Genomic DNA, 144179 nt, shown 5'->3' with positions numbered 1-144179 from the left:
TCAGTGTGGTCTCTAGCTCATTGGCTCATTGAGGAGGAAAGTATAAAAATCAGTATATAACTATTCGGAAACTTTAAAGAAATCTAATTCCTGAAAGCAAAGAGCATACATATCACTGTGGTCATAGCAAGGCTGAGAGTCTTTATCTGGGAAAGGTTCAGAAATTACATGTGGTGTGGTCACTACAGTCCTCTCTATCAAACATTAGGGTACATATTTGCTGCTACATAAACAGGCAAAACTGAAGTCATCCTGTCAGCTATGTTCCAGTCAAGAGACAAACGTCCCACTCAGATCCAGCAAGAAGAGAAAAGAAATCCTTAACCCAGCCTAGACAATATTTCCCTGTGTGTTCTTGGTCAAGGCAATTCATGGTAGAGAGAAGTGTTTGAAACTCAATTTCTGCTATCTCTAGAATGTGGATAAAGAGACTTACATGCTGTATAACAAAGCTCAGAGGGTTAGGCAGGCTTTGTACCATGCCCTGGAGACACCATGTTCTATACTCAAGCTTATTTTCTGTAGCCTTTGATCCTGTTGTTATTACCATTTCATCTAGCAGTTATATAAATAAATGTTAAGCTACATGACTGCATAATTATACAGAGGAGGAAAAAAACACAGAAGCCTTTAGTACAAGGAACAAACATGATAAATAAGTTTAACTGGCTTTAAAGAACTGAAACATTAAGCTGAAAGAGAAGCCCCTCGAATATTGTAACCTGGGCCTAGCAAAGATGTTTAAGAGTCATACTTGGTGCATAAGCAGAGCCATGAGAAAGGTGAAACAGATTCTGAAGTTGAAGTAGCTAGAAAATATGTAGGTGTAATACACTTTTTAGATGGAGGGCTTCAGAAGAAAGATGGATCCACAAGGTCAGGAGTCAAGACAAGATGTTATTTCTTTGCATCAGTCCTTGTGAGGACAGACACAATGGACCTTGATCTGGATTTTGTCTTCTGGGCAAACTGCTGGCTCCACAACCCCTCCAAACCTTGTCATCTTCTCTCAAAGGTTGTCCTGGAAAATCAGCCTGACTTGGAACCAGCAAATCTTGGAGAACAGCAAAAAAGTCAGATTAAAAGCTAGTTAATAGGTTTAGTTTATGTCTTTTGAACTACTGCAACTACAAATTACAGTTCTGAACACTGTAACTATAGCCAAAATGAGACATCCAGCAGTTTCAGCCTTCTACAGTACTTTGGGTTGGATAGACAGCTACTCCAAGTCCTTCTTGCACTTGAAAAGATACTTCCACAATAGGTGTATTGTGACCCCATGTCTTCCAGTACATGTTTTCCTTCAACAAAATCTGTAATTAGTCACTGTTACAACCGGATACTACACTACTAATAACACTACAAAGGACGACAGTGTGGAATAATGGGAAAACAACAGAAGTGAAAAATGAACATATCCTACAAGAACAAGACCAAGTGAAACATCACTTGAGAAGAGAGGGAGAGGATGAGGAAAGGAAGTTACAGCAGCTAGGAGAGGAGCCCAACTGAATGAAGCAATGCCACAAGACTGACTGTTGATATATGTCAGCAATAAAAGTCACTATCCAGCATAAAAAATAGGTCATCTGTTTTTTTGTTTGTTTGTGGTGTGTGTTGTGTGTGTTTTTGTTGCTGTTGTTGTTGTGTGGTTTTTGGTTTCTTTTTTTTTCTTTTTCTTTTTTCTTTTTTCTTTTTTCTTTTTTCTTTTTTCTTTTTTTCTTTTTTCTTTTTTCTTTTTTTTTTTTTCTTCTTTTTGTTTTTTCTTTTTTTTTTTTTCTTTTTTTCTTTGTTTCTTTTTCTTTTTTCTTTTTTCTTTTTTCTTTTTTCTTTTTTTTCTTTTTTTCTTTTTTTTTTCTTTTTTCTTTTTTTTCTTTTTTCTTTTTTTTTTTGATCTGTTCATTCCCACCAGCAGGGCACTTGTGTGTCAATGTTTCTTTCCACAGTGGAAAAAAACTGCTGTTTAATGAGCAACGTGCATCACCATCACGGACAGAGCTCCCTTCCCATACCCATCCCAGACCAACCTGGAATCAGAGCCCAATTCTCTGTGAATACGTCAGTACTAACCCCAACACTCTCTCCCCAGGCCCCCAGCCAGAGTCTGTCCCTCCTACCAGCCATGGTTTTCACATCCTCCACCGCCAACCGCAGCCAAAACCCTCCCAGCAGCTGACGGCTCCTTTCACTCCCTTCTGACAGATGGCTGATATCAGAATAGCCGTCAATTCAAAAATAGCACATAGCCCATTGATGACGGCATGATGGAGACAGCTCATGGCTGTCCTTCAAAGCTGGTGGTCATTGTCCACTCCCACAAACCTTGCTCCTCCAGGCAGACACCTCAGTTCAAAATATTGCCCATGCAGTCTGAATGCTGTCACTGACAGTGCTGTTGCGTCATGCGTGTTTAGGATAGTCAAGCACCTCTTCTCCCAGCCACTACCCATATAGCAACAGCAGGGTCTATTTTGTGTTTATTTCCTGCCTCCAGTCTTTCCATTTGTTACGTTTGGCTCTATTCCATGCACAGCTGAAGAGCCAAATAGCTGAGGGCAGTGAGCTGCTATTTCACCTTTGATAGATGGGAACTGAAGTTACTCCTGGCAGCTGACTTCAAGCTTCTATAAAGAAAAATTTGGGGCTCAGTCACAAAAGGACCATGCTCTGCAGATTCTGGTGACAGGTTTAGCTAGGATTACTTGAGGTTGGCTTTAAATTGGCTTGGGGAACATATTGTTTTCAGGATTATTTTGCTGCAGTGCATTTAGAAATATTGTAGTGGGTTTAAATAGATTATGGTAAGAGCAGCTACAGACTCCATGAACAAACAAAAAGCAACAACAACAGCAAAATAAACAAAATCCCCTCACTTGACCTCTTAAATATCAGCTCAGATTTACACTGTCAGGAAATATGGAACCCCACAAAATACAGACAGTTTGATGTGAGAAGAGAGTCTGATGAAGTCAGACATTTAAAATCTTTTGTAGTTTATAATTACAAGAGCTTTTGTCCATAAAATTGCTCAGTCTTATCTCACCTTTACTATACATTTTAGAAACACAGCAAGAGTTTATGGTACATACACAGTGTTTATAAAGAGCACCATAAAGTTTTGTAGAAGTGTATATGGTATGGAAAATAGATTATAATGCCATCTTTTCTGTGCTGTCCTGTTTCCTAGAGAGCTCAAAGCCAATCTAAAGCAGACAAACAGCATCATCTTTTGATTTACACAAATAAGAAACTGTGGCACAGTTGCTTTGTGCAGGATCTCCCACCAAGAGAAATCTTGGTACAGCCATGTACAGAATGGATGACTGTAGGGTCAAGCCTACTGCTTTAACCATCCATCAACATTGCCTCTCAAACCCATGCTCTATGACAGAATTTGCTAGCTTTATACAATTTAGGCATCTGAAAACACCATAACATTCAATTCTAATTCCTCTTTCTAATGGATCAGTATATAAAGCCATTCTTAATCAGTTAGCCTTATTGATTCAGCAGTAATCACTGAATATTTCAGCTGTGACAGAAATGAGCTGTGCAAAGCTAAGTGCCATAAATGGCTCCGACATGATCTAGACTTAATGATAGATGAATGTAGCTCCACCGAAATCCCTGGCAGCCTGTTTTCATGTTACCAGTCAGCAGGAATGAAATCTCATTTGAATTTGGAGGTATTTAAGACTGGAAATTACTGGAATTACTAAAAGCTTTACTTCGAATTAAGATTACTTGCAAGCTGAGGTCTACATTCAGAGACACACAGGTACTTAGATGCCCTTGAAATTGCTCAGATGCCTTTGAAGATCTCTCTCAAGCTCTAGACCTAAAAATTATGTATGAAGCTAGCAGATCCTTAAACTGGTGTTAGGACTTGTTCCCCTATGCAGTGGAGGTGTGTGAGGGGAATACTCTGTCGTTAAGACTAGATACTTTCTTAGACCTGAGTTTCAGGTCTGTTGATACAAATGTGGGAAATAGAATAGGTTCAGGAGGTCCTTACGTGTTAGAAAATCCTCGTGTGACCCCAGAAGCCTGAACCACACTGGCAGCCCTTCTGGGAAAAAGGTTCCCTGGAGATAAAGGCTGTCCATAAGTAAGGTGTCTTATCTGACATGTCACCTTCTGCAACAGTGTCTGAGCACATCAACCCAGTGAGATGCCACAGTGCCTCCTCCACATCTCCCTGCACAGAAACCCAGTCCTGGTGAGGATGGAAAGGCAATTGCTTTGGACTGCCAGCTCCTGAGCTGCCACACATGGAAAAGACCATGTCACTGGTCTATTTTGTCAGATCTGCAGAATAGAACAGGTTCACTTACAGCATGTGCATCACAGCATCCTTTCATGAGTGAGACTGAAGTCCGAGGTCTCCATGACAGACCTCAAAGAAACAAAGCTACAGACACACAAAAAAGGCTTGTGATTTTAGTTGCCTATACTCCTTCGAGCTGAGCTCCTCCCAACAGGCATGTGGCCCTCCATACCACAGCATCCAAGCCACAGAGCCAGCAAGCCTGCAGCCACATACACAACATGGGGATAGAGCCCTCGAGTTACACAGCAGTCCTCCATCTAGGGATGGTGGGAAGGGACAGAAGTCCAAATCAGCTAATGAAAATGTACCCTGATCTGCTGGCGTTTAGCATCCTGACTTGTCTTCAGGTTGGTGCTGATCACTAAACAGGCTCGATGTATGGCATGGCAAGTAGCAGAAGAAAGCTTGTGCTTGTTAACTCACTTCTGCAAGAGCTCCGCAGCTATTCTTTCCAGCTGGAAGCATCTGAATTTCTTCCAAATTTCTTCTTTTTTTTTTTTCCCTCTTGAAATACCTGAACTGATATAACAGGCTAATCTGGTAAGCTTTGCTTTCTCAAATCCAGCTATTTCCTCTTTGCAGGTTTTCTGTATCTCTCTCTCACTAACCCTTGTGCAGCAGGACCAGAGAGCTTAACCCAGAGAGCGGATGCTGCAGTTGGCAGATGCACCCTAGGTAAACAGGGCTGTACAAAAAACTATGAGCTGTAGTTAAAAGGCAGTGAGTGGTTCAGGTATGCAAAGTGCAAATGAACACACTGGCACAGTCAAATAAGTAATAATAATAATAATAACAATAATAATAATGAAAAAAAGAGAAGAAAAGAGAAGAGAAGAGAAGAGAAGAGAAGAGAAGAGAAGAGAAGAGAAGAGAAGAGAAGAGAAGAGAAGAGAAGAAAAGAAAAGAAAAGAAAAGAAAAGAAAAGAAAAGAAAAGAAAAGAAAAGAAAAGAAAAGAAAAGAAAAGAAAAGAAAAGAAGAAATAAAAAAACAAATGAAGCATTCCTCTCTGAATGTATTACAAGTGACCTTGGCTGTAACTGGAAACAATTTTTGCTCTATTTGCTAATTGCCTTTGCTGTCTCATGCAGGAGTTATATCCAGATTTTCTGTATATATGCAGAATTTTTACCAGCTGTCACAGGCCATCAGCAGGATTTCATTTTGGAAATTTGACTGCATGCGTGTGCTAGTTAAACATTTCACAAGTGATTAAGGAGAAACTGGACCCAGCACAGCATCAATCATTCCTTTCAAGATTTAGATGGGAATTCATTTTACCTCGCTTCATCTGTCTTTGAACTGGCTACTTAGACTATTGACCAAGATTTGACAACTGCGCTGACAGCTAAAGAACATTCAGGTGTAATACTGGTTGCTGGGGGAAGTAATTATTCCTCTCCACTTTCAAGGATGCATCTGGAATACTGTGTCTGGTTTTGGGTATTTCTAAGGATGGAGACTCCTCAAAATCTCACAGCAGGTTGTTTGAATGTTCAACCACACCATCACAATAAAAAATGGGTTTTTCAATGTTCACATGGAATTTCATTTGTTTCAGTTCATGCCCATTGCTTCTTGCCCTGTCAGTGGTTATCATTGAAAGAGTCATGCTCTGTCTTCTATACAGCTTCACATCAGCTGCTTACAGACAGCTCTGCTGTCTGTATATACAGTATATACAATATATATATATATACACAATATGTATGTATATACAATATATATCTGTATATACAGACTGCTCTTATAAGAGCCTCCCCCCACTGCTGGCACTTTCTCCAGGCTAAGCAATCCCCGCTCTCTCAGGAGAAATGGTCTTCCTAATGCCACCCAGGAAACCATTGGTCTTCTTTGTTGTAAAGTCACATTGCTGGCTCATGTTGAACTCATTGTCCACCAGGACCTACTGGTTCTTCTTTGCAAAGCTGCTTTCCAATCGTCCAGCCTCCAGATGTACTGGTGCTTGGGGTTGTTCCTCCCCCAGGGCAGGAATTTGCATTTGCCTTTGATGAACTTCATGAGGCTCCATCACTGGAGGTTTTCAGAATTCCACTGAAACCCTGATAGGAGCTGGAGCTTCTTTGAGTAGGAGTTGGAAACAGGGACTTCACAGGTCATTTCCAACCTAAATAGTTTTGTGATTTTTCAGTTAAACATCATAGATGTGTCAAGGCTCCAGCAATACTGGGTACTGCTTTACAAATGTAAAAGTACATTACACAAGACAGACACCAGCTAAAAGAAAATAAGTCCTCTTTTTATTGCTCTGAAAACCACAACATGAGTTAGGTGATTTTTCTACACTCATTCCTGGCAGCAACAGCAATTATCTCAGTTTCCCAAGTTCCATTCCAGCAACCTCCCCATCCTCATCCAGATTCTTAACTTTCCTTCCTCCTTTCTCTATCAGTTTAAGTTCATGAACTCCAGCTCTACATATGGTTTTGGTGACGAGCTGTAAGTGCACGGTATTATTTTTTAAAAAGAGAAATGGATGAGAAACATGTGCAAAGTAAAAGAATAATGCACGATAGGCGTTCAAGAGCCTACATCTGACATAAATGTCGCATTGTGAGGAATCACCTGGTGGTGTACATGGGCTCAAATTTATGCACAGAATTAGGATAAGGTTGAGTGAACATCAGAATATGGACTCCATCTGACCCCAAAATAGCTACAACCATAGCTATGACATGCAAAAGCACTCAAATACTTATAAGAAGTAAGTTTTTTCCTTCATAACAAGGAAGAAGCATATGCCAGGAGGATGACAAATCCCCAAAGGATAAGTAAGCTGAGCCATTCTAGGAAAATGTCTATCAGTTCTACTCCATCCAAAAAACAAACCAAACCAACCAACCAACCAAAAAAACCAACAACCTTCTGGAGATGTTGCTAAATATCACCAGTCAGCCACAAGCACTGTACAAAGTGACTCTGTGAAAGACTGTGCTCTGGCAAGTCTTAACCATGAGAAAGCTTAACTTCTGGTTTCTAGTTGAAAGCTGCCATTTTTGTACCTGTAGCTGGCTTTTCTTTGTCCTAAGTGTCCCACATCTGTCTAGCTGTATGCTTCAAACTCTGTACTTCTGCAGGAAGAATGATAAAAGCAACCTGGTTTGCACTTTTTTTTTTTTTTTTTCCCCGAGAGGTAATTTTTTTTTACCCGAAGGTAATTTCTTCTCTCCAAATAATTTTGAAATAAGGACAAGAAATTACACTGTCCCCACATGTGAACTTCAAGCAATGAATGCATTCATTCCCAGAGCATGAGCAACATCTTATATATATATTCAAGTACCTACTTGTGAAAGGAATGAATTTCAGAGAAGTGCAGCAATAAGAGTTCTTGTTAGTAAGGCAAAATTATATGCATCCACTGAAGACATAACGTCAATGTATTGATTCTTATCACAATTTCTAGGCATTTAGCATCTTCCTTATCTTCCTTGGAATTTGCATTACCTTTGCCACTTCTGTTGCTGCCCAGTACCATTCCTGGTAAAATGGCTATTTTAACAGCACAGAGAACATGGAGATTAACATAGGTCTTTCAAAGAGTGCTTCAACAAGCACAAATATTCTCCATTTCCATGTTCATTCAACAGAAACCTGAAGGTTTTAGACCAAGCGATACTGGTGCCTCAAGTTACATGACTTGACAAAACTTTTTCAGAATGGAAAAACTTGGTCACACCAAAAACTACAAAAAGAAGTGATGCAGGAGTCCCCTCTGCCACTGCTGCTGCCTGAAGGTCCTTTCCAAAGTGCCCTGCACAGTGCGCTTCCAGGGCAGTGTTTAATTGGTATGATGATTGCTCCTCGTATCAGTTATTTCTATTAGCTGTGTTTGCGCCAAGGGTCCCGGTGAGATGGGGCCCTGGCAGGCTAGCTGCTGTAGCACTGCTGCAGGAACAGTCTGGTGCTAAAAGCTCGACAGCTGAGGAGAAAGGAGTGAAGGAGAGTGAGAAAGGAACAGTTATTCTTGTTTTATACTGGAAGACTAGAAGGGTAAAATGATTAAAGGGTTTCTGTAACAGGTCACAAGAAATCTATCTTCAAGCTGAGAACAGAGTCTGAGTGTCTTTGGTCTCTCTGGAGCACAGCCACAGGCTATTTGTCTATGATACCAAGCTGGTAAAACTTTGTAGAGTATTTTTGCTCAAATCAGAGAGAAAACCCCATCTCACCTCCACATCGCAGCCTGAAGCCTTCATAACATCACATGAATGTGTCCAAAACCAGTGCTTCAGCCACAACATACGGACTGCTCACCATCACAGCCACAACGGTGTTACTGCACCAGCCCTACTAATATGCCAGCAGCAGCCTCATCAAAAAAACTTTTTGCAGAAAGGCCACCACTCGCTGACAGATCACCTAAGTGATAAGGAGGACTGGAGTAGCAAAGGAAGTTTTTATAACATGTTTGGTGCAAATCCTGCCAGTAAATGTGAACTGGAATGGAATTAGTACCAGTAATTTTGTCTCCTCTTTATATAGTCATTCTTCCCAGGGCAGCCTGAAATCTGAGCTTCCAGATTTGTTCATAAGTTGGACAGCAAATCATCCTTGCAGGAATTTCTGCTTTTTAATTTTTTTTTCTTTTTTCTTTTTCTTTTAATATGACCTGGTATTTACCACATTTCACAGCTGCAAAATTTTACTGAAATTTGAGTTGTGACAGCCTATTTCCACTGAACCACATGAAAAATCTGATTCTTTTCTCCCTTATCAGAATGCTTTAAGGAATCATAGTTAGGACCTTCACAGGAGAACATCTAATTCAGCCCTCGATGCAAATCGATGCAAATTTTCTATAATTTCTATAATCGATGCAAATTTTCTATATTTATATTTTCTACATCTACTCAAAAGTAATGTACAAGCCCTACAGCAAAATGATGGCCCACATGTTATCAAAGGTGTACTTGACCAAACAGTAACATCTCACTGGGCCAGATCTCAACTCAAACATAAAAGTTTCTTTTTTTTTTGTTTGTTTGTTTTAAACTATTATCACAAGTAGTTCATATTTATCATACCTCTTTCTAGTCACATTAAATCAAGAAAAAGAAATATACAGGAAACATATATTTCACAAACCACAGTGTCACACTTGGGGATAAAAAAATTTACTGCCAGCAGCTAAAGAGAGTCACTTCTCTCCCTGATGTCATTAAGTCTCCTACACTAACTCTGCCTTAAATGAATGATGAAGATGTGCTTTGCTTTACAAGAGAGTCATGCCCTTGGTAACAGACAGGTATGCTCTGGGCTTTTAAAAACTTACTTTTTTTTTTTTTTTTTTTTTTTTTTTAAAGAATCATACCCTAGTTTTGAGCTGCAAATCCCTCCCTTAAAGAAGTACATCAGGAATAAGCCAGTGAAGTCAATGGAGTCAAACCAGTGACCAGGTGACAAAATAAGGGAAGAGCAGAAGCACGCAGTGCATTTTGCACTGCAGAACTGTTACGAGCCTGCCTCCAGTTTCTCCAAGAGTTTATGTTTCAAGCCGGGGACATGACAAAAGGACGAATGAGAAAATATAATGCCAGAGAGGGAGCAGGCCAGACTTACCCCATATGACATCAGCCTCTTAATTAGAAACATCATCTTCTCTCCTTCTATGCAATGTAGAGATACTGGGACCTCCTGAAGGTAGCGTAGACTTCTGCTGACCATGAAGATCAAGCCTAGATTTCCATTTTAGGTAGCTGTGTCAACAACCAGAAAGTCAGACCAAACATCTCCATTTGTATAAAAAGAAGTCACCATCAGGATGACAGGAACCTCAGTCTGGTGGACTGAAAATTGGCTGAACTGCCGAGCTCAAAGGGTTGTGATCAGTGGCATGAAGCTCACCTGGAGGCCACTTGCTAGTGCTGTACCCCAAGGGGTTGATACTGAGACCAATTCCATTTGATTTATTTATTAGCGACCTGCATGTGTGGCCAGAGTGCACTTTGAGCAAGTTTGGAGACGGCACAAAACTGGGAGGAGTGATTGATATACCAGATGGTTGGTTGTGTTGCTGTTCAGGGGGGTTCCGACAGGCTGGAGAAATGGACAGAAAGGAGAACTTCAGCCAAGGGAAATGCAAACTCCTGCACCTGGGGAGGAAAAACTCCGTGTACCAGGATGGGCTGGCAGCTGTCCATCTGGAAAGCAGCTTCACAGAAAAGGTCCTGAGGGTCCCGGGTGACACCAAGCCAAACATGTGCCAACAACTGCAGAAGAGAAGGCAACCAGCATCAAGGAGGTCAGGGGACGTGATCCTTCCCCTTTACTTATTATGAGTAAAACGTGTCTGAAGTGCTGTGTCCAGCTTTCTCCTCATCTCAGTGTCTCCTGCCACCTACCCAGCTCCAACAGCTCTCCCTTGATAGTCACCCTGAGTAGTTTTTCAGACACTTATGCCTATATTCAAATATATTTTCACCCACACTTTTGATCACTGTGCTGATGAGGCTATCGTTTGGGACATGTCAAGAAGTCAAATCCACAAACCTCCCCTACCTAAGAGGCCTTTGTCCCTCTCAGAAAGGGGCATGCACCATTGTACGTGAATGGTATTGACAGAAAAAATTTACAGCAAGAGAAAATTGCTGCAATTCTGATGGAGCCTGGTGTTCTTGAAACATTAAAAATGTAATTTTAATGATTCATAAGTTCCAAGGAACATGTTTTTATGACAAAATTGGTGGTGGTTACACCTCACTAAAGAAATAATCAATAGGATGACAGGGTTTTACTCCAAGTCGTTGCTTTCAGTGGAGTGCTCGAAAATGAGAGCAGATCCATTGAGACAAAAAAAAAAAAAAAAATCATTACAGTGCAATAAAAATGTATCTATGTGGTTATTAATTGTTAAAAACTTCAATACGAATTACAGAAAAAAAAGTTAAATTCAGAGTGAGTGAAATGGGCGTGCTATACTCTAGATGAGTGACAAAGCAACAGACAATCCAGAAGGTTTCAGAGCACAAAAGTAAATACCTTATCAAAGAAAGCTGAACCTCAACCCCTTCCCCAAATGTGCCCCATGCTAATGGGGAACAGGAGGGTTAGCAGATACGTGTGGGCTGCACCATGATGGAGCCAACATGTTCAGCACTGGACCCACATGGAGGGTTAGGGCTTCGTGTGGAGTAAGAATGGCCAAATGCTGCATGCACCTCCTTCTTTCGCCCTCACTTCATTCTCTGCTGAATTTTATTTAACACCTCTGCTAGGGTGTTAAATCCTTTTCCAGCTTTATCTACCCTCTCTCTGCTCCCCTCACTCTTTGCAGAGCTCTCATTTTACTCCTTCAGTTCCCTAACTCTTTTCAAGCATACTTGGTGACTCCCTCCCTTTTTCCAGCAAAAGAGATCTAAAGAAAGCAGCTAATTTGTGAGCTGGGAGGAGGCTTTCCATGTCTTTGGCAAGGGGCAGCACATTGACAAAGCAGTGATACTGGAGCTTAAAAACCTGCCTCTGGGCAGGGATGAGAGAACCAGAAAGGAGGAATGGATCAAGTTAAAAAAAAAAAATAGACCATTTTCCCAAGGACAAAGGAGAATCACCAAATCTCAGGGACCACATGGAAGATGTGTGTGTACCACCGTGAGCCACAAGAAGTATTTGGTTGGAATCACACCTTTGATCCATCCTGCTTGGCCTCATCCCTGGTAATGTCTGGGAGAGAAAAATGAGGGTACCCCAAGGAATACACACTTTTAAAACTCATTGCTACAGACTTGTTCTCCAGCAATGGAAAGTGATGGCTGCTCTGTATCACCCAGGTCCCTCATCAGGGCAGATAGCATCCCCCTCCAAGGCTCTCTTTTCCAATGTACAGGTTAACATCCTGCACATTGGTAGGTTGGGAAGCACAAAAGGTTTCTACAGGGAGAACAGCACCAAAAAGGGGTGCCTACTGACAGCCTGCCCAAGAGGACAGCTACAGACTTCAAAGCAACTCTCCCTGGACACCGTGGGAGACAGCCACCTACATCAGAGATCGCCCACCCCCTCCAAGGGCTCAGCCCAGCCTTGGCACCACATTCAGTGTGTCACAGCCCATGCATGTGTACCCCCATGGTAGGGACACCCCAAAGAGGAGCATGCACTAGGAGATATTTGCTCCACCCAGAAAACCATCCCATCCCCATGCCTGCCCTATACCCACATGAGTGATAACCTCAGCATGAAGACTGTTTATTTTAGCACAAGGCATGCAGAGGCCAGCTGAGGTGGTCAATTCTTCTCCCCCATTTCCGCTGCACATGGATGCATCCACACTTCAGCTGGTGTGAAAAGCAATGAACTTGCTCACCCGTGTGCTGTCACTTGGGATGAACAGTGATGTTTCTGCAGCCTCCCGTGGCCTGCACAGCCTCTCAGAGATTCTGCACAACACAGAGCACAGATGGGGTTGGGGGGAATGGAGGCACCCATCATCCAAGCGACAAAACCATCCTTAGCTCGGTTGAGAGAAGAGCAGTGTGGAATGGGGCAGAAAATCCCCGTTCTAGAGCAGGGTGGCAAATGGGGAGAGAGAGAAACAGGCTGTACTTTGGTAGCCCACGGTTCCCGTAGCTCCTTAACAGGGCTGAGGAGCATCTTTCCACATCTTGCCCAAGCTCTGGGAAAGTGGCGGTGCAGCATCTGTTCTGTATCACTCCACAAAGCTGCAAGCTAGCAGAAACTTCATCCAACAGATTTGTATTTTCACACTTGCCTTTTCCTCTTTGCTCCCTCTAAAAAGTCATAGGAAGGGCAAGTGAGCATAAGCCAGAATACAACTGCCTCATGCAGGCCTGAGAACTGCTCCACGAGTGAAACTTAATCTTACAATTTCCAGTCCACTGTGCCATATCACAGTCTGGGAGAGTGATAAATAAGTGCAGGTCTCAATGAGAGAGACTTTTGTCTAAACTAATGCATCTGACGGTGTCTTATCCTTGCTTTTATTTATTCTTTCCAATCCACCTGCTTTCATCTCCTCCAGCTCCCCTTGCAATCAATGTGCTCAGCTGTCAGCTCTGAGGCAGCACTGAGTCTGGGCAGTCTTCACACCAAATAACAACACATCGAGAATGAGAACACAGCTCCTAAGGCAGCGGCTGTTTTCTGTGCCAGACCCTCCTGCAGCTTCTCAATGGGGCATAGATTGGAAATTCTCCTTCATCTCAGTCCCAATTATTATAAAAAAGTGACAGAGAGAGGAAGGCCAATTCTGAAAACTGAGTCAGAAGAGAAGAAAAAATTAGCTTCTCTGAGTGATTTATGTTGCACCAGTGGTATAATCCGTTCCAAATTCAATTACAGCTAATTAAAAATAACTCTCTCTTCTGAGCTGATCACTTACAGTTCCAAGTTTCGCTTGGGTAATGGTGACTGAGAAAGCTCTCCCTCTAAAGATGGACAGACGATGCAAGGTTTGCTACTGATGCAACACTAGGGTTATATCATAAAATGCTTAATTACTAGCCCTGTGTCATACTGGTTGTCTCAGAGTGAAACAAGACTGGATTACAGTCTTGAGCATCCTAATCTCTCTCTGTACATATTCCCCCTCATTGACCTCAGATTGCCTGGGAGAAGCAGTGCTTGAGAAACTGCTGCTGCACTTCTCACACAGCCTCACTTGGAATTGCATTATCTCATTTGTAAAGAAGTGGTGTCCTGGCTCCTGTCCATTTGTTTCTGGTCTAGCACCAGCGGGCATGTGAACGTATTATTATTAGCACACAGTAAGTCCGAGGTCAAGTTCTAGTGACCAGCTCCAGCATTTGGTTTGGATAAAAATGCTTTGTACAGTCAGCAATTTTCCTCTGACATTTGGGATGCATGTAAAGCAGTTTTTTAGAATAATAATAAAAAGAGAAGTAGCAACTCAGAGACATAGGCTCAATTCTGCAAAGGGTTTCAAGAGCCAAACTTCTCCCTTTCTTGCAGAGCACCCCACAAGGTTTTATCTCAACAGTCAGGAGTTAGACATTCGTATTCTTCTATCACTCACTGTAAAACAAGGGCCCACAAAGCAGCTACAAGACACCTTGTACCTCCTTCTCTGTAGCAGTAAGTGCTCAACTCCTGGGACTCTCCATTAGCGATTTCTTTATCATGTTATCTAAATAATAAACCAACTGCTTACACAGTGTTACACGTCAAGACCAGCTATGGGATTTGCAATAGCAGAACAAAGTTGCTGTTTGTTTTCAACCTGCTAAGGTCAACACAAACCAGAACACCAGTCACAGCAAATAAATCACACATAAGAAGGACATGGTTCACGAGGGAAAACTATTTTCCTGGTGTTTTCGCCCTCAACCAAAGCAAGATGTGCCAATGATTGACCCTATTACAATATTTGAAAAAGGACGCTTCATCACAGAGGCTTCAGAACAGGGGCTGGTGGTCATTTTCAGAGCTCATCACACTCTCTTTGCTCACCAGGCCACAGAAATACCTGTCAAAAATATGATTTGCCTAATAGGATTCATTGCTTGCTGATATGTCACTTGTAAAAAAACAGAGTATGGTAATCTGAAGAAAAACAGGATATCTAACCAGACCTCCCATCCGAGAAAACAATGCTTCCTGGGGGAAGAAAGTTCCTCTGGCTCTTGCAGAGAACAGCTAAGCCATGTTGCACATCATGTCATTACCCACCCACATTTTTATTACCTTTTGTGTCTTACTTACTGTTACAATATACTTGGCATACTGTCATTCAACAATTTACAATCACAGTCTATGACTACATTATTTAACTCATTAGATTATGCAAACATCCAAAGAAAACTGCAACACAGATGCCAGTTTCTGTCCAGCTACAGACTTCTAAATCTACACAGCTGACAGCATGAGAAGATCTATTTGCTCATTTTAAATAAATTGCTCTTCAATTAGGCAGCACTGCATCTTTTTGTCACATTTCTACAGCAGCTGAAAAATTGCAGGTACCGATCACTGGTTAGATACTGCTCTTGCTTTTATTTTTTTTCATTTTGGGGATGGGAAGGGAAAGTTAATGCACAGTCTCTACAGTGTCTTCAGGGCAAACTTCATCCCCAAAAAGAAAAAGCAGTAGTTTGCAAGTAGAGGGTTTCAGGAAAACTCAATCTGTAGGATTTCCCATGTTCTGTTCAGGTTATCTTGCTCCAAGCATGGCTCAGCACTGACCAATGCTCTTCTGCATTCAGGGCATTCATAAAGTTCCTCTCTCACACTGTCTGGATGCTACTCACGGAGATGATCTCCTGCATCAGGACTGGGGATGGCAATTGCTGTGGGCTAGGTCCTTGCCACTGATTTTCACAAAACTTGCAGGAACACTAAGGACTTCTGAGATCCTTACGATCCAAATCATTAATTCCACATTTTGTTCCAAATCGTCTAATCCTACCAGGGATGTTCCAAATCGTCTAATCCTACTAGGGAGGAACCCACCTCACCCCCTAAAAACAAAACAAAACAACAACAAAAAAACCTTTCCCCAATTACATCCAAAACATTGACATAGAGGTCACTACTTCTATCACTGTAAGAAGCATAATCCCCTTGGAACACTTGACAATCTCTGGCATGTATGTTTTGATGAGCTCTCCTCCTGGAATCATACTCATTCATCCATCCTCCAATTACTGTTGATTTATTGTGATGACAAAAAAATAGTAACAAAAAGAAATTTAGTCAATGCCACTGCAATATAAAAAGCATCACAAAAATGGGCCATAGCCAGAAATGTTGTATATCTGGACTAAAATGAAAGAGAAATGTTACTTAACTGCATCTTGCCTTCAAAGTAGATATATGCTTACCTGGAGCCCTAGCAGCAGAGAGGTTAGATAATCCAGAAAACGATATAGAAGCAATAATTTTGCAGCTTATTAAGACCCAGAGATAGGAAAAGGAGCAGAGCTCAGCAGGAGAACACCTGAAGAGCAGCACAAAGGAATGCCAGCCACTCCAGCCAGTAAGTCAGTTTCATTAGGGGACCAACTTCAGTGCCTCTCCATAAACACACATTTGCTATAAATATGTCATCAATTTATATTTGATGAATTTCCATTGCTGGATGGAGCAACATTATAATCATTTCAGTGGACCAGCAGGTATTTATCACCAACCCAGCAGCCAGGTGAAGCAGCACTCTCTTAGGATACACTAGCAAGGAAGCAATTGAACTTGAACGTGAATGTTCTTTTGTAGTAAATGCCTCATTAAAAAGTCTTTCTGTTTTTGATGGATGTAGCTTTGCTACAAGCCCAATGGCATGCATTTGATGTTGCCATTTAGATTTACAACACTGCTTGATAGGCATATCTAATTTTGGATGAAGGGGTCAGTTCATTCTATATTGCACCTCAGGAACAGCTGCTTTTTCCACTTTCTATCCATCTTCAAAGCATCATGGAGAGTTTCCCCCTTTCCTCCCAGAAGACATTTTTATACCAGAAAAGGCCCTGTAAAATCAAATCACAGAATTATTCTTTTCTTTGTAACAGACTGTATTTAGGTATGCTATAAATTCACTTCCAGTAACCATATGGGCCACTGTCATTGCTCTACTGATCAGGCTATAGACTGCAAGAGTTTAGACTCAAGCTGGTTTCTGGGATGCATTGTCAGAAGAGATTGACTTGTAAATAAGGAAGTTTAACAATTTTTTTTTTATTAAGTATTTGAAAAGAAAAATAAAAATAATACCTGCAGTTATTGGCCTGTTTACATGCTGCAAGTGATTGATTATGGACTTATGATAATGATAGTTCATTTTAAGAGTTTCCACGGAGAAACAAATCAGCTCTAATTAAATGATGATATGAAAAATCACTTGATGAGATATGAGTTTGTTAATAAAACAGCAATAAATTACATAGTGGATTTAATTCAAGAGGAAGTGCTTTACCACCTTTAAGTCTGTTCTTCTGTTTCTTTTCATATGGAACATTTACACTTATTTTTTGTAAGTTCCTTTTTCCCCTTCTTCCCCTTCTTCTCCTTTTCCTTCTCCTCCCTTTCCTCCTCCTCCTCCTCCTCCTCCTCCTCCTCCTCCTCCTCTTTCTCCTCCTCCTTCTTCTTGTAAACATTTACACATTTACAAGCATGTATCTATACCTCTGTTAAGACTATTTAAGGAAACAGAAACACTAGTTTGTGATTTACTAGTGGCATTCAGACAAGATAGAGTGATTTAAAGGACTTAACGTAGTGCTGAAGAAGAACATAGAAATATAGTATTGTATTTTGAAAGTTTATCATTTAGGCAATAGCACAGAATTTATACAAAACAAGTCTTCCGTTTAAACACACGCACACCAGGGAGCAACCCCAAGGTCTCAGAGAAGCTCCTGCTGAATGGGTAGGTTCACTTCAGGAGCATTTCACTTAACTTTGGGGCATTACTGGGGCTGTTTCACGGTTCCTGTTGTAGAGAACATCCTTTCCCCACTCAACGTACTGATGGTAATGGACTATACCACAGCCAACCAGAGGCTTTTAAGATGTAAATTGGAGGACACACGACACATGGTTGAGAATGCAGAGCTTTCTGGGGCAGCACTGGAGGACAAGAGGAGCCAAATCAATCTCAGTCTTGTTTCCGCTGCCCACAGAAATCCTGGAACAAACCAATCCCAAGCCTCGCTCCTGAAGGAACTAATGTTTCACTCCTGTAAAGGGCCTGGGAATTAACTAACATGGAAAATCACAGACCCAAGAAACTAAGGAGTCAAGTTAGCTGACAGTGTACACTTGTCCTATATTAGTACAGCAGAGTCTGTAGCAATATATTTTCCAAAAAAGTAAATTAGCCCATCAGGGACCGAGAGGCATGATATTGCTGGAAGGGTCCTTGGTTTCTAAAAGATGAAGAATACCTACATTCTGCAAGTCAATTCCCCCAGGAGAACTGGGCATCCAGGATCTGTCATTTTGTCACCACATTTTTCATAATAAATGCAATCTTTTTCAGTTCATTCTGTTCTGAGACCAATACCCCGAAAATATTCATGAGAAAGTATGCAGTTGAATTAATGTGGGTAAATAAACCTTTACATGTCTGGGAAGGCTTGTTTTTGTGCTTGATTTCTATTGCCATAGCAATCTGCAGTGGGATGGTTGGTACTGAAAAAAATAAATAAAAAATAGTTCAGTAGGGGAACTGCAGCAAGAAGCAGTATTAAATGAGCAGCAACCTTAATGTCTAGACATATCAACACTGCATCATGGCAATACAGAGAAGACATATGAGTTAGTAAATTGGAACTGAAAAATCAAAGCCGTGAATTCGTGCTTGTCTCCTCACCTTTCCCCACAAAGAGGGGGCTCTGCCAATGTTCCTCAGCTGTCCTCACCTTCCAGAGCCAGAATGAAACAGAGCTCAGATTTTATTCTTTCCACATACTTTTGAAAATTGCATAAGTTTTTAGACCTACTATTTGGTCACAACAGAGAAAAAAGACCTGAACTAGAGAGCCACAATAGAAATAGGAATAATAATAATAATAATAATAATAATAATAATAATAATAATAATAACAACAACAACAACAATAACAACAACAAACTAACCAACATATAGTTCTTTTTTATGGTAAGCTGTCTTTGAATTCACTAGTAGTACAGTAAAAAGTATGGTACCAACAGACACTGCAGACCTTTCTATTTCTGAGTCTTGTCACTCTAAGTGCCACTAATCACTATTTCCACACAAAGACAACTTCTTCTTTGATTAAGACAGCTGTTCTTCTACAACAATTTTACATTTTTTCTTTAACCTTCAGTGGAATACTGAATTTATTTATTTAATTACGTGGTCTGACCAGTTTGCTAAATAAACTGAAATGAGATACAAGCAGAAGTAATTTCACTGAATTTCTCTTCTCCTAAGCACCACTAACACTGGACACTAAACACCAGCTGCACAGCTGGTATGCTGAGTCTGCCTATTGGGCCACAGCTAGTTTTCTAGACTTCCCTGTTAGTAAATGGAGCCACAGCCACAGCCAGCAGATAATCAATCCATCTACTTCAGATCCTTCTTTGAAAGAGATGGCAGAAATCACTCACTAAATACCACCTCCCTCATGCACTGGCAAGGCAACCTGGCTCAGCCACCTAGATGTTTGGCGCTAGGTCCAAAGTCAGATGACCCCTGTTGCAAGAACAAATCCATCCATCTCCTTAAGTTATCCAATGCACTGTAGGGTCCTCAGTCCACTGGATGCACTTTGCAGGGAGACTGCAGCACTCGTAGAGTTAGTACATGATCTTAACTTCAAGGCAGAAGCTCTTATAAAAACTCTATCTTATTTTGGATGCAGGTTGTGTTTGGTGCAGTTTTAGTGGACAACTAAAGTTTTAGTGTAGCAGAAGAGTCCATTATTAGTTCTCCCAGCATCTCCAAGCTGCATATAACATGAAATATATATATATATATATATATATTTAAAGTTGATAGAATACAATGAAACTATAATAATGCTGACAAAGCTAAAACTGCCTGGTTCCAGAATCTATTTGGATGTGTTGAAGATGGTACTGAAAAAATGCTACAGTGTGCAGCCCTGAAAGGCAGTGAAAGAAAGCAGAAAGTATTTCTGCTAGGAAGAAAAGAGGATCTTCCTGTTCCACATCTTGTCTTCTTGTATGTAGCAGTTATACCACATCCTTTCTTCATGTTGATATGTGCAGGCCTTCTCTCAGGTTAGCTCTTCAATATCAAAGACAGCAAGAAATTTAGCTGGGTGCTAGTCTGGGTTATCATCAATGCAGGGTGGTGGGGTTGGGGGGAACTCCACATATAAGGTGTAGCTTGGACTTCTAACTTGCACATCAGGTTTCCCACAAAGAGGCATAGAGACCAAAAAAATGCCATTTGATTTCCAGCTGCTAGTATGACCTTGTAAGTTTAGGAAGAGAGGCAGAAAAAATGCTTAAGCAGACTGTGGCAATGGCAAGGGAGACACTTCCCATAATATTTTATTTTATTTTATTTTATTAATTTTATTTTTCCAATACAGGCTCTCCTTCTAGAGTACTTTGGCACTTTAACAGTCCCAAACTGCTGCCAGTCAACTTGAGAGAGGACAGGATGTCTTGCACCAGCTACAGCAGATCAAATTCATCTCAAGGTCAATATTGTCGTTGTTTTGAATTACTGGAAGTGGAGAAAAACACAAAGAAAGAAAAAGACTGATTTAAATTGAACTGAGCTTGCTGAATGTCATAAAGGATTCATCAGGGCATTAAAATATTTTTTCTGAACTCTCTTAAGTGTCTCCCACAACCACCCTTCTCTTCCCCTCTTTACATATCAAGGGGACTCATACTTCATGCATCTCCAGCTCGTCTGAGCTGCTTCCCAGGAGCTGGCATGGCCAGATGCTATTCTGTGATTCTGTGATGCTAAACTGGCTCTTCCCCAGTGGTTGGCTGGACTTTAGATGGTGTATTTCTCAGCTGTTATTCAAACACAGTCAGCAAGACGTTCCTTTTCAAGACATGATTTAGATTAAGTAATCTTTGTTTTCAGTAGTGCTGCATCATAAAATTAGGTAATTACTTTTGTAAATCTGTCAGGGCTCTAAGCAATTATCTAATTTAGAACACTTAAAATAAAAGGCAGCAAAATTCCACTCTCTTGCATGTGTTGCTTAGAGTAATTAGACTGGGGTATAGAGACATCCTAATAAAGTCTCTTGCATTAGGTGAGTTGGGTCAGCACTCAAAAGTGTCTGTGAACATCTTAACATGAAATATTCTTTTGGTTGTGTTCATTCTCTTTTTCTGTTCCAATTGTATCAAGTAAGGAATTTTACTGCAAGTAATCAAATTTCTCGCTTCAGCTATCAAATGGGAGGCTAAAGGGAAGAAGAAGCCCAACTTTTCCAAGAGGTGCAGACTGAAAGAACAAGAAGCAAAGGATACAAACTCCAGAAAGGAAAATTTCAGGAGGACATGAAGGAAAAGCTCTTTCCAACATGAGACTGGGGCAGCACTGGGACAGGTGCCTTGAGTGTTTGTGGAATCTCCATCCTTGGGCATTTTCAGCACTCAGCTGGTGAAAACGTCAAACCACAGGATTTGACTGTGAAGTGAATCCTGCTTGGGGCAGGGGTTGGATTAGAGACCTCCAAAGATCCTTTCCAACCAAAGTTGTTCTATAATTCTAACAAACAGAGTTATAATTCTGTAATGTTGTATTTCTAACACCCTTGCCAAGTAGAGGCAAGTTTGACTCAAGCGAGATCACATGAGCTGAAACCACATGAACACAATCTCTTTAGAGCTGGGATCACAGAAGTTCCGCTCATCATCAATTGGGTACAACTGGGGCAAAGCTAACATTGAATTAAAATTGATTACAAACCTGGGAAGTGACAGGATAGTGCAGTTCTCCAGTGCCATTTTAGCCTTAAATGCAGTGTCCTCTTCCTAGAGAAAGAAAAACTAAAAGAGCTTCAAAGCAAGTTCTGCACACACACATATGCTTCTCCCTATTCTCCCCCTGGCATTGTATAACCGTGAGAAGACAACACCCAGGCCCAAATCTTGTTGTGAATATAGAACCTGACCCTACTGAGAGAGGCCTTCAACAGCGAGGCCTGCTGTCGCAGGAAGGCCGCTCGCTCTTCCAATCCTTCATGGAGGCACCATGCCTCGCTCCACACGAACATCCACACATATTTCAGAGCCTCCCCGTTTTTCACAAAGCAGATGCACGGTTTCCCAGCCAGTTCTACTTGAGAGAGTCCCTGTACCTCCCTCCATCTGCTCGCCGGGCCTACGCAGGCAGCAAACTGTGCAACCTTGCAATGATGATCTTGGCTTTATGCCTCCACCAAAAAAACAGCCCTCCACTTCAGCTAGTTTCTTTTTAGAGTCTATAATTAGCTTCTTTCAAAAACATGAACATAAGACTGTGATATTTTTGATAAAGTTTCAGCTCTGGTCCTAAAGTGAGAACAGGAATATTTCAGAGCCACAAATGTTCAGAGCTACTTTATGCGTGTTTGTAATTTATAACAAGCTTCAAATATCGGAGATATGCCTTTAATAAGAACAGAAATGAAATGATAAATGCTTGCTAGGGCTGCTGGAAAGGCAGGGTACAATTTCCATTGGAATTTTACCTTTTCCTTCCCCCAATGAAAAATTTTCATGTTTCTCCAAAACAGCAAATTCCAATACCTTTGATTGTTGGACAGACCTCGAGGTCTTCATTCAAATTAGATGAACATGTAAAGTAGGAACAGCCCTCAGGCACAAAACATTTTAAATCCAAATTTTAAATACCTCTGAATTTTGAAAGAGTTTCAAGGTTCAGGGACTGTCTATTGCAGGAGGGAAGAACAAAACTGATATCAGAATCAAAATACAAGTTTGATATTATGGAAGAGGAAATCTTAATATCTGAAATTTTTAATAGTAGGTTAACACTAAATTGCAGACTGCCTGAAGTGGAAAGATTTGGCCTTACTTTTACTAAAGAATCTCAATTAAAAATCTTTTTTATTTCCCCCATGATTTCCTGAATTGCACTGTGCATAATGGCAATTGAATGTTCTTGTTTTAATCAATTGTTTAACCCCTACACCACCTTTCCAACCTAATGCCATTCTACGGAGGTTTTCCTTAAACAATCCTGTAGCACAGACAAAACCTCCCAACACATCTGGACAAATGCTGGGGGAAGCAGAGGCTATAACAATTAGACATTATTGTAATAACTGTAATGAGAACAGTTGTTCAACACAGGAACATCATTGTTAAAGTGAACCAAATGTCCTGAAAAGCAGGGCAATCAAAAGAACTGATATTCAGAGAGATGTTAGAAACAACTGTAACCTTATAGCCTCTTCTCCATGCTGGAGTAAATAGATAACTGCTCATGAATAAACATAAGAATGGCTTAGGTCTCAATAAATAAAGTATTAAACTCTGAGAATATCCACAAACAACAGGACCAAATAAAAAGACTATAAACACCTCTTTGTAAGCAAGTATGCTGCGTCGTGCTGTGACCTCTTGAGCTTATAGCCCAGTTCTGTGAGGTCCCTGTCATTAAAAGCTTAAGAGCCACAAGGCTTTCTCTCTCAGTCTGATTTAAAAGGTGGGGAAAGTCTTCGGTAAAATCTAAAATCATCTCTTCTTGGGGCTCACTTGTGTGGCAAAGCCTCCATGAACCAGGCACATGAGATGCAGATGAGCTATAACGTGTTTCTTCCCCTAAATCCCTGTGCTTGTTCTGTTAGTCCAGACACCATTCATGCATTTCACTAAACTCACCCCTTACTCCTTTTGAGCCTTTTTTTCTAAACTCTTTTAGGCATGGATGGATTTCCCATCATCAGAGCTGTTAATACATTAGACAGTCCAATTGAACTGAGGTCTGCTGCCTTGTATCTGATGGTGACTGCTGGGGACTGGGGAAATGCCTAGGACAGCAGCCACCAGATCATTGTTCTCAACATATGCACATACACATGACTGGAAATATACGCCTGCAAAAGTATGGCCAGTTTCAGCCTTGTTTTCCAATGAAATCATCAACCATTTTCAGTTATTGTGTAGTTTCTGCAGATCTCAATAAACTTAATTTTTCAGACAGTTTGGGTACAAAGCCCAAACAACTTTGTAAGCTGCTGGACTGGAACTGATTCAAACTACAGTGTAACAAATGTAACTAGGCTTGAATTCCTGCAGGAGCTCGGAACAGCCAGATCCTTTTGCATTGAGTCTCAGCAAATATCCAAACATTCCTTTTTTAGCAGAAATACTCATAAGAAATTAGTTTCAAGATCTCATGGATGCGTATTTGAGACTCCAAAGACTATATCTGTACACACACAAGTATGTTATACATGCCAGAACTGCTCATCCAATCAAGGAACGGAAATGCTACTACTGCTTGTGGTTCATTTACCCAAATGCTCCAGAATACCACAACGGAAATTTAGAATAGCTGGGACCACTACGGCAGTGAAAATATTTGAAAAATGCATGATAAAAATTCTAACATTACACTAAAATTCCTATACCACTGTTGGGGAACAAAATAAAAATAAAATCCTGTGCGAAATGACTTCAAAACCACCTGGAAATGTCAAGAGCAAAACAAAACAAAACAAAAACAAACAAACAAACAAATCCCCAAACCAATCAACCAAACAAAACCCGAACAAACAAAAAGTTTAGTTTAGTGCATGAGGATCTGCAAAAATTACAGCTTTGCTAATTCCTTACTGAGAAAATTATTTAAGTCCTGTACTTAATCACACTTCAGCCTCACTTAACCAAAGAAAACTGGGGCAATATGGAGTAAAAGACAGCATTTTGTTTAAAGTTTCTTTTATTTATGTGTAGCAGACCACGAGGAGGCTCAGATATTTTCTGGAAAAATAGAAACTATGAATCATGAGCACAACCTAGTGTTTTAAAGTAAAACTGTAGTGAGGCATTAGAAAATCCACGTCACACTTGGCATTTTCATAAATATTTTTAACTGTCTACCTTTTTTTATATTATAACCATAACTTCATTGCCCAAAACTCTGATTTCTGTGCAAGAAATGCTTGCTCATTTGGATGTCCCATTTGGTAACAAATTGAACATACATATTTCGATGTGCATTTTAAAGCCAATTCACCAGTTAAGGTCAAAACAGTAATTACTGTTTATTTTGCAGACTATAAGCACTGGAAAATTTATTATGGAAAATCCTAGCAAATTTTTATTGTTGAGATTTTTCTCTATTACTTCAGCACAAGGTACAAGACAGAAGAAAGATGAGGAAAGAAAAGCAATAGCTAAAAATCAGAAGCATTTCACGTGGGGTTTATAAGAAATTCCCAATTCATTCGTGACCTGGTTTTCTAGAAAATGACATGAATTTGCATGAATACAGCTTGCATGCAGCCACATCTCTCTAATTCTTGCTGCAAAGCAACTCTCTTCAGTCCGCCCTCAAACAGGAAGATGGCAAATATCAAGAGGAGTGGGATGAAATACACATCACATTTAACAGAAGTGAGCTGTGGGCTGCAAACTGTGGGAGAGAAGGAAAGGAAGGAGGCTTTGAGTCTTTGAAAAGCGCAAAACAAGCCATTGAATACTACTGAGGTTTTCAAGGACGGATGAGAAACCTTCTGCAGTTTGCTCACTGCTGAGGAAAAAAAAAAAAAAAACACAGCAGCAGGTGTGTTGCTCACAGCAGGTGAAATCAAGTTAGAAGATGGTTGCACATTTCAGGGGAAGAAAAGAGTGTTTTGCAGCATGCTGAGTATTGTTGTCCAGCAGGTCCCCTACAGAGATGGACTGGGTGAAACCACTGAGATTTCCCTGAGACAGAAATGTGCTCCAAAGATATGCAGTTATTTATGATATTTGCCCTGAGAAAAGGGACAATGGGATGACACCAAGAAGAAAACAGGTCGATTATGCAGCTGCAGCAGTGGTACTGTGTGTAAAGGATGAAGAATAGCAATAATTTGTTATGAGACGGCAACGATCGATTCACACCTGAAGTCAAAACCACTGCAAACACATGAGAGAAGGAAAAGCCTGAGACTGACTGAGGAATACAGGGGTGAAACTAAAGGAAGGAGAGCATTTCATGCTTTTTCTTAACAGCTCTCAAAGTGTCTGAAAGGATGCTAAGGCAGAACCTTCTGGTTGCTCCATCTTCTTTACCTCCTCCTCAAAAAAATCCTCCCAAAGAAAAAAATAAAAAGAAAACAAACAAAAAAGAACGAAAGACATGGGATCTCAATCACAAATCAAAAATCTATTATTTTGACCTCAATCAGAGTAACTGGGTTCTGCAAGTAGAAAGAAATGACTGCTCAAGGGCAGAGGCCTTGGAGAGGAGATGTAAGAGTCCTGGAGAGGAAGGACTAGTCTGGAGAAGAAGCCCTATGGAATCCATAGAAGCAAGCAAAAGCGTGACGGAGTCAAGGCAGCAATTTATTTTGCTGACAATGTTATGCAGAGAAAAATGAAGCATCTCCTGTATTCTTTTGGTTCATATTCTTGCATTAAATACATGTTGTGTCTGAAGGGAAGAAAAATCTTAAAAGAGGAAAAAGGATGTTTGAGAAGTGACTTAACAGTCAGAGCACGTATTTTGTTTCGGTAATTTTAATCTCTGATATTGCATTTTGTTTACTTCTCAGTCTATGTGCCAAAGCATATTATTGTTTACTACTGGTCCTTAGTTAATTGTTTTCCTTACACCACCACCAATTACTATATAAATAAGAAAATATGCTCCTGATTTTCCACCCTGTCACATTGTTATTACTGGAGATAATTCAAAAATTGTGAAATCTTCCCACAAACTGTACCAATTTCTCATGGTCTTTCAGATGCAAAATTTCTTGTGGTCTTTCAGACGCAAAACACTGACAAAGAAAGCAGTGTGAACCGCTGAAGTGGCAGGTGCTTCAGCCAAGGTCTGCAGGCAGATGCCTGTGTTTAGCCACTGGAGCAGACCATGAACAATTACCAGACACAACACCAGAAACTGCTGACTATAAATAACAGAGAGAGAAGCTGAAAAAAATAAAATTATACATATACATATACATTATAAAAAATATCCCTCTGTGAGGGATGCCTGGATTTCACACATGGCAAAGAGGGAGTTATGGGACAGGCAACCACATCCCAGAGGTAATTAGAGGGGAGTATTAGGGACCATTTCAGGACTGGGCTCGTACAAGGCAATGTGATGCCTCGTGAGGCCCAGGTGGCCTAAGTAACAGAATCAGAAATACCAAGTGCAGATGTAGCAAAACTGTGACCCATGGGGTAAGAGTTACTAAGGATGGGGTGTTTATTTAGGAGGATGTGGGAGTGGAGAAAGGAATAGGTCGAGGTGAATGGGAAAGGAGAAACATGGGAAAACGGAGAGAAAGGGGAATAAATGGAGTTAATCATGCAAGCAGGTCAGTACCCGTCTCTGACAGCCCTTGTACTTGACCACCATAGTCTGTCCTACCTCCTTATTAATTCTCAATCCTAACCATTTTGTGTGAGATCTCTGTTCTCTGTGTTTGTGGGAGATCTAAGTGCCAGCAGCTGAAGAGCAGACTTGGTCACGGGGGTCTGTAGGTCTCAGTGCCAGCAACTGGAGGCACCAGGGCTGGGGGTCTTTCACCAAGGAACTTTGATTCCATGTGTGCATGTGAGATGTGCCAACGCTGGACCAGCTGGTGAGTATGAGGAGACACACAGTAAGGACCGAGGTCTCAGCTGATAGTTCCTTAAGGTCCTTAAGCAAAGCCCAGGCATGGATAGTTGATGAAATTAGAGCCTGTGATACTATTTGGGATCTGCCAATGTGAATCTGTTATAGGGAGGGCATATGAATGTGTTTTCACTAGGGAACTTCAATCCTAACAGAAGAAGGGTAAAAGCACGGGGCCATCCATGTTCATATTTATGTGAGTGTTGTTACTGTTCAGATGGGTGCTGCTAGGAGACCACATGTGCTGCCTTAGGGTTCCCTAAGATGCTCTGTGCTATGACCTTCCATCAGCTGCCCTTTTCCCCTCCTGTTCCTCTCTCAAGGGTATCCCAGAAGAGGAAATCCCTTCCTCTGACTTCTTGAATATTCGTTGGCAGGAAGAGCACCCTCACTGCTTAGTTGCTGAGTCCCAGGAAGAATGCACAGACCTGTTTAGCAGATCTGGTGCTCTCCATGTTCTGGAGCGATTTGAGTTCAGAATGGCATGTTGGTCACAGCATCCCCTTAACTCCTGTCCAGAACAGGTACCAGCAACTCCCCTTACAGCACTGCATGAACTGCTACGAGAGGATACACCTGCTCATTTTGGACACACAAAGTTGCCCTATTTATATGATCTGACTTGGGATGGTGACAGGTGAACTCAGAAAAGGAAGAATGAGTATTACCAAAGTATTTCTATGCAGAAGCTTTGCAAAGAAGTAGGAAAGATTGGGAGTGCAGTAGCCACCTAGAGGAATACCCCTACATGTGGACCAGATGAATTGCTGTCTTTATAGATGTTGTTTACATAGCCAAGAAAAATGGGCAATAATGCATTTTATAAAGGGTGCTCATAAACACTGCACAAGAGCTCCATGCTTTCAGGATCCTAAACGAACCATCTAAAGTGACACAGTGTCAAGCCAATGGAGCTTGTTTCCATGGCAGTGTGGGCTTATGAGCACTTCTATGACCATACAGCTGCTCCAGCAAACAAAGAATGCATACCATGAAAAATAATAAAACAAAACAAAACAAAATAAAAATTAAAAAAAAAAAAGAAAAAAAAAAAAAGAAGTATAGTATAGTAATCTACAACAGACTACAGTGACCAGAGGTTGACTGGCATCCATGAAGGGCATCCATCCGTGGCCTCTGCGTTTCTCTCTCTTCTCCAGCTTTATTAATAATGGGAAAAGGTAGTTCTGTATGGATTTCAGCAGACATAAGAACAGGTATTCACTAAGACAGGATGAATTAGAAAGGGAGAAAACAAGAAAAATAGGCTATCAGCTACCATGTAAGAATCACACAAAGAAGGAACAACATAGCTGAGTGTTATCAGATGCTCCTTTTTCAGAGAAGTATGAATTCTCCAAGTACAGTCCTGCTGTTAAGTTGCACTGTTTCCATATTTCCAACAAGATAATGATGAACATTTGTATATAATTATTTTCCGAGCATTAAGGTAAGACTACTGTCTCTGACTCCTGCTGCTTAACAACTTGCATTAGCAAATAGTCCCAGAGACTTTGACTAAATTAGTTTTTAACTATTTAAAATGAAATATTCATAGGAGTATGACAACCTGATATTAGGAAACTAATAGCTGCATCATACCCAAAAGATAGAAATGTCATTACACACATGTGGATAGTTAACAATGAACTATGCTTCAGGATATCCAGCAGTCTCTTAGCAGCAGGGCTGATGAAGAACAAGGCATCCATCACATTCCTATATGAAATATTGCAACAATATTAAAAATTACACAGCTGCTTACTCTCAAGGCTTTAGATGAAATTATAAAACTCAGTGGTAGACGAGTACATATTGCTTGCTTTTGTTGGTGTTTCACTGGTTTCTAAGAAATTTAATTCTTACCTATGTTTCATATCTTTTCTATAACACAAAGCTGAGGTACCCATCAAACCAGCACTCCTTTTTCAGAGACGTAAGACAAAAAGATGGATGAAATTCCAGGTTGAAACAACACCATAACTCATGCTTTATGAGTTATACAAAGGATTACATTATTGTGTTTCAAACTGTGTCTGGCATCTCTGTGATTACTTGCTCTGTGTTTGTACCTCTGAAATACACAAAACTGCACAGACCATTAGAGAAACAGTCAAAGCTACCATGTGGTACAGAAACAAAGGTTGAAGCCCTAATCCTTTGTTCCCAGTCCTCCTGAAATTGATGGAGTCAAGAATAATTGGGAAAAAAAAAAAAAAAAAAAGCATAGTGCTATCTATGCCTTTTACTTTTACAAAATGAAACAAATTTTCAATCCCACATCAAACAAAGTTTTAAAGAAAATGTTAGCCAACCAATATTGGAAGAACCCAAACCATCTCCAACAAGACAGTTATTAAAACAAATCTTTTGATTTAATGTACTTGTTAAACTATATTTAAGAATATAAACAGAGCGGACCAGACAGAGTCTGCTTATTTCCATCAATGAAACAGCAGAAAGCGACCTTGAGAGTGAAGTGTTCAGAGGATGGTATTTCAGCATGTTTTTTTTATAACAGTGTGTTCTTCATGCATCATTTTTGACAGGCTAATTCTTGCAGCACCATTTACAGCAGTAGAGTTGAACAGAAAAACAGCATAACAACCTTTAAACATCAGAATTTAACATCTCATCCTTGAAAAGCTTCCCAAAATTTCTTGCTGTTGTTGTACTCTTCCAGTCATTGTTACCTTTGATTTGTAACACTTAAATGAAGATAGTTCTGCTAAACAGAGGCAACAAGATGAAACTTGTTTCAAGTCTCCTCTTTAAATGACAGATATTCAGCTGCCTGGAGGGAGACGACAGAGCAGGCTCCAATCAGATCTGGTACTTAAATTACTCCTCCAGATATTAAATGGCTGGTGTGTGCAAAAAGGAACTAACCAGATAGCATAGGGGGTGGCCCAGAGGTGCTGCCCCTGAAGGGTCAGTGCAGGATTGGTGTTCTCCATGAACTGAAAAGGTCTTGACCTGGATGGGAGCCCATGAGGGAAGGTGCAGCTGTGGAGCACTGGGTTCCCTTTCCTAAGGCCAGAGCTAGGATTGTAGTAGCCTCACTAAGGCAGGTGTGCCCTGGTCAAACCAATGAATCTAGAGACCTGCTGGGGGTGGAATGAAATTCCTGGTATCTAGCGTCCACCCCCACAGCAACAGATATCACAAAGATCCAGTGAAAACAGGGACATGGCAGAAACCCTGAGGTCGGAAATCTCATAATCTAATTCCAGTTTAGCACTGGAACTAGACACTACTGAGCCCTGTCAGGCCAGTGACAGTGAACATGAAATGCTGAGCAGAGAAACTGCAAATTTTGGACAGGTAGTAACGGGAGGAATTCAATTACCTACATACACAACTGGTCAGCTATTCATCAGGATGGGATGTGGAAACAAAACTCCTGGAAGAACCTGCACAGGAATCCACATGAGAGACTCAAGTGGTGCTCGGGAACCAGCTCAAGTGGAACCAGTGGAAGAGCTTTTCTTTAGCAGTGGTAACAACACAATTAAGTTGCTAGAGAAAAGAGCAGGTGACTGAAAAGAGCCCTAGATAAAAAATGTGAAGAAATGGAACAATAGAAAAACAACACTATTAGTCAAGAAAAAGCTGAAAAGAACAGCCCCAAAAGCAGGAAGCCTACAAACGGTCTAGAAGCTATACAGAACACTGTATTAGGAGCACAGATAAAGCATTGACCAAAAGGAAATAAAAAAGGAAAAATAAATTAATTCCTATTTGGCTCAATAGGGAGTTAAGAAGGATCTCAGAAAGAAAAGGACAGATTTTAAAGAAATGGAAAGCTTGCCCACATGCAGAGAACAGAAAAGCCATACAGCATGACAGATCAAATATAAAAAATAAATTAAGAGGGTGGAAATGAATTTGAACAGCACTTTATAATGGATACTCAACTTCATAGCAAAAAGTCCTTTAAAAACATCAAAAGCAAGAAGCCAGATGAGGAATTAGTGGGACTGCTTGATGAAGAACATAAAAGGGGTACTTGGGGATAAACATCAAGTGAATTTATTGCACTGGTATTTATAGTGAACCAACTTCAATACACAAGAAGTATTAGACCAAACATATAATGCTAACCAAAACTGGGCAGCATTCTCTCAAATGTGAAGTGGCTTAACTGCCAGCACACGGCACATGTGTGCTATCCACCTGTATAAAGAGGTGCTCTGTCAGAGGCCTGCTAATGTAATTACATCTATAAGAAGGGCTCCAGTAGGTATCTGAGAATTATGGGCTTGTAAGTGACCTCCTTGCCAAGGGGACAGAGCCCATAATAAAGACTAAATATTCTGATAACATGCACAACTACAGTCTCTTTGGGAAAGAATGGTATAGATTCATAGAGGGAATCTGAGCCTCATTTGGTCTTAAGTGTTGCGTATTATCAGCCAGAATTTAGGTAAAGAATTTGGGTAAATGGAAGTTTGGGTAAAGGGAATCTAGGGACAGTCCAAAAGCCCATCAAGTTTCCCTCCACAATATTGTTTCCTACTATGTATTTTCATACTTTTCCAGCTTATCAGTTGTAATTTCCTGCGTTCCTGTTCTCAGCATCTCTAGACTAGAATAGTCAACACAAACTACTTTACATTTTTAAACAAAATGTACAACTGCAGCACTGAAATGAAATTATTTCTAATGAATATCCACACTAATGAGCCAAGTTCAAATTAAATGCATCATTTTACTCAAACACAAATTCTGTAAATTGAAGTGGGTGTCATAGCCTTGAGGAGCTTAAGCACTGCTTTAAAAGAATCTGTCAATTATTTAATAGAAATTCTTTCTTAACACAATGTTGCTGATCTATGTCTCAAGTCCAAGGTTAATTTAATGCTTAAAATGTAGCATTTCAAGTACTGTTGCATGAAATAATTTATCTTGGAAAAACACAGAGAACAAGGGAAGACAATTATTCATGCGAATAAGAGAAAATGAATTACAAAAGAGAGCAAATTATATCTATATAATGCAGACATACAAAGATCAATCCATTATGCCAGGCAACACAAAGAAAGGAGATATAAATTGTAGGGTAAAATTATAGCTATATACAGTACTTTTTTTTTTTGTTGTTGTTAGCAAAAAAGCATGTGGTTCACCACAGCTTCTGGTCAAGTCAGTCGAGGTACTACTATGCCATCCAGAAAAAACCTTTAAATCCATCCTGGTACATCTGTACTGCCAATATACTCTGCCAATGGACTCTTCCTTTGAAAGGCCTTGAACAATGGAGAACACACACAAATACTTGATAGTTCCACACAGGCTCCAGTGCCCTTACCGGTACCATTAAGACAAAGCTTCATCCCATAGCAAAACCAAGGAGGGTAGGTTTCAGAGAGTTTTCAGAGTATTTCAGAGATAGGACCTCCGTTCTCAGTAGGAAGAGGACCAGACACTTGAATTTTTCTATACCAGTAAGCCCAGACAATGATAGTAACTAAATAACTGAGATGCTGGAGTGTTCCTGGAACACATCTCTGAGTGCACAAAGGGGAAGCACTGTGGAAAGCACACAGAGGTCTTGGTAGTCAGCAAGCCAGCAGCGGGGCCTGGCAGCGAAGATGGCTGACAACATCCTGGGGTGTATTGACAGGAGCACGGCCTACCATTTGAGGAAAATTGATCGAGAGAAATGATTATCCCTTTTACTCCAGACTCATTAGATCATATCTACATGACCACATACAGTTTTGGGACCGCTGGTACAAGAAAGACATTGATCAACTGGATTGAGTTTAGTAGAGAGGTCACTGAGATGGTCAGGGGCTGGAGCACGTGGCCTGTACGACGTGGCTGAGGCAACTGGGCTTGTTCAGCATGGACAAGGCTTCAAGGAGAAGAGGATATTAATTATGTGAGAAAAAGGTTCACCCCCAGCAACACAAAGAAGCACTGGGGGCAACAGCAGGTGGGGGTACCTGAATAACACCCTCCTCTGGCTATTCTGGGCTGTCACAGGAGGGTCATCAGCTTGTTGGAAAACAGAGGAACAGGCAAGGGAGACACAGCAACCTCTCCAGGGAAAAAGATCCGCTGCTGCAGCTCCATGTGGGGCTGTCACAGCAGATGGGACGATGAGAAGGCTCTCCAGCACGGCTTTCAAACTGAGGGGGGGATACAAAGCAGGGAAGAACATCATGGAATTGATTAAAACTTACTAAGGGATGCTTAGGGAAGGAAACAAAGGCAGGGAAAGGTAGGAATCAAGGTGATTTAGAAGGATTAGATACAGGAAAATAGAAAGGTAAGGATTTAAAATGGACTGAAGGTGTGTTAGCCAAGGTTGGACAGTACACTTGTCCTGTGTCCTGATCAGCATGGTTTGTCCCGTCTTTTCATAAACTTAATTTCTAACTACTGCCCTGGGTGAGTGATAGTATTCTGTGGGCATGTGTGCGTATGGAGGGCTGAGTCATCTGCTTCCTTATGCTCTGAACCCAGCCATTTTTCCCACACCTCTGACAAGGCTAAGGACTGAAAAAGAGGCAAGCAGATGAAGAAATAATAATAGACCTAAAAAAAAATGTACTAGCAACAAGGAGTTCAACCAGGTTTCTTGTTCAGCACCCCATAAAGCACTCAGTCAAGTCCCTTCCAGTACAAATCAGTCACTTCAAAGTTCTTATAAAACCTTATTCCAAAAGTGCAGTATTAGCTTCATTATCCATTTTTGTTCGCAGAAAGATTGGCATTTTACATTTAGAAAATTCCTCATACATTCCACTTTTTCCTTTAACAAACAAAGAAATATTCTTCACTTTCAGACAAAAATAAAACCACCACCACCACCAAAACAAAATTCAGGAACATTAACTAGACAAATAAAGGTCATTTTAAACAGCATATAAAACCTCAGGCTTACGTGCAATTATGTTCTCTATAGCATATGGCAGAGAGCAACAAGGGCAGCCAACAAACTGCAACACATATATAATTGTGCACAATTATACAAGCAATACATAACTTGTTCTAATTACTTTGCATTGATTAGATTCTATTGTAGTTCGAACTGTCAAAAAGATGACAACTAACTCCAGGTGCTTTTTAAAAGCCAAATTCTATTCACTGTGCATTACTCATTCTGGAAAATAACAGTACTTACAGACTCCACAATTTTCAAAAAATATTTTAGGAAGCCATTCCAGACCTCACATTTTGCTGGATTGCTGGGACTGTCACTCACATTACCGACATTTCCCTTTAACCTTTAACTGGAAGAATATTTCTAGACCACAAATATTCAGTAATTGGTGATGCTGAACGGGCCAAATTTCACTACCCGCCATGCTATCCCAGTTGCTAATGTGAACAGTCGGTGAGATCAAAGTGTATGCCATGGTTGTCACTGACTGGGATCCTGAAATCTGGGGCGGTGATACTTGTGAGTTTGATAATTAATTAAAAACAGAAGGTAGCCTCAGTTACTGTTGGTTAACAGAACGACACAGACAGGAGTGCCATCTCTCCAGAGCGTGACCACTCAGATCTGAGTGAAATAAAGGATATGTGAGAAATCTGCAGGTTTCTCTGCATTTTTTTTTTTTCAGAAATCTGCCTCTGGAAACCCCTCTACAGCATCTGTGGAGATGCTGGGAAACTGGAGCAGGTGGGATGCAGCTGATGGCTTAAGAAAGGAGGAGTTAAGTGCACAGGGGAAAGGTCAGAGCTCAATTAAACCATCAGAAGCTGGTGCCCTGATCTACAGGTTACACAGCAAACTGGACTTGCTGAATTAGAGGGGTCCTGCCACTGATCTGGCAGCTCATGAGGATAATCCAGGTTCTGGGACTATTCAGATAAGGCAGTCAAGCACCCCTCTGCCTCAACAGTACTACACCCTGGCCAGACACTGTCAGCCAGTGCAACCAAAAATCATGCGGAAGATCCTGGGGAAAGGGAATCTCAGGCAGTGAGAATCTCACCTCCAAGAAGCTATGCAGTTAGTTAACACAATGCCTGCAGCTCTGCAGAAGAGCAAACGCTCCAGACCCAATTAGGTGATATGCTACCAGCCAGCCCTGAGGGTGCTTGGACCAGGAGGTGATGCTGCATTTCAATATGCAGCAGTAGAAATCCCTAAGGAGGGAGTCCTTACAACCTGAGGACCAAGGTTTACCATCTGGGTGGCAGCTGACAGCACTGAAATGAGTACCATTACATAGAATAAGTAGAATGGAGTATGAATAAAGTTATGTTGACAAAGAAGGGAAACTACTCGTCGCAAAATGCCTATGCTATAATGAGTTAATATTGTTCACCACACACTTTGGTTTGACATGGACCCCCAGAGCTTATGAACCTACAGCACCCACAGTGGTGCTGCTCTTGGCCTGTGGATTATTTGCTTTGCTGTACATTGCTATTATAACCATGTGGATATGACTCAAACTATTAGGGTGATAATCTTTACAATCTAGTCTCCAGTGTGTAGTTCACAGTGGGAGGGATGGAGTTTGTAATGTTGTACGCTGTAAGGAGCAATGGGCCACAGCAGCGACCAGTAGGGGAGGATATCACAAACCTTCATATGACAGTGAAAATGATAGAATCACAGGATGGTTTGGGTTGGAAGGGACCTCAAAGCCCATCTAATTCCAACCCCCTGCCATGGTCAGGAACATCTCCCACCAGCCCAGGCTGCCCAAAGCCCCATCCAGCCTGGCCTTGGGCACTGCCAGGGATGGGGCACCCGCAGCTTCTCTGGGCAAACAAGAAAAAAAAAACACAAAAAAACACTTCCAGGCAGTCTTCAGACAAATGAAACAGCAGTGGAAAAAACCACTTTGTGCCAAAACTTAATCAAATCAGAGAAGTACGCTAGCTCAAATATATTTCAGGAAACATCTGGAAATGTTCGAGAGACTCTCAAGGGAAAAGAACATACCATGCTGGGTCAGGTACATTGCTGAGAGCTCCAGCCTGTGGCTGACACCATGCTGGAGCAGGAATCACTATGCTTATTGCCTCAAACTCACATGTTGTCCTGCTGTTTGTCAGGAATTTTGATGGACTGAATGTATCGTAGTGAAAATAAGGAAAAAGGTAAGGGAAGATGGATGTTCTTGTAAACATTTCTCTAATAGTTGGTTGTGTTTTTGTTGTTGTTGTTGTTGTTGTTTGTTTTGTTTTGTTTTCTTTATTTGTTTTAGCCTATGCCCAAATCATGGTCAAAGGTTGGTGGATAACTAACCAAACCAAGTAAAATACCCAAACTACAGACTGCTTCTTTTCTGTGACATTGTTTCTCCAACCTAAAGATCATTGGCCATGCAGAGCTGTAAACCCTGTTCTTTGATCAGAATGGACTGTAGGGCACATGGTGAGTAGCGGTGACACAAGATACTAACTGACTGGGAGCACCTGGGATGACTTAGCTTGCCTTGTTGCTTGCAGAGAAACTTCTTGGCACTATCACTACTAACTCCCATGACCAGTATATGCAGGTACAGAAGCCACAGGAGGTTGTGGCTACTGTACTGCAGACATGGCAGTAAGTTTTGGAGGAACACAGTAAAAATAGTCTAGCCAATGCTTTTAAGTAATACTTTTCATTAATAAAGTGTAGCATTTGGGAACAGGACTTCCCAGTGTCTGGACTATCTGTCTATTAATAGTACATTTTCCAGATAAACCTGAGCAAGACAAGCTAGTACAGATTCATGGGGCTGGAGACGACAAGCAGCAGTAGATACACCACTGCAGAAGGAGAAGGACAATTTTTTAAGTGTTACTAAAACATTAACAAGCTGTCGCTGTGACTTCAGCACCATGAAACGTCTCTAGGAAACAACAGTTTCAGTTGTAAAGAGGGCGGCCTTTACACCAGGGCTCTGGCTGTGGCAGGCAGGGGCGCACCAATTCAGTAGTGACAAGTCCATGAAAAGAAGCTTGTGGTGGACATTTTGGATGCTCTTCTCCACACTCTCTAAAATACATCTGTTAAGTGTCAGGACACTGCCTCTGCCACGGCTATCCCTGAGGCCTTCACCCCAAGCCCACTGCAAATGGATCCAGGAGCCCCACTTTAGGTCAGGCCTGGGCCTTGGGTCCTCCCTTGTGCTATGGCACTGGCAGTCCTGTGCCCAGTCCTGTCCCAGTTTGATGGTCTGGCCTCCCAGACTGGCCTCAGACACAACTCCTCACTTCACATCTGGTGGTCACTGGACTACTGCTGAAGGCCATTGCTGCCAGCAGCCCTAACCTGCTCCCTTGCTCAGGCAATGCTGGCCTGCACCTTGCTGGGGAGGTCACTCCCCTGCCTATGCTGTGGTCACCAAGCTCCCTTTCCTTTGTGGAGCACATCTGCTGTTCTTCTCTGGCATTGGGAAAATGGATAACAGCAACAGAGGCTTCCAGTTAAGCTGTGCTTGTGTTGAGTGTAAGATAAACATTGCCAAAAGTGTCTATCATTGCTGATCAAGAGGAACCCAAGGGACAACACAGTGAGGGTTTGACAGCCAGTGCCCCTCTTCCCTCCAGGCTGCAGGTACATGATGCTAGCCAGACCACTTGAACATACACATTTTGGTGCTTGCCAGTACAAGGCTATCAATGTTACTAGCATAAAATATGTAAAACAAACTAGCAAAAGGATTTTATATAGTAAAAAATCCCCTTCCACGGGACTTCACATTGAATTTTCTACAGAAACAGCACATCCCCTTTGGCACTGCCTAATGCAACCTTATTTACCCAAGGAACCCCATGACCTCAGGGGTGCTTCCCTCAGGCTGCAGGGAGGTGGAGCATGTCATCAGCACCTAATTTCTTGGTGGGATGATGCTGGAAGATCTGCCCCATGCTACTGTAGTGACTGCTTTCAACTTACTGTGAGCCCGTTGAGTACTTAATAGTATGTGCAAGTATTGAAGAGGCATTGTCCCACATGCCCAACAACTACCCAGGTCCTGTAGCAGTTCTATTCACTATGTACTATACCACTGACAGGGGACACACCGAGAACAAGAAACTGCGGGTAGATTAGTTAGATAAAGGTAAAACTCAGAAAATCAGTACTATAATCAGGTTGTTAGAGACCTTTTGTTTCAGGAGCCCACTGGTCTTTGTCATGGCTCAGTAGTAAACATTCACCAGCTTTGAAATGCAGTTTCCTGATTTCTTTCTGTTTGCATCCCATCCAAGATTGCTTTCTGTGCTCTTGTGAGACCTTATGTCACGCAAGTACCCCCTGTTAGGAGTGCTCTAAGAGCTACTTCAGGGAAAATTAGTCCTACATCACCACCTCACTTAATTTCCTCCTCGGGTTATAATCAACCTATTTTTTCTGGTAAGCGTTAAATCAGACCTTGAGAACATCACTGCAACGAACCGTCACAGAAAACCTGATGGTACCAAAGTCACCCTCTGTACAAAATCAGTAGCTGCTGCCCTGAGAGCTTTTTCTGCTGTTGCAATACTGACATCTGAACGCAAGAGGGCATTCCTGGCATTTACATTTCAACTTGAGAAAATTGAAAACAACCTAGAGCAGTTACTGCTCTTCTAAGTAAACAGAGATAAAAAAGCTGACTACAGGTTAATAGCGCTGTACTGCTGTGTACATGCGTAACAGTATCCATCGTTTAAAAAGACTGTTAGATATTTAATTATTAAGAAGTAAATGCTCTTAAGACCCATGCTTTGTTGTTGTACTTTATCACAGTATCTTTGCATTTCACTCTCTCTTAGAGGAAAGCAGACTCCATGAGCCGAACAGGCACAGAACACTTTTTCAGGCATTGCATTTAAGCTCCATTCCCACAAGCTGCTCCTCCATTCCTGTCTGCAAAGGAGCAGTAAACCTGCACGTCCATCTGCACTGACTGATGCCACACTGGGGACTTTCTGGGGATAAAAGTCATTCCTATGAAAAGAAATATTTGCTCTTCCTCCCTCCTGACTTTTGCAAGCTTTTGATTACTGCTCATTCACTTTGGAAATAGCTACCTTCTGCAAGCCCAACTTTCTCCAATGAGTTCATTCATTTGTAATAAGCTTTACAGCCCTCACTGTAATGTTATACCAATACCTACTTAAAAGCTCCTTCTAAATGTTCCCAAGTACCACACAACTCAATCTTGTCTTGCAGCCTTCTGAAAAAGCACAAGGCTTTACTGAAGTCTGTGTCACAAAACACTCGTGCATTTCAATTCCTACATCGAGCACTGTGCTGGGCTTGCACAGCCCCTTCTACCTCCCAGCTCCCATCTGCTATGTGCTAACACATCTCAACTTCTGGTTCATTTCTCTCTTCTCTGTGATTCCAGTTCCCCCTTCACAAGTTTTCCATAAACAACTTCACTTCTTGTGAATGTGAATTGCTTCAACTGCACTTGTGAATGTAAATTGCTTCAACTGCACCATGAGATTTACCCCTGTGCTGCAGAGAGCAATCTTCAGAGGCCTGCTTTAATCCTGAGGTTTCACCCAAGAAACTAACCACTGCCCTGTGGTCAGGACCAAGGGCTTGCTCCAGGCATGCTGCATCTCCTGCTTTTGTAAGGTACAAGGCCACGCTTTGCTTCTCAAAAACCTGATCTATAGATGGCTCTGCGATTCCACAAACCCATTATTTTTTTCTCCACAACATTGTTTGGTAAGCAGGAGAGGAAGTACACTTTATTTAACATGGAGAAACAGAATGCTTCTCCTATCCAAGACTTTTATCTTCCTTTCTGCTGACCTGCTGTTTATAGTCTCCTAATCGATCTGTGACCAATGCCTAGAGTTTTTTCTTCCCTGCATACCACCCAGGCTTGCTTTCTCCACAGGTTTCCTGCAGCTTCCCACTGCACTATCACCTGGAGGACCTCATTCTGCAGCCTGTTACTGGCACCTGATCAAAACAGGTTTCATACACCCCTAAATTTTTTTGCCCCCCCCCCCCCCCCCCCCTTTATTTTCTATTTTTTTTGTTGTTGGTGGTTGATTGGTTTGTTTTGGAACTGCAACCTGGGGAGGGTCCATATTGGAGCTGGGGAACAGTGTGATGAGGAAGGAGCAGCAGAAAGGAGCTGGTATGGACTGACAACTCCCCATGCCACTTTTTTGGGGATGGAAGAGCCAGGAATGAAGGGCTGAAGTTGAGCCTGGGAAGAAGGAGTGGCAGGGAGATGATGTTTTAAGTTTTTGGCTCTGTTTCGCACCATCCTGCTGTATTTTTTTTAAATGGCAATAAATTAATGTTCCCAAGTCTGTTTCATCAAAATCAGCATCCCTGGACACTGCTACCCTGAGCAATCTAATCTAATTTAACCCTGCTTTGAGCAGGGTGTTGGACTACAATGACCTCTGGAGGTTCTCTCCAACCTAAATCGGGTCCCCAAGCCCAAAGTATGACTTGCCACAATCATGTTGTAGAACTGGTCAATGTAGGTTCAGCCTGAAAGGAGATTTAATTGAGGATTATGTCTCACCAATATGAGAGATGAAGCTTAATTTAACAGCGGCATTTTTGTTGTATTAAACAAGAGGGCAATTTTACAAGAAACATAATGGTTGGAAGTAGCATTAGCAGAGGAGTGATAGCTTGTATGCTACCTTCAGCGACTTAGGAGTTGGACTCAATGATCCTTGTGTCTCCCTTCCAACTCAGAATATTCAATGATTCTATGACTTCAAAAACAAAAACAAAAACAAAATATCTGAAAATCTCCCAGCCTCTCAGATTTAAACACTCCTTTCTCAAATTTTATTACCGAGCAGCTCCTGAGTTTTTCAAGCAATTACCGAGATGCCCGCTGCAGCGTTACCCTGCGAGCTCTCCCAGCACCGAGCACCGCTCCCGGGGGAGGAGTTCTCCACGCTTCCGATGACAACGGGTCTCTGCAGCAACACGGCCCAGCTGCTGCTCCATGGCACCAAGGAGCTGCCATGCCGGCGGGCTCGGATGCTTTGTTGGGCTCGAATGATTTGTCGGATGAAGTAAAGGATACGCCCCCTGAGCGCGCTTTGGGCTAAAAAATGGACAACTCCTTTGTGGAAGAAGTGGCTGCATCACTGGTGAGGGAATTTCTCAGTAGAAAGGTAACTTTCTCTTGATTTTCTCATTAGGAAAAATGGGAATGACACACGACAAATGTTAAAGATTAAGGAATACTGGGAGGGGGGGCTTCTTCCAGCCTTAAAGCAGCTGGACTTGAACCGCAACAAGCTCCTAGGGTGAGTGTCTGCACTACATCTCCCACAATGCCTTTTATTTCTGATCATGGAAGGCAGCTTCCTGCTCTTTTGAGAAAACCTGATTCATACCCACAGGCGCCTGCAAAAGAAAACAAGATTAAGTCAAGACATACTGATTCAACCTTTTGTTTTCCTCCTTAATTACTTATCTATTGTCCTTGCTTTGTCCTATTTCTACTGTCCTTGTTTTTACAAGAGATGTACACAGCTTCCCAGATGAATACTAAAACAAAACAAGAGGTACTGGTGCTAAGGAAAATGGTCACATGCGTCTTTTTGTGGTGTTCTGCATTAGCTTGGCAGACAGCAGATTTATCTGGGAGGAAAGGGAGAAGGGGAGGAAAGTGGCCACTGTACTTTTCAAAAAACAAAAACCAACCAACCAAACAACAACAACAAAAAAAAACAAAACAAACAAACAAAAAACTTTGTAAAAGAAATAATTTGGGTGTCGGTAGACTGGGACTGAGAGCAGAGGAAAAGACACCTTCAAATTTCCAGGTAAAATTACCTACTTGCATTTATGCTCAATCCAAAGGAAATATTGCAGATATCCCCCCCCCCCCCCCAGTGGCAGGAATGAGTTGGTTGTACCAGAACCTAAGCAACCACTGTGTGATGAAGTGCTGCGTCACAAACCTTGCTTTCCTTCATCTGTTTTGCATCCAGTCTCCAAATGCACATTTTCAATGTTAGTGAACAAAGGTGAAACATTTGCCAACAGAATTTCCAGTGCAGAATTCATTACTTGCCATTTACTTCCAGAAGTACGAGAGAATGGTACCTTACAGTATCTGACTGGGAAGATTTTTCAAATGAAACGCTGTCACACTTCTGAGATACTTTCAAAAGTAAAATTGAAGAAAAGCATAAAAGGAAAGGGAATGCCCTGCTGGTAAAACAGATCATACCACATCCAGTAGTACTTTATGCTTTAGTTGCAGCAACTGTTTCATATTACAACTCTGCTGTTAAACTTTTCTATTTCTTCACAAGTGTTCCTTTCCCTTTTCCCAAATCTTCCTTCATAACCAGCTGTGAGAACCATCCTATTTGCCACCACTTGTTCATAGCACACTAAACCTAAACCCATCTGCAGAAAAAAAGAAGTCCTTTCTTGTAATAATAGTCATTCATTGGGGCTTTCTTTCTCAAAAACTGTCTGATGTTGTACTACTAAAGTTAGCTCAGGAGCTCACTTTGATATTACATGATAAATCCCTTCCTCTCCATAAAGTGTGATGCCCATACATTTTGTCTCTGAAACACCCATGTATGCTGACTATAAATTCAAAGCACCTGAGGAAGTCTGAAGTGTGGTGAACAAGTGGAATATGCTTGGAGTTGCTGATTTTTAATTTCAGTTTTAAAAAACTCATTCAAGGGATTTAGTTGTTTTTTTTTTTTTTTTTTTTTTTTTTTTTTTTTTTTTTTATCAAATAGAATAAAAGCTGTAATTGGATTCACCTGTAACAATTTAAATTAGTATGATCTTCCTATGATCCTATAAACCACCACTGTGTACTGAGCCACCTGAAGACCCTAAACCAGTTGATGCCATGAGGATCAAACTGATTTCCAACAGAGACACTGATCAGAATAATGTGATTAAGATAAAGGTCCCGATTTTTTTTCTGAACCTGCCAAAACACAGACTACACTTGATGTTCAGACTTTGTAATTACATAGGTCAGAATCACATTTACAAGAAGCTGTATCACACCTTGATGGAAAAAGTCAACTTGATATTCCTGGAATTATTTGAACAAGAAGCCCAGGTATTAGCAGAGGCCTTCACACAGACTACTCAAATCTCATGTGAAGCTGTTATGTAGCTGAAATCAGCTGCGTGGGGGTCTTTTTTTTTTTTTTTTTTTTTTTCCCCATGTTTGATTATTTCCACCTCACTGACAGCATTACCACCATTTTAATGTACCCAGAAATTTCATATTGCATCCAACAAAGTCAGTAATGAAATCTTTGGTTAGTTGTACTGTCTCAGGTACTCTAAAATCTCCTGCTTGGCCTTTTCAGGGATTGAAGAAAACCATCAGTACCATGGACCGAGAGCTTCCACGTTCTGCACTTAGCATCAATAACAGGAATGAACTTCGAAACATCCTACATTTGCACTCCTTGTACAAACAGAACAAGGTAAGAGATGGTGCTCCCCAGAATCTGGTCTCAGACCTATGGAACTAGGTCAGACAAATCAAGACTGCAGTGGTATGTCCACACCACAGAGAACTCAAGCCTGTGCCTGCTACTGCATTGCTGCGGACACACTTACAGTTCTCTGAAGTAATGGAGAGCACAACATTTAGTTGAGATTGCATTACAGCTCGTGGGACTAAGCCGAGAACCTGGCAGTTAATGAATCCTTGTTACAAATCCTCCAATAAACCAGGAGCAGTTATTCACTTCAACACCTTTTCCATTATTATGGCTATTTAATTTTGTAACTCTCTCTTTATGCCCATTTCTGTTTACATCTTTATATAAGATCTGACAGACAGAATTATACTCTTCACATTTATTATTCTTTGAAATGTAATATAGACCACAATGTTTGATGTCAGGGACATCAATAGGTAATTCCCAATTAGTCCCTAGACCCAATTCTGCTCATTATTAGCTTAAAGCATCATGATGCTTTTTGCATAGTATTAATGGTGGGACTACTAGGTCACTTAAAAAAATAAATCTCCCTATGTAACTGTACTACTACAGCAGACATTAAAATATTTTTTAAGCCATAGACCTTTTTTTTTTTTTTTTTTAAATGAAAAGGCAATATATATATCATCCATCTTTCATGATTGCTGAAAAAACAGTTAACTAAGAGTTTGTGTGTCAGGTATTATTTGCAGTTCATTCTAAATTCTTCAGAAGTTGACCAGGCAACACCTGGAGGTCCTGGTAGATGACAGGTTGGCCATGAGCCAGCAGTATGCCCTGGTGGCCAAGAAGGCCAACAGGATCCTGGTGTGCATTAAAAGGAGCATGGCCAGCAGGTCAAGAGAGGTGATCCTCCCCCTCTACTTTGCCCTGGTCAGGCCTCACCTGGAGCACTGTCTCCAGTTCTGGGCCACACAGATGATACAGGGCCTGGAACATCTCCCCTGTGAGGAAATGCTGAAGACCTGGGTCTGGTTCAGCCTTGAGAAAAGAAGACTGAGAGGGGATCTTATCAATGTTTATAAATACATATGAAATCTGGGAGACAAAGGGATATGGCCAAGCTCTTTTCAGTGGGGACAGGACAAGGGGCAATGGCCACTAAATGGAGCACAGGAAGTTCTGCACCAACATGCGAAAGAACTTCTTCACGGTGAGGGTGACGGAGCACTGGAACAGGCTGCCCAGGGAGGTTGTGAAGTCTCTTTCTCTGGAGATATTCAAGGCCCGTCTGGACGCCTACCTGGGCAGCCTGCTCTAGGGAACCTGCTTTGGCAGGGGGGTTGGACCTGATTATCTCTTGAGGTCCCTTCCAACCCCTACAATTCTGTGATTAGAAGTGTACTCTGATATAGCTACCATACTTTGCAATATTTAGCTGAGGACAGGTTGTTACTTGTGTCATGCTTACATCATTTAACACATGAAAATCTTGGAGGTCTTGATACTCCTCGCAACTTCTCCCTTTATGTATTCGTTGTACAGCCACATCATTTATACCCACCAGTAGCTGACTCTAGAAAATAGTTAACATGTTCAGCTACTCTACAAAACACCATCCCATCTTAGGTTGGAGCAAGACTAGTAAAGACTTTCAGTAGTCACAAAGACCTTTGTTTTTCTTCTTGAACAGGCAAAGGAGAACCCACTTAAAACACTTCTTGAAATTATTACTAATTACTTCCTTGAGCACCGTGGGACCTCCAAAATCACCAGTTCAAGTTCAGCTCTGTCAGCTCCTGAAAGTAAGAGCTCAACATCTTATCCACCTGACTTCTCAGAGGAAGATCATGCATTTGGGAGTGCCAGTATGCCTGATGAGAGCAAAACTCAAACCTCCAGGTATAGTCTGATTTCTCTTTGCCTTGTCCTTTTTTTTTTTTTTTTTTTTTTAAGTGAAATAGCGTTAAGTGGTTTGTCATTTATACCTTCAGCTACAGCACCTTGTATTAGTTAACTTAGTAACACAAAATGTGAAATTCCAAATTATTAATATCTCTCAAGTAAGCCACCCTATTTTATACTCCCTAGCAATTACAAAGACTTGATAATCTCAACTACATCTTTCAGTCAATGAAGCACATACAAATCTGAGCTTTTATGCCTGGTAAACTGGAAAGTATTCAAACTGAAGTATATAGTGTGATGGGTAACTAACCACCTGCACTCAGACTATGAATATACCCATGCTTTAGACAGTCAAAAGCAAGACCTACAGTCTTACATTCAGTATTGTCACGACCAGTATAGGCTTAGTTATTTTTATCATTGAAAATATTTGAAAACGGCACATAGCAAAGTTTTCAATTTTTGTTAGTGTCTCAAAACAGCAGGACCAACCCTAATTGTGCTTTGACAGAAAGCTTTTAAAACGGGCACAAAGAAGCAATTCACCTTCTCCACCCCAATTCCTAGGGAATTCATCCCATTTTATTTCTCATCCTAAATACAGCATGCTCAAGCTAGCTGCTTCTAAGTGTTAGCATTTCCAAAACCTCAGCAAGTCCATGCTCACTAGGGAAGAAAACCACAATTTTGAGAGTGGACGTAACCAGCTAAGATTTGATGCTTGCTAAGAAGACAGTGCAGGGAGACATATATATATATATATATATATATATATATATTTCTCAGATATAGGAGTTTTATTACATGCAGAATAATCCTCTCTCCCCTGTGTGACACTACCCCAGCTCACCCAGCCTCAGTGCTTGGACCTGTCTTATTTTCTCCCCACTCTACAAGACACCCTAATCTCCCCGTAAGCCTCTTGAGTGTCTTAAGATACTTTTATTACAGTAAACAAGCTTTCTTCTACAGAGAAAACCCCTAATACCACCCCCAGAGACCGAACAGCACCGACGTGACCAGACGCACCCCCCCCCAACCCATCCCCCCTCCACAAAATGGCACTGGTCCCCCCCTCCGTTACTTATTGCCCTGCCAGCGCATGCGCATTGGCAGCGGAGCGCTTCCCTCCCCCCCCCGCAGCACGAGAAGGGGAGGGCACGATAGAGTTCGGCTGCTGGCCCAGAGCGGCCGTCGTTGCTCCGGAAGTGGTGCGTTAAGGGGCCGCTCTGCCTTGCGCTGGAGAGCACTCTATGGTTGTAGTCCTCCACTGGGGTTTAAGTTGTGAGCAGGGGGGTTTCGAGTTCACCTAAACATCCGCGTTTACACGTTCCCCCCCATAGCAAGCATACTGTACATACATACACACGTGAAGGGACAATGTTAAAGCCACATTTGCAGACAAGTGTGGGTGAGGGGTGGGGTGCAGCACAGGTCTGTGAGGAAGGACCCCCCCATTACACCACAGGCGCTATCCCCCATGAGGGAATGGCCTCAAGTTGCATCAGGGGAGGTTCAGGTTGGAAATTAGGAGATATTCTTTCTCAGAAAGAGCAGTCAGGCATTGGGACGGGTTGCCCAGGGAGGTGGTGGCGTCACCGCCCCTGGGGGTGTTCAAGGAAAGGTTGGACGTGGTGCTTAGGGACATGGTTTAGTGGTGACATTGGTGGTAAGGGGGTGGTTGGACCAGATGATCGTGAAGGTCTCTTCCAACCCTAACGATTCTATAATTCTATGGAGGAAAGTTTTGGTTTTGCTGCCCGAGCCAGAGGGGTAAAGGGAAGCAAAAACAGCAGATAAAAGGAAAATTGGAAAGTGAAAAGAAGAAGTGTCCAACTTCAGGGAGGTTTAGATTGGTTGTTAGGAAGAATTCTTCACAGAGACGGTGGTCAAGCATTGGAATGGTCTGCCCAGGGAAGTGGTGGAGTTCCCATCCCTGGAGGTTTTTAAGAGACTTGTGGATGTGGCACTTTGGGACGTGGTTTAGTGACGGGACTTGATAGGTCAGGTTGATGACTGGACTTGCAGATCTCAAAGGTCTTTTCCAGCCTAGATGATTCTATGAACTTTTTGTGTATACAAGCCTGGAAACCCAAGTGCGCATTGAAAGCTGCCAGCACGAAAGGGAGCAGAATCCTGTACTGGCTTGCACATTTCTGTCTAAATTCTGTTTGAGTTTGTACCTATTTTTATGCATTCTTAAGCACCATAGGAAATTTACTGCTTAATGCCTTCCTAGGGTGCATGAGGCCTAAAGACATTGCAGGAGCAATGAAGGAGGAGCAATTGAGGGTCCGGCTGGGTGTTAGGAAAACCCTCCTGACCCCAGGAGGTTGGTCAGGCACTGGGACAGGCTCCCCAGGGCAGTGGTCATGGCACTGAGCCTACCAGAGTTCAAGAAGCGTTTGGACAATGCTTTCAGACATTATTGTCTGTTTTTAGGGTGGTCCCGTGTGGAGCCAGGAGTCGAACTCAATGATCCTTGTGGGTCACTTTCAACTCAGGATATTCTATCATTCTAAAGTAAAAATGGACCAAGTGGGTTTGAAATTGTCTTTTTGCAATAGGAGTGGGGAACGTGGGTTTTAGGGTCTGTCCTGATATATATCAGTATCTCTGCTATTTGTAACTGTATTTTCTTTTAAAGGTAGCTGAGAATTGGACCCTTGGACACAGGTAGATACCCCAGTTATATCTTGAATCAGGTCTTGTCCCAGACATGCAACTGGGCTGTGTTTCTGGCCTGCCGTATGGCCATGGAAAGAAGCTGCAAAGCTGTTGTAAGGACTGCCATAGGCAGCTTGCCAGGTCGGAAAAGCCATGTCCTTTTTCTGCCTATAAAATGTATCAGTGAGAGAAACACTGGGGCAGAAGTGTGGTTGTGTGATCCTCATAGCCATTTCTGCCCCCTTTGGCTGTGGAGAAATGAGACATTACCCGGTCAAGCAGCCAGTGCCTGAAATTAGGTTTAATTGTAACTACCTGGATAATTTTTAATAATGGAAGCAGGAGTGGAGAGTGTAATTAGATTCTGTTCACCAGTTCCTTATTTAAGAATCCTGCTTCCATCTCTTTCCTTTTACCTGACCTCAGAATTATTTTTTTCAGTGTCTCTAGGTGTTAAAGTGACCTCTAAGCTAGCTGTGCCCTTTGGCAACGAGGAGTTATGTGGTCCTAGGTCAGGAGTAACAGTCCTCAGATTTCATAATGCTCCCAGAGATTGATCATGCACCCTTCTGTTTACATATGAAGCGTGTCTTCGCAGATAGACATATTACTGAAAACAAAAAACCAAACAAACCCACACTGATTAAATAAAATTAATGTTTATGTGATACAAGATGCTTCAGCTCATTGAATTACATTACTGTGAAATGAGATGGAGAAAAACGTCCTAGAGTTAAAAACAAAAGTAGAAGGACAGTTATCATAGAAGAAGGCTAGTATTTTTGGGTTACCTAGAATATAAATTTATCAAATGATGCAGAAGAGGTGTCAATGAAGTGGGAACAGCTAAATAAAAGAACTTCTATTTAACAATGATCTTGTATCACAGAATCATAGAATCATAGAATGCTTTGGGTTGGAAGGGGCCATAAGGATCTAATGTTTTGCAGCCAGTGAAAGAGAGACTAATGAAGAAAATCGAACCTTTCATGATTTCTTGCAGGATGTGTAAGAAGGCAGAAATGATGATGATGATGATGATGATGATGATGATGATTATTATTATTATTATTATTATTATTTATCAGTAAGAACATGGTTCGTTGAAAAGTATTTTTGAAAAAGAAATGCGTATAGTGTGATACAAACAGTGAGATCTAAATGAATCTCAGTTGCATTTCAGAGAAGCTTGTTTATAGTATTAAATATGTGTAGGAAAACCAATGCAAACAGTGAACTACACCTTGAGTTGCCTTCTGGTGAGGGCTAGGTTGATGAATATGGTGGTGAGGGCTAGGTTGATGAATATGGAAAAGGTCAAATGACAGCGATGTAGCAACATATTATCATATTACTTTTGAACTAAAATAAATGTTCTACATTTGAACAAAGTGTGAAGGAGGTCAGCTGAGTCACTCTGAGTTATATGATAACAGAGGATGTTAGCAAAAATGTTAACAGGTTTTCAAACTGCCATTCAACAGATGGAGAAGGAAGGGGAACTGCTTGTGGTAGAATCACAGAATCATTAAGGTTGGAAAAGACCTTCAAGATCATTTGGTCCAACCATCCCCCTACCACCAATGTCACCACTAAACCGTGTCCCTAAGCACCAGGTCCAACCTTTCCTTTAACACCGCCAGGGACAGTGACGCCACCACCTCCCTGGGCAACCCGTCCCAATGCCTGACCGCTCTTTCTGAGAAGAAATGTCTCCTCATTTCCTACCTGAACCTCCCCTGATGCAACTTGAGGCCATTCCCTCTAATCCTGTCACTAGGACCTATCTCATTTGAAATATATGGCTTGCTTTATTTATTTATTTATTTATTTTTAATATGATACATATCAAAATAAGTAAACATAAGATTAAGATAAAGTCTGAAACATGTGACACCGTGTAATAGTGAAATAATCTCCTGAAGACCTACATAATGATGTTTAAGTGAAAAGTGATTGTATTTGAGTACCACTGCTAGGTAACATGCGACTTAACTTGACAGCAGTGATTTAATTTGCCAAGGTGCTGGTTTCATTGATTTCATTTAGTATCACTTGGCTGTTTGAATTTTTGTTTCTTTTTCTTTCTTGTAGATACCATGTTGAGAATCCACTAGATAAAATCCTTTCATCCAGAAAACAGCAGCACAAAAGTGAAAAATGCCATGCGGAGACAATATGCAATAGCCAATTAACCTCTGATGGGGATAAGAAGTTAAAAGATAGTCAAGAAGATTTAAAAGCGACAATGATTTCTGAAGAGCTTCAAGCTACAGTGAAGGACAAGCACAGGCCCAGGTCTGGTCTCATTGTCAGAGGAATGATGGCTGGACCAATAGCAAGTTCACCAGAGGTGATTTCCAGTGCTTATAAAATATTGGGCATGACCAGAGATTTTATACGTAACCTTCTGCAATGAACTAATTTGCAAATAATATTCAAGTGACTTCTGCATGCTAATGTGAAATCTGTGCTCTGAAAAGATGTGGCAGGTTAGGGCAGTGGTTGTGGTTAATTCAGAAATTCAAACTGTTTCAGAAACAACCACTGCACTCAGATCTGTGATCTTTGGTTGCAGCATTTCTTTATAAATGTTTTCCACTTTTGGTATCTCATCTCTCTTGACAGCTGGGATTTTCCATTTGCCTCAGGGAATTGCTTCTTTACTTTAGCTCTTAAAGTTTTCTTAGCCATGGGTGTCTGATCTCCACAGGTTTTTCTGAAACCCCACATTTAATCAGTAGCAGTATGGAATTAAAAATATAACTTTCATTAAAGTTATGTTTCTAAATTGGTCCAAATAGACCATATTCTGTCAATAATTGCTTTTAAAACACAATTCTAAAATTCTTGTGTCTCTTTTTTTTTTTTTTCTTTCATGCTCCTTTATATCAACAGGAACTTTCCCTGTGTAAAATTAAGCTTATAAAAAATTAAGTATTTTAAACATTTCATTTTGCTAATACTGAAGTAAATATGAAAGTTAAATAAATTACTTGGATTTTTTCTGAAGAGTTTTGATTCAGAAAAAAAGACTAGATACCTATAACAGGCAGGCTTTCCAGGAAAATGGTGTATAAGTCTGGGTTCTCTGAGTACAACCCACAAATTAAGTTTTTATAAGTTACTTTGTTGATGTTCTTGGGTAAAAGAAAGCAATTATTAAAGTATATAGCATCTTTGCTACTGTTCAAATTATAAGTAAAAGTGTATGTATTTTTTTTTTGTTTATTATACAAAAGAAATTACTCTTTAACCTGGTTCCTAATAATGAAGAAACTGTTTAGTCCAGTATTAGTGATAGAGCTTTCCTTTGCTTTCCATGTTTGTGTAAAGATACTCAAATTTTAATCTATAGTTTTAATGGCACTTATTTCTAGGATCTGCAAAAAAGGAGGCTTTCAAAACGCTCCACTAGCATAAGCAGCACAGCACAGCTCAAGGGTGAAAAACAGGAAGGAAATGACCTGAGTGTCCCAAGCATTGATTCTCAAGAAAGTAAAGAATCTTCAACACAAGTAAATACAGAGTTTGCATCAAGGTCTTTGTCAAGCTCACACACAATTTCAGCTTCTGAAAAACTAAGAAACATCCCCAGAGATACAGATGACTCTTTTGCCAAACTGCTCTCTGAAAGAGGGAGGACGAAGACAGAAGAAAGAAAATCAGTTCCAAGCTTTTGTACAGAAAGCAGTGAAAAAAGCCTTAAAGTGGGTGCCTCTCACAGACATTCAGGGACTGGAAGAGAGAAGAGAGAAAGGGCCCTCAAGAAAAGTGAGAATTGGTTATCAGGCCTCAGGTAAGAATATTTGTAAAAATACTGTACTAAAAAGTCAAGGAAATATGATGGAGTACTAAAAGAGACTGAGATATGCATTCTGATTGCATTGATGGGAAGCATAGGTGAAAGTGCTTGAAGGCAGAGAAATTTTAAGATTTAACTTACTACTTTTGAAATCCCAAACCATTCTGAACACCTTCCTTGGTCAGTGGAGAGACCCCATAGGTGCTGGTTTCTTTTAGCTGCCTATAAAGGGAGCTGAGTGTTACTAGTTCAGACTCAGACCACTAAACCTCAGACATACAAGCAGTACAAGTGATTCCCACCTGCAGAGGTCACCTACATCTTAGGAAACAGCACTGATTACTACTCTCAACATTGTAGTTGTACATACAGAAAAGCCTCCGAAGATAAAATGAAGGAACACCAGCCAAGCGCATAGGCATATCCACATGGCTCAGTGCAGTTGTGTCGAGCTATCCAAGCTATACCCAAACAAGCTGGTTTAGTTGCCAGCACAGTTGTATACCACAACGAGACACTGTGGTGAGTTTTTGAATGAGGATAACCCATGTCACTGCAGCATTTGACTGAGCCCAGTTAGCATCCCCATGCACCATGATGCTACATCCACAATGCTCCTGTGTCTCAAAGTATTTTATTCAAAGTGTACTCAGATTTTTATTTTTATTTTTTATTGGACTGCATTGACTCACATTGATATAAAAGGTTTAGAAAGACTCATTCTTTTGAGCAGTGCAAGCCAACTGTGCCATGTCTGTACCTATAGAAAATGATCATAGTAAAAACAATTGCCTCATACCTAGTGCTTTTCATCAGCAGCTCTCAAAATTTAAGCAAGGGATGACTATCTCTTTGTCCATACTACAGATGGGAACACTAAAGCAGGTATAGAGAAACTTGTATGCAACAGCTCACACAGAAAGTCAGTAAAGTCATACACAGGGCTCAGGCACCCTGAGAGTTGGGCTTGTACTGCACTCTCAGTGCTAGAGGTGAGAACGTGTTATATTCAGTAGAAATGTTGCAGAGTTTATACCACCTTCTGCTTCATAAAGTAAGGCACATGATGCCAACATCGTCTGATGTGGGCCATGAAGTAGTACGTCTGTTTTATTAAGTGTAACTTGATCCATGTTGATGGCTAATTTTTTTTTTTTTTTAAGTGCTAAAAAAACCCTAATTGATACGGTGAAACTCCAACCACAGATTATTATTTTTTTCCTGTTTAATTTATTTTTAATCTTGGGAAACAGAGTGACAAGGCCCTGTTGAGACCTTGAGGAAACGATGATATAGTGGGTCTGTCCACATTTGTGTTAGGGGTTGTGGGAGTTAACAAACTGCAGGTCTGCTGAAGATACAAATGGGCACTTGCTTCCTGTCTGGGACCAAAAAGCAACTGAAAACAGCAACCAACATTATATAGTTATTTATCTGTGTTAGTATATCTTATTTGAAAATGATTATTGAATGATGGGGCAAAGTACTGTAATCTTAAGTCTTAAAATCCAGAAGAGGTCAGTTCTTCATTATGTACAGTATTGGGACCCTGAGATGTGTCAAATAACAGCTAAACCCAGACAAAAGTCTAACTGTTGCTGGACTGGAAGTGGTGCCTAAAGATCCATCTTTGATGTTCTGCTCCCAGGGGATTTATTAGGTCATGACTTCATGGAAGTGCACAGAGCCAGCTCATAAGGAACTCAGGAATCAGAAACAATGGGGTCTGACTCTATATGACTTTTTTTCCATATGGTTTGACCAAGCATATAATGTAGTGCTAACCAACCACTCGGTCCTTTCCAGTTTCAAGATGGCTTATTACCTCACAATTAAGATTAAGTGAGGTAGAGAATACAGCTTCAGTGGGCTTTCGACAGCTCCCAAACAAAGCTGAGAAGAGTAAGTGTACTCCTGGTATTTGTTAAGCAATGAATATACTGTCAGATATTTATGAGTGTTTTTTTACAGTGTCAAAAGCATGTTGGACTGGATAAAATTCTTTGGGGAGACTCTCTGACCAAGAAATCACTTGTACTGACTTCACTCATCTGTAGCTGGACGTGCTGACATTTCCCAATTTTGTGCAGGGCTCGTGGAGTCAGCAGAAAAGGAGAAGCTGGTCTGAAAGGGGACATTCCCAGGGCACCATTCTGTGCACTGTACTGCAGTACTGTGCTCCACTGCTGTACTAAGTAGTTTGCAGTAGCTGGATTCCTTTCGAGGACTGACTTGGTCTCAGTAAGAACAGAAGAGGGAGCTATTTCCATTTAATATTTTTTCAAAGCAAAACTGGGACATTTCTGCCGGATAACTTGAGCTAAGGCCAGTAAAGCATTTGAATTCATGCTGAGCTCTGAGCTCCTGAAAACTCTCACTGAAATCAGCAGGACTGCCGAAGTTAAGTGGAAGTGACAGAGAGTGGAAGTGAGACTCCAAATAAGCGTCAACTATTACAATGTAAGGACTGGCTCTTGCAAGGCTTTTATCCTTTTGGTGAAATCCTGCAGTGTTTGAGAGCTTTTCAGGATTTGTTCAGAGTGCTTCAGCATTATGAGGCATCAAAAATTACAATGTAAGAACAGGTATTTATCTGGATCCTTCCGTTCTCTGTTGATGCTTCCAGACTTTATTCACATAAGTGCTAATCTAACTGTTTAGATGAGTAGCTGAAAATCTGTTTAGGATTAAACCCAGCTAGTTCATTCCCAGGGATCTGAAATTCTGTTTTTGTTTCCTGTAGCAAAGTAAAGACCTACAAATCTTATTTTTCCTTCCATTTTGATATACCTCTTCATTTTCTTTTGTTATATGCAAAATGTGCTATTGTTGCACACAGGCTGCAGGCATCCATTGTCTACATATGAGACAAAAACAGCAAAGCAAAAATGCTGCCATGCTTCAAAAGACAAGCTGAATGTTATTGAATAAATGCTTACAAACTGAGTGGGCAGATACACCTAGCTATAAAAATACCCTGGAGAAATACAGATCCCACAGTATTTTGACTCACACATTTTAATGAAAGAAATGATGGACATAGCATCGTGCTTGTTATTCCATCCACTATCTAATTCTGAGCTACTGCATGAAATGTGGGGTGAGGTGGGCAACTGTGCTGAGAGGCCAGATTTGTGACTCTGTGTTTCAGTCTTACAGTATCAACATGAAATTAGCCCTCTGAGTACCGTAGGTCACGTTTGTCTTAAATAAGATTTGGACGTTCCTTGTTTGTTCTAAGAGATAAAATTTTGCTGTCTTGTCAGCGAGGAGGCGCTAAGCACTACCAACATACCTTCCACAGATATGAAAAAACATAAGAAATCATTTGCTTGCCTTGCTATTGCTGCAACTCCTTGTTTCTTTTTAGGAAAAAAAAAAAAAAAAAAAAAGTGAAATCAGTTGGGGACTAAGGATGCAGATACAGTCTTCGCTTGTATTTTGAACTGCTACTGCTGAATGCATCTGCTTTCAAATTCAGGTAACTGTAATGACCATTTAAAAGGTCAGTGTTTAACTGCAGATGTTACCTAATTACTTATAACTGTGATAAAATACTGACTTATAGGAAACTACTTGTTACCTTTTCAAATATAGTCTGGATTTAATATTGATCTCTTCGTGGGAACATTGTTGTTATATAGCAAGTGCACCACATTCCTTTAATTACAGAAAGACAGATGTGAAGAACAATTTGTTCACTTTCATCTTCATTTATCTACACTGTGCATCACAGTATAACGTCTGAATCCCTCCACATTAAAGGGGGAATAATGGCTGCAAATCATTGAAAGCAAAGGGTTTATTTTCTTCCTTGTTTTACAGGAGAACAGAAGCTTTTGTGCAGTTGGGTCAATGATAGTTCTCTGTGACATCACTGGATTCTGTTTCATGTCAGTAGGACTTATTCCATAAAGACAGTCTGTTTTACTGTTATAATATTTAGCAATACTTAATAATACCTAACAATACTTAATAATATGCTGTACATACTATTAGTTTGGATACCAACTCAGGTGTAAGTGTTGTAAATGCCTTTATTTTAGAATTCCTTATTTTTAATTAACCCAGAAAAGAGCAGTATGTAGGTGGCAGCAAATCTTCATGTGTCCTTGCCTATAAACAAACAGCAGCTAATTTAATTTCTCGATTCATCCAGCTTTGTTTATTGTGCTGTGTATGTTGTGGTGGTGATGATGGTAACTGTGCTGGTCCCTGGAAGCTGTAGGCACTGGAGGTTATTATGAGGACAGTATTTCAATATGAGTTTTAAACTTATTTTCCTCAGGAGTCAGATGTCTGACTTTTCATATTTCAAGGCTTTAGCTTTTAATAGCTTAGATATAATGCTTCGGTGGCCACAGTACATTTTTTCTTTTCTGCCTAAACTACAAAAATACATGAGTTAAATAAGGAGAAGTAAAGGTTTGCTTTAAAGGAGAAGTGATTAAAAGTGAATCAGAATCAGTTTGTGGTACTCTCCCATGTGCCTTGATCATGCAAGGGTAGACTGAGTTTTCCTCTTATAAACTATTATCATGTGTACAGCACTCCTATTATTTGATTGAAGAACCTTCCATTTTAAGGACATTAAAAATATTTCTCCAATAACATAGAGACAAATCTATAACCCAATATTTGTATATTGACACCAAACTAAATTCTGACGTGTATACAGAATTATATCAATGATTCCTCTATGGCCCTTCTTAACGAATTAAAAATGACATTTTATCTCTGTTCCACTTCAGAGGAGAATTTGAAACCCCATCTATCCTTTCAGGTCATTTTGAAGCTGTTTATCCTCATTCTCAAAGCAGTATTTCTCATTGCTCTCTGGGTCATTGAGTGCTTGTTCCTCAGAAGTGTTAGTTGTGTGCAAGGCACAACTAAAATTTGGATGACTGACCTCTTTTTTATTTTTGATTCTGAGGTTTTCATGGGAATAAAAAAATGTTTTGGAAAAATACACAGTGTAGGCAAACAATCCAAGATTCTATCTAAAAATTCACCATACCTGTAGGTACGATTCTTCAAGTTCCACAGGAATTTGGGACAGATGATGTTGAAGGAACATATTCAGATCAAAGGCAGCAACCTATTAAAGACCTCACCTAGTTTTTTTAACCAGGGCAGAACCTTGAATGGCAGTGAGGAAAGACTCTGCCACCTGTAATCTCTTCTGCTTAATGCTGAATCCTGTAAGGGAAGGAAATATTTACCCTTAAACTGAGTGCACAGAATAAAGAATTAGCATATGCAGTGGAATGGAAATTGAGATCTTCGGGAAGTGTGAAAAAAGAACAGCTGTTGAATTTGATGCCTGACCTTGGGTTGAAATCACTCTACTGCTTTTATAGGAAAAAAAAAAAAAAAAAGCTTGATGAATAATGAGTTGTTTGGGAAGGTTGAATGGTGTTAGAAGATTTCCCTGTGTTTCACAGCTTGAGCAAACAAAATTGGTTAAAGGAAAGTAAAAGCACTTCACAGCAGTTGAGAAACAATTCTTGTGTCTCAGCTACAGAAGTTCTACTGCTGTTGCTCATGCAGCCTCTGAAGTTGCAGCACTCTCCTAATTTTCTATTCCCCTTAATTCTACAAAAGTAAGGCTTGGTGGTGATGTGGGAACCCTCCCACTTAGCTGAACTTTTTCTAAATGAGTAGATCTGAGCTGTCCAGCTGTGTTCTTAATGGATGCTACTGGCACCACCTTATGCTGTTAGATGGGCAGATACTATCTGTAGACCTCAGTTTCAATTCTAGTAGTTAAGAAGAAGAACTGCATATGGAGATGTTTGAACTTCTCATTGTTATGTATAAAGCAAACCACCCTCCCTTCCACAATACTGAGAAAAATAGCATAGAAACTAGAATCACAGTAATGAAAGAAGAAAAAAATATTGTAAAACTGGAATCAAAGACCAAGGGGAACAAAATGAATTAGCAATCAGGACCTGAAGTTAAGGATACGTTGTTAATTTCATAGAAACAGAAATGGAATGGCTATCAGAAAGGCAAAAATAAATGATAATATCTTAACGTCAGAACAAAAATTTCCTCCTGCCATTAGCAATCAAAAGTGTATAGCAGTGGATCCCATTGTCCAAAGGGAAAGATCTATAATACACTTTCAGGAGTAAGGAGGATAATTGATTCTCCACTCATCCTTTCATTGTGAACAATCGCCCTACTTATCCGGTTCTTCTAATTACTTCTGCCGTACCCTCCTTTGCCTTGCCATCAGTCTTGGCTACAAACTGAATGTGAACTAGTGGTTTCCTTTCAGAAGTCTGCCAGTGCAGATGGATATTTCAGACAGTAGGGACTGTTTTATGAGAGTGTGGCTTGGCTTCAGATGTCTTTTCCAACCAAAACCTAAGTATCTCTGATGCACTTCATCTCTAGCACCAGGAGAGCAAGTGCCAGTGAGTTCAGAGCCAGAATTTCTCTTCCTGAACTAGTTTCTCAACCAAGTTTGCTTTAGCTGTGCACTTCTTAGTGGTTCCCCAAAAATCACTCATTATTTGGTAATAAACCTTTTTCTAGCAGTGCTCTGCATTCTAACACAAATAGAGTAGGGTTAGTGAATTGCCATAGATACCAAGTTCTTTAGTGGAACATTACTCATATTTCATAGAGCCTTAGAAATTACAGATGGAAAAGACCTTTTAAGGTCATTTGTTTCTATGGCAGATTATTCATTACTGTATATATATAATTTGACGCAATACTTTTTTCCAGGGCTTTGTCTAGTCCAGTCTTAAATGACTCAAGTAACACCTCTCCCCTGAGAATATATTCCAATGTCTAGTAGCCCTTAATCTTTAGAGTTTTTCCCTGCATTTGTTTTTTTCTGTCCTGCTATCCATAGCTGAAGTTGATTTTTTTACTGATCTTTCTGTTCCTTTCTACAGATATTAACCTCTTTTAAAGTACTTCCAAATATTTTTCATGCTTCCTTAGCCATTTTGTTTCCTAAAGCTTGTGTCATCTGCTTGTATTTTTATCTTTCCTGCTCTGAAATTTTGCTGTTGTTTTTCTGTTAGGTTTTATTGATTTGTTTTGTATTTATTTATTCCATGTACTTAAAGGCTGCTATAACTTTGTAGCAGTACTGTGCCTCTCAGCAGGGATAAGAATAGTCACCCTCTGCTCATGACATGATTCTCAGCATTACAAAATCCCATTAACACATCTGTCACTTCAGCGTACCACAAACATATGCTTACTTACTTTAAGTTTCAAGCTCACTGAATGCAAAATCTCTCCTTTGTATTTTGCTATGTTTTTCCTCAAAATGGCCTTATAGTATCGTGAAGACAGTCTAATCTTCTGTGGTAAGGCAATATGTTTTCCTATTTACTTGTAGAAAAGTACCTCCCTTCTACTCCCTGCATTTCTATGTAGGACTGACAGGAAGGAGTGAATTACTTTACTTTCTCTTTTGAACCACCTGTGGCTTTCTGACTTTCTTTATCCTGAAAAGAGACTGGTACAGGTGAATTCATTGTATTACAGAACATTCTTATTCAGAGGTGATGATAATCTGTGGCTTATCCCTTTCTTTTATTCCAGTAAAAAGTCCCTGAAAATTCACTTTTGTGGAGCTAGGAGATATTTAGAGGGAAAATATAGGAGATATTTAGAGGGAAAATAGGAGATATTTTGAGGGAAAAAATAAAATTAAAAAAAAAAAAATCTCCTTCAAATAATTCCTCTAAGTCCTTTAAGAATATACATATTTTCTTTGTATTCTTTTAGATAAATGAGACTTTAAAAACAATATATTTTTTTTAAACAAAAGTGGAAGATCAGGTTAGGAAAGATTTAAATAGATTGTGTATCCACAAGTCCATGGAACCTGGTGGGATATATCTGCAAGTGCTGAGGGAGCTGGCTAATGTCAATGAGACAGCAGCCTGGATCACCACTGAAAGGTTGTGGCAACTGGGAAACGTTCCTGAAGACTGGAAGAAATACATCGTCACTCCTATCTGCAAGAAGGGCAAGAAGGAGTGACTGGAGAACAACACGTTGATTGGCTTCATGTTAATCCCTGGGATGGTGACGAAGCAAATCCTCCTGGAAGTCATTTCCAAGAATATTAAAGATAGGAAGGTGACTGGGAAGTCAGCACGGATTTGTGAAGAGGAAATCATGCTGAACCAACCTGATAGCTTTCTCTGATGGGATGACTAGCTTAGTGGGTGAGGACAGACCAATGGGTGTTGTTAATCTCAACTTTACTAAGGCTTTCAATGCTGTCTCCTGTAACATCCTTGCAGACAAACTGATGAAGTGTGGGCTAGATATGTGAACACTGAGATGGGCTGAGAAGAGTCAAAACTGCTGATTCAGATGGTTGTGATTAGCAGGATGAAGTCCAGCTGGCAGCCAGCCAGTCAGCGTTTGTGTTCCACAAGCAGTTGATACTGATGTCAATACTGTTCAAGATTCTCATTAATGACCTGGATGATGGGTCCGAATACATCCTCAGCAAGTTTACAGGTGGTACAAATTTGGGAGTGACTTGCAGACTAAATGGTTATGCTGCCATTCAGAGAGAATTTGATGGTATGGAGAATGTGCTGACAGGTATCTTATGAGGTTCAATAAAGGCAAATGAAAAGTCCTGCATTTATGGAAAAACAACCCAATGCAGTAACACAGGCTGGGGGCTGACCAACTCTGCAGAAAAGGACCCAGAAGTCCTGGTGGGCTCCAAATTGACCACAAGCCAGCAATGTGCCTTTGCAGCACAGAAGGCCAGCAGCATCCTCAGTTATCTTTACAAAAATATTGCCATCAGATTGAGGAAGTGATCTTTCCCCGCTGCTCAGTCCTGCTGGGACGCATCTTGGAGTGGTGAGTCCAGTGCTGAGCTACCCAGTACAAGAGAGACGTGGACTTACTGGACTGAGTCCAGCACAGGAGCACAAAGATGATTTATGGAATGGAGTGTTTGACATATGAGAGGCTGTTAACCCTGGAAAAGGGGAAGCTTACAGAGATCTTACTAATGTAAGAAATGTCTGATGGGGTTTGGGAGGGAGTAAAGATGACAGGGTCGTACTTTTCTCAGTGTTGCCCCATGACAGGACAGGAGGCAATGGAAACCAATTGAAATATAGGAAATTACATTTAAACATAAAGGAAAAAAAATCCTCTGAGACTGGAAGTGCTGGCCCAGATTTTCTAGGGAGGTTGTGGTGTCTCCATCCTTGGAGGTACTCAGAACATGACTGGAGAGGGCCCTGAGCAAAGTGCCCTGGCTGAATGTGCTCTGAGCAGAGGGGATGGGCTGAGGGAGGTCTAGAGGTCCCCTCCAACCTCAGATATTCAGTGATTGTGAACTCATGACAGACATAAGAAAGTCAAAACAGCCCCCTTTTTTTAAATATGGGTTGTCACTAAAACAGGAAAAATACAGTGCTTAATGAACGATAATATATAAATGTAAGATTTCTTAAAGAATACTAATCAACATTCCAATTTTATTGGTATTGTTTAAATTAAATTGAAATTAACTCCAAGAAAAAAATAGTTCCAGCAAAGTTATTTACTGTACATTCTTTACCCAACAGTTATGACTGACTCCAGTCTTTCCTACTGGGCATTTTAGTGTAAAAACAGCTTTTCTGGGCATAATCAATATTTTTAAATCTGTTCTGGCTGCCCAGTGGGCTGTAATATTTCACTGCTACTTATAAAATTGGAGTGTCAGATGAGATGGCTTTGTCTAAAATGACATCTGGCATTTTGTTAAGTAATTAAGTTTTGGTCCTGTGAGAGGCTGAGCAGTTCCTGAAGGTACTTCTCACACTGATATGTGATTCTATGACATGAGGGCTGAATTCAGATCACCGCATTTTAATATACTAGAGACTGTTTTAAATCTGTCAGAAAACACAAACTAATTTCAGTTGGTATTTATTATATATCGGTGTACTCAGTGACATGCAGTGTGTATGAGCAATGCCTGAGGAATTAATTAAATTTCTCCCACTGAAAGAGGAAGGGGATGTATTGGGCAATGGTGGCATTTCTAGGAAATGCGAGTTTAGTCAGACTGCAATGTTTCAGATAAGAGAACAGAAAAAAACGCAGAGCCGGAGCAGTCTAATAGTAAATTACCTTTGCATATTTCCTTCCATCTTTGTCTGTTTGTGGTCTGTGCGTAGCACCAGGCATTGTCCTTAAGGCACACGAAGAAGCACATGGCATCATCCCAAGCTTTCGTCAATGCTTCGGTGTGGCTTTGTAGACAGGAAGCCCAGTAAGAATAGTGCAGTCGGCACCTTCCCTGAGAGACTAACCACAACCCTGCTTGGAGTGTGCTCAGCTGCCAGCTGGGAATACATCTTTATTTGATTCCTGCAACTAGCAATCAGAAGAATGGCTGTCAAACAAAATGGGGTTGTATTTGGGGACTGTGGATTTAATTAGCCCATGTACAAAGACAGAGAAACAGAGAGAGAGAGAGAAATTGCAGTTGCCAAATCACTCAGCAGTGAAAACCTTCAAGTATCTGGAGTTGCATAACACCTTTTATAACATAATGATTGGACAGGAAAAAAGAGCCTAAAATAAATGTTAGAAACTATTGTGACTCTTGTTTTATGCCAATGGATTTATGGCATCAGAGCCTTCGACATAACATCTGTGTGTGCTGCCATTTGCCCTTTTAGTATTTTTCCAGCACTCCATAGGAAGGAGCACCGTGCAATTACTGGAAATGGCAAATGGCTTCTGTATCATTTTTTTAATTTTATTTTTGGAAAGGACGTAAAACTGGAAGTGTCCAGCCCATTGCCTAAAATGCATTCAGTCATTGAGAATTTGCCTTGTTCATGCGTACATACCAGGACTCTAGATCTTCTCAAATTTAAAGCAAGAACAGACAGTGTACATCCTCTTTTGCTGGCAGAACTTCACACCATTGGAAGCAGCACAAGAAATCACAAGAAATCACCTACCCCTTATAAACAACCACTTGATTGCAAGTAGCACAAGGAATTTGTTTCCACCTGTGTGTTATTCTCCCCCAGACTGCTAAAACAGGACATAAAGGCTCTCCCTGCAGTGCATGTTTACCAATAGACTGTTATCTATGTTCACCTTTCTTCACAGCAAAATAAGATATGAGAACTAGCCCAATCTTCAGTGTAAGCTCTTGTCTCCTTCCATTTTAACATTTGACATTAGCTTTCTGGAAGATAATTTATCTTGCTAAAATCTGTTAGGTTGCAGTGTTTTGGACTGTTACAAATCCAAGGTATCTGACAGGAAATGTAAGGCCAGGAACTTTTCACATCCTTAAAAATAAATGGCCTAAAAGTTGAAGGCCAAACCCAGAAGGAGCAGATACTTTATAGGACAAGCGAAATGGGGGGACGTATTCACCTTAGCTGAAGTGAATTAATTGAATACTGAAGGCTGGGTACCCATCTCAGTGCTTTATGTAGTGTCTCTTAGCTGTAGTGTCTTGGAAGCATCTTTATTTAATGGAGTTTTAGCCCTCTTATTTTACTGATATGTGTTCATTTTGAATTGGTGACTGTAATGGTCAGTTCACATGAATGGTATTGTGCTCCTTCAAAATTCAGTGTGGGGGTATCATGCTGAAAAAATCTCTGAGCACAGTATGAATATTTGAGCTACAAGTTTATTATACTAAGTCTGGTTTTGTAGCTGGAGATAAATATTCCTTCATCACCTTTGAGGGAACATTCTATTGATGTAAGCCCAGTTCATACTGTCTTGTAGCTTGACCCATCGTTATCATCTTTTTTTTTTTAATGTACAAACTTTTCCAGCAAAGATGTTTTCTCCTGAATTGTCACTACAGTTAAAAATTCGCCAGCACAAAAGCAGATTCATGTATAAGTTTATTAGAAATGACCCTTTCAATAAGAAGTTTTTTTCATTTACCTTTTTTGCCTCATCTATAAATGAGCCATCTGTTTGTGAATTAATGTGCTATTCAAATCAGATGCAGTGCTTAACTAAAAAGGAAGTTTGGACAAATTACATGTAGAAGCTCTGTTACCTTTGTCAACCAGACTTACAAGCATGGCAGAATTTATATTAAATCTTGACAAGGTCTTTTTCCAGAGAAATATGTTGCCTGGTATTGATTATGTTCCTTTCCTTTGCATCTTTGCAATTGTTTTTAATAATTCTGTCTTTATAATTGTGCCCTAAAGCAGTGGCAGGCTTCATTGCCTATAATGGCCTTTTTTACCTTTTTGCAAATAGTAACACAGTCTGATTTTTCTCTTATTTATTCTCCAGACCTTACTCACTATACCAAGAATGTCTTGTATGTCTGTGTATGCCCTAACATCACAAGACCACAGGATTGCATTGCAACTTCTAGGCATCCTCCTGACACTGTAAATTACTGTGCAGAAAATATATATGTCCAGAAGAAAAGCTGTTGTAATCAGGCAGTGAACATAAGGTTTCCCAGCGTAGTAACCTTAAAGCTATTGACGACCATTGTTTATATTTTAAGCCCCTTTGTTTATTTGACCTCTCTGCAGGGTAGTATAAATAGGAAATAGTGGAATGCACATGCATTATTGTGAAAAGAGCTGCTTTCTCTGCATGTTCAGCCATTCTGTGTAAATTCTGTTTTCTGCAATATATGAAGATCAGATAAGAATGTACAAATATTTAGAGAAAGTACTGTATAGTATGTTTATAATGAAACATATTTTCTTCCTCTCCTATTTTTCTGTCATGACAGATGACTTCCCCCTTCCTAAGTATTCTAACTGTATGGTTTTACTTGTACAATAAATTTTCCTGGAACAGTAACCATCTGCTGAAATGGAAATTGCAATAAATGTCCTGACAGTGTTTTGAGAAACCTTATGGAGGGAACTTGTGAATAACCTCCACCTGCAAAAATACCCCACTTAACCAGAAAACACCCTACATCAATCTTTGATGTCAGCGCTTTCCATGTCAACACAGGAATTTCCTTGTGCCTTGAGAAATCAAAGCACTTTGCATCCAGGGCATGGTTCTTCCAGGAACGGGTGTAGAACCAAAATCTTTTAGACTTTCCAGAAATCAATAGTGTTGCAAAAAGTGGTGTCAGGTGAGCTATATATGAATTTTGCCATAGTCAACTGTATTTTCATTTATAGGTCTTTTCAGATGAAAGACTACTCAGAAGTGGTTGGGACCACCATGAATCAAGAATGCTAATTTAATGTAGGAAATGATATATATATGCATAAACATAGGCACATAGGGCCATTTGAAACTCTAAAGTATCCAAGACATCTAATGATGCTAGCAGATGTGATACAGTACCTAGAGGAGGCCCAACTCCTTCTAAAGCATCAGTTGAGGTCAGATGGGATGGTGTACCTAGATTTAAGGACTACAGGTGTCTCTTCCTGTTTTGTTTCAGAAAGAACTCAGATATCAAGGCCATAGGGTACCAGGTGAGGACAATGAGGCTTTTTGTTACTGGTAGCTAAATAGGATTTGTAAATTCATGAGCAGTGTTCCTGATCACCCTTTTACCATTCATTAGACACATGTACCAACCTGAGGGCTTCCAACCATAACCCCAGGCAGCATTTCACGTTGCTGTCACCTCAGTCAACTCCTCATGCTCAACATCTGTGCTTCCCACAGCTCACCTTCCCATATCTGTGCCAAGTAGCTACTTGATGTGATACCCTCCTCAGACCTGGCATTCGTAAGTCAGTCTGAATCCCTTCTGCCAAACCTCTTTCCTCCTACTCCTCCCACACCTCTATTTCAGTGAGAGAAGGCAAGATGGCATGGGACAAGAAGAATCAGCAAAGAGTGGTGGAACAAGGAGGAGTATTGAAAGCAGAAACTGGAGACAAGGTTGTTGGATAGGAGCAGACGATAGACATCACATGGGCACCGACTATACCCAAAGAAATATGATCCAGATGTAATGCATGACCTAAAAGCATTCCAAGCTCGTCTCTCTTGCCCAAGACAAAAGGAAGGTCTTGTGGAAAAAGTGGTGACTGAGACTCAGAAATCACCATTTCCTGATTGTTTTTGTCTGAGACCAGTTGGGTTGATTTTAGCTCAGATTGTGACACTCAAATGTACATAGCCACATGTAGGTATCTGCATTAAAGTCCAAGTGTCTTAAGTTCCCAGATGTAGGCACCAACGTTTAGTTGCCTACAGGGCTTTCTAAGCTCTTGACCTGAGCCCCCTGACTACTGACTAGGTCTCCATCAATTACCACGGGAGCTTTGACACCCAAGTGTGTAGGCAATTAAATTTAGGGTTCTTAATCTGCAAATTGAATCCCATACCCCTTATAATGCTGTGAAAGTCACTCAGAGCTAAACACCAACTGTCTGATTTAAGTACCTAACAGGTATGACATGATGTCTCCTTATTAACTACTTAATGTGACAGGGTTTAATTCTGGAGAAAGATATATGAGTTGCTCATGGCTCTTTTGAACTGTGGCAGAATAATTATAGCAACACCTAGGCAGGTGATTTGGAAATCATCCTTTCAAATTAATCAACCTAAGTTTTTCCATGTATAAAATGGGAAATCTATGCTTTATGTCTCACTGTGTGGCTTAGTTCATTGTTGGTGAGGAGCTCAGTATACTAATGGAGGCCATAAAAATGAAAGAGAGGTGAGGGGCAAGTGGATGTAAAGATGCACAGGAGAAGCAACAACAGTAAAAGTTAGATCCTGTCCTTGCATTTGTGATTGCCAGAGCAACTTTTGCACTTCTTTGCAATACACCTGTCCATGTTAGCTAAATTCACATATAAATCCTGGCCTTTCTACATAGCAAAAAGCAGTAAAAAATAAATAAAGGATGAGCAACTTCTCTAATAAGTCATGGACTTCCTTGACGATAATGGTGTTACAGTAGGAATGCTGTTCCTAATATAAAAAGATAATTAATTACACCTTGCTTTGCCTCCTTTTATATTGAAACTCTATAGATACAACTGCACTGCTAAATGAAACAGATCTAGGAACAGTTTTCTTGAATCTTCTCATTGTATCCTGGTTGTGTTCATATTATGCAGCATTTAGCTTTAGATCCCTTCTAGGTCTCCTGTTGTTACTGTAAAATAGAATTTTTTTTTTCCTCTTTGTGGGTTGTTGTTGGTTTTATTGTTGTTGAAGAGGGGTTATTCAAGATCTGAAATAATATCAACTATTTGATGCATCCTCTGTAAAAGGATGCATCCTTTGGGATGAAAATAAGGGGCATGCTTCCTGTATTGGTGCATGACCTGGTGGCATGGTGGTATGTTTGAGAACACAGAGCCACCCGGGATGGTTTTGGTGGACCAAAGAGGGAGCCAGACCTTCTGTGTACTGCCTCTTAAAAATGGTAGCGTGCTCTTCTGTGAGCTACGTTCAGGCATTGCTTGGAAGAATACTGATTGGTGTGGGTCAGACCTGTGTTAGGAAACGTGGTAATTAAAAACAGTATGGATTAGTACAGGTCAGTGCTAAATCCTGTGCCCTCTGGACCTGGTTAGGCAGCTGTAAATAGTAGTGCTGCATTCTTGAGTGCTAAGAGATCTGTTTTTGCAAAACTAGACCCAAATGAGTTGACCTAAGAGGAAACACGTTATTCTCTGGGAAGCATGAGATAATAGTTTGCAATCTCAGACAAAACAAAAATTTAAATTCTGCTTGTGTCTAAGTGCAGTTCAGTGACATTGGTACTTGGCTGAAAGCATTTTATTTGCAAATTCAGTGCCATTGAGACCCCTCTCCTGACCAGGAGAGATGAAAATAATAGTGAGTAACTAGCAGAAAGAAATCTGAGCAGAAATCCAGCATTAGGGAAAAAAACAAAACAAACAAAAAAAAAACAACACAAAAAAAAAAAAACACAAGGGAAGTTCTGTTTGTATTTTAAGATATATCAGAGACAACTATATTAAACTCTATAGTATAACAAAAGTACTGTTTTGTTCAGTAGGATTTCAGTATTACTTATAGCACTGTACAAATTTTCTCTCAATTCTCATATTTATGCTAACCTTTTGGGCATCTGATTTTTTATTACCTTGAATCCCCAGTAATGTGGTGATTCATTTATATTCACTTTTGTTAATCATGTCTATGCAAATTTCATTGTATAAATCCTTTAACTTGTTTATAGAGAAAAAGATTTTTATTTTTTTTTTTTAATATAGTATCAAAGACTGTGAGAATGGCACCAAAGTGGTTTTAAACTAGAAAAGTCATGAGTGTGATATGTGTGTGTTCTGTTTTCATTCATCTTTCACACACTGAAAAAGGAAATTAATTAATGGAAAGTATGTGATATGACAGCAGTTGTTGCTGTAATAATATCATGCATACAAAGAATGTAGCTGAGGAAATTATTCCATACTATTTTTGAAAGGACTGTCATTGCAATACCTCTTTTTCCAAAGCAAAGACCAATGATACAGTATTGCTCTTTTGAAAAAAATGACCATTTTTTTTACAGCCATTTGAAACTCTTTCTCAGTTCTGAATTCATTTTGGTTTGAATTCCACAGGAAGAGGAAATTCATCCTACCTCTGAAAATCTAACTTTCTATTTAAGTTCTGGCTTCACAGCCAAGTTTAAGTGCTTAGTTCTTTTAGTAGTTGCTTATATGATTTTTTAACTTGTCATTTATGTAACAGACAAACCACAAGGGCAGTTGAACAACTGCTGCCCATCAGTGGATGAAAAATTACCCTGGTAAAGGAAGATAATCTAACACTGATTCCCACTTACATTATTTGGATATTTAACGTAGTTTAATAACTAGCTTGAACCTCATTCTGGTTCTCATCAGAGATGCAGATTTTATTTAGGCCCAGACCTTTTGAACTCAGAGGCAGTCTCACGTATGTGAATATCCTCATGAAATTCAGGGCATTATACAATCTGCCCATTTATGAGCTGGCAGGATCTGACCAATACCGAAATCACACAAATGAAATTAAATCACTGTTGAAATAGGATTGAAATCCTTAATCAATTGCATTGTGTTGTGCTGTGCTGGCTGCCTTTCCATATGAACTCCTGAATTTCTTCAGCTTTCTTCCATTGAAAATGTCTTTGCTCTAACACCATTTATTTATATACAAATGTTCTTCTTATTTATCAAAAAAAACCCTTTTCTTATTAAAGGAAACATTTGCTTATTCATATTTTGTTAATTTTAATGTAGGAAGTCTCCAACACCTACTTGGAATAAAGAAGACCAGATGAAAGATGTCCTAGAATTAGGTAAGGTACATCAAGCTTCAGTTTGACTTTCACCCTCATATTCTTTAGAGCAGCTGTAACCAAATATATATGAATTGCTTCTTTTGTGACTCTTAGTTGATTCAGAGTAATTGCATTTGCTATTAACTTATTGGATTAATTAACTTCTTAAGATTGTGTAAAGAAGTCATTAAGAATTGGTCAAACAAAAGGTGGCTTATGTATTTTTATCTGTCTTTTCTGTCTAAATCTATACTTTCTCTTTTCTAAAAATGGATGTCAGGAAATTTTAATTGTCATTTTGATAACACCCTGACACAGAGCCTGCTTGGGGAAACAGATATGGAATTTTTCATCCAACATCCAACATATTACATGTTTTTTTTTATTATTATTTGTTTGTTTGTTTATTTGTTTTTTACTTTCAGTTGATGTTGAGGATGAAGCAACAACTGGAGAACTCAGTAAGAACCTGAATCTTTCAACACTGCATATGCTTCAAGAAGTATCAGTATCAAAGCCAATTGATATCTCTCTTGCAAAAGTAAGACTAACTGATGGTATATACAAATAGATGTGTGAAAACATTAGTTCTGCTAAGTTAGTGAAAGCTGCAATGGATTAATCTGTGTTATGTGCTTGTGTGTGATTTAATATGTGCTATATTCATTCCCGAGTATAGCCCTTATGTGGTATTCAGACAAAAAAGTAACGTAGGGATACCTGACCAAAATTCAGAAAAATACTAGAAAAGCATATGAGAATGTATCAGCCGCTTGAACCGTGGATAACAGCTTTCACTACAGGAGTGTGTATTATGGTATTAACGCCGCTAGTCACCTAGTCAATTTTTCATGTGCTTGTTTACCTGCCTTTTATATTGACAGTACTTCATCACTGTTTCTCCCTAGCTTATCTTCCTTGTTTTGAGCAGAGATGGAACCATTAAGTACTTTTAATTTTTTCTTTCCCTTTTCAGACACACAAAAAAAAAAAGATAATGAGGATTTCTTCCAACTCCATTTCTATATCAAAGACATGAGTAACTATGCACACACCAAGCAGCGAGTTCTTATTTACTCAGACTTACTTTAGAATGAATACAATTTCTTCAGTTTAGCTGTTCCTGAATAGTAGTGGTCTGAAGCTGTTCAGGGCCAAGATCTGAATTTGGCATAGGCTGATAAGCTAACAGACATAGAGCAATCAAACCTTTGAATAACATTTGTCTCATACCAACAACTTTGACAAGCCAAATAGTCTGCCTGTTCTCCATACAGTGCCCAGCAGGGTCCTTTTCTCCCTAATGTAAACTGTTAGTAACCCTTGCTTTTCTAGCTGTTGACTTTAAGACATTATTCTGTAATGCTTTCATGGGAAACTGCCCAGACAATCTGCATAAACAGTTTCCTAATGCTGAGCAACACATAGCATTATGAGTTGAAGTAATATTGCAGGAAAGGAAAAAATTACTCTGTTTCATTTGAGTGTTGCTATTTACAGTTAAGTATAAAACAGAAAAGGGTGGCTATAGTGAGTTAGTCATTACCCTGCCACACTCCTCCTTTCTTTTGTACAAATTACTGCAGGAAAATATAAGCGTGTTTCGGATTTATTTTTAAAATGAGAACTTTTTCTTTCTTTTCTTTTTTTAATAGGAATTAAAAAATCTTTTGTTTGGCTCCAGTCTTTGTTGCTTCAGTGAAGAATGGAAAATACAGAGTTTTACATTTAATAACATACCTCAGTTAAAATATGGCATTGTGCAAAAAAAGGTAATGTAAATGGCTTCCTTAAAAAAAAAAAAAAAAGTTATCTTTGCTTTTTACACCAAGTTTACAGAGGCTGTGTGTTTCAGCAGTGAAAAAATAAGTCTTTTAGAGTCTTCTCTTTCTTTACTATTGCTGCTTACCACAGGATGATGTCACCTTGTGTCAGGTCGTGTTAGGAGACTTGAGAAGGATGGAATATTTCTGAGGGAAATGTAAAGTAGTTACTGAAAGTGGAGCTAAGGGGCTCCACTTTGTGTGAGTGTGTGAGGGGCTTACTTGTACAGAGGAAGACAAGCCACTTCAACTGAGAGCTAGTGAAGGTACAAGAATAAAAGGGAATAAATCAAGATAAAACAAGAGTGGAGTTTAAGGGAAAAAGTAATTGTGGGGGGAAAGTTTAATACGTTTTAAGAGGGATTTTACCCTGCGCAGGCAGCTGATTAGCCTCGTTTCTCATCTGACTGATGCATAGTGTCTGACCAGAGACATCAAGCAGGGAATGTGATGCGTAGCTGCCTTCGCGTTCAGGTCCCATAGAAAAATGCATCCTCCTGAGTTACAGCTTAATGCTTATGCCTCTCCCTGCCCCGTGACTATTCACGTGCTCCTGTGATACCCATGCACAGGTTCTCTTAAGAGCAAGGATCTGAGACCTTCAGCAAAGAGGAGAAATTGGAAGGAGTAGTCTCCTCACTACAAAACATTCATCAGGCTTCTGATGCAGAAAATCTTTATGTGGCCTGAGAGGAACAGACCATGATGTACTACTACTATACAGAACTGAGAGGAAGAGAGGATTTGGGGCAAGGACAAGAGCTAATAAACATAATTTAGATTTTTAATGAACTTACCTTCTCTAGTGAAGCATTTCATTAGGCTGTTGATCTTAGAAGATAGCTGTTTATGTTTAAATAAAACCTAGAGGGAAAAAAAAAAAAGATATTAAATGTTAATTTAAACTCCAAAAGGAACCATGACAGTAATACTGCTATGGTAAACGGTAAATGGTAAAAAAAAAGAGTGTTCGCATAAATGTGTTTATTTCAGATAGTGAATTTATTTCTTCTCACTTCCAAAATTCGTATCAGCTGAAAGATTTTTTTATTCTATCCTTACGTTAAGTTTTTGTGGTTCTATAAGAACATACATAGAATGCTTCCTGTAATTTTTTTATTTTTATTTTTATTTTTGGACTGGGAGGCTTTTCGGTGGGCTGAAGTAAACCTTGCTTTTTCCTTAATATATTCAAAAAATTCACTCATTAGATATGTAGATAACTATTGAGAAATAATATGTGTATAATATAAATGAGAAAATAGAAGGTATCAATATCTAAGCTATTTTTGGATTATAGGACCTTTATTTTCTGGGTTGTGTGATGTGCTTACTGCACCTGTAGGATTAAAAGCTGTACTCAGCTGTACCTGAGAATTAAGCTGTTCACTTGATGAAAATATCAATTCTGGCTGAGCTTTTCATTCTCCAGTGTTTTGAGGGGAGTTTGAAGGATGCTAAACTTCACAGCCTGGTTGTGATCGTGTTATAACAATCTGCCCTTATTATAAGGGCATTATAAGGGCATAATTATAAATTTAATTATATTAAATAAGGTAGCCCTTATTGAGTGGGGGACTTGAACCGTCTGACCTCTCGAGGTCCCTTCCTAGCTCAACCAGCCTGTGATTCTGTGGTCTAAACAGGACATCATGGGTACAACTGTTGCATATGACTCCAGTGTGATCCTGGGTCATGTTATGGACAGTAACGGCAGCATAGATTTGACACAGGTTAAAATCAGAGCACAAACTTTTCAGAGAACCTGCTGGGTGTTCTGTGCTTTCTTATCCTCACTGTTTATTTTACTTCACCTTGGCAGAAAAAACTTGCATTGGTATGTCAGCTTCTACGTGATGTCATTTTAGGGTGGCCCTGAGTTTTAACTCAGGCTTTAAAGTAATAGGCTTTAATGTCAAGAAAGAACCCATTTGTGAGAATGGTTGCATGTGCTGACAGACACATGGGAGAGCTTCTGGAGGATTTAACATGCTGACTCCTCTGTTATGTTGCAGTGACTGACAGCACTACCAAGGTGGTAAATGTGGTGTTGTGGTATCCATGATGTTAGTCTTATGACCTGCAGAGCCTGCTCCATCTGCACATAGGTGTTCCAGACAAATTTTCTGTGTCTCCTCAACAAACTACTGGAACAAATAATAGAATACAGGGTGGCTGGGAGACAACTGAGTGACAAGGGAAGGAGAGTTGTGTTGGATGATGTACTCTAGACAAGAAGAGGACATACCATTTCCTTCTCAGGTCAACTTGTGCCGCTGCCCTTGCCATATAACACATAGGAACAGGTCTCACTCATTCAACGGAATAAGGTGTGCTGGGTGGCAGGGAATAAAAAAGGAGAAGGAAATATATTGCTACACCATTCCACAGTCTGTCACAATGGCCATTAATCTATTTTCCATAACGTTTCATGTTAAAATGGTATGTCTTGGTATTGTGATTTTTCCAACATTAATTATTTGAAGGTACAAATTCTTTCATTTTCTTCCTCTTCCACAGTGAGACAGCTCCCCAGTGCAAAGGACTATACATAAAACTGAAATCTTTGTTTAGTGATGGAAGTGGGAATTGGGTTTAAAGAGCAAGGTTTAATGTCACCCTTTGGAAAACAGTCAGATTGTTTTTTTGTTTGTTTGTTTGTTTTTATTTTTATTTTTATTTTTTTTAATCTAAAAGTGAAGGTAGTTTTTTGGCTCAATAGGAATCAGGAGATCTTTTGTCTGCTTGCATGATCACAGAACAGACTTAAAAACACAACACTTTCCTTTGATATTATAGATTTCAGTGTGGCATGTTCTAGTTAGGAAAACTAGATGAGAAACATAATACCAGTTACTAATACTGATTTTCAGTGGCTTTCAAAAAAACAGAGCAACAGGGAGCATTGCAAAGTCATGGATAGGAAGAGGGATGAAAGGATGGATTAAGCCTCAATGGAAACACAAGGCTTGCAAAATAGTTTTCTCTAGCATCAAACAGTGCAAAGTGTTTTGTTCATGAAGTGTCCTACTGTTCCCCTCAGGGTGGCCCATGTGGAGTACTGGCAGCAGTTCAAGCGTGTGTCCTACAGCAGCTTATCTTTGGAGACAGTAACAGGAATAAAGACGCTCGGTAAGTCACCAATTGACAACAGAATGATTTTTTGTTCAGAATAGGTTTTTCTGTGATGCAACCACCCAGGAACCTTTTTGAATTTGAACTTATTGAGATTCTCTTTGTCTCTGAGAGAGAATGAAAGCAGCTTGTGAATTTTGCATGTACTTCTCTTTTAACTGTAGAAATTTAAAGGCTTGTGTTTTATTTTTGAAATTACCAACAGCTTGAATTGTGGACAATTAAAATTATTTAACTTTGAGATTCCATAGAGATGTGATTTCAATGAAAATGTAATCAAGGTTTGAAAGACCATGAAATTCATGTAATTTTTGACACCGTGAATCTCAATGAGGATGAAATTTAAAAGTTAGATTTTTGTTGTTGTTGTTGTTCCTTACTGCTGTGTTTCATCTTTCACAGTAAAACGCTTAACAGAATTTAAATTCTGTATGTGTTTTCTATTTACTCTGTAGAAATAATTTTAAATAATGTTATCATCAAGGAAAATTGCTTGTACTGCTATTCTGACAATATTCCTACATTTGTCACTTTGCTACAGAAACAGAACTTATTCAATGGAAAGTTGGAGAAGAGTAAAAAATTACTTTATGAACAGACCTGCTGTGTTTGCCTTTTTTTTTTGTGTGTGTGTTTTCCCAGTAAGAAATTAAGTCCATAAAGAAACAGAAAAAAAAAAAATCACAAACTTTTCCTGTTCGTGCCTTATGAATAACAGTATTTTACTAGTTTACACTGCCACCGCCTCCTGTTCTTTGTGGGTGACACAGTGACCCTGATTTAGTCAGAAGAAAAGCTTTTGTGATGAGATTTCGCTTGGACTTCATAAAGCAACCTTGGAATGTAAAAGGTTCTTCATATGTAAAATTTTGGCCTTAAATGTCCACTTTTTCTGCTTGGAACTATTTTGGAAAGTGATAGGGTCTCTGTTGACTTTACTTTTAGGTGGCTGACACTTGATGTAAATTAATTGCTTGGGCTGTTTTTATCAATAATAGAAATCACTATCTGAATCATTATCTGTTTTAGCACTAGGGATGGGAGGTGACAATTAATCGAAAGATTACCAGGGCCTAAGAGGCCTGCACAGGTGCACAAGTCCAGAAGTAGTAGTTGGTAGGCAGTCCTGAAATGAGATGCCTCAATGTAAGGCATTAGAAGCATTGAAAATCAGGCTCACAATCTAAATAAAACGTTGAAAATTTTACAATGACTGCTACTATTGTTTTTGATAGGTATTAGCAACACTGATTACTTGTGGACCTCGAGACAAGGGTCCAAGTGAATGAGATGCTATGAATTCATCACTTGAAAATTAGTTGTTCTTTAAAGTCACTTAAAGATAACTAGAATAGACTGGTAAAGAGATGGGTTCAGTGGAATAATACATATGCAGAGTGTAATAACATGTTAATTCTATAATATTATGTAGTTTAGTTCTTCCTTCTTCCATTCAGTACTTTCAGAACATCACATCTGTCTGTAATTCAACAACATAGCCTACAGTTCAGAGCAGACTTTTTAAATTAAATAACAATACTTACAAAATGTCTTAAAAGTCATGCCAGTAGTTTGAGAATTTTCTCAAGAATTCAGTCAATGAGTCTCTGCACATTTTTTTATTTTTTTAGGGAATACAGAGATCATTCATGTGAGATATGGAGGAATAAAGTTACTAACAGTGCAGGGAGAAACTATTCAAACTTTGCAAATATATTCCAACTGGTAATATATTAACTCAGAAAGTACCTGCTGGTTGGTGCAAAAATTGTCTAGCAGAACAACAATTATTATTCTAATTCAGATTATAATGACAATAGATTTTTCAAGGCAGAAAATCAATACACATTTAGATTTTATGGCCAAGAATCTCCACAGAAGTAGACAGCCTTTGATCATCTGCTCTTTGGGCCCCTTGAGTCTCAGGTCACTCTTTAGTAACACCCTTAAAGCTGTTAACTTTTTACCCTTTCATCATGATGAAGTAATGGTAAATGTCATGGAAACATATAGCACCCAAATAAGTGGGTTGAGGCTAGATTGCTTAACCTATAAGTGTCCCAGCTCAGGCCAGCTACAACCTATCCTGTGTACTTGGCAGTATTTGCCTCTCCTTTTTCTCTCCTCCAATTATGCACATGGTACTAAAGTATTTTGTTTTTACATATTTTGTATATGAAAAATGCTGCTGAAGTATGCCAAAAGTCTCCAAGGTGCTCTTTCAGGTGAGCAGCTGAGCTCTTTGTCTTTATGCACAGAAATGCTAAAAGGCTTCAGGCTCCTAAAAATGAATAGCAAGACGGACTGTTTTATTCATGAGATAAGCATATTTTTCTTATGATGTGTTTGCTATGGGCAGAAACTCTTAGGCAGAAGGAAAGGGGAGTCCCAGAGCTTGTAATTAGAGGATTAATATTCTTATCTAATTCTAACCTAAATTTTCAAAGTATTAGCCACTTCACAATAAGTGTTTGACTTCAGACTTCTTCACAGTTCAAGAAATAATTATCATGTATCCTTCTTATTCTGCTACCTCTTCAGACAAATAAATTAATTGCTATGCATCCCATAAATTTCAGTGTCTGTGTTAGAACACAGGCAGAGATAAGTAAAAGCTGTGATTTTTTATTTTTTTATTTTTTTAAACTTGAAAACTGTTACCTATTATTTTTCATATCTCACATCCTTCAGAAAGGAAACATTTTCTAAATGAATATTATATTCAAGGCAGACATTGAACTTGAAAGGGGGGTTAATTTTTTTGATGTTTGGTGTTTCTTGTTTGGTCTTTTAATTATTAGATCTTTTACTCAAATGCTGGGAACAGGTTTTGACATCATCTCCCATGACTGATAATATCTGAATTTCAAAGACTGCCATTCTTGAAACTAGTAGAGAAAAATCCAAATCTGCATTTTACAGTGAGATGAATCTGTTGTCTACTTCTTCATGCAATATATAAAGGCTCGTATATGTTGGGTTTTATTCTCCAATGTGCTACTTTTCTGCTAGTTTTCTGAGTTTTGGTTTCAAAGTTGTTTATTTCTCAATTCACATCTTGGAAGTTAGAATAACAGGAGGTACTAGAAGACTTCACAAAATGCAATTTGTAGGAAATGTGGTGTTGGCATCATTGCTTACATGTCTGGCATCAACAGACGACTAAGCCTTCAGTAGTTTTTCACATCATTGTGTATGTTCCAAGCCAAGCATGTAAATGAATCAGAATCAGTGGGGCTCCACAGACCAATATGGGGTCAGTTATGATAATGTTTTAGGTCACCACTTTGGAACTTTACTTACCTTATTTAAAAAATGCAAAGAACAATGTTTACTGCAAATGGTATTTTAGTTAAAGTTTACTATTAGGTAGGAACATTATGGTGTAAATTTGAAGATAACAGTTAAGAAATCAAAGCTTAAAAAATAAATTAATTATGAAGACCCTTTTAAATTAGAAATTATGTATAAATGTATAAAACAATCGTAATACAGAATATTAAAACATTTTTATAATGGATTTAATGATGCACTAACTTACCCTGTCCATTTTTTGCATGTCCAATATTGTTCCCTAAAGTACATGTAACTGTATTTTTGTCTAACCAGCTATAAATATGTATTCTGAAAGAGCAGTTACTATTTCTTTTAGTAGATTAGTTTTCGGTATATGATTATAGATCTGTGTATGAACAGTGCCAGTTGTTGTTCGTACCTCATTTAGTTCTCTGTTGACTTCAGTCCATTGTGCTTAATTATAAAAATGGCTTTTTTTTTTTTTATTCATTACTTGTAAATCAGATACCATTTTTATTATTAGTCTTCTAGAAGTTTAGATTGTGTGTGTCACATTTAATATTCACCTGTATTATGAGAGTATTGTCATAGAACATATAGACGTAGACTAGCAAGCTTTCATTTGCTTGGCTTAAATACCCGTAGCAGCAGTCTAACGATCGCTATGAGCCACATAAGCTCATCCAGATCCCCCAAATGCAACACATTGCTTTTAAATCTTGGCCTAGCTGAATTACATTTCCCTCAAATTCTCATTTTGTCTCTGACTGCAGAAGAGACCTACCCAGTGTGCCCAGAGTTTGTTTTACTGGAAATGTAACCAGGAAATTCTAGATACAGCTCTATTTACTGGATGTAATTATCTTCAATGAGATCCAAGGTACCTGCTTAGATGACTAAAATGAGATCTAAGGTGGTTCACTCCAAGGAATGGTTCCAGAAAGCCCACATTCCAGTGGCCACTTCAGTTATAACTCCCTACTTAGAGCTCTTTAGATACAGAACAGCAGCACCAAGCCCTTCTATCACCTGTTCAGGCCAGTATTGAGAGGTCTTCATTCTGTGTGCACAGTGAGTGCTCTCATTGTGTCTCATTCAGATATGTAAACCTCAAAGAAAGGTTGGATTCAACTGTACCATTATACCTGGTGCATCTTTCCAGTAACCATAGTGCTGTTCAACTGAAAGGATTTTTTGAACTGGCCTTCAGAGTTGTCTAACTCTCCTTCTTGAGTATAGAAGCAAATGAGATACATAAATGATAATTTTCTGGGGCTACTTGCTGGAGCCTTACAACACCTAATTAATCTCTTAAAAATAAAATTAAAAGAAAAAGTGGTTTTGTTCTTATATCAATTGTTAAAAACTTCTATGAATCTGTGCATACTGTAATTGGGGCACTTTGCTGTCTAATGAGTAAACTTCTCAGTGCACACTGCGATACTTGTCTCTTTCTTGCATTTCCTGGACCACAGCTGTCTTCAGCCTTCAGAAGTGCACAGGACCAAATGCCTCACCATAGCTCTTGCAGACATACTGTGGCGTGCAGGAGGCAATGAAAAAGCAGTTGTGGCACTGTAAGTAGGAGAAACAGTTTTAGTTATTGTACAATACTGCTATAATTGTGTCTGTTATACGTATACATAGTTCACAAATGAAACTTCCTTAAGATGTATTTATGCAGCCTAAAATGACTTAGGGAGAAAAGCAAGATGCATTTCTGCTGTCCCAGTAACTGGGACATCATCAAACTCTCTGAAACTGCTGCAAAATGTCCTGTGGATTTTATCGAGGCTACAAATCCTGCAAAATCTCTACCAAGAGTTATTGATCCAGAAGCAAAATTTTACTCCTGCAGCTTTATACTGCAGGATATTCTATTATGGCTGGAATTCATTTCCTTTTCCTGCAGCTGCCTAAGTTTCTTAGTTTATGATAAGCAGTTAGGCTGTTTGTAGACAGTACATCTAGCTTTTTGCTAGCTAGCTTTGACTGTACTGAATCCTACACTATATTTTTAACTGAGCCAGGTTTGTGAGAAGAAGTTATTTCTTTTATTGGATAACTAAGATAGCTGAAAAATAACTTACAACCTTCTGGACCCAGAAGTTCTTCTTCAAACCTAAAATAGAAGCAGCAAATTCAAATACATTTCCAATGATATTTTGAATGTTTTCCGTTTATAAAATATTTCCTCTGTGATGATATTGTACATCTGTTCTGTTGCTTCTGTTTTAATGTCATTTCTCTCATATTCTTCTGCAATAAAAACCATCATTAACATCTTAAACCTACATTTATCCTCCTTCTCTATAGAGAAACTTGTAATTCATATTAGATAGACTGAGAGAACACAGCTGAAGTAAATGTTTCATTGATAAATTTGTTGAATACCTAACATGAACCTATTATGCAAGAGGTTGTCTGTTTGTTTGCTTGCTTGTTTGTTTGCTTTAAGTAATTTAAATAATAATAATAATACAAAATCTTTGGTTCATCATTCAGTTCATATAAGGCGTTGATATCTCTTTAATGTGATTTTGGTCCTTTTAACAAGAGTTTTGGTTTTGTTTGAATATCCTGTTTAGGCCATCAGGAAGACAGCAGTTCACTCCCGTAGGAAAATACAAGGCAGATGGAATCTTAGAAACTGTAAGGCTCTGTGTAACTTGCAGTAACATTTTCCGTATATCCCTTTTGTAGTTTTTCTTATTTTAGTACAATTAAATTGATTTCCATATATCCCATGTTTCTCTTAAGTGTTTTAAAACCTTTAATGTCATGTTATTTAGTTGGCATCCAAAAACCAATAGGAAATAAAATCCGATAGTCTTTCTGGCTCTGAAGTGTCCCACTGCCTGTGGGCAATTGGACTTCCTGAAGTCGTTTTTGTTCCATCTACCTTTCAGGCTTATAAACTGTGCCTGCTTTTGTTGGTATGCAGTAAAAAATGAAAGTGGATCCTTTCAAGTCAACTAGCACAACCATGAGTAGCAAACGGCAGTATATTATTGTGTTTTATGCAGAATTCTTTGCCCTTTCCCCCCTCCCGCCAGTATTTCCAAATGGCAAAATACTTTCCAGTTGTGCCTTCATTTCCATCCGAAGCCCTCAAATGGCTTTGCAAATACTGATGCCATAGGCCAGACTTTAGTGGTTTAAGGAAATATTACTGGCCTCCCAAATGGAGGAATGAACGTGTCAACAACTTTTCAGAACTAGACATTTTTGGAACAACTGGAAGTGAAAACCTGTATAGAGTGAATGCAACATAAAAACTTGGCTATCATATGTTCTTCCAAGAGAAAAGATGTATTATTTAATATGTTAAAATAATTTTGAGCTGCTGGCCTTTTCAGAATGCAACTAACACCACAGTGCTACCTCTAAGTACTGCTTATCAAAGATCATGTGGACATAGGTACAGTGAAAATGTGATGGAAAGGAAATTCCTGATAGAGCCAGGAATCTAAGTCAGAGTGCTTGATCTTTCCCATCACTGTATGCACAAGACCATAATTGCTGTCAGGATACAAAGACAAAAAAACAGACAGTTTGAAAGTAAGGGGCTGGACCTGTGAAGTCCTCTGAACTTCATGCTAGAAAGGAATATTTTTGAGACTATTCTCCAAGTATGATAAGAAGTGCTCTGATTAGGCCTGCTATAGACAGCTCACCATATGGGTACAAGATCCTGAGCTACTTGCTGCTTTTGTGTCTTCTGAAGCTTCATTATTCTTAGGTTCTAAGAGTTGTTTTGCATTGCATAAGCTATGTTTCAAAGTGAAGCAAGCTAGCTGCACAATGAACTTACAAGCTGTAAGAAGCAGCATCTATAAATTCAGAATATATGGATTGCTGAGATACATTTTTTTATCAAGTTATAGCAGTAAGAGATAGATTTCATTAGATCTTTAAACCATTTTATGTTAGTTGAAATCCAACCACTCAGATTTAAAGTTTTCCCTATGTTCATTTAGTTCCATGTTTTAAAAATGAGTTGTTATTGTTTCAGTTAATTTTTTTATTATATTTCTTCCCAGTTAATACTGCATAGTGCCACAAGATATGAAGATCTGATTGTACTTCTTCAGCAGAATATTCACCAGGTACTATGTATTCAGCTGCCAATCTTTCCGTATTTATCAGTCTGATATGATGTCTTCTGAATGTAGTTTCAAAAACATGCTTTGCATTTTAATAAATAGAGTGAAAAAGTCAGTTTTAACATAAATGAGAACAGTTCTTTGTGCTTTTAGTTTGATTTGCATTTCTTTAGGATTGGGTTTAAAAACGTACAACAATGTAAATACAGTTCTTTTCTTTTTCAGTTTGAAATTGGCCCCTGTGGATGCATTCTTCTGACTGTGTCTGTCATCTTATCAAGATCTATCAATCTGTGAGTGTCTTTGTATCCATTTTCATAAACTGCAAAGCAACCAAGCTGTGCAAAGCGAAAAAGCAGCCATGATGTACTTAAGTCGCTGGCTTTTTCAATCTGTCTTGATGTTTACTCTGTTAAATACAGGGATATTGCTACTTAGATTTACACATGTAATCTTGGCTTTCATTGTTATTGTTGTGAGTTTGAGATCACCCTTTAAACAGATACTTAGTTGTGGGTCATCAGTATGGATGGAGTTAAGAACACAGGAATATAAACACAAGGTAAGTGTGGCTCAGAATATGACAGCTTTCTTCATTTTGTCAAATTTTACTTCTGTAATAATCTCCTAGAATTATCTGCAAGTGAAAAGAAATGTTCCTTGACAACTTACAATAACAACTGACATGAAAAGAGCAGCTGCACTTGAAAGCAGCACGGGTTTGATTTGTATAAGTTGAATGGTGCTTTTATTTCTTGCATCTCTAAATTGTCTTGAAAATAAATAATGACTTAGTCCAGATTTGATTTGATTTTGTTCATTCAATTGCTCACCCACTGAACTTCCTAAAAGCATTTACAGATATATTATTTTTTGGTTTTGTTGTGATTTCCTCCTTTGTTTTGCTTACAATAACACTACAGACCATTGGCTTAGCTCCCCTTTTGCACTCTGACATGAATCACATGATAATGTTATAGCATATGTCATTCTCATTTTTTTCTGAGCTAGTTAGAGCAAAAAGGTCTACATTAGTAAAGGTATTTGAGCAAGTGGTAATATACTTGTCACTTTGTAGGATTATCAAAAGCAGCAGTGTTCCTAATTCCTATTGATTGCATTGCTTTACTTGCTATAAAATGGTAAACATTCTTTAATAATTTAAGCAAAAAGTTTATTTTTTCCTCTCGATTGTTAACAAGTATGTTATGACAACTCCAGTCAATTATCTGTGATTGCGCTTCAGGTCTAAACTGAAGATAAAAATTCCTCGCAGCATCTATTTGCATTTTTAGATATCTAAATAGTTTTACAGGTATAGTTCAAAATGGCAGAATTGTTTAGAAAATGTAGTTATTTTCTGAGCAAGAATCATTACTTTTTCACAGAACTTCATCTTAAAGTACCATTACTCTTCTAGCTTGGTACAGTGTAATACATTGCATAGGTACCTATCTTTTGTTTATAAGAAACAGGAATTTTTCTCTGTCGCTAGATACAGTGGAATGTGTTTGCAAACTTTGCATAAGATTTGTTTTAGAAGTGCAAGTTAAATTTCACTTATGTAATTTTCAGTAATAGATTTGAATGGCTATGTCAAAGTACTTCTCTTAGGATATTACAAATATCAAGACAAATAACTCACTGCCCATATCATCAAGAAATATGTACCATTTAGTGGGTGTTACAGGCATTATAAGTCATTATTTACATAACTGGCATAGTTCTGGATGAATATTTGAAGACAAATGAGAAGTTTTTTACGTAATGGAATTTTCATCCAGCAGTAGATCTTTCTAGGCCTTTTTTTCATCTCCGTCTTTTAAGAGAAAATCAGTGTCTACATAAAATTGAAAATGCCAAGTTTCAATTGTCCTGGTTTGTGTGCATATTCTATTGAAAAAGCTAGATAAATTATTTAATTTTTGTTAAGATATTGGCATATTTTAATTTCTCAAATCATGTTAAAATGCTTTAGTATGTGACCACAATGTTGACTGTCAGGAGGTAAAAGTAGGTAAATCTCTCATTTATAATTAATTAATATTATTTGTAAGATAGTTGTAGCCTAAGGATGGAATAGTCTTACACCAAGGTTATCATAAAACACAATTGTGTAAGATACTGAGGTATGTATGTCCAACTAAAAGAAAACAAAGCATTTACATTTGATTCAACAAATGTAACATTGGCATTTTGATTAACAAGTAATGAAATGTTTCTCTCTGTCAGAAAATTCTTCCCAATATTTTCTGTTTCATGAATATTTACTTAAGCTTTCAATTCAGGACATAATTAGAATAAAATAATAACATTATTTTGTATGGTGGGGAAGCATTCATTAGTGGTTAAAAGACAGAACACTGAATGTAGACTAAATGGTGAGGTTTATTAAATGAAGGATACAGATTTCCTTAGAGCAATCAGATCTGCGGACAGATGCTTTCCACACTTGTACAGATGGAAGACCGCATGCTGTTGTAATCCTGCCAAATAATTGGGAATGATGGCTGCAGTAGTTGCTGGTGTTCACAAGGATCAAACCTGTTTGTACCTTCTTTATTCTGTGACTAACTTCTGGATGTTCGGAAGGATCTCAATACTGCCAGCAATGGAAGAATGTCATCTTAAGTTTAGCCTTCTAAAATTATGCCTCCCAGCTCCCTCTGTAATCAGTGAAAAGAGAGAACATTCTCTAAGAGAGTCATCCCATCTAAAGATGTCAAGAAACCTGAGGAGAATTGCTGATAGGCGGTGCCTATCTTTTTCCATTGAGTTTGGAGAGGGAATGACTAGTTTAGACTCCTATTTCTTAGATTTTTGCTATTTTGAGGATAAAGTTGTATCTTATCTTTATTTACATTCTATGGAAATATTTCGATCTAGGCTCCCTTTATGCTTAAAAAAAAAGGAGAAAAAGGTTGTGATTCATTTGACATATCAAATATCAACCTTAGAATGAGATAAATCATCTTCTGAAATGCTGTTATCTCCCCTGTATATAAAGAAAATCTAAATGACTACTCATGAAGAGGCTCTACACAGTATACAACATGTAGTCAAATAATTCTGTCTTATAGTGACTGGTCAATAAAATGGGAGGTGACGTGAAGTGTTAATATTGCTAAAAATTATACATGATGAAAAAACAGTCTCAACTATTTTAACCTAGTGATGGGCTTTAAAAAGATTATTATGTAAAAAGAGAGAAATTCTGGCACCATTACTAGTAGTTCTCTGAATATACTAGTCCAATTTTCTATGATAGCCAAAAATGAAATAATGTGTTGGGCATTAGGGTGATAAGAAAAGAGATTTTGACTTTATGTGTTTGCATAAATACACAAACTTCTCCTGTATGTATTTTGCATGTAGTCTTGTCTCCCCTGGTCAGTAAAAACACAATAGAACCCAAACACACTGGAAGACAAAAACTAGAACGTTTCCCTTTAGTGTGGAGTAGCTTCTGTGCGAGAACAGATTAAACAGCATTGAAGAGGGACAACTTGGATGTGATAAATATGTGGAAATCCATGACAAGGTTTAATCTGGAATGATTATATGTTGTATCACAGAGTCTAAAAACATGGTTGTCAGGGAAATTATCAAACCTCAGATTTAAAAATCTTTAAAAATTAAAAAAAAAAAATTAAAACCATGCTACTTTTTCATCTGTAACATAAGTAACTTTTGGTACTGGGAGATGAGGAGGCCAGAAGTATCAAGAAATTCACATAAATTTACTGGAAGGTGCATGCTTCAGTTCCTTTAAACCCATCTGCCTGAATGTAGCCCCCATGTGGCCCATTTTTTTGTTCTACCTTGACGTTTGCTGCTGCTACTGACTGGATGCTGGCTTAGGCTGACTTTGGTCTGGCTCCATGATTTTTAGGTTGTTATCGATTTTTTCTTGTAAACAGAAATTCCAGATTGCAGCTAGGTCTATTACTCTAAATCACCGAAACCCTAAGTATTTTTATTTAATGGGCCCACACAGCCAGGAAATGCAGAGTTTCGCACTGCTTTGTAGATTTTGCTAATGAGTTTATCATACTTCATACACTAATGATCATCACTGGTAGAACTGATAACAAATGGCCAAAGAGGAGTGAGAATTCCTGAGGAAGTTGCTCAGAACGTGTTGTTGCTTCTGGTACAGGAAAGAATGCTAGTCACTAACAATTGTAACCTCTTTTTTTTTTTTTTTTTTTTTTTACAACCAACGAAGAATTAAAAAATAGTGGATGTGTTACACTTGCTCAGGGGACTGATCTTCCTGAATGTGCAAACTACATACTAAAATCTTCATGTTGTTAACAGCCACGAGATATTTTCCATGTACCTTGGAGAGACCAAGCTAAAAAGCAGGCTACAAGCTCCCGTGTGGACCATCTCATCACATCTAACACTTTGTACTTCCACACCTTATTGTGCTTATCCATGCAAAACCCTTGCTATATTGGGATGTAGCTGGCTTTGATCTATTCATCAAATAGCCTTTAAATTTCTGCCTCTTGCCAACCAGACACACAGTTTTCATTGCTATATTTTTCTTAATCTGTGTAATAACTTTATTGAATAAAACCATCATTACTAGAACCTATTAGAGCTAAGAAAATGCCTTAGGTCAAATTCCTTTGTGGAAAAGCAGTGTATTGCCATTTGCAAGCTACCTGCAGACACTAAAGAGAGCCTCATCTGAAAGACAGACTCACTGCCACTGCGTTACTCACAAATATGCTGGCCAGTACAATCAAATCAGCATTGTTTGCAGTCTCTTTGGTTGACTCGTGCACAGATACTTTATCACTTACTGGTAGCAGACTGCAAATGTAATGCTGCAGTCAGCACTGGTCATTTGGCTCTCTCTTCACTTTTTTGTTTTTGTGAGAATTAAGAAAACAATGGCACCATCTGGAAAAAAAAAAAAAAAAAAGAGTGATTTTACAAGTCAAGAGGAGGCTTTGCACTTCATTAAGACTCGCCACTTACTAATAAACTTAGTAAAATATGAGTCCACACATTTTTCTTTAATGTGATCTCACAAATCTAATAACTAGCCTGCTGTAGCCATTTCTCTTCTATAAAACTGTACAGACCCATTTCAAAATGATTTGTATTGTTTCCCTTTGTGATCTTCGCAGATTTTGGTGTTGTGAGCTTTTTGTTTGTTTTTGTTTGGTTGGCTTGTTTGGTTTGTTTTTGTTTTTCAAAAGCTAATGCCTTTTTATTAAGTGAGATAATGGTTAGATTCCTTATGAATCGAGGCCTCATCACACCTACTAAGTCTGTTCTTAGTTACTAGTAATTTAGTAATCTTACCTAGTTTTCTGAAATCTTCCACCATCTAACAGATTTTTTTACTAAGGGGAGTCATACAGTTAAGGGTAGATTCTGTGTTCTTGAGCATTTAGTCTTCATTCCTGTGGTACCATTTTTCTGAACTTAATCTTTCTTTCTAACCCTTCCTTGTAATAAATGCAACAAATCATGTTGATGGCTGTTCAGTAGACATATTCCATTGCAAATAAATAAATAAATAAATAAATAAAATAAATCCTTTCCATAATAAATGAAGCCAAGCTGCACTAGACATGTTATAGGAGGGAGAAATTTTGACTTGTGTAGACTTCACATGAAAGGAAAGCCTAATCAGACAGGCTAAAGGACCAGTGGCTACAATCCCTCTCTGACTATGCAGAGCATCTAGATTCAGGATTTGTAGAACCAGTATACAGTATACCTTCCTAAATGAGCAAATTGCTCATCTGGAGAATATGATTTTTAGGTGCTCAGAGGATCTTGGAAGAATTTTGCACTGTTGTCATTATTATGCCATGTACTGTGCTCACATATATCCATTCATCAACTTGGTTTTACTTCTCTATTTGGTTGCAAGACATATGCCAAGGATCTTCCTGCTTCGGTACAATATAACCATTCTGTCTTCACTCATCCTATCTTTGTAGGACAGCATTTCACTGTGAGCTGTACTGTTACATATTTACACTATTTACACTATTTATTTATAGTACAGCAATACCTATGAGCTGTAATAAAGATCAGAAGCCCTCTGTCAAACAGAGAGAAAGACTACGGCCCAACAGTAAGACTGTCTTTACCTGGTGAGATAACTTTTTTTCAAGAAAGGTATAACATCAGATAAGCATCACTGTAGTAATCTTTATCAAGCCATTTTCTTCTGTATCTTTCCCAGTTATATCATTCACTGTGAAATAACCCAGATTCTGACGTTACTTTACATTTAACCTCTTTCAGTCACATAGGACATTAAAAAGAAAGTGGTATTGTGTTGGCACATGAATCGTGGGTGGAACAATGGGTCCTCCACCCTCAATCCATTTTCTTTAACTGACACCTTTTCCTGTCGCAGAGCCATTCGCTAATTTAGAGTTCCCCTAAAGTACACCTATTCTCATTTTAAAATCTCCTCATGTTGTTTAGCTTGTGAAAAACGGCTTTCTGTGAAATGTTCATGTGGCTTGTCCAATGGCAAAAGCAATTACAAGTTCACATAAAAGATCCAGTCACATGAGGCATACTCAGTTCTTGATGGAAATATGCCTTTTTTTTATTAGCCAGTTTTCTGGGAAAATGGCTTTTCATAATCAGTTTCCCCCTGCTTGAGAACGCCTGGAAGACCATCAGCAAGGGGAAATTACGCGTGACCAGTTTTCACTCAGTGTTTACAGCTCTCTAATATAAGTACATGTCATCATGTATTTTACCACTTAGTCTTTTGGTTTTTGAAAAAGATAGGGAAGCAGTTATTTTTAAGGGGAAACAGCTGCTAATTATGTTATAGTGCAAAAAATCAAGCAAGTAGACCTAACAGACTAATCCATATTTGGGAGTCTCGGATCTCTCTAAGACCCGTTTGAGACTTTACAACATGGAGGAAGCACAAGATTAGATTTATCAAGAGCAGTGAGAGGACAATAAATAGGAGAGTTAGTGTGGGATCCAGACCTTGGTAGGGAAGAATCAAGTCCTTGTTTATTTGGGTAAGTGAACTTCTGTACCTGCTGCTTGATAGGTTGCATGCAGTCCTCAGGATCTTTCATGTCTTTGGTGCTCTGTTGTATGAACTGGACAGAGGCCCTTCTAGCTGAGTGATCACTGGACAGGCATTGTTTTTATTAAGTGGAATCTTAATGAAGCACAGATTGCAGCTTCAGCTGCTAAGAGGCAATAAACAAGGGAGTTTGCTTGTAAGAAGTTAATATTTCTCCTTCAAAGAAAGACAAGAAGTCAGGGGTAGTAACTGAGACAACCTCAATAACATTCAAAGGAGGATGAGAGACAGATCTGAAGCTATGATTTGTATTCTCTCAAACTTGGATAAGCTGTGGAATGTATTGATGTATGAGCTGTTGAACTGTCACCTTACAACACTTGAGGAAGAGATGATCCATGGACTAAAGAATAAAGCTAGAGATGATGGTAGAATGGAATTTTGAAGACAAGATAAAAGAGAATAGGGTGTGACTCAACACAAACATATGCATCTGCCAATAAGATCTAGAGATAAGCAAGCTATAGAGCCTGTTAGATACAGAATGGGACCCAAGGGGAAACATGACCACAAAGGCAAGAAGAGGAAGAATTGCATTAGATGTAAAGAAGTTTGCTGAACTGAAGAAAAAAGAACAAAAGTTAGTGATAAGGAAATAGAAAAAATGAAACCAAACACAGCCAAATGCAGAAGAATCACAAAAACAAAGAGGATGTCCTGGGTTGTTGCATTCTTTCCGTTTGACATCTCACTAGGTAAGAGATTGATATATTGGGAAAGAATGAAAAGAAAGAAAGAAAGAAAGAAAGAAAGAAAGAAAGAAAGAAAGAAAGAAAAAGAAAGAAAGAAAGAAAAAGAAAGAAAGAAAGAAAGAAAGAAAGAAAGAAAGAAAGAAAGAAAGAAAGAAAGAAAGAAAAAGAAAGAAAGAAAGAAAGAAAAAGGAAGAAAAAGAAGAAAGGGAGAAAGGAAGAAAGAAAGAAGTAAAGAAAGAAAGGAGAGAAAAAGGGAAAAGAGCTAGGATTTACACAAATAATAGAGCAGCATGTGACCGTTGTCTCCCTGTTAATAAAATTCAGGAAGCCTGTAACCAGCATAGGTCCATAGAACTGAGAATTGGATAGTGTGCAGGGAGGCAGGTTGTTTGCTATGCATATGCAACAGAAAGGTTTCACATGGCAACAGGGGGAAAATCATTATTGTTCCCCCTGTTACATCTAGTTCCATCTAGAACAAATCAGGATAAATCGTAGAGCATGAATGCCTGAAAAGAAGAAAGGTTAGCTCATTTTCTGGAGAATCCTCTGAGCAATAAAGAAAGAATTCAAATGAATGAAAAAAGTGTGGTGAACAACAAATAGCTCTAGCAATGTTAGTCTGAATTTTGGTGAATAATGTGATTTAGACAAGATCAGACTCAAACCTTGTCAAGGAAATTAACAAGCAGTTCCCTTATAACATCAATAAGAAGATATCAGGAAAGTGTGATGTTTTAGTTTTGGGTGAATGTGGCTGATATTAGGAATAATATAAGGAATGCCCCACATCTAAATGGATGTTCTGTCTTAAATTTCAGTAAGGAGAATGATATGGGGAATGGTCAGGATGACTAATTGGAATCCATGCATAGAAATGGTATTAATTACGTGGGAGGTGGAACAAGCTAAAAAAGTGATGGTCACACAATGGAAAAATATGCCAGATATCTTTTTGCCTAGGTGTTACTTCTAAATTTATGCAAGATTTTCTGAGCTATCTCTTGCTTTGTCAGACATTATGAATGGGCTTTATACTGGAAGCTTACTTGCTCTGTCAGAGTATATGGCTTGACCCATTAAAACATGCAGTTACCTTGTATCTCTGGTGCAGTAAATCTGGAGAAGTGAATACTATGCATCTCCAAACACTGGCAAAACTAACACTTAACAGGTACAATGACAAAGATGCTTAATGTCTTTTTTTCACAGTAGAGGTCACCATATAACTGTAGTAATAAACAATGCCTACATTTAAGAAAGATGGAAAAACAAATCAAGCAACTTAGTCTTTAACTCAGCACATTGAAAAGCTATAGGCAAAATTCTGAAAAGAGAGTAACTAGCTGCAGAGGTAAATGGAAAATGGTGGAGAATGCAGTCTGATTTTACTGAAGATAGGTTATACAAGACTGAACTAATATTCTACTTTGATAAAGAACAGCTTTTTTAAAATGGGAAATTAAATAGATGAATTCTATCTGAACTTCAGTAAGCATGCAATTATAGAATCAGTGAATTGTTAGTTAAACTGGAAAAAAAAAAACAAACAACTAATAACATCAGAATAAAATTAGTTAGGGGTGAGATAATAAGATGTTTTTGCATTTGATATCATGCCACATGAGAATTCATTTACTAATGTGAAGATAAGAAATCTTTTAAAAATTGTATGGATGATAAAGAAAGGTGCTCAGAAGAGTTATCAGCAAGGAGAAGGTTACTGATAAAGTTCATCAGTGATCAGTCTGAGATTAATCTTTCCTAATATTCTTTTCAATTATGTTGGGAAGGGAGTGGTGTGCTAATGAAATGTACTGATGAATCAAAATTGAAAGGCACTGTCAATACAGAAAAGGAATCATGTTGTACAGAAAGAGTTGGCTCTGCTTCATGCTGAGGGTAATAAAAAAAGATTTATTTTTTTTAACTGCAGAAACTACAGGGTTGTGCAAACAGAGAGTACTCACTGCTGTGCTGTCACGGTCCATGAGTTATAAATGGAAGGGTAAAGAGTTGAGAAAAGTTGTGGAGCACAGGATGTCTTTGAGCCAGCAATATAAAATAGCATTGGATCTGCTCTTAGGATGTATTACAGTCAATAGTTTGAGGAGGTGAAGAAATATTACAGAATAGTGCAAGGCACTGATATATCCTCATTGAAATACTGTGTTACCCATTGGCTTACCCATTAAAGACAGAAGAAGTGTTGGTGAAGAGAAGACCAGGGTAATGAGAAATTTGCCTTATAAAAGGAGAAAAAAAAAAGTGTTTATCTTTTCTAGCCTAAAAAAAAAAAATTAAAAAAAAATGAGACAGGCCGTGAATATTTTCTACAATATAAGAGGGAAGTGTGCCTAAGGAAACAAGAAGGACTGAGAAGAGTTATTTAATTTAAAGGACAATATTTGCACAAAATGAAAATACATCAGTAAACTTAGTCTGTGACTCAATAAACCTAGTCAAACTATAATTAGATTTCAGGTTCCTAAGCTACCACTGCAAAAAGTATGAGAAACCAAGAAGCAACTAAGAAATGTGGTTATCTGTGAAGGAGATATGGGATGGCCAGAGTTTACCAGACAGATACAGAAAATGTCATCTTCCTGTCCCTGTGTCTGCAGCTCAACATTATCCGAGGCTATAGTCCACATTGTGGCTTATGTAAATGCAGAGCATCAAGCTGACAATTATCTGAGATATGTGGATTTAATAAGACTGTCCATTTAGGATTAAAGCAAAGGTCCATCCAGCCTAGTAGGCTGTCTTTGACAGTGGAAAGCTGTAGCTGCTGAAGGAAACTGCATAAGAAATGGGGTGAATATAGAGCAATTATTGTGCTGGTATTTTCTCCATGTTTCCGACAGTCAGTAATTCAGAGACTTCCTAAGCTGGCAGTTGTATCCGGACCACTGAGTTTATTAGCCCTTGATGAACCTATCCTCCATGAATTTGTCTAAACCCTTTTTGAACCCTTTTATTCTTTTGGCCTCCACAACATCCTGTGGCAATGAGTTCCCCAATATAATTATGTGCCTTGTGATAAAGTTTTTCCTTTTGTTAGCTTGAACTGCTTGCCTGTTAAGTCTACAGAGTGTTGCCTAGTTCATGTTATGAAAAGTGCTGAGTACGCATTCTTTATTCATTTCCTTATCATTGAGAAATTTTTGATCCTCTGTTGTAACACATCAGTTGTCTCCTTTTGTAGCTATGGCTATAAGTTGTCTGTATATGGCCTGTACAGTCACTTCTCATAGGGAAGCTGGTCCATTTGACAGGGGTTTCTTCTGGCCCTCTGAACTCTTTCTGGTTCCACTCTATCTTTGTACAGCTCAACTTACCATGAGATGAACTCACCTATTCTGTCTGTGAAGTCATCTTTTGCATGTTTCCAGGGTCATATTTTCTCCTTTAAAAGAACTACTGCCAACAAAAGCAATAGAAGAAAAGTGTAAACTCAAGAAACAAAATGTTCAATTTCTGTCATTGTCAAGTTAAAACTTGAAGCAAACTGATAATTCGAAAGTGGCTGTTCATGCATTGCTTTTAGTTGGCTTGTCTGAGCAAGGACAGTTTTGTCAAAGCTAGCTAGGAGTTGTTATTTCTATAGCAACTGTATTTCTCAGGTTGTAAACTAAAAATATATACTCAGTCTGTCTGCAATGCTGACGTATTCGTGAGTATGATTTATCTTTCCAGACCTCATTATGTAACAATTAGATGCTCATACCCAAATCATGGTAGGCTCCGTTCACATTCATCAGACAGTGAAAAAGCATTTCCCAGTAGTTTCTTCCTCTGCTCTGCACATTATTTACAAGGTCCTGTAAATTACTTCAGGACTTACTACTTTTTTTCCACATACTGAAATGTAAAGAAGCCAAGAACGATTAGCTGAAGACTATGTGTTCATCTTTAGATATAAAAAATTAGCCCATCCCTAAGTGACAAATTAGCTTCGTCATCTTCCCAGTCTTGTTTTTTCCCTTTCCTTGAGGAAATCAAAGCCTTTCAGAAATGAACACTTTTGATTTTAGGGGCATAAGATATATTTTTTTAAAAGATCTCCAAAGAGGCAAAATAGAAGTCTGATTCTATTAAAAAGTAGAGCAGTAATGAAAACGGTCACATTTTTGCCAAATTTCAGCCAGTCTCCTCTTATACTATGTACTATTCAGCTCCATTTGCTAAACATAAGGTCATAGTGGTTAAAAAGATCCTAGTTTAATATCTTTCCGTAATGTGCTCAGCTCAGAGGGACATGTTGCATTCCATAAGAAAGATAATTTATTCTGAGAAATGGAACGATGGATTGAATATGCCAATTGCTTAATCACTTTCTGCATTAGACCTATCCCTCTGAAATATAAATACTTCTTATATGGTGTAAGCACCCTGTAGCAGCAGAGCTGATGAATTAAACGTGCATGATTACACGAGTACGTGTACCTTTCAAGAACTTTGTGAAATTATCAGGCATGTGAAAAAAGTGATAAATGAAGAATTGAAACCACTTCCTTGCTTTTATTGGTTTGCATCCCAAACAGCAATTTATTTATTTATTTTTAACAGAGGGGCTCTTCCCTTCTTTTTTAAGCATTCATTTATAACCTTTGCAGTGTGCCAGTATAAAAAAAAAAAAAAAAAAAAAAAGGAACATTTACACAATAAGCCAGTCACCCATCCTGTCATTTTCCACATCCCCATTGTAATTATTTGAAATCCTCGTGCTTGAAGAGGAGTTTTTCTCCCTCCCAACCCAAATTCTATTTTGGGAGTAGACTTGTAATTGTGTGTTTGTTAATATAGCTGTCTGTTGCCATGAACAAAGTGAGGTCACCAATTCTCAATTACAGCTTTGCCACAGAGTTAAGGGCTTTAAAACAGCTAGCACTTACTTAAATGCACCATTTGTTTGCTTTATATTATTTCATTTTGGTGTGTTCTGAAGTTGCTATCAATCTGAATGATATCTAGGTTAAAATAACTAGCATTAACCAGCTCGTTTAGTGATAGGCTGGAATTCTTCCTATTGTTAAGTTTGTCTGTGACTTTTGTATTTAATATGCAATGTTCAGATGTTCTCCATTAAAGACTTGGCAAGGGTTTTCCTGGAAATACATTGCGAATATGTGTGTATGAAGCATTTTTAAAAGGTTTTATTTATCTAACTTAGTGTTATTTAGAAAAAGTTCATCTGATTACAGTGCTCAAAATGTTTATGTTTTGGATTTGTATTTATACACTTTAAAGCTTCAGTAGAGTGCTACAATTCACAATAATTTATCAACACCCTATCAGTGCTAAGGCTTATACTGCTTTTACAGTTTCATCTAAGTATACTATTTTTCTCCATCTGTCCTAAGCTCTTAGAAGATTTTTTTTTTTTTTTAATAATGTGTATATCCCAGAATGGATGAGCGTGTTGAAAACATGAGGCAAATTTCTGACTAATAGGAACTGTCACAGCTGCCTTGATGTCAGTAAGTTATGTCACAGTTCAGACCCGTGGAAGGGTTGACTCAGAACATCTATACATCTCCAGTACTTTAAACCCTCAGTAAATGCATTAGTTGATTTTGTGTTGTTTTTGTTTTTATAAAAAATCTTTCAGTGTTTTTTTCTTCTGTGATTTTTTAACTTCAAATTAGCAGTTTCATCAAGGCTGAATATTAGCACAGAATCATCAACAGGAACATGAAGAAAATTAAATTTACAATATATGATCATATTTTTGGAAAGACTGTTTCAGGCATTCCTGCCCTAAAACTATCAGCATTAGAAACTGTGAAAAAATACGTACATTTCACACCACATGTTTTTGGTTGATTTCTGTCATGACAAGATTTCCCCAGCTGCTGGCTCCAAAGCCACGTATGCATTTTTAGCTTTGCCACATAATAACACAGTAGTTTTATATAAAAATAATGAGAAAATATAAATATTATATAAGAAAACACATTATATTATATTACTATAAAATTATTTAATTTATTATTTATATAATTGTTATATTATATATTGAATACACACTAAAAAAGAAAAAAAATTGGTTGCAAACTGAATGATGAAAAAGTTATGCCCTATGATGTAAATATCTCACCATGATTTTAATTTAAAAATATATATATATATTTTAAAAAGTACCAAATTAATTAAACTACATGGAGATGAGTTTTGCCATGTTTTTTAGGTTCTGTGAACATATAAAATATGTCCACATATTTTCAATGCATCAGAAAATCTGAACGAAGAAGTTCAATCACCACTGAATGGAGAATTCAGCGGCTGAACGAGACTCGGGGCAAAAACTAAAACATAGCAAAGGTTGAAAGCAAGACTTCATGCCCACTATTATGTCAATCTGAGTAGGTAAAAGTCATGTGAGATCTTATGGACTGATCTGAAATTTAGCAGATCTCATTATCACTCTTTTGTTCATGAACTGGCTCAAGAACTGGCTCAAGAATGTCTTCCTATTGAAGACAGTGCTTAAGTGTATTTGAATACGTTTAATTTCATATATTTCTTCAGGAGATTTTCAAAATAATGTCTTGTTTTCTAATTGAGTAGTTTCAAAGATTACTATATTTCCAGTTGAGGCAATGACCACCATTATGAGCCAGCAGTCAACATACTTCTACCTCACTCCACTTAGACTTATGTACTGAGGATGACCAGGATTCTTAAAAGTCTCATGGCTTAAAATTAATGGGGTTTTCTGTTTTAATGTGATTATAAAGTGATAAATGGAAAATTCCATGCAGGGACAAAGTAGAATTAGTGGTAACAATTTATTTGTTGTATCTGGTTTCACACCTGATAGCCAAGATACCAGAATGGACAAATCCTTCATATTTGCTTGTCATCAATGAATCTCTTCACAGTCCAGCAGAAAACAAAACACATTGTTGTAGTTATCTGGTATGTTTACAATACACAAAGGGTACTTCCACTTCTGAAAAGCTGATGCCTTTTATTGTAACACAATGAATACACCTGCGTTGAAGTTGGTAAGTCTTTGGGAGGTATGAATAATAATCTTACAATGGTTTAGAATAGGTGTAAATCTTCTAGCTATATGCCTGATGTTTGTTTCCTCATCAGCAGAGATGATTTGAAAGGCAGATGTGTTTCTTCTTAAAAATCTGAGATACACCTCTAAGCTCCCATATTGTTTGTACCTACAGATGAAATTAGAACTTCCTCCTATTGTCTTTCTCGTATGTCCCATCGTCCCTAACTGACGCATATTGTATAGTCTACTCATATCAAACAGGGCAACAGCATTTTCAAGATGAAACTGTTTCTCAAACTAAAAAATGGCTGAAATCCAAAGATTATTATTATCCCATCCATTCCTCACAATGTTGCATGAGAGACTTTTCCATATCACAGGCACACTTTCTGTGGCCTTTTCTTTGATTTCCCACTAGCAAGAGAAGTTATTATAACGTTTTTTTATAATTGAGGCTAACTTGTAAATTATCTTTCAAATTAACAATAAAATGGGAATTGGTGTGATTTGATGGCTATGACAAATTTTCATGATTCTAAGAATCATTAGGACTGGAGATCTTGAAAGTTATACATAACATTCCGATTTTGTCACTCACATAAATCCCATGTGAAAAACAGTTTTGTAATATTTGGGGTGAAGACAGTAAATGCAGAGATATCCCAGCGTTTTACTTTAAAAAAAAAAAAAAAAGAAAGAAAAGATATTTTTTTAACAGACCATGCATAGCCATGTTGAAGGAAAAATTCAAGCTAGCTCTAGTATAACCAGATCCATTCAACTGTTACTTTATCACAAAACAAAGCCTTCTCTTTCTTTACTCTTTCCTTCTTCCTTTCCTTCTATTTTTTCTTTCTATTTTTTCTTCCTTCCTTCCTTTCTTTCTTTCTTTCTTTCTTAATTGTGTTTATTGTCAGGAAACATGAATATTTAGGTCCACAGAAGATTTTACAAGTCAAGCAAGAGTGAGAAGATTGGATGCCTATAGAATAACTAAGTTTTAACTTTTTAACTGATGATTAAGCATCCTCTCTACTTTTGTATCAACACTGAAATAGCAATGTAGCCAAAGAAACTGAGAGCAACATGTTTTATGCTAAAGACCAGAAGTAGCTTTTTTATGAACCATAAAATTAATGTGTGGAGTTGATTGCCATAACTGTCCCAGAATATAGTCCACAGTTTGTTCTGAAAACCACATTAGACATTTATGTATACAATAATATTTGCAGTTACATTATATTTGCAGGATAAAAATAATCAGTTATAAATTTTATGTTTTAGGGCACCAACCAATCACTAATTGAATTATTCCAGGAGTTATGGGAGAGGGAACTTGGTTTGGAGAGATATTACTCCATAATTATCAATGATGCAATTTCATGGACTTTTGTCTTTGATGTCATAAAATAGAAGGGACCACATGGCAGTATTATAAAAGTGTACACCTGGAGTCTTTTTTCCTTCTCCTTTTCATTGAAAGTATAATGCATAGATAATATCTTCAGTTTGTGGATATATCCCGAGAGTCAATGACAGCATAACAAATACATGCATTTGTGAGAACATTTTATCTAGCTCATTCTGTAAGACAAATGGTCTAGTAGTTCTGATTTGTAGTTCTACCTTGTGGTAGAATGGCTTCTCCTTTCCTCTACAGCTGTTTTCTTTGGTCTAGCTGTAAGTAACTTCTGTTTGCTACAGGTCTAGTTGATATATACTCTTTTTTCCCTGTGTGAAAATTCAACTTAAAAGAATTCCAAAATGTAAAGTTCTATTCATACTCGGGAAACAGCATTTTTCCCCAAGATTTAGAGATATTAAGTCAAATGAAAAGAAGCAATTGTGCTTAAGTATTCCCTACTCTTTTTCAGGGTGCGCAATGATTTTGATGTGCTTACGAACCGTTTGATCGGCAGCCATGGCTATTGTACTCAGGTAAGTTAAGCGTGAAGTCTTGGACATATCATATGCCTCTGCACAGAGACCTGTGAACTGAACTCTGGGAAGAGATAGCATTTCTTATTTTAAGTACCTTACTTGTGTTTTTTTATTGTTTTTTTTTTTTTTCTTTTCTTTTTTTCCCCAGAATGTTATATATCTTCATCTTTATTGTTTTATCCTTGCATTTTGGCAGACTGTTGTCTTTGCTTTCAGAGTCTCTGCTTTTCGGCCTGTTAAATGAGTCCTGCTCAGCTAACAGCTGATGCTGACTAAAGCTAACTGGTGCTTCAAACTGGAGACTCATTGATTATAGCTGTATCTGAAAGACACATGGTGCTTGAAAATAAGGATTCTGAATTGCTGTCTGTCACTTAGGCTCATAACTTCATGTAGTCTAATTCCAGCTCACGCCCTGTACCAAATGTCTCCCACTGCCTGGCTCTAGGCCTGCAGAGGTGTCCAGCTGGTTGGAAACACTGAAGGTGGAATGAAGGTGGAATGTAGATCACAAAATTCTGGGACATGGATCACCTGAAAACTGTGACATGGGCATAAGTTATGTGGTCTGAATATGGTGACAGCCATTAAATGTACTGCCATTTTGGCTGAAAAAAGGCAAGCTTCATGTTCTTCTCTTGTACTATCAATACAAGACTTTTATGCTGTGGTTACCTGGTGATTCCTCAAACAGGTAGTGGAACATCACTGGTGGTCTTGGAAGTCCTATAAGCATCAGTAAAAACCTATAAACTCCGGGGAGTCCTCTAGGAGAAACATTGGGATATAACTCTGTGCAGTTATTTCTAAAGTCATACATAAAGTCCAAACTGACAATAACAGTGTTAGTCATGTTTTAGGGCATAATAATTTTTTATTTTTTTTTTTCTGGAAACTTTATTCTTATTTTCCTTCATGTTTCTTGCCATATGTTATTTATTAGTGGTTAGCTGAAGCTAACCATTCATTCGTTGCTGTACCACAGTCTGCTGCTACATATCAGCAGACTAACATATGCTGCTACATATGTTATTTGCTGTTATGTCCTAGCTGACCCTTTCCGGCTCTTATGCTATACAAAATGTTTGGTGTCATTGTTCCTTGAGCTTCATGCACATGCATGTGTGCAAATACACACACACATACACCCTGGCAAGAAAATCTTTTAACAAGTCTTGTCCAATGTACAAAACACATTACTATGCACATGCAGAAGTATTGGGATAGTACTGCAGAGCTTTTAATTTATATCAATCATTCATGCTGTAGCTTTCATTGTATAGAAAAAGGGACACCAAAATGTTTTAAGTTAAACAAAAACAAAAACACTGATCTGCAAATTGGATGGGATGTCATCCAGAAGGACCAGGATGAGCTTGAGAAGTGGGCCCATGTGAACCTAATGAGGTTCAACAAGTCCAAGTGCAAGGTGTTGCACCTGGTTTGGGGCAATCCCAGGCATGAGTACAGAGGGGGTGAAGAACACATTGAGAGCACATCTGCAGAGAAGGACTTGGAGGTTTTGGTGGAAAAAAGCTTGTCATGAGCCAGCAGTGTGCGCTTGCAGCCCAGAAGGGCCACTGCATCCTGGGCTAAATCACCAGAGGAGAGGGCAGCAGATGGAGGGAGGTGATTATCCCCCTCTGCTCTGCCCTTGTGAGGACCCACTTGGGGTCCTGTATCCAGGCCTGGGATCTCTAGAACAAGAAAGATGTGGATATGTTGAAACACACCCAGAGGAAGGCCATGAGGATGCTCAGAGGCTGGAGCACCTCTCCTAAAAAGATAGGCTGAGAGAGCTGGAGTTGTTCAGCCTGGAGAAGAGAAGTCTCTGAGGAGACTCTATAGTGGCCTTTTGTTACCTAAAGAGGGCTTATAAAAAAGATGGAGAGCAACTTTTTACATGGTCAGTTAGTGATAGGACCGGGGGAATGGTTTTAAACTAAAAGAGAAGAGGTTTAGATTAGATGTTAGAAGGAAATTCTTCACTCTGAGACTGAAGAGGCCCTGGCCCAGGCCACCCAGAGGAACTGTGGCTGCCCCATCCCTGGCAGTGCCCAAGGCCAGGCTGGATGGGGCTGGGGGCAGCCTGGGCTGGTGGGAGGGGTCCCTGCCCATGGCAGGGGGCTGAAAATGGATGGGCTCTGAGGTCCCTTCCAACCCAAACCATTCTGTGATTATATGTGTAACTTTATCAACACTGAATCAAGCTTGTACTAATGTCTGGTACAGACAAGATAGTTAACTGCTGTTTTTTTTTTGTTTGTTTGTTTTCTTTTTGTTTTTGTTTTTGTTTTTGTTTTTAAATATGTCACAAACAGGAATTAGTGAACTTGCTTTTGACTGGCAAAGCTGTGTCCAATGTTTTCAATGATGTGATAGAGCTGAATTCTGGAAATGGAAATGTCACAATCTTGAAAGGCATCACAAGCCGCAGTGATATTGGTTTGCTGTCTCTCTTTGAGCACTACGATGTTTGCCAGGTATGTTTTGCATTCTTCTGATTTTAATTAAAAAGAAAACAATTAACAAATTTAAAATTGACTTGGAGCGAATATAGCAACTAAGAAATTATGGGCTTGATTCAGTTGCCCACTCAGAGGATTCAGATGCCCGAAGGCAGAGCATGGTTTTCATTCTGGATGGAGGTCTGTGTCACAACTGCCAGCCCTTTGTAAATGGCTTGGGTAGTCTAGAGCATCTAAATCTTGTGTTTTTGTAACTGATCTCCTGGAGTGGAAGTCAGCTCACAGACTAACACTACTACGTACATCACGAGAACTAGGACCTGGTCAGTGCAGTCTCTGGAGATGAAAGCTGTTGACCTGACTAAGCATAGGTGTTTGCAGAACAAGTTGCCCTGGTTGTATTCATTAAATCTCCACTGATCATAGTGGAAATGAGACACTCAGCTCACATGTGGGTACATATTTTAGTCATATAAATATAAGTGACTGGGTCTGGAGCTGAAGCTCGCCTTAAGTATTCAGTTTTCCATGAATTCCTATGTGATGGGGAGCCAGACTGATTGCATCGTCTGCTCCATGCTGTAGTGGTGGAAGTAGTCATATTGTATTAGCAATAATAATAATAGAAAATTGATGAAGCTGGCTATAAAATGGTAATATTCCCTTTAATATGGCTTTGAAATTAATATTTTAGTTGTATTTATCATGAAAACTGAAAGATAGATTAAAAATTTCAAAGAAGTAAGAACTATTAATTTACCTCTGGAAAAACTTGCATAAGGATTTCCCTGATTCTCCATCAACAGATGTTATCACAACGGACGTCTTTCCTAAAGACTTGTTCTACCTTAAACAGGCAATCTTGTGTTTGATGCTGGGATATTATTTGAAAATCTCTTGCCTGCGTTAGATGCTAGATTAGATAATTGTAATGGTCCCATCTGGATTTGCAGTCAGTGCCTCTATACAAATTTGAAAGCGATTAGCAAAGAATTTGTTTGTACTGATCTAATATTAATGTGTGACTGAAAGCAAAGCTTGTTTTTAACTATTTCCCATATGGCTGAAGTCAACTACATTTTCTTACTACTGAAAAATCTAATTTTTATTATTTTTAATTAATGCAATGCATTATATTATTCACAAGATCATAATAAGGTTTCAATTCAGTCAAGAAAGCGTATCAGTGTATCCAAATCAGATTTATTCAGAGCAAACTGAACTAAAAATATCTTAACTTCTGTTTCTATTTCAAGCTCTCTGCCCTTTCCTATAAAGAATGTAACACTTAAAACCTCAAAAAAAAAAAAAAAAAAAAAAAAAGGATTTACACTGCTATAACATTTTTTCCATTCTCCAGTGAGGAAAATGACTTCTAAGTAGCAAAATGGTCAGTGAGGTCAGTGTAAGTAAGAGCTATTTCTTTCTCATCTGCCCTCTGAAAACAAAATAAAAAGTTGCCCAGACAGTCAGACACTGTCTTCCACTTATTCTGCAAGTTATATGATGGTGGGTGTCCTTTCCTTCCAGTTTGGGAGCTGGACTCAGGAGCAGTGATCTGTTTTCTTAATTGGTTACAGAAGCCCTGGTACACGTTGTGTTTTTGTTGTTGTTTGGGTTTTGATTCTATACCACTTAGGCACCTGATGCAAATTGTCTTGTGTTTTTTTTTTATTAAGAACATCTGCTCTGCATTTCAGTTCATATGTCTCAGAGCATGCCCGTCTAAGGACTAGGACAAAAGTTTCTGGTGGATTTTGTTCACAGGTCAGGGGAGTCCCTACTGTGGCTTCAGCATGAGGGGCCAGATTCTGCTTTCTGTTACAAACCTACTAGTTTAGAGCAATTTAGAGAAAATAAATGGCACTGATAGTTTGCTGTGTTGGAACTGAGAATAGAATTTGCCTGTAAGTCTTTCAAAATGACTGTTTTCTTCCTCTCCACATTTAAGTAGCTCCAGCATCCAATTACATTGTGGCTATGAGGATGGTAACTGAAACCAGGAATGGAAAAGAACTGTCATTTATCTTTTTTTTTCTTTTTTTTTTCCCTTTTTTTTTTTTTCACCCAAGAAGTAAGAAGATCCTAAGCATGATATATTGTGAATCATAGACATAGTTGGAAAACTCCCTCTAGGTCACATTCAGTGTTTTTAGTTTTTATGTCCTGTTGTAAAGTAGGTGCTCTTTTAAAAATCTGTATCCCTGAAGTTCTTGCTTCTCTATTCAGATAGACATTTTTCAGTTGATTGCAGTGTATATAACTATGATCCTATATTTTTTCTCACTTGTCTAATTTAAAATATGAGAAAATGTAAAAAGAGATTGGCAGGTACCTGCAACACTAAATGTGAAGATTTAGTTTTTATCTACTACACATCTTGTGCTTTGAATGTTCTTTCTTACATTAAACCTGACTGATCACTTACTTAGTTTCCTCTGATTAACACTCTTACTTGTACTCTAACCTGCCCTCTAAACAATTAATCCCCATCCACTAGACATTTGCAAGCTGATGTAACAGTTCTTCCCTTTTTCAACAGCACAAAGCTGTTGAAAGCTGTTATAAGCTCAAAGCTTATTTTTATTGCTCTTCTATAGCCTTCTTCCTACTTACCAAAATATTTAGGAAGAGATATGCAAGATTTCAGGCTAGATGCAATAAATCCATGCTGTATCATTTTATCTCCATTGTCTAAAATGTGGAGTATTTGTATATAATCCAGTTTCATTGGCGTGTCTACAGGGCATGAGAACTGAATTAATCCTTCTGTCAAACTTCAACAGTAGCAAATAAAACCAAAATGATCTGTCCCTTTTTCCCCCAAGATTGCCTGAAGAATCCCTCTGTTGCTGATCCAGTAATTTATTTCAGTGGATCATGCTGAATGTGTTATCTTTACTGATTGGAAAAATGTGCGCTTCAAGTAATTTTTCTAGAATTGTTAAAGTCTAATCATCACTCTTAGTCCTAACATATCATCATACTCAGTATAGTTTTTGTAAGGTAATTGTTGCCTTTTTTTTTTTTGAAAATGACAGATGGATTCATTCAATGTAATTCATATGCAAACATTTAGTTTCATAGTGAATTTCCACATTTTAATGCAAAAAGAGTTAAAGGTTTGTTGCTGTTACTTTTCCGTAGGCAAGTTACACATCTTTGGGTTTCTTCTGTGTGTGCCAAGCCCGTATTCAAGCTATATTAGTTCCATCTGATCCTACACATTTAACCAAGAGGATTAAATTAAGATTTTGGGTTTCCTGGGATTTACTTAATGCAGTTTAAAGTGATGAAACGTTTCCAAAACCTGCTCGACCCACATAAAATTGGTGCAGGTTTCTCTCTGTTTTCTGGTTGGCAGCATGCAGCATTTCAGTAGTAGTCTCAGAGAACCTGTGTGGTTTCTGCAGCAGGGACGAGACCTCAGAGAAAGGGTTGAGGCACAGAAGCGGACAGGAAAAATTATAGCAGTCATAAGTGAGAAAGTCCCTTCTTTTTGGTCAGAGTCTTTGGCCTGAATGCCACATTAAAATTGCAGGTCAAAAAACTTAGAACTATGATATGTTCTTTTAAAAAATTATTGTGAAGTTAAAAGTAGAAACAGATGAAAACAGAAGTTCCTTGTGTTTATACCAGATTGTTTATATACCAGACTAACCATGACAAAAGAGAAAACTGTCTGCATTCTCAAAGGAAGAATTTAAAAGATACTAATATTAATAATAATGGTAACATCTAGCATTTATGTACAGATCCTTATGAATAAATCCATGCTTTGCATTACCATTTTACAGGGGGGCTGACAGATGAACAAAATGCAAAGTGCTTTTCTGAAGGTCATCCAACAAGGTAGTGGCTAACCTGGGAAAAGAGTACAGGTGCTCTGAATCTCTGGTTTCATAGTTTGTACAATACTGGCTGGTGAATTTGGCTATACTTCTGAAATGCTTTTTGAAAGCACTTTAAATATGTACTGTTGTACAAAAAATAATGGAAGTATTCATGGCTACTCATCTCTTTTGAAAGGGGACTCGAGTTCTTCTTGGTCCTCACTGATTCCCTCCTGCTTGTAGACAGTCCTGCTATATTATTTAAGCCACCTACCTACCGGCTGACCTCCCAAACTCACCCTACCCTGATTCTTGTCAGCATCCAAGTCTCTGTGTCAGCTGTCAATATTTCAAAAGAGGCTGTTGCTTTTTAGTTTTTGCATTTCTGAAAATAAAGAGAAATCAGTGTTGACAAAGAAGTTACATGCACATTTTTCCTATGTCTTTTCAAAAAGAGACAGAAGCATAAATGAACAGAATTTATTCATTAAAATTCCACAGATGGGAAATATTATCTTTGGGCCCTTTGATGAAACCAGCACACTCTGTGCTATAACAAGACCTACTTGAATTATTAAATTCAGCACACATGCTCTGTCTTGTGGAACCTCACCTGTTTATTTGCCCTGTGGAACATCCTTCCTATAACCTTCTGCACTGGGAAATACGTCTGCTAAACTGGCGCCTTTCTCAGTCAGTTGGACTGGCTTCAAGCCAGGTCTTTGGTGGTGCTGTGGGGGGAGAGAGTTAGAAAGAGGTTTTTAAACATCTTGTTTAAGAAACCATCAACAAAAATATGTGTGTTCAAAATTGAAACTGGTGGTTGGTTTTATTTTCCAATTATTTTTCAGTAATGGGTAGGCAATAGAGATTGTGCCTCATTGATGCATTCTTTCTGCAAGTGACCCTGCTATTCATGTAAGATATTTTGTAGAATCATAGAATATCCAAGTTGGAAAGGATCCACAAGGATCATCGAGTCCAAGTCCTGGGTCCCCAAACACGCCCTCCCAATAAAAAAAAAATCAGATCATATGTCTTAGAGCATTGTCCAAACACTTCTTCAAACACTTCTTATGTTTCTGTGAGTGCTACCGGGAGCAAACACACGATACGTACAAGTTTGACTGAAACAAAGCTGACAAGACATTGGGCATTTCGAAAGTTTGTTCTTCATTCCCATTTTTTTAAATCTCCCTTTCTAGCTTGTAAATGAAATTTTGTTTAATGAAGTCCTATTGTGCTCCTCCTGGCCATTTTCTTCTTTCTCAGAGTCACCATTGCTGAAATATTGGCATTGATTTCTTGTCAACATTCTTCCAAATAAAATCTAATCACAGCATTTTTGTTTAAGACAATAGTAATAATAAACCTCACATGTTTAAAAGAATTTTTCATTCTTTGCAAACAGACAAAACAGAAAATGGAAAGTCAAATATTGTCCACATATCCCTTTAGATTTCAAGTACCCATATTTGGGTCTGGATTTATGCCTAATTTTAACTCCCTCATAGGCTGAAAATACTTAGGAAAGAAGTCCAGCCAAATCCTTTTATGGATGATGAACAAGGGTGTCCAAATCTCTGATAATACCCATATCTTCCTTGTTTGATTTTACAGAGAGCCAAAGCATAGGGGCCAACCTAAGTTAGAGGGCCTACAAATAAACGGTGGAGATAAATGGACTGGAACTTGTTGTTGTAGTCAAGGAACTTACTGAAATGAACTATAAACTCCTCCACATGGACTGAAGGAATAGCAAAGTCCTGAAGCCTAAATGAAGGGTTGAATCTCTCTCAACATTTCTTCACTTAATGGGACATACAAGAAAAGCAGCAGAATGGGGCAAGGATAAAGAAAAGACCTGGAGACTAGCTGGCACCTTGGGATCTTTATGCCTTGCCACAACTGTTATGTTCTTTTATGGACCTTAGTCAAAAACAATGCTTTCCTGGAGTCTTTTCTTTGTTTTGGTAGTTCTGGGATTGAACCCACATCTCTTTCTGTTCTTCTCCATTAATTTTGTACTTTTTTCCCTCCAACTCATCATCAGATAGATTTCCTTTTCAACAACAAAAAGTATTCAAAGCTGCAGAGAAATTATCTAGGATTCCCATATAGCAATAGTGTTTCCTACTACTGTTTATAAATATCTGGCTAAAAACAGCTTCAATTTCTGCCTGACTGGGCATAGTGATTAAGTTATGCATACTCTGAATATCAGAAGTTGTGAACATTATTTGGATATACCTTAATCTGATGGAAATCAAGTACATATTAATGGAAATAACTTTAACTTCACAATGTACCTTAATAACATGCAAATTATTATTGTATATAATAGCAATGCAAATATAAATGCAAATTTAATAGTAATGTGGTTGATCTGCTGTTTTATTAATGCTGGTGGAATAGGTGAACTGAGTCTGTGGTTTTCTTTATCACCCAAACATTATTATGAGGGTATCTGTTTTTACATCATTAACACTTCAGTCTTAAAATTGTTGGAACATTGTTTAATATTGATTTAAGGCAGTAAAGGTCATTGCAACTGAGGAAAAAAAAAGTTGTCAGAACAAACAATAGGCTGTTTGTTTGCTTCATTTGGTTTACTCATGGGAAAGATAGCCTACTTCAATGAGCAAATAAAATCTGGATGGTGAAATACCGTACAATCATGATGGAATCATTTAAATAATTCTCCAGTAATACCTATTTTTCTGTAGACTTAGTTTCACCACTGTGCAAGTACTCACTGAAGTCAGATGTGGAAAAAGATCACCCGTAGCATTGAAATTGAGCCCTTTGAAGGTGCTTGCTTTAGAAAGGTTGATGTTTTCCAAAGATGAGAATTGTGTCTGTGAAATTTATGAGCATTCTTATGAGATTTGTAAGGGAGGCGATTAGTGTTAGTGAAGTCTCCATATGAATTGGAAACATGCAGCATGAAAAGTCACCTAACTCATTCTTTCCCCCCTTACCTTATCCTTATTTGTGCCTGAAAAAGAATAAGAAGCATGCATGAAAATCAACATTGAATAGTGAAGTATTGTTATTATTTTTAATGCATTGTGATACTGCAAGAAGCAAAAGTAATAGGATTCTTTTTATGTTCTGCAAACTAGAAAAACCATTGTTGAGCCATTAACAAAAATAATGATATTTAATAAAACAAATTCAAGTCATATATCCCTGATTTGCCTTTGGAAGTCAGAAGCAGCAGTACACTCATAGGGCAGCATTCAACAGCTTGAAAGAAGGGCCCCATTCTCTGGCAAGTGCCTGTTGGACGATGTACACTCTGAGCTACCTTAAAGGACTTCCTGTGGAGTCAGAGCACTGGGTGCTCATGCTTGGCCTTCAATGTCCTGCTTCAACGTCCTGTTGTACTCCAGAATCTTTATAACCTACTGACCCGGCCAGGCAATTGAAGAACCATTCACCACTCAGCAGCTGGACCAGTTAAATGAGAACATACTTTTAGTCCACTCAGCAACTGATGCTTGAAATGGGCGAAAGAATCCTCACAATGAGGGGTGAAAGGCAATTTTGGCTCACCATGATGCTCATAAGCATAACTGGAATGATTCAGCACACTACCAATCAATGAGCCAGCGTTTTTCTGTTTGTCTGTTTTTAGCAAAGACTACAGGACACATGTAATTTACTTATCATCTCATTTACCAGAGACATGTTTAAGTGAGATTGATCCCATCTGATGTGTCAGTATACAGGCTCTTTCTGAAGTCCCTGGGTCTTTTCTCAGATTTTTGTGGGTTTTGTTTGTTTGATTGTTCCAAATGAGTTCCATCATTTCTTGATGTTGTCAGGCCAGGAACTTTTTTTTTTTTCTTTATTCTAAACTCGCCTATTCTTATTGTTCACTCTTAATAAATCCTTAACTGCGATGTGAAAGCAATTGCTTTTTCATCCGTCAGGGCTCAAACTAGTCCACCATATATTGATCCTTATTTCTTATACCAGTTTTCAGTTTTTGCTTGTCATATCATCCACTCCTTCCTGCTTTTTTTCTTTGTTGTTTGTTTTGTTCTGTTTTGTTTTGTTGTTATTGTTTTGATTGTTTATTTTTGTGTGTATGTTTCTCATTGCCACACTTTGATCTCTGTTTTTATATATACTGCCTTAGATTGAACACAAACCACGCATTCTTTATTACAAAGCAAACTTCTCTTTCTAGTTCTTTGTCTGGCAACTATCTGGTCAGGTTATTTAGAGGTCTACAGGTCCCAGTGGCAACATAAATCTTGGGGAAGAAGATTAGATGTTTCTACATGATTTTAATATATTAGGAAAAATCTTGTGTGAGCCATCAGAAGTTGTAAAGACCTTGTGAGTGACTGGAGCTAAGGAATTGTGATTAGCAAGCATCTCCTTTTGCAGAATGTTTGACAGGTGTGCATATTAGTTACATCAGCTATCCCTACACTATCAGCAGTGTCTTTTTCAGAAGCGTCAGTGAACGTCTCAGTCTTCTTCTGTCAACTTTGTTAGGTTCCATTGACTTAGAGTGTTGTCCTGTCTGTAGGGTGACTGGATCCTGGTCTTGAGTCTTGCACAGTGTATTGTTCTCTGAGGTGTTTTTGCAATGTACAACATTAGAAATGTAGATGCCCTCCATTATCAGTTCTCACAGCCGCAGGCTGAAGTAGTGCTATAAGATCCTGAGAAATATGCAACCTAATTATTTAAGTTGTTTAACTGAAACAGTGAAGAACTTCTATAAAGGAGAACTCATAGCAGATATTGATAGTTGCCAAAAGACCAAAGAAAGTCTGCAAAAGATATGGGACATATTGTACAGGGAAGGATGGAGAGGTAGGGGAATGTTTAAATACAGTGTAAACTGAACACATGATGGATGCTGTTAGTGATTAGACTTGTGTGCTTGTTTCTGCATGACAGATGTATGTCAGAAGATGATAAGCAATAAGAGAATGGATTAAATGTATATGAAGGAGGGATCTCTTGGATTTGGGCTGCTGAATAATTAGACTTTACTGTGGACTATTTGGTCATTAAAGAAGTCTCACAGTTTATCTAGCACACTAGAGTATGTGAACAAACTTGTCTGAAAAAAAAATTGTTGTAGAACTAAATTTTCTTGATAGTTAAAGTGGAAGGAAAATTAGAAACAGGTTCTGGAACAATCAGCTGGTGGGTGGACCACAGCGATAATGTTTGGGATTCTTTGGAGGCCATGTCTGTACACAAAACTAACCAAAGCCAAGGCACAGGTCTCAGAACTGACCTGTGATTGTCTTTATTTTCTGATAGTTAACTTGTTCAGTAGCGTGGTTCTTTATCATATTTTATTATGTTTGGAAGAAAGAAACCTGGACGTGGTTTGGACAGGGATGTTGAGGAGGTCTAGAAAAAGTAACCTGTTTGGAGCAGGGAAGAAAATATTAGCAATACGGTCATAAATCATTCCATATCACTTGACCTTAAACCTGGTGAACAAATCCTGAGCCTGTTTTCTCTACTGGAGTAGGAATAGCCTGAGGTATCTCAAGAGCCAGAAGCCCCTGGAAGGTGATTACAGTAAAATAAAGTGGCTAGTGGGTTTGGGGAAAAGCATATCTGGAAGGACCAACCAACACCTGGGAAACAATTTGATGTTAAAAGCAGCAGCTGATCCTCAACTAGTAAAGCTGATGTAACTAAAACAAATACTTCTCATTTCTTATGGGAGATGAGGATTTGACCTCTGATGTTTTTATGTTCTCCCTATTGTCTTAAAGTTCGCTCCCTCACCTTCTTCTGCAAGCGTTGTAATTGAAAACTAGACATATTTGGAAAATGTTCCTGTAGACCTTACTCATCAGAACAATTTGTCCTGACTTCAGTGGGATTGTTCATGTGAGTAAGAACTGGAGTGAATGTGCGCTTTGAAACAGTTCTGTATCTCTCTAATCTTGTTTTGTTAAATATTGTTTGATGAAGCTTAGAAGTTACTTTAGCAGTTATATATGGGAAGAAAACATTTTAAAGAGAAGACTGACTGTTCCCTTTTGGCTGTGATTTATCAGCATACTAAAATATGCATGTTTGTGAAAAGGAATCTTTTCAACCACTGCCCTGTAATTTGCCGTCTTTTGTTGCATCTGTGTATTTGCCTTCTTGATAACTCCTGTTATGAGTATTTTTGAAAGCCTGTAAAAAAAAAAATCAGTACTTTTAAGCCAAGAATTTACATAAAAAACAAAACTGTTGTATAAAAGCCTGTTTTAAATAGATAATAGCAAAGTAATGAGTCAGCGAACAGTTACTTAAGTAGCTAGAGACTTGTTATCTAACATCAGAAGAAACTCTCATTTGGGAAGATAATTGATTTTGTACTCATATAACTCTTCAGATATAAATTCTAAATCTTAATAATAACAAATGTATGTCCTTATCACTTACAATACTGTTTAGGCTTTTAATTACAACAGCATATATATTGGCTTCTGCTTTTTAGCAGTCTTTGATGACATTTGCACCTGTGTGCCCAAGGTGAAGAACTGAGAGGCTGTACTATAGAAGCCATATCCATGAATCTGTATCTAGAAAACATATATGAATCCCCTCTAGCGCATATTGCATATGTTGAACCATGATTTAAATCCCATAGAAGTAAATGTAAAGGCATCAATGAGCAGAGAGAATTTCTGTAGATTATACCACTTTCCATGTTACCATGCAAACTTGTACAAAACTTCCTGAACCTCTGGACCAGCAGTTTCCTTGAACCAAATGTCTGTATCATGGATACAGAAACTGATTTTATATTTTTGTGTGCATATCTTTGCACACTTGTCTGCCATTCCTTGCTCTGCAGATTGCTAAGTTTACCAGAAGTGCCACAGCTGCTTAGAAAACAATAGATAAAACTGGGGATAAAATAAAGATGGTTATGCACAGTATCCAGACAGCAGTGATTCTGTCTACTGTAAGAATGCTAGGCAGAGCTGCAGTTAGAAACAATCCACTGAAAGCAAAAAGGTATATTTTAGTTTTTAGTTTTCCTGAGCAATTTATCAAAGATTAAAAAAAAACAAAACTCTTTGGAACCTAGAATGTAACTTTCAATGACAAGCATATAGCTAGTAGCAGATATCAATTGTAACTGAATATTAAAATCCTAGCTGTGAGAAATAGGGTTTCTTTGCTACATTAAAAAATCTAGTTACTATTTTTGACTATATTATTTACTGCTGAAGGGGCTAAAATCATTAACTGATGCTACCGCTCTAAAGCATCTGCATGCAACAGGAGGATGGTAGTTATCTCTGAATGTGTGAGTTGAAGAAAATACCACAAGTTACTCACTCAAATTAGGTAATGCAGAAACTTCCATGATTCATTTTATATCAGCATACATTAAGTTTCAAAACCATAGATACACACCTCTAGATATTCAAGTATATATACGTCTGACTTAAAACATAAATACCATGAAAAATAATAGACATGAGCATAAATAAGCATAAAATTAGCCTCAATTCTTTGCTGGAACCGACCTTGAAGACTATGGGGTGAAATAATACAAAAAAACTGATAGGACTCGTGAATGGGTACATATATAGATAAAAGTATATCTAAAACTACTCACTAATCCAAAGAACTGCTATAGTAGCCCACAATTTAAATAGTGGGTAGACTATTTCAGGTCAGTAATGAGTATGAAAATTATTTATATACAGAATATTTAGGATATTTATAAATAAACGTACTTTCAAAAGGAGGTAAAAGGCTCAGAAAAGGCATCTTTTGAAAAAGACATTGTTTTTTCTTCACCTGAGAATTTTTAATTTTTGGCAAGAATAACAAATCAAAACGAGTTATTGCTTTTATTATTGCTTTCTTCTAGTAGTGGAAAATATTTTACATATCTGGACTGTGAAGCTAGAAGAGGGTGCTAAAATGAAGGGAATGTTTTATATTTTTAATCCAAGAAAAGATTTTGGGCCCGGTTTATTTGCCCACACATGGGTATCTCATGTCATCCGCGATCCTGGGAAGTCTTTCTCCTGGCCTCCAGGTACTGTTCCATAAAGGTGTTCCTGTGTACTAGTTCTCACACAATTTTTTATGGGTTTATAGCTGTTCCAGAGGACAGGATTTCTTCTGGTGCTGAGCATATGGGACATGATTTTTTTTGCAGTAAGCAAACTGGATTTCATCACTTGCCTATAACTCAAGGCCAGATTCTTGCTTTAAATGTTCAAATATTTAAATGCTCAAATGTTCAATCGGTACTATCCTGATCTACTTCATTAGTCATATATAAAGAGTCTTCTTTAACATTTGCAGACTGTAGTTAAGGGAAGAATACATCTCCTGTCTTTCACAATTAATTCAATTAATCTTTTTTTTTGTTTTGTTTTTACTCCCAAGTTTTTCCAATGTTTTGTTTCTTTTAGGTTGGTTGTTACTTGAAGACCCCTAAATACCCAATTTGGTTGGTGTGCAGTGAAAGCCACTTCAGTGTGCTTTTTTGTTTGGAAAAGGATTTACTAGGTGACTGGAAAACAGAACGGAGATTTGATCTATATTATTATGATGGCTTGGCCAACCAGGAAGAGGAAATACGGTTAACAGTTGGTATGTACAACACAGTAACTCCACATTTCACCTCTGATGGTGGCAACAACATCACATTAAAAAGAAGAATCCAATAGTACAAACAATGTTGAGCAAATTTGTGATGGTCTCAGGCATTAAAAATATTATTTGCGGGCCTGCTTTCTACTTTGTATAATTATTTTTGATGATTAATTTGAAATTAGGGTTCACGATGTAATTTTGAGGACAAGCTCTTGAAAGGGTTAAAAGTGAGCATATGCTTATACAGATTACTAAATCTTTCAGTGACACTGGTTTCCAAGGAGCAGACTGTGATCTGACCCATTCATACTTCCAAAGCTATAAACCATATTTAACTACTTCCATTCTCTCTCACATTTCCACATAGAATCACATGTTTTCTACAGGCAGAAAGTGCAAGTCTCCTGTTCCTGAACCCTACATGCATGTGGTAAAGTGATCAGAGAAGGTAAGGAAGCATGAAATCCTTGCCCCCAAACCAAGCTGCTTCAGAAAATGGCAGTAATTTGCCAACAAAGACTAGTCTCTTACCTGCCTGTAAGCATACCCAGGAACACAAACATGCAACAGATCTGACTTTTTAAACTCATTTTTTCAGGGAACCATGTCAAATTATGGGGCTCCTTTTGCAGAAGTGTTTCTTGAACTGGAAGACAATTGGACAAGCAGTATTCTGATGCTTAGAAGCTCCTACTCATTTCCATATTAAGATATTCTTGACCAGTAAATTCATATTTGCTAATAATATCCTCCTTATCTTTTATTTTCTTTCCTCTAATATATTTATACAATCTAATGGAATTCCTTCTCCATCTTAAGGAGCCACTCTACTGTAGTCCTCTCTTTAAAAATAAGCTGTCGGTGTTCCTTGTTTGCGTCTACATTCTGATTCTTGGACAGGATGAATTATATGTGGGTGTTGTATGTTCTAATTAAGGCCATGTGGCAAAGCTGCTAGTATTGTTGGAGTGTTGGAGGCCTTTTGCCATCTCACAAGATTTAGTAATGAATGTAATAGTCTTTCTCCCTGTTATTTATCCTCTTATTTTAATTAAATTCCATGACATTCTATGGCAGTGATCACATTATATATTTTCTCAACAAGTTGTTCAACCTCCACAAAATACAGTTGCCAACTGGTTCCCACACAGTGTGTTCCAGATACATGAAGATTTATTAAAACAGATTGTACAAAATAAATAAATAAATAATCACTATATCTTCACTTGGAGACAATATATTGTAAATATGAACACAGTACAATCAAAACAATAATAATTACCAAAAACCCCACCACCTTTTTCATAGGCTTATAGTTTTTTGATGCATGCCTTTTAAGGTGAACTTTTTCCATGATTTATTTGGCAATTATATATTGTCAATATGAGAGAAGTGATACTGTCGGTAGTTTTGTGCTTTGGAGGTGTCTGTAGTCTTACTAGTGTCTGATGATTCAAGAGAATTGCTATGTACTCATGACTAAGTAAAGAGGGAGTCTTCCCCTGAGGTAGGGGGATTCTTTGCAAGTGACATAGATGATGTAGAAAGTGATATAGAAAGTGATGTAGAAAAAGTGATATAAAGATGATCATAGAAGTGATATAGTTAACCATAGGACTGGAGAGATTGAGACACAATCATTGTATTCTGTTGTATTGTGTACCCTGTGGTTCTTTTCTGTCTTTTGCTCATTAATAAATCAGGGATATTTCTGAAATCCAATTGTACCCATCACTCTGAGATCCCCGGAAGAGAAAGTGCTTAGAGTTTGTATATATTTTTCTCTTCATTATTCAACCTGTTGTGGCTTAACTGTGTATTTCTACTCAAAGATTAAACTTGCATTGAGAGGTAGCTATCTTTTTCTTGTGGCTACAGCCTCTTCCAGGGATGTGTCTTGGTAAATCTTTTGTTATCTGTGACATTCTGCAAAAGGCTGTAAAATGCAAATAGTTTCTTCAGTCCAGGGAAATGCTTTCTTAGTTCTTGCTTACTTCTTGATTATTGTACAGTAATCCTTTGTTAGGTCTGGAGAAAAACTGAAATTACTTTACATCTTAAAGGTGTCATTGATCATAAATTTTAACTGTGCATACAGTACCAGGTAGAGATATCACAATGCTAAGTATGACTGGTATTTCCATCATGGAAATGTCAGCAAGCTATGACAATTAGGCAGAGGGGTAGTGTGAAGTCCTGGCTGATGCACAGCCACATCTCACTGGTGCTGGTTAGCGAGGTCATTTGCTTTTCACTGACAACAAGGGGAATTCCTCAAAGTGTAGATATTGTTTAGAATTATGAAGATTACAATCACGGTAACATTTCAAGAAATCTTGAAGAAATTACACTAGATGAGTAAAAACAAAAACAAAGAGCAGAATTAGATTTTGGTAGGTAGTAGCAATTGCTGCTTTGTATTAAATCACCATCAAAACTATGTGGGATTAAGACTTTGCCCTGCTCTTTGTACTCATAACCATTTACCAAAATGTAGACAAGAAATGTAGACAAGAAGTTCCATTCTAAAATAGGCAGCATCTGCTGGTGAGTTCAACATGCTGTCCTTAATAAAAGATCATCAGTCCTTCTTTCCCTTTTGGTAGAAATTTCTAATAGGCAGAGAAGGAAAACCAGCCAGCGTATCTAAATTAATCACTTTCTGCATTTTTCTCATATGTTTTTGTGTTTAAGGACTCAGTGGAGATTCTGGGATGTTTATTACAGGTCACACAGCACGTTCGTATGCTCTGCTTGGAGAAATACTACTCTTTTCTAATATATACAGTTAATGCCTACCTATGTTAACATTTACAATATGTTGTCTCCAAGTGAAGATATAATGAATTTTTGTACAATCTGCTTTAGTAAATCTTCTTATATCTCATTGGAGCATACCTTGAACTCACTGTACTTTCAAAGGTATTTTCAAAATACAGCTGAATAATTGCTAAGAAAAATATAACTGGATTTCTCCAAAGATTCTTCCAGAGCCATAGCCACCATTTTCAGCCCTTCAACCAGATCATCAGACAAGAGATAGTCAGGTACTCTCTCTGACATGTAAAAGCTAGATATATCTGAGACTGGCAGAAGTGAATATAAGAGAATATAAGAGCAATTGCCTCCCATTCTGTCTACATCGGTCTCTCTTAATCATATGCATATCCTGCACCCTGCCTTGGCATTGCTAGTTGCTCACAACCTTCCCATGGGCTGGATGACAGATAGAAAAGAGGGAAAAAAAAAAAAAACAAAACAACCCTGGTCTGCTGCTAGTTTAAAATGTTTTACTCCAAAACAGGAAACAGCTGAGTAGACTGACATCCAAGCTAGTCGCAGGATGTTTTCTCCCTGGGAAATTCAGCAGCTACTTTCACTGTTGACAGATCCAGTGTCTGAGACACTGACCTCTCTGTTTTCCCCGGAACAGTGCAATTGCCCTCCATCCCAAAGGAATGCTCAGAACCTGTGGTAGTTCTCTTATATCCAACACAACACTGTCTTCATAGAATCAGAGAACGGTTTGGGTTGGAAGGGACCTTAAAGTCCACCCAGTCGCAACCCCCTGCCATGATCAGGGATACCTCCCACCAGATCAGTCTGCCCAAAGCCCCATCTAGCCTGGCCTTGAACACCTCCAGGGACGGGACAGCCACAGCTCCTCTGGGCATCATATTCCAGTGCTTCACCACCCTCTGAGTGAAGAATGTCATCCTTATATTTAATCTAAATATACCTTCTTTCAGTTTAAAGCCATTCCCCCTTGTCCTATCACTAAACCCCCATACCAAGTCCATCCCCAGCTCTCCAGCAGCCACCTTTAGGCCCTGGCAGGCCACTGTAAGGTCTCCCTGGAGCCTTCTCTTCTCCAGGCTGAACAACTCCAGCTCTTTCAGCCTGTCTCCATAGCAGAGATGCTCCAGCCTCATGGCACTCCTCTGGACTTATTCCAACAAGTCCATGTCTTTTTTATGTTGGGGACCCCAGATCTGAACACAGTGCTCCAGGCAAGATTTCACGAGAGCAGAGTGGCAGAATCACCTCACCCTGCTGCCCATGCTACTTTTGATGCAGCCCAGGATACAGTAGTCCGTAGTCTTTTCCCACTTTTTCAACAGTCAAGGAACAGTCTTCCTTTCAAGGGTGAAGAAATCTTAACCGAACTCGGGATTTCTTATTCAAGTGAAGGACTTCTGCTGTCCTTAGCATTTCATTAAAGAAAACTGCTTTCTTAGTAATTATGGCATTGACTGCAAAATCAAATCCTAATGACAGCTCTCTCCTACAGCGTATTCTTTCATCTTCTAGTCCATGTTTTCCTTGAGACCATCTCTATATTGATAAACCAGCCGGGGTCAGATCATGGGTCTGAATACTGTCCCATGATTATCCTTACCATTAAGTAGTCAGCACAGTTCTGGACAAATTTCTGGCCCAGACCAACAAGCACTGGGCAAAATCTGGGGACCGTTCCCAACAGCAAGTCTGCATTCAGTCACCCCCTTTCAGCCTTCAGGCCACCATCACATGAACAGGCAATAGACCATGAGCTAAAAGTCTGTGCTGTCACATCCATGGGTGGGCTTCCTAGAAGCCACTGCAGTGCAGAAATAAATAGACTTATACCCCAGTCGCTAATCATGTATGCTATGTCTCTGCAGACACAACTCAGATGTTCACTGAAGATAAAGAAAATGATCTTATTCCTCCTCTTGAGCACTGCATTAGAACAAAGTAAGTGAAAACTACATTTTTTCATAGATATTTTCACTCATTGATATAAATAATATATGTAAGGATGGAGTGTGGTTAAAAGGAAATATTACAGCAGTCAATCTTGCAAAATTACTGTTTAAAAGTTAGAAAATATCACTTTTTTTTTTGCATGTTATTGTACTTAGCATCAAACTGTCTAAGACATTCATTTGACTCTTAGAGGAACCTTCATTTCATCTCCAAGTTATGACTGAACCAAAGGTAGTTCAAGAGCACAACCTGATTTCAATAGATCAACATTTGTTTTCCTAAAAGTGATTGGTTCCTATTGTAGAGGTATAATGAGAAAAGGAGAAAATATCTTCCATCTTCATCAGTCTTTTCTGAAAAATAAAATTGCATTGGGCCACTTGTACATTTTTGATTCATGAAGCTGTGCATAATGGTCTTAGTTCTCTCAAACTGTCCATTTGTCCATGGCAGACTTTCTCAAAATCACAAATTGGAGTGCTTTTGAAGTCATTCTTGAGGATTCTTAGGTCATATTTTCTTTTTAAATTCAAGGCCAGTTACTGTCATGTTAGGAATTTCATGACCATTTTAAGGTCTATGTGATATTAAATGATGGATTTTTAAAGAATTTGTCTAAGTCATACTAAAGAACATTTTCAGTTTACTGAGATATGAAAGAAGCAAAATAGGGAACTTTCACTGGCTAAAAGTACCAGCTTTATATCAACTCCACCAGCAGGACTTTGAAAGCTGTTATCTGAGTATCTTTGGAGCAAGAAGTAAAAGCTTCATTGTTAATTCTCATAAAAGCCAAGCAGCTTCAGATTTCTCTAGTAATTTCCCTCCTCCCCCTGGCACATTTTTCTGTTACATAAATAAATAAATAAATAAATAAACACAGCAAAACAAATAAGGACAGTGACTGCCAAACAGCATGTTCATGAAGGGCTGCCATTATAAAGTTACAGAAAAGTAGAAAAGGCATCCTGTGACATGACAGCAGTGATGTTACTTCAGGCTTCATACACATAGATTGAATCGATCCCTCTCTTCAGGTGAAACACAAGCATTACGGAAGACAATATATAGCCTCAGAAGCTGACACTTTGGGGTGAATAATGCATGCAACTATTTAAAGTTACACTTAGAACATTCCTGGCATTGCATCAAAGTTACACACGGTTTTGGTAATGGTGATAATTGTTTATTTTAAATTCCCTGCTTTAATCTGTTAGAGAAGTAAATTACCAGCAAATTCCAGTCTCAGTTAATTTTGTTTGTACCATTCCTAGGACTGCCTGGTTTACCCTGATCAGTCTGTCTCCTTGTTTTCAGTATTCTCCACTTGCTTTTTGTTTTTCATGTTATATTTTATCTTTTTGTTTTAAGAACTTTTCTTCCAACTATGAAACAGTATATAAGGAAAAGTAAAAACAAATCAAACCAACCAACATTTTAACAAATTGACAGAAAGAAATGTTTTCTATCATATGACTATGGAAAATAACAATAAAATATTTTTATTAAAGCAAGCAAAACAAACAGAGCCATTATTCCTTTTCACCAAGCATTCACAATGAAGCTCATTTTCAAACCTATCTCATCAAAAAATGTAGGATAATTTCTCAGACAGTGTGAAGAATTTCACAGTCTGTACAATCAGAACTGAAATTAACCAGTTTCCAAATTTTGATTGGAATTTTTCCTTTCTTTCACCACTTAGTTCGGTTTCAATCCATGAAAAGTTTTACCACTTGTTTACCCCATACCTGAACACCACCATCCTGTAGTGCATTGATTTATATGCCTAACATCTGTCTGCTGTTTTTTCTGCTATCCTCTCTCAATGGAAGAACTGCATATTTAAAAGATCGTTTCTGTATTTAGTTTTTTTCATTATTATTACTATCAGAGGAGAAGAGTTGTTTTGCTTCTGCAGAAGGAGGCTCATGTTTTTATTCCCTATCATACACAATGTTGGAAAAGAGAGATTTGAGTTTAAAGCAGGTAACACTTCACATGACTAAAACAAATAGTCAGCAACAGGTATTGCTTCAACCTGCAGGCTCGCAGCTAAAGAGTCAGTGCTAGTAAATGCACTTTCATTGTGGTTTTCATCCCTAGACATCTGTGGAAGTAGACAGATTCTGACCAAGAGATGTCTGGAATGTACATCCCTGGGTTGTTTGGGAGATACCATGCAGATGTCTGATTCTGTTCTCTCCTGAATGCTCTTATATCACAGTCACGATCCTCAGCGGCTGTCTGCACTGGCGGAAATAACATCTGTTAGCTCTGCCTGAGGGGAATAAAACTTTGATCTGATATTATAATCCAAATCCAGCAATGCATTTTGTTAACCCTCCAGTGACGGCTTTCTTTTGTGACACACGTAGTTGATTTGTATTCCTTCAAAGTGAGATATTTGGTAGCAATTTGATAGAGAAGAAGAGAGCATGAGCATTTCATCATAAATTATCGGTATGCTCTAAAACAGTGCCAAATGATTACTACAGGAGATATTCTCTGAATGTTATTCCAGGCTGAGCATTGTCCAGGGTTTGAACCAGTTCCTCTTACATTCAATGGAAGTATTCCCGTTAACATCCATGACCCTTGGGTGAGGTTGTAGTTGAACCAAATTAGTGTTGTTTTCACATTGCTAATCTGATCAATTATAATTGAATCAGCAGCTAGAATGTGGGCTACATTTGAATTACATTCTAGCAGGACAGTTTGGGGAAATGATGGCACTGCATTGTCTGGTTCATTTTGTTTCTGTCTGTAAAGAAATGACTTGTTCAGCACCTGTGAACGAGCATTATTTGATACCTTTTCTTGTGCAGATTCAATAGATGAAAAAGTTTCAAAGTCATCTCCAAATGAGCAAACTGGCAAGGGCTGCTTTTCAGTCCACGAACAGCCCAAGAAAAATAGTTGGAATATAAATACAGGAGATAAGGCTTGTTATGAAAGTTACCTTGAGTCCTGCTTCAGAATATGTTTTGCTGTTTAAACTCTTTATTGAAAGCCTGTTTTAAAAATGTCCAGTTCCTCACTGCATAGAGATTAGCAATATCTTAAGCCGTAACAGCAAAAATGGTATCAGGACGTGAATATTTTCACAGAGTGCAGTGTGTCCTCAGAGCAGATTTCATTCAGTGTCATTTGGCCCCTGCAAATCCCTCTCAAAGCTTTAATCATCCTGGTGAGATGGAAGGTGGTGCCTTGCAAAGACTGTACACAAAGATAAAGGATGATTTGGTGGCATTACCAGAAAAATACAACAGGGACAGAAGGTGGCAATTGTACTTCCCACTTACCTTTGTTTGTTTGTTTGTTTTTCCTTGGGAAAAGGTGATATTCTGAACCTCTGGCAGAGACAGCTTTCTGTACTGGCAAATGCCAGACTGTGTCAGCTGTTCCCAATCAACTATTAGCTTAAATGTGAGGCATCGCTGTTGCCTATTACTACTAAATACATTCTGCATTTTTTTTCATTTTTTCAACAAAATCAAAAAAAAAAAAAGGAAAAATTTCACAGCAGTGCAATTTTCGATGTCAGTTTACTTGCACTTTCACTGGGGTTAATTGTGGACTGAAAAAAATCCCTCAGGTGGTCACTTTCTTTGAGACCTTGAGCTGAATACTGCATGGATCCAGCTTTTGGTTTTGTTTTACACTTAATTGACTTGACAAATGAAAGGACTGAGCTGTCATACCCTTGCTGACATATCCTTTCCTCTGTGACAAAAAGAATGTGGCTTGCAGACTGTCAAGTCATTGTTGTCCTCACCCCCTCACCCATTTCTTGCCACTGTGGTCCTGCTCTCTGAGACAGACTTTTTAACCAGCTCTATATATTGAACACTGGGAATGCAATAGTTTAATTCTCACGTATAGACCACGAATTTGTAAATATGAGAAGTGTCAAGGGTGCTATTCATGTAATAACTCACTTCAACTTAGTGCTGTCATTGGAGACACTTATCCTGGTTTCACTAGTTCACCTCTTGGTTCACCCCTTTGTCTTCTGCCCTGCTTTGAAGACACATTTGGTGACAAATTCAGGATTGGTACCTTCTTAACACTCACTGTACTGGTCACATTCCTGGAGTGGGCAGCTGAGCAATAGCAGCCAATACAAAGCCAGTAATTTAAAAGATTGAAGATTTTTGTGCGTATGCCTGTGGGCTTATTTAAAAACATTGTTCTCAGTATACATCTTCAGTGGTATTCTGATGAAATGATGAGACAGAGAAAAAGCAAAGCAACCCCATATTAATATCAAAACATTACCATTAGAGTAAGACACAGAATATTTCAAAGGAACCAAGGACAGGAGCAATGATAGCTGATAAATGTTATTATGTTGTCTTGGAATTTTACAGTCACACAACTCCTAGTCAGAAGCCCGGCTGTATAGGAACCTGCAAATTGCCTTGTAACAGCTCAGAGGATGAGCGTTCTGGTTATGCATGGCTAAATCTTGTACCCAGTCTTGGGGACTGCCTATAGTCTTTGCAAAACCAAGGTTCTAGTTCTGAATCAGCTGTTGCTGAGGACTCTTTATTGCCTAGGAGAGACTGGATGAAGCATAAGGAGAGTGATCTCCAAACTTGGGCACCTAAAATTAGGGGACACATTTCCCTTTCTTTCCCTTGGAGATGTGAGTCCAAGTGGAGAAGATGTGAATCCCCAAACGAGTCCACCCCAAACTTTCTAATGTTGGGTGGGTGGTTGAGAGGTGTTGGCTTACCTTTCCAATGCCCTGATTAACTTACAGATGTAAAGTATTGCTTTTATTCCTAGGTGGCAAGGAGCTGTTATTGACTGGAATGGCACAGAACCAATCTTGTGACTGACCTGACCCGCACTTTATTTGTAAAGAGAAAAAAAGGAAATGACGGAACTAGCACATTCCTATTCCCACCAATACAGGAAATAGGACAAGAGCTATGCCATTTACGATGAGGAAGAATGACATGGTTGTGTTCAGGCTGGAAGAGTTTCACCTCATTCACCTCATGCTTCGGATATTTTGCTTATAATATAAACAACACTTACATAAATTCTTTGTGACTGGCTTTAACATACGGTTTCTGAGTGTAGACTGAATTTCCCATGCCAAATGATGGTTAGAGATGAAGCAGTGAAGTTGTCAATGTCCCCTTGAGGTCTCTTTCTGGATTCACTCTGTATACTGCAATTGTTTCCAAAAATCTAATGAAAGAAGCTGAACCCATTTCTGTCACTGTACTTGCCTTCTCTGTGTCGCCTAGTTCTTCACCTACAACACTCCAGCACAAGTATAAAATGTCAAGAAATATATATATTCACCTTGTTACCTTATATTAGTAAGTCTCATTTTGCACTCAATGTATTGGTGATCACATGGACTTTTCAGATAAAGCCAGACCCACACAAAGTTTTTGTGTTATAAAATTTGCAGTAAAGCTTGTGGTTTTCTGTTAACAGAACATACTAGTATGTTCCTTATTCTGGGTGCAATTCTGCGGTGCACAGTGCCTCACACTGATGTGGTTCATTTCCTTTCTGGACAGGAGAAAGATGTTTAAATATCTTTACTTTTATATCAGTGTAACTGCTTATACTCTAGGTTTTATTTACACCAAAGTGCTAGATAAGATTTGCGGTTTGCTTTTTCATTATTACAAGAAAACAGAAATGCTGTTAGGTTTGAAATGTAAAGAGTACCTATCTGTGATAGATACTGGTTTTCATGATTAAATAAAATGCATGTGTGAAAATGGTGTACTGTGGAGATGTACCATGAGGTACCAAAAGATCAGTTTGTATTATGAATTGAATTCTTTATTTTGGCAACAATTTACTAAAATTGGAACAAGTTACTGAAGACTAGAAAAAATGCTTTGGAAAAAAAATATTTGCTAGCAGAAAAGCTGCAGATAAATGATGTTTCTGGAATTATTTGTCTCTCTTAAAAGTACGTATTTCATGAGAGTTTAATACAAGACTTTTACTTGCTGATATTTATCATAGCACCTTCTTCCTAGTCAATATGAAAACTTTGAGTCCAGATAAACTAGTTGCTATTTTCAAAATCAATTTCCAACAGAAATTAAATATCCTACTGTGTGTAGCCTAGAGATATAAAACAGTCTGTACAAATACAAATTTCAGGGAATCAGCACTTATTATAGATTTGGAAACTGACTTGAATATAAACCGTAACATACTACCAGAAAAGTTCAGTCTGTGAATGTACGTCTCCCGCTTTGCTTCCCATTTACATCAAGATATCTATATGCAGTAAAGCATATCAGAGTTACAGTTATTTCAATTTTATTTGATTCAGTGTAATGTAATTTGTTTTAGATCAGATATGCAAACTTCCTTCTTTACACTTTCTGAGATGAAGATCTCCCATTCAGCCTCGAAGCCATAGACAGCATCAGATTCCTGACTCAGAGCCCAATCCTGACTCTCCTACAGGAAAATTACATTACTCCCTTCATCTCAGTGTATTTAGGGATATGTTTGTACTGTCAGCTGTAGGTGGACTCAAGACTGCCTTTAGGATGCATTCATCTAAACTTCAAGCCCACCAGTTCCTTGGTAAGACATTGCCTCAGTGAGCTTCAGTATTTCTGGGAGTTGGAGATCCCAAATATTCAAGGATCCCAGATCCAGACGTTTCACTAATATGGCTTGAAAAATCACAGACATAATGGTGGCTGAGTGTGGTGTCAGCCTGTCTACCAGCCTGTGTTAAACCTTTGCTCCTTTTGATTTTTTTTTTTTATGAACTACAGTCCACACTTTGTTTCATGGTGCAAATATAGTCTGATTTTCCCAGCTGCATCACAGGGCAGCTATAACATAAAATAAGATTTTTCACAGAATGCATTTGGACAGAAAATAGTGGAGAGATGAAAATTCCTTTCTGTATTTTTCAATCTATTAAACCTACACCATTTGCTTTAAAGCACTGCTTTAAACTATGTCAGTTTGGAGACGACCTTCCACTCCCAGATGAAAGAGCAGTGAACGAACATAAGTATTCCCCTGGGGAGGAAGGGAGCTGCCTTGTTACAGCCCTGATTTCATCTGACTAAAATATGGATGTCTCCAGTGCAGATGTGCTTGGAGGAGCTGTTTCTCTGGGCTACCTTTGGAGTTGAAACAGGTAGTAAGGTGTGATTTATCTTTGCTTTTGGGCAAGAAGAATTATGCTCCAGACTATAGGATTATAAACTGAGTATACCCGGAGCCCAAGGGGATTGCCTTGGATCAACTTCACCCTTAAAGATGTAAGGATTCTTCAGGGCATAACAAAGAGTTCAAGATTAATGAATAGACATGGAAATGGATTATATTTTTTTGCTTATCTTGAAGCATAAATGAAGATCAGAGGGAGCCCTGAACTCTGATTCTCTTTTTAAAACAGGCTGCAAAGACTTTTGAGGCTCCTTCCTCACTGGTTATGAAGAATATTTTTGTTGAATATTAATTTCGATTACAGCAGAATCCCAGTGAGCCAAATCTTTCATATTCATTATCTGTAATTATGCCCCCATATATTTGTTATGCAAAGTCTACTGTCTGCCATCTGTTTAAGATGATCTAACTCAAGATTCACCTGTGCTCTCACTCACGGAGGCAGAAATAAAACACTTGGACCAAAAACACCACCGCTGTAGGGTAATTCCACCAAGCTTGAGCACAGCATTGCTAAGTCCCTTCCACCATCTTTGCTCCTGGAGCCTACAGGCAGTACCTGCCTTCTCCATGGCTCAGTGACGCTGCCCTTACTAGGCAGGAGAGATGGCTTATGAGATTTACTAAGGCATCTTTCAGTAAAGAGGAAATGTGTAACCAAAATACTCATGTACAGCTACCTCTTCTGCAGAAACAAACAAACCAACCAACCCTGAAACTAAGACAAAACAAAAAAACAACCAACCAAACCAAACCAAACCAAATAAACAAAAAAGAAGGAAAAAAAAAAAAAAAAACTGAGCACTGCCTCTCTCACTTTCTGTATCAAGAAAAAGACTCATATATTTCAGTTTGATAGCAAAACACAAGAGGTTAAGATATCACAGAGCTTTTTCAATCAAACGAACAGGAAAGACAATACAAAATGTCATATGGCAATGAAAAAACCTTTGTACAGATCTGTTGTAATCCTGTTGTAATAGTTTACATCTAGTTTTTTTAATTACTTTTTCCTTTTCATTGTTTCCCATTTTCTTTTTCATTGCCCGATGAACGTGACTTCCTGAAGTGAACAGAGCAAGGAGCTGCTAATTGTACATTAAAAGACACTGGCACTTGGCCTCTATGTATATCTTAAATTCATTCTCTTTCCTTCTGTGGTATAAAAAATGCACCCTCTGCTGAAATGTGATGCCTTAGCTAACAACAGAGATGGCATATTGTATATGCAGAATGTCTAATCAGAAGTGCTATTTTGGTAAGGTGTCATATATATCGCATTTGTGCAAAATGTATATTTAATTTTGTCTTGTACAGAAAGTCTCATACAAATAAAACATTTAAAGAAAAGATAATAGTAACATCCCAGATTTCCTCTGCATTTTTTTTAATAGTTCATTCACTAGTAGAAATTAATCTGAGAGATTAGATTATAAATGTTTCATGGGCCTCATCATGTCAGTGGAACAATAACAAGAAGTTAAGTTTCCCTCTTTCTGAGTAGAACAGTAGAACATTTGGTGCAGCAGGATGGAGTAACCCTTCCTGAGCTCACAGGATTCACACCTAGGCAGCTACTTAGTGCTTAAACCAACTAGTGTGAAGCTAGTTTAGAGCATGAGGTACTATCTGCCTCTGTGAATATGTCCACCATGTTCTGTTTGAAACCTACCCAATGCTGAGAGTGAAAACTGCAAAGATCTCATTACTCCTCATGGCTTTTTATCAACTCAGTCTCAGATGAATCACATCATTCTGATCAAAATCATGGGAGGTGTAGACAAGTAAGAGTTGTTTGGGGAAGTTTGTGGCAGGGTGGGTATGTGCACACACTGAGTAGGTTTCTTGTGTGCATGCAGGTCTACTTTAGAGTAGAAAAAGTATTTTATTATTATGATCATATATTTATTATCATGAATGAATCTCTATTATCACTGTGTTTTTTTCCCAGGTTGCGCAAAAATGGTAACTTGAGTCTGCTGATTTTAGTTCTTCACTTTTCTGAGGCAGATTTCTTTTTGTTTTTGTTGTTAATATATCTAATGGACTAATTTATAATGACAGGAAATAGTCACTTTAGAAATCAGAGGAAAGCTGAAGAGCTTGGAAAAATGACACAGCCATAAGCCAAGTTTAGTCAGAAGTGATAAGCGAGGGGCTCTAAAGATTCAGTTGCTGCACCTGAGATACTTGAAGGAAGCCCAGTTTTCTGGCTGTGATTGTGATCTTCTTTAAAGTACAAGGGCCCCAAATCACTGACTGATTCAGAAATTGCTGGAGACATTTTTTTTTAAGGGAGTAAAATAGATCTTCAGAGCGCCTATGTGATTTGGGGTGTGGTTATGGAAACAATTTCACACACAATATGGGTATACAAATTTGCTAGTAAGTCTATGTAATTTTTCTGCCCTAGGGTAACTTTACTATGGAGGAAACTGCCTTCAATTATTTCACATTTACCAGATATGGTATATGGACAACTATTGTGTAGCAGGTGCTAAAAACTAAACCCAGAACCCAAGTTTGTCTTTTAAGAATTTGCCTATTCAGCTCATCCTTATAGAAACTTAAATCTTAAAAATCAAGCACCAAAGCCTTTATGACTGATGTGCATTATCTTGTTTTACTGTTGGTCTGTAAGATTATGGAGGAAACAGAGAGGTTTACTCATGGAAAGAAAATGACAGTTCCTGCTTGTCCGTATGATCCAGGGCCCAGTCTGCTGCATAAACTAAGGAAAATTCATTAAGAACACTTTGTATATAGTAGCACTCTTCATTTATTTGTTTTCATTGGCTCAAATATGATAAATCCAACACTAGCTCTGAAATAAGGAAATAGTTTCCCCTTAGCAGCTTTGTTTATAAAACCAGAGAAGGAAAAAGGGCATTTTCGATCAGGTATTTTATTTATCATTTCAACCAGGGTTGGAAGGGATTGTTGTTAGAGTGGAACACAACCTATTTTTGTGACGTCCCTTGTTAACGATAGTTGTTGACTGTATCAACATTGAAGCAAGCATGGATTTTAAAATGAAGCACCCTCTTAAGAATGTAAAGTGACTTTTTACTAAGATAAATATTTACCAGCAGTCCAAAATTTCAAGTTCCATCTGTTTTTTATTGTTGTTTTACTTAAAGGAATTATGTTAAATTACAGCAGTTTTAAACAGGCACAACTCAACATTTAAAGGCACTGCTCTTCAGTATTGAGAAGAATTGACGGCATCGAGATTTTTGCTAGACTGAAAAACTAAAGCACTCTTTCTTTGAGCTCTGGCTCTAGGCATCAAGGTGAATTTCAGCTCGTGTGCAGTTTCCATGGCACCGTATACTATGCTATTCAGCATGCTTTACATAGTAGATCCTTGGTCTACACAGATTAAGATGTCTTATAACATCTCGTAGATCTGAATGCCTTGATTTTCAAGGGCCATTTGAGAAACATGAGATCATTTACAGAAAAAATAGAGTATAATGAGTTAGCTGTAGACAGCTTGACAAGAGGCAGTCCTGTGCATGAACCAGATCCACACACCCAGAACTAGTAAATTGGGGAACAGGATTGTGATATTAATATGGCTCTGAAACTGAACACTTTCTATTGTGGAGGCATCAAGGTGGAGATGTAACAAGGCTAATGGGCTCAGATGCAACACATTTAATTTCTGCAGCTGATCCATGTATTGCTTACTTAGAGATATTTGTAGCATGTTTCGGTTGCTTAATGTACCAGTGCCTGTGGAGGTAGTGGAAAGTGATGAGCATCCACAACCTCAAAACAAAGGTCTTTGATGCGTCTGAAAGTGATCATCAAACCAAACCTTCCAACATTGCCAACTATTTTTGGCAATAGTCAAAAGGTGACTTCCTGCTTTAGGAAGTTCAGTCTCATCTGTGAATCTCAGGTGGTCCATCTAGTCTGGTCAGAGGTGTCTACAGGGTAGATATCTCTCCTTGTAAGCTCGTGACCCAGGACTATTTTTACAGCCACTGGTGAGACATAGGCACTGTATGAGCATGAGTCACCCGACTTGTTTTAGGAGCCTACTGTAGGATGAAATTAATTGCATTTTTCACTTCCTTGACTGCTTCTGGATGGATCTCCATGGATTAAACTGACTATGGAGGCTAGTATGACTAGGTCAAATGAATCCCACTGTGTGTAAATGATAAAGACAGAAAAGAAGAATGTGTTTACAGACCCATATAATTGACAAAACGTGTGAATAAGATGAATGGTTAGAGATTCCTCCTGGCTGCTGCACTGTTCTTACCTCTGTCTTCTACTTTGCGGGTTTTAGCTATGAACTAGAAAAACATCTCTTTGTGAAAGAAATCACAGGAGTTAGCAGCAGGAATTTGCCAGTGTTTGGAGAATATATTTTGTATATCAAAGTTGAGACCTGGAAGGTGTCCTGGATGTGAGGTCTTGCAAGCATGGATTTCTCGTACAAAAGCACTAAGATTGTGTCACAATCCTAAATCCCGATTTAAAAAAAAAAAAAAAAAAAAAAAAAAAAAAAAACAAGATATCTGTACCTTGTGTGGGTGTTCTCCTTATTTTTTTATCATTATCTTATCACTTGGCAAGGACTTCCAAATTAATCTAAGAAGTATTCTGGGCATTTATGAAAATACTCCAATGCACTGGAATTCAGCAAATATTTATTCATTGACGAAACAGTAGCAAAGAATGTGTAACAACAACAAATATATATATGCTGTTTAGCTCCTCTCTGTAAAATACACAAAGAATATGAGGTCAAAAGTTACATTCCGCAAACATACCTTTTGCTGAGATGTACTTGGTTGGTAAGTGCTGTGGATATAAGCCAAGGTCTCTAGACCTTGAATTCAGGATCATTATAGCATGGATAAATACATTTTCTGGCTAAGTGAAGGGAGTGGTCAACAGTCTCCACCTGTGCTGATCTGTGTGGCACAGTTCCCTGAGGATGCCCAGGTTTCCACATGGTTATTTTCAAAGAGAAGTTAAAACCGCAACTGAAGATCACAGAGTTACTGAGCAGCCACTCACTCATCTGTGTGCATGACACGGGTCACATTGGTGAAGTTTTGGCAGGTATGAAAACCTAAACTTTAAAGGTGGAACCATCATAAATGAGGATGGAAAAAAATATTTTTATAAACACAGGTTAAAATATGTATACATATATATGTATATATAACCACTTTTATATGTATATATAACCAATTTTATATAATAAAATTGAACCTGGAAGATGCTACAAATCATTTTAGTCTAGAGAAACAGGAGATCAGGATTCAGTGATTTTGGTATTACTAAGTTTTTTTCTTCTTTGAGATGCAGTTTTAGGCCTATACACTGTTTACTTAATGACCATTATTACATTCAAGAGAAAAATACATAAAGAACCAAACTCATGTCAAATGCCAATCAGCTGAATACTGTTTTCAGCATTCTCAGTATGTTTATTTATCTTACATAGAAAATAACTGTCCAGCATGCTATTGCATTTTGGCTGAGTAAATGCAACTTAGCATTTCACTGCTATGTTACATCTCTGTAATCATGTTTTTAAGCAGCTATAATACGTTGTTGATATGATTTCAAATCTACTGTCAAATGTTTGCATTTAGTTAACAGAAGTAAAAGTCAAAAATATCACAGTAGTAAATTGGGACCATCAATCCTGGATAGTGTGACAAATGAATAATGCTTTGTACTGGCATTGCATGGCGTGTGAAGAAAGTAGGTCTTTTACGAGCACTTCAATATAGAACAGTTTTATTACAACTGACATCCTACTCAGGGCTGAATTCCTATCACGCACAATATCCTTCCTGAGTCACTCTTGGTCAGGTCAGTTTTGTAAGAAAAAACCCACTTGGATTAAAGTTATGATTCCAGTTTGCAAATGGGACAAATACAAATTTGAGTGCACATTAGAGTCTGCTCTGCTTTTATCGGCATTCTTTTTCAGGAGTTTTCAATGTCAGTAGCAGGTGAATATATAAACATTGTAGGTGAAAATTTGAAAATGAAGTTCCTTTTTTACCATATGAGGTATAGCTATGGGTACCCAAATGTTTACGCATCTAAAAGAGAACATAGGTGTCGTATGGCTGTATGCTATATGCTTTCAGAAATGTGTGTGCATGAATAGCAGAGGGCACAGAAAAAGAAATTATATATACATTTAATTTTGGATACAATTCATTAGGTTTTATAGGACATTTTTAAGGCATCTGCTTATTTTCATCAAAACATTGAGTTAAAAATACAAGGAAGCATCCTGAAGAGTGAGACCAAAGAGCCATCAGACCATATTAGGACCCATCAGTCTCCTCTGAACTAGCACATATTTAAAATCTTCTGATAACTTGTGCTCCCCAAATACCCATTGCCCCTGTGCTTCCTCCTTTGAATTTTCCCAATCTCTAAGAGCCATGAAAGGGTCTCTGTAACTTAAAATTGTAAAGAAAAATATAAAGAAAAAATATAAAACTTTTTCTCCTTGTTTGTTTTGTCCAATTCACATATCCTATGTCTAATGTGTAACAGTGATTTAGGAAGCCTCTTTCTTTTGTGGACTCTGACAGCAAAATGTCTGTATGGTTTGAGAACAGAAGGGTGATTTACAAGTTTTTGAGGATGCATGGAATAGGTGACTTTTGCTTAAAGGAAAAATTATGTTCCTTGCTTAAAATATAATCAAATAAAAGTAAAGCCAAGCGGAGAATATATGTTATCTACAATCGTTCCAGAAAGAGTTTCCTACAGAACAACCATTACAAGTCATTGTAAGTCTCTTGGGAACAGCAGTCAAAAACATCAGCAGTTAATTACTCGAACTTCCTAAATCAACCTTCTTTGGCATGACATGAAGTGAATGAGAGCAATAAAAGCAAGGAAGTGCATTGTGCTTTGTCCTGTCCAACTCCTGATCGGACAGGCGTAGGTTACAAGCACAAATGTAACCAGGCATGAATTGTTTTTTATTTTAATTCATGGCCTTGGGTTAAATTAAATGAGCATGATGGAAAGGCCAAGGTAAAACACAGGGCCAGGTCTTCAGACTGCGTAAATCCTCTAACTTAGTTGAGTTTTTATCATTTCCACACCTTTGGAGCATAGTTTCTGCTCTAATAAAGCATCAAAGAGTTTAGATTGTCCAGCTAAGTATCTACTTACTCCCTGCAAGCCCAATTCCAGCCATGGAAATGGAAAAACTATGCGCTAGAATAGCTGGTAACACAGAGAGACTGAATAAATTATTCTTGTTAGGGTCTTCAGAGTATTAGCTTTGGGGAAGGTATGGTGGGGTTTTGCTAAATTTTATGATGCTCTGTGGGAGATGAATCTTTCATTTGCTTGTGCCTCTGACTGTCATCAGTCCTGGGGGCAGAAGAATGGTTGTGTAGGTTCTGTGGCTGCTGGAATGAGTCCACAAGGAAGAGATATGTACTGTCATGTTTGTTCGTAGATTTGGGAAAGGGAAAATATTTTGTGTGGACCCTGCTAAAAAATTGATTTCTTCTTTACTATGAAACCAATCTGCAATATCTACCATACCTACTTGATAAAGCAAAAGTATTTCTCTTTTTCACTGTTCTCTCCATTCTTGCCCTGATATCTCACAATGATGTGGAAAAGATATTTCACCAGCTGGTTTGGTGTGTCTTCCAGGGAAAGGAGTTGTGAGTAGGAACATGAATGGGGCCATTGAAGGCTGTCCATCACACATCTTTGACTTAGAGTGAATGAGAAGGAAACCCAGAGGAAAGAGTAGTGTTTTAAGTGGGGGGACAGAGCCAAAGGGAAAAGCATACAATAATAAATCGACAGCAGTTTTATTTCCGGAAGAGTTTTATAGGATCTCAAAACCTTCACGGACACAGATGAGTGGAAGCTGCTGATTGATATTGGCTGGAAGGAAGAGTACAATGAGACGTACTCGTTGCACTTGGGAACTTAATGAAGTCTGGGCAATGGGAAACAGAAGGGAATGATATGCTCAGATCAGAAAGTGGGCAAATCAGGCTGGTGCCATGCTGAAAGAACAATAAACTGGGCAGCATGCAGATGTTGTCCTTATCTGCTAGTGTACGCAATAAAGAGCTAATCACCATAACCACAAACGCTCCTCAAGAAATCAAGGCATTACAACTGGTGGCAGAAACACAATAACGTAATTAGTGCCAACAGAGCAACCTGACTCCTGGAGCTACCCAAGGAGAACGATCAGTATGTGGTCAGCCAAAGCCCACCACATTGTCTTTATATCATGGATAATTTTACTTGATGATCAAAATCCAAAGTGAAGCCACTGCCCATATTCTTGTTGTATATGCATGTCTGCTGTCTTCTTCTGTTCTTCAGTTTCAGAAATAGTTTCTGCTTAGACATGCTCACCTGCTGTTTACCAGCTTATGACCTTTATTTTCATCTGTGGTTTGTGCTTCCCAGTTTATTTCTATGGATTTTGAAAATAAAAGACTTTTTTGAAGGAAAAAGCCATCTTGATCATGATTTCCTAGGAAGGTTCTTATACTCATGACCAGTTGTTTGGCTATATAAGTCTGCAAATCATATTTTTAAGTGTGAAAAGAGAAACCAACTGGTGAAACAAAGCAATATGTTTAGGTAGGGAAAGTGATAGTCCTCCAGAAGATTTGATCAGTTCGCATGCCAAAAAAAAAAAAAAGGCTATTATGTTTCTTGTAATCACTGCTAGCTTTCTGCACCAGGTTTGCTTTGCAGTTTAGACTCTCCTTGATACTCATTTGAGCTGCCCAAACAACACAATTCATTACATTATGTTTTAAAACAAGTGTCTCTTCAGGATAAGTACAAATACATTTCTTTTACTGCACCATTAGTCCATTTTCCATTGCATAGAAAAATGGAGCCAAATGAGGGAAAGACCTTTGTTTTTTCATCCCCTCGGGAAAGACATGATTATCTTGAGGTGCAAGTGTAGGCAGGTGTGTGAAATGATGGTCTGATCTGGAGCACCCTTTATGCTGAATAGTATAATTTCACTAAATGATATTGTCCTCTTGAGGTGGAAACAGTCACTTTTAACTTTAAGCTTGAAATGTTACATCTAAACATGTCATTCAGCCTATAAACTACATTTCATTTATGGTTAGATGAACTGATTCCTCCTCCTGACTTGGCTTTAAGAGCTACTTTAGGAAAACACAGACCCATTTCTGAAAGTGACCATCTCTCCAGTGACCATTAATTGTGCTGAACATGACTACCTCAGACACAGGAGTCTAACATCTTAATATCCAGATGATGACAAATAGATCTCAACCCTGAAATTGGACCCTCTAGGCAGCAGATTCAGCAATCCCCTCCTTTGCAGATCATGCTCAATCTGCAGAAAATATATATATATATATATAAATAAATAAAATTACAAAACCAGAGTTTATTCTCTGGCTTCCAAGAGAGTTTAACTACTTTTTCCAGCATCATGATCAGTGTCATTTACGCAAGAGAAGCCCTTTAGGATCTCAGGCCTCAGCGGCTGTTTTCCAGATGAGATTTTTGAGCAATTCCAGTGCAGCGTGTAGGAAACGGCCTCTGGTGACTTTCTTCTGCTTTCAGTGACAGTGCCAGAATGTGCCAAATTGATTGCTACTATAACAAATAAACTAAGCCTTGCTTTAGTTGCCCTTTTATAAATTAGGAGTGAGAGCCATGAATGCTCCTAATATTCTCCAAAGCAAAAGTATGAAACAACTTGTTTACCCCAAAATAACAATGTGGCATCCACACTTAAGGTTGTGTATGTCTTTCTGAATGCATCCATGTGGTACATGACACCACAATTTGTTATTAATTTATTAATATTTGGCGAAAAGTCCCAGTTTATTGAGCTTAGGGAAGAAGGCAAGAGAAAAGGAATCTGAAAATAAATACGGAGACATAAGCAGACATAAGTTTGAATATGAAGACATAAGTAGATAAAAGCAAGCAGTTGTGCTAAGTCATAGCACACAAAATCAATCGTTTTGTTCATTGAGCAAACCCTATACCCCTATACCTGAGGGGCTCAGAGAGGACAGACTCTTCTAACAATCCCTGAGCACTGCAAGTTACAAAGAGAACAGCTTTGAGCAAACTTCATTTGCTTAGCGCACTGGAGCATCTGCTGATACTGAGAAAAAGAACAGATCTTAGAAAATTTTAAACAGTTCCACAGTACTGATTCAGAACCTCTTTTGAAACAAACAAAAACTTTGATGGGGTTTTAGTCTGTAACTTTCAGTAAATATTATAGCATAAGCAGAGTTGCATCCATGTAGAATATTTAGTTAAGTACTGCTATGTGTAAAAATAATTAGCAAAACTGAAAGTGAATAATAAAATCTTCCTGCTTGCACCTCAATAATTTGAAAATAAAAGAAAAATATAATGTGATACATATTTAATTATAGATATATAAATAAAACAGCAATACACATGATCAGAATGTGGTAAAGGGAGATTCAAAGATGAAAGATGACTTCAAATCAAGGACATATAGGGTACCATCATCCAATTGTTGTGTATGTTTATTTCTGCCCTGATACACTTAAGGATATTTAGGAAAATCTTTGTTGAATGAGCTATATTTTTCCATCCTTGTTTCTTAAGAGCATGAAGTTTGACAATAAAACTGGCATCTTCATTAAGGATGGCATTAAGGATTTCTTTGCAAAATCAAGAGATTACCATGTGAATTTGAGTGGATATTGCAAAATTAGAAACTGAATATTTGTATGAGAATTAATCAGAGAACTACTGACTTGTCTTTAAATACTTCTAAGTCAGTATCATTTTGTCTCAAATACCTTGTGTCAATATTGGCATAAGCCTTGCAGAGTAATTAATAGAAAAGCCTTATAGTCACAAACATTTCTAATGACCCACTTAATGAAGTTGATTTTATCTCTACCCATATGCTTCCTTGAGGAAAAAAAGATGTGAAAATGAATGAAGGAAAATAACTAAATTTTAAAGTTCAGTATCCCATCAAAAGGGTGAACTTATATTCCCTTTGCCATCAGTACGATTTGGTTTCAAAAATGAATAATTCAATGAACTCAATAAAAAAAAAAAAAAAAAAAAGCTTTGCCATATATGGAATAAAGTAAAGCTCCACCGTTGAGAACAAGCTTTTAATTCAGTAGCTCCCAAAGCACAGAATAAATCAAATATAGATAAAATATAAATATAACATTGTGTAAGGTAACTGAAGACAAAGATCTCTGTGTGGTTACTTAATCCATTGGGCTAGCCTGGTTCAGCTGCATTTGCTTTTATAGTCATGTTGCAGTGTCAATGCTAAGATGAAGATCATGATCAATGGCACACAGTTCCCCACACAAATAATTATATGGACAGATGGATTAACTGGGTAAGCAGTTACAGGTTTCTAGACAAAACAGAGCTTTGATTTAAACACAAAAATTCTATTCATTTGATATCAAAAACTATGTCCAGTTGATTAAAGAATAAGCTACACCAAGACAATCTTTGTGTCAGTTAATTAGAGTGAAAACTTTTTGCAACTGGGAATTGGTACATCCATGCAGTTTTTACCAAAGAAGGAAAGATGCAAAGTCATCAGCCAGGTGTATTTTGTGAAAATAATGAGTCAGGACATGGAGCCTGAGCACAAATAAAAGACTCTTTACCAAATGTTCATAGGAAAAAGGAAAAAAACAAAAACAAACAAACAAACAAAAAAAAAAAACATTAAGAAAACTTGGAACTGAAACAACCAAATCACTGATTCAACAGAAAATGGGGATGTGAAAAAAGCAGCACTCCTACTAAGGCAAACATGCTGAAAAATTAGTCTGAGCCAGAGCAAATGGGGCCTTTCCCTGCCCAAGGAGGCCAAAGAGAATCATTGCTGTGTGAACACTCACTTAAAATTCCCTGACAAGCAATTTATAGAGTGCATTGCCTACTATCCTTCTCTCCTTTTAGGGAAACTGTGTGGAGTGGATAATCCTGGAGCCTTTGCATGCCAAGGAGCAAACAGAATCATTAGTTTGTATCTGCTGTAGTTAATCTCTCTCTTGGCTTATTCTGTAAGAATAAGAACTGAGAAGAGAACAGAAATGTGTCTCACTGATCACTTTAACACTAGAATCCCCACGACATCCTGTCTCCCACTTTTCTAATATTATTTCTGGAAAATAATAAACCTGGAAGAGTTCAAGAAGCATTTGGACAATGCTTTCAGACATAGGGTCTGTTTTTTTGGTGGTCCTTTAGGGACACAGGAGTTGAACTTGATGATCCTGGTGGGTCCTTCCAAAGTCGGGATATTCTATGATTCTGCGTTAAATTGTAGATATTCTGTTGTAAACTGTAAGGGGAAACATCCTTCTGCTGCATGATAAATGCCATAGAAGAGCTCTTGCCAATGTTAAATCATCAGGAGGGGAAAAATAAATAAATAAATAAAAAATCTGGGCTCAAACATATACAGCAAAGTGATCTACTTTTCAAAAATGTTTTTCTTCCTGAATGTTTACTTACCCTTATATATATAAGCATCTCACTTGAGATGTCTCAATATGAAAATGCAGAACCCAGCTTTTGAATTTTGAAATATTAAGGGTTAGCAGGTAAATAATGTTTAAATTCATAATGGTTACCTAAATAAATATATAAGTGAATGAATCTGGAAACACAGAGTACAGCAAGCCCAGAAGATGTTTTGTAATTATTTCTTCTCTGTATCTTTCTGCTGATACTATATAATAAATGATACTCAGCAACCACAGTCTAAACTGTGCGTTTTAATATCTGGCACAAATCATTCTTATCCCTTACGGTCTCCACAACAAATTGGAAATGAAATAAAAATAATTGGACATTTAGGTCCCAGGCAGAAGTTTAGCTGTATTAAAATTGTTTGCATCTGTTGAGAATTCACATGAAGCTTGCTTGATTTTCTTGATTTTCTCTTTCTTTTTTTTTTTTTTTTTAACTTCCAAAAATCCTGGCTTTACACCAAAGTGATGGAATTTTGAGTTACGATCCTTAAGAATCCTGTCATCAAACTGAAGATGCAATTTGCTTTGGGGATATTACAGCTTTAAAAAGGCTGAGTTAGATATGTTTTCAATGAATTTACAAACTAATAAAAACAAAGAGTAATATACATATATTTTAATGTAGGCATTGAGGTCTTTTTTTTTTTTTTTTCTTTTTTTTTAGTATATCATCATAGATCAACACTGTTTAAACATAAGAATGCTCGGTAGATTATTTTATTTCTCATTTGCTTAACAAGCTTGAACACCATTGTTGAAACTTACAGCTCTATTTCTTTCATAGAGATGTCAGATTCTACTGAAAATGTTAATCTTGAAGTGACAGAAGAAGGTCTTACAGCAAGGCCTGAAGTTAAACAGAGCTCTGTGTGCAAGGAACATCTCTCTCCTTAACAGGTAAGTCTTGTTAAGGGCAGAGAGTTTCAGCTCAGATAATTCCTTAGAAGTTCTTACTTGGATTTGAAACTTAAATGTTCTGGAAATCAGCCTGGAACTAGCATGTTTTAAGAACAAAACAAAATAAAACAAAACAAAACTTTCTGGAAGTTACTTCTAAGGTGATGGACATGTTCTGTGAATTCAAAATAGAACAAAGCTTGCTTAATTGTGTTGACTGTGTCTGAAATACCACGAATCCTACGCCTTCCGCATAATTCTGGCAGATTGATGTTCTGTCCTAGCCAAATCTCTGTTGCATCAAAGAAAGAAAACATTTAAGAAGACATTATTTCAAGTTTGTCAATTTTTCCTTCGTCAGAAAATGTACAGATGAAAATTTAAGTGGGTTTTCATTTGTTCAAAAGCAATTTATTTTCAAAAAGAGCAGAAAGGAAGGTATATTTTTCCCCTGTATCTGAATCTACAACATGACATGTGAATAAGACTTTAATGAAGTTTCAGTTTTGGGTTAAAGTGATTCAAAATCTATGCTTTACAATATTTGGGTTCCAGAAATAGGAAGAGAATGAAAGTGAGAAATGCATCGGCAGACAACCCAAAGACTGCACCTGGAAGTGCAGAAGGTTTTGTGTTGTGAGTTCTGTCAAAGCAGTTTATGAAGTTTGTTGTTACTGGAACCACGTTACCTGCAAGAATCTGCTGTAAAAGGACTGCATTAAGAACTTTCAGAATTTCATCTGGGTTTGGGGAAGATAGCTCGTTTAGACACATTAGAAATAATAATTAAAGACAACAAAATAGAAAAAGCAGAACAAATTGTAAGTCTGTTCTTTTGCTGATTTTCCAGAGCTGAAAAGCCAACAGAGAATTTCTGGGAGTGCACAAGCGTGTCTGCTGGAGGAATGGTTGACTATATTTGAGATCTGAGATGTAGCCCAACAGAGCGCTAGCAAGCAGTGTTACAGGCAAGTCTTCAGACAGACTTTCTGACAAACCTTTTTCCCAACTGTTCAGCAACTATGTGGTTTTCTGCCAAGGCGCATGAAATACTTCATTATGAATAAATGCCTTTATCTATTGGCAAAGCTATTGAGAATGTAGGTGCGGTTGTGGCACTGTGTCCCACAAGCCAGAAGGGTCCAAGCCCCCGTGAGAGGTGAGGGTGAGGTTGTGTGAATCTCCCTTCTCATTTCTTGCCGAGCCCTCCATTTAGAAACCTACTACCTCAGCCTTTCCTGGCCTTTCTCCCTTTGGAAGTCACCACCAGCTATGTCTCTCCTGTTTTCCTAACTTATCTCTTGTTGACTCCTAATTTTCTTTTCTGGTTACACGCCTCATACTACATAACAGCATTTTATCAAAATACATTTCTAATTAATCTGTTCTGGATCTGATCCCACCTTAGAGAAAAAGTCCAACTGATTTAAGTGGGAGGAAGATCAATCTTTGTTATGTTCTTTTCAGTTAAGAATGTACCAAGGTCTTGTGAGGCTTAATCAAAGAAAGTGATTTGTCTCTGACAGTCTCTCTGTCTCTTGTGAGCCTTTACGAGGCTGTTCAGCTCATTAAGAACACCTTAAAAAATATTGTTCTTGGAGACTAAAAAAGGCAAAAACATGATTAGCTGCAGATGAGCAATTTCTTCTAAAAAATTAGGAAATTAGAATCAAGATTTGGAAATCTTTTTTTGCCACGTTACACCAGCAGTTCCTTCTCACTACCCTTGGGAAGGATTATGTGAGTGGTGTTGTTTTCACAGTCACATGTTTCAAAGATGACAACTGAATATACCATAACCAATCCAAGCAATACAGACCTCCGTTGCTCTGTCAAGAGAGTCATGTTCTTTAATGACATTTTCCTCTCAAGCGCTGGTGTAACATATTGTGCTGATTTTCCAAAGCTAGAAAACCAGTAGAGAATGGTTGGGCGTGCACAAGACTGTCTGCTGCAGGAATGGTAGTGTAGAGACTATGCGCTGCCTCCGGGTCGGTATTGTCCTTCAGGGAGATGAATAGAAGCAAAATCAAAAAGTGGATTGGAAAAATCTGTTTTCATTTGTTTTATGATAATGCCTACAGTCCCTTTTAAACCTTGTTGCACTTTGTCTTGGGCACTTGTACACTTAAACTGGGTATATCTATTAAATTAAAGAAGACCATGGCTGGACCTGCGATATTCTATAGTGATGCAGTGTTAGCATGCTCCTTGGAACAGTTTTGTCCCATGTCATTTTGCTCTTTCCCAGACAACTCTCAGAAATGATTCAAGTAATATCACAGGTCAGGGACTATTTCCCATAGGCAATGTGGGTGAGGTCTTGCTTTTTTAACATGGAAGAAAGATTTTAACCTTATGGACATGAGATGAATCACACCACTTGCCTTCAGGGCCAAGGAACAGGTTCTGGCCTGTTTGCTATACTTGTGTTGTTCTATCTTTGTGTAATAAGAGAAGGGGTTTGCCTTTTAATACTTGTAATCTCAACAGAAAAAAAAAAATCAAAAGGGAAAAATAAAAGAAATATTATTACTTTTCAGATGGTACAGAGAGATTAAAGACATGTTTACTTAGTGCAATGGAGCATTATACAGATATCCCCAAGTTAGTGCAGACCTGTTTTGGTTCATGCTCACCACAACGAGAGATAGAATGTCTTTGTTGGCCTGTCAGACTTTAGAAGTTGGCTAAAACCCCATACAACCCAAAGCGTACTGAGAAAACAGTCAATAAGAGTAGCAAAAAGACAGTGGACAAGAAACATAAAATGAGTGGGATTTAAATATCTAAATATTTAGTGTGGTTGTAATAGGTTTGGTTCCATCAAAAAACTTTACCTGTACTGAGTAGTTGTTAGTGCCATTTTCTGATGGCATTTCCCTGCTTCTACAAGCTTTGACAGAAGGACCACCAGGCTGTAGCAGTCCCATAAATCTCCGTAAATATTCATCAATCATGCTCAGTTTTTATCTCCTTGAATTATTAATTTCTTCACCCTTGTAGAGATTTGAAAGAGTTTGGGTCTTGGTTGCAGTGGAATGTGAGGTCTTTGAGATGGCATAGGACATCTCGTTTTAGGTTTTCTGAAGATTAAATATTTATGCTTATTATGTTCCAGTCCTGCTGAGGAAGAACATCTCCAGCCGAGGTATATTGAGGTATGTGAATTCAGCTTCCCTTTCCAGTGAGTGGATCAGTTGGCTTCCAGCCTTCCAGGGGACACACTGAAAGTCTGCCTTTGTCTTCATATGCTCAGGTAGCAAATCTCATCATCTACAGGACCAATCTGCAGGGCTCACACATTTTAGGTTATATCAATTAGTTAGAAACTTGGACCATGAACTGGAAGGTAACAGGAACACCTGAGATCCCCAGTGAAATTTTCCAGCCTTGTATTTTCAGGGTATGAGAGACCTCTTAAGGCCTGGGTACAACTTCTCATTCTATAATGATAACTTCAGCAAAGTTCATAGCCTTTCATTTGTTGTTCCTAGTCAACTTCATGCTGATATCATTATCTTATAAGTGGAGAACTGAGACACAGAAAAGCTGCAGTGACTTTGTCAAAGCTGCAGAGGAAACCTAGATTGGCTGGAGACCTAAGTGGAACGCAAAAATTAAAACCCAGTGTTGTAACTACTGGACCACCTTTTCTCTAAAGAGTTTATGACCTTGTCCTGTGGTAGTATGCAGTATGAAGTTTTTCTTTGGTTTTGCCCCTTTGCCATGACCACTTGTAGTTTTTCCTAAAAAAAATGTGGCTAAAGACTTGCTCTGTATCTCGATTGTCCAGCCAGTGGAATACTTGTAACTAAATTTATCAGCCTTTTAAGTTGTTTTTAAATTGCTTTTAGCTTGTGATGTTTCCTTATCTTGGACAAGAGAAAGGAAAAAGGAAGGAGTCTATTTCTGCCATCTCTTTCCTCCTGCAAGAAAACCCCCTCCCCCTTCCCCTCTCTTTGCCTTCCAAAGCTTTTGTTAATTTAAAATTAGCCCTTTGAGTTGCTCTTGGGAAAGTCAGGATCCACGCAGCAACCAAGTCCCAGTGGAGAAGGCTGTTGCAGTAAACACGGGGCAGAACCTCAGTGAGTCACCTGGCTGGCGTTCCCCCACTGCGTGAGGGAGAGCAGCATAGGAAGCCCATAAAGAAACATGCCACCACCACCGGGGAATCCATGCAGGATACTTCAACGAAATCATTTCCCATCCAATCTGGGCCTCCTACCAGCTATTCACTGCAAGCGTCAGTCCAGATAAGTAATTAGAGGGCACTAGATGCCTGGTGTTGATCTCATTGCCATTGTTTGACCAAAGGAAGGATTCAAAACAAGGCTTGGGGCCAAAAATAAGTCCTGAAATGTTTTTTTTAATATTCAGGTTTTCTTGCCCCCCCCCTGCCACCTTCAGAAATAAATAAATAAATAAATAAAATCCCTTACAGCTAATTTTTAGTGACACCCACTGGCAAAGGATCAGTTGTAACACATCCGTGGAAGCTCAGGTTTGCTTGTAGAGTAGGTTGCCATGCATCTGAACAGTTTGACCTATCTGTACACACGTGCTGCCCAGGCCAGCCACCCAGCAATACTTGGGAGCGCTGTTTCTTATAAAAATGACTATTCCAGCATGTCCCGTAGAAGACATTTCAGGAGGGATGTGACAGACAAGCCATTCTTTTTCAGCCTTTTGATGAGGAAAAGAAAGCATATAGGATGTTTTATTTAAAACACCTGCAGAATTTTTTTTTATTATGTGAAACAGAAATTAAAAAAAATACAGTTAAGAACCTTTCTTGGCATCTTTATTATCCATTTTGATGCTGTACAGTGGAACACATGGATGGAGGGTATGTTTTGCATGAGGTGGAGGATGACAAATTATGGCAGCCCCTTTCAGGGGATTTTTGCTAGGTTTAAATAACCTTCTGACATTTTTTCCTTCAGGACAGAGGGAAAGGACTATGTCCCCATGAACAGGGAGGACAGATATGTTTATTGGGGGTGATATGTGGGCATCTTGGAAAGTAAACTTTTCTCCCATTCTATTTTTTCCCTACTTTCCACTGTATGTAAATCAAGCATGGGATTTTAGGAATCCCAAACCTCACCTTTCTAATGCTGCTGTCATGTAGATCTTTAATGTTGGCTGTGAAATTTCGATTGTTTACACCCTCTCCTAAACAGCTTCCTTACATTCACAAATCCCCGTTTGCAACAAATAAGTTGAA

General features: G+C 38.5%; 1 protein-coding gene across 1 annotated transcript; it reads left to right on the top strand.

Annotated features, from left to right (window-relative positions):
- The first annotated feature begins 41448 nt into the window (after positions 1 to 41448).
- MINDY4 (MINDY lysine 48 deubiquitinase 4) lies at positions 41449 to 126213 on the top strand. The gene is made up of 18 exons (XM_040549744.1): positions 41449 to 41637; positions 43828 to 43947; positions 45605 to 45813; positions 50581 to 50839; positions 51867 to 52285; positions 69502 to 69560; positions 69968 to 70083; positions 71198 to 71314; positions 74409 to 74497; positions 79273 to 79374; positions 80386 to 80449; positions 81841 to 81906; positions 82129 to 82196; positions 98584 to 98647; positions 100972 to 101133; positions 113378 to 113558; positions 118226 to 118298; positions 123105 to 126213. Exons 1-18 carry the CDS (start codon positions 41575 to 41577, stop codon positions 123151 to 123153), a joined length of 2280 nt encoding a protein of 759 aa, XP_040405678.1. The 5' UTR covers positions 41449 to 41574; the 3' UTR covers positions 123154 to 126213.
- The last annotated feature ends 17966 nt before the right edge of the window (positions 126214 to 144179 follow it).

The sequence above is a fragment of the Cygnus olor genome, chromosome 2, assembly GCF_009769625.2.
Source record: "Cygnus olor isolate bCygOlo1 chromosome 2, bCygOlo1.pri.v2, whole genome shotgun sequence".
NCBI classification, from domain to species: domain Eukaryota; kingdom Metazoa; phylum Chordata; class Aves; order Anseriformes; family Anatidae; genus Cygnus; species Cygnus olor.
This window is presented reverse-complemented; position numbering and strand designations above follow the sequence as displayed.

What these genes read in the sequence shown, in the direction of transcription:
- MINDY4 (XM_040549744.1), top strand. Translation starts at nt 41,575, where the DNA reads ATGGACAACTCCTTTGTGGAAGAAGTGGCTGCATCACTGGTGAGGGAA. An exon ending in CAATAGCAAGTTCACCAGAG is followed by an intron (nt 50,840 to 51,866) that starts GTGATTTCCAGT and finishes ACTTATTTCTAG; the next exon opens with GATCTGCAAAAAAGGAGGCT. An exon ending in TTATCAAGATCTATCAATCT is followed by an intron (nt 82,197 to 98,583) that starts GTGAGTGTCTTT and finishes ACTCTTTTTCAG; the next exon opens with GGTGCGCAATGATTTTGATG.